The sequence below is a fragment of the Trachypithecus francoisi genome, unplaced genomic scaffold (assembly GCF_009764315.1).
Source record: "Trachypithecus francoisi isolate TF-2019V2 unplaced genomic scaffold, Tfra_2.0 Lachesis_group13, whole genome shotgun sequence".
NCBI classification, from domain to species: domain Eukaryota; kingdom Metazoa; phylum Chordata; class Mammalia; order Primates; family Cercopithecidae; genus Trachypithecus; species Trachypithecus francoisi.
The window spans coordinates 70,212,523-70,352,390 of NW_022681458.1; the positions used below are offsets into that span (position 1 = coordinate 70,212,523).

Here is a 139,868-nt window from a genome sequence, read left to right on the forward strand (position 1 = left end):
AGTGATTTTCCTTGCAAAAACAGACTGCTTCTCTTACTTAGTTCTAAGCACCCCAGAGAGGTTAAGCTAAGTCTCCGGCTTCCTCATTCCATACCAGAAGTCCTGTGCTTCTTCATACCATTCCATCCCTATAAATTCTAAAAGGACCAATATCTTTTTACCTAAACGGGAAAATGCAAACAAAAACTTAAAACGAAGAGGTGAGGAGATAATAGAAGAGGTTTTAGAGTATAGGTATTTTTTTAATAATAAAATTAACTCTGCCTTGTAGACAAGTACAAAACAATTTTTTTCTGGTTTGTGGCTTTTTTTTAACAGTAGTAAAAAAATTTGTATAAACATAATTTACTTTTGACTCCTTGGAAGCAATTCCCTGAGTCACTAAATTATTTATTTCCTATTGACATAATGGGAAAGCCATTTACTGTCAACTTTATAAAAGGAAACCAGACCTGAATTTTGCAAATCCCAAGTTCTCTTCTGATTACATGTAGGTTAAATCCTGCCTTTTAAAGTATGGCTTATTTAAATAGCTCAAAATTTTAAAAATTACTCTCTCTAGTAATTTATTACTAAACACTGACAAGTAAAAGAAAGCCCCCCTAAATGCTCTATTTTCTCCATAGTACTCATCACCTTCTAAGATACTTTGCTTTACTTATTTTATTTGCTTATTGCCTACCAATGGAAACTCCTAGAGGGTAGGGGTTTTGTCTGTGTTGATGTACTCCAAATGACTAGAACAGTGTCTGGCATATAGTAAGCCCTCAATAAATAGTTTTAGAACTAGTGAACAAGAATTGGACACATTGTGCAAACACTCTTAAATGAAACAAGGGTATTTATCTTATTTCTACTTATCTACTTTACTCTACATTTCAGTATAAGCTTTTATTGTGGGCCCGAAAGAAGACAGCTTCTGCTTTTTTTGTTGCTGTTTTTAATCAACTACCCGAAAGCTTTACCTGCCCTCCCCAATACCAGTTAAATTGCAAAAAAAAAGAAAGCCTTGATATTTCAGAGTTGAAGCAGATTTTAAAAACCACTTAAAACTGAGATTAGGCCGGGCACGGTGCTCACGCCTGTAATCCCAGCACCTTGGGAGGCTGAGGCTGGTGCATCACGAGGTCAGGAGATAGAGACCATCCTGGCCAACATGGTGAAACCCCATCTCTACTAAAAATATAAAAATTAGCCGGGCTACAGGCATGCACCTGTAGTCCCGGCTACTTGGGAGGCTGAGGCAGGCGAATTGCTTGAACCCGGGAGGTTGCAGTGAGCCAAGATTGCACCACTGCACTCCGACCTGGAGATAGAGCAAGACTCCGTCTAAAAAAGACAAAACAAAACAAAAACAGACAAACAAACCTGAGATTGGAGCCCTAGAATGCCCCGAGGAATTTGTTGAACATGCAGATTCCCATGCCTTACCTGTACCTACTGACTCAACTCCATATGTTTAAGTAATTTATAGTCTAGAAGAGAAAAAATGATTAACTAATTAAGTGATGGTTACAATATAGCACTAGAGGTATGATCAGGAAGCCACTGGAATCAAGAGGTGGCTCATCTATATCAAATGGTACTTGAGAGGAATTTTAGAGAATGAGCAGAAATGTATTGCTAGATGAAGATTAGTGGCATGCGCAATTCACAGAGAGTAGGTTTTATAAAGTTTATAGGTGCTAAGGCTTGACGGAAGAGGGTTCATCACAAGATTAGAGATGTAGGCTGAGGGTCAAAATAGGAAGGGCTTTGTATTCTAAAATAAGGAACTTAAATTTTATCTTAGAAACTATGGGAAGACATGAAAGCATTTTTTTTTTTTTTTCTTCATTCTTGTTGCCCAGGCTGGAATGCAGTGGGGCAATCTTGGCTCAATGCAACCTCCACCTCCCAGGTTCAAGCGATTCTCATTCCTCAGCCCACCACCATGCCCAGCAAATTTTTATATTTTTAGTAGAGACGGGATTTCGTCGTGTTGGCCAGGCTGGTCTTGAACTCCTGACCTCAGATGATCTGCCTGCCTCAGCCTCCCAAAGTGCTGGGATCACAGGTGTGAGCCACCATGCCTGGCCAGGAAGACAACAAAGCATCTTGAGCACAGAAAGTTATGACCTATTACCTTTATTATTTATTTATTTATTTTTTTTGAGATGGAGTCTTGCTCTGTCACCCAGGCTGGAGTGTAGTGGTGCTATCTTGGCTCACTGCCAACTCCACCTCCTGGGTTCAAGTAATTCTCCTGCCTCATCCTCCTGAGTAGCTGGGACTACAGGCACACACCACCACGCCCAGCTAATTTTTGTATTTTTAGTAGAGATGGAGTTTCACCATGTTGGCCAGGATGGTCTCGATCTCTTGACCTGGTGATCCACCTGCTTCGGCCTCCCAAAGTGCTGGGATTATAGGCGTGAGCCACCGCGCCCGGCTGATCTATTACATTGTAGAAATATCTGCAGAATGGATTGGCTGAGTTGGGCTGGGGTTTGGGGCAGGTTGGAGATGAAAATAAACAAAAAGGTTATTGTACTATGGAAGGGGACAAGTGATAATGGCCTGATTGGGAAGCCACCAAGGAGGCAGAGTCTACAGTGGCTGTGTGTTGGGATGAAGGAGAAGGAGAAGCCTAGAAACTACCTACCTACCCTCTTCTCCCCCGCCATTTCTGGCTTATGACCCTGGTAAATGCTAAAGTTACTAACCTAAACAGGGAAAAGAGGAGGAGGAGCAGATTTGTAGGCAAAGATGATGAGCTCCATTTTGGACACACAGACACTGCAGTGGTGTGATTCCTCCAAGTACATCATTATCATCACCTGGGAACTCGTTAGAACAATCCAGGTGCCAGAGATGGTGAATTCCTCTTCACGAGCTCTTGTTTTTAACACAGGTTCTAAAGGAGCTAAGTGATCAGTCAACAAGCCCACCAGATGATTCTAATGCACACTGAGGTTTAGAACCACTGGGACAGACTAATCTCCAGCTTCAGAGGACAGTCAGATTTCAGGAGCCATCAATAAAGAAACGGCAGCTGAAGCCATAGGCTGCCAGCTAAGAGACTTGCTCAAGGTCACAGGGGAAGTTAAATCCAGAACTGAGATTACTCCTCCTCCTATAGTCTTGTGTTCCTACCTCTGTACTACCCAGAAATGTCTCTTAAATGAGTCTCTTATTTCAGATAAAGATGTAAATTCAAATTCAATTGTATTATTTTTATTTTTTATTTTAATTTTTTGAGATAGGGTATCACTCTGTTGCCCAGGCTGCAGTGCAGTGGCGTGATCACTGCTCACTGAAGCCTCGACCTCCTGGGCTCAATCCATTCTTCCACCTCAGCCACCCGAGTACCTGGGACTACAGGCTCATACCACCGTGCCTGGCTTGCCTCCGTTCTTAATAAGCAAACATTAGTTTACAGGACTCACTTCCACCTACTGTACTGAATCGTCTCATTCCAAACAGTGTTAGGTTCTCCTGCAGCAGCATTCTAGTGTCCCACAATAGCTTTGTGAATACTGAGAAGCAGTTAGAGGTGGTGGCAGCTTAGTTTCCCTGGTAGGCCAGTTCTACTTGCTCCCCTTATGGGCCAGTTCAGAGCAACTGTTCTGGGAGTTGTTCCTTCAGGCTCAGTCTACAGGCTATTTCTCTAATTTCTCAACAATTAGAAACACCCAATTCCTATACTAAAGGCACTTTTGCTTAAATAGCTAGAATGCCTTCAGTTTCCTGCCATTGAGCCCTAACTCGTGGGGTGGAAGGAAGTAAGAGATGGACAGACAGGTAGGCAGAGAGGCAAAATCACAACTATTAGGGAAGATCAAGAAAAGATAAAGCTCTACAAAGATAATGATGCTTGTAAGAGTCCTTATTTATAGATAGGATTTTGACAAAAATGAGGGAACAACATTCTAGACTGAAGGTAAAGGTATAGTAGAGTTATAAAAGCCCATAATACATTAGGGTTGACTGATCTAGTTTTTGCTAAGGTAATGAGTATGCTTACGCAGGGGAGTAAGCTTTGACCACACTCTGAACGAGTTAAAGTGCTTACGATAAACAGTTTACCTTTAATTTAGCAAACTACTAAAGTTTTTCAATAGGGTAATGCCAATAGCAAAAATTACTCCTTAGGGAAATGAAAAGGGGAGAATGACTTGGAGTGGATAATGAAGATGGTACAGTTAGGAGGCTATCACAAGAGGCCAGATGAGAAGCAAAGAGAGATTAAACTCTGTGGTGATTTAGGGAATCACCACAAAGTGGTGAATGAATACCAGAGACTGCAGAGGTGTCCTTTACATAACTTGACAATTGGTTGAATACATACATATCAGAGAAAAGGTGTTCCAAAATTACTCTGAGCCGTGTGTAGTGGTACACATCTACAGTCCCAGCTACCAGCAAGGCTGAGGCAGGAGGATTGTTTGAGCCCAGGAGTTCGAGCCAGCCTGGGCAACAGAGTAAGACTCTGTTTCCAAAAAAAAAAAAAAAAAGTGATTGGGAGAACAGAGGTGCTACTAACAGAAAGAGGGAACACAGGAATATGAGTTGGTTCTGGTCCAGGGAAGATTTAGAGTTTGGCTTTGGACTTACTGAATGTGAAATGGCACCCTATGTGAGGGTGTCTAGGGGCACCTGGAAATGTAGGGTTGGTGCTGACAGGCCAGCCATGTTACATCTGGAAACTTACCTCAACATCTGATGACAATTTATCTGAAATATTAACTAAAAAGTAATTAACTATAGAGCCTTCCTACTTCTCTGGCTACTCTTCATCCTCCTTTGTAGGCTTCTTTTCCCTGATCACCCCTTACATATCAGTTTTCCTTAGGGTTCTGTCCTTGCTCCTCTTCTTCTCAAACAATCCACCTTCCCCTGTGGAGCTTATATTGTCACCATATGCTTTTGACCTCCACATCTGTACCTTCAGCCCAGGTCCCTCTCCAGAACTTGCCTGACCTGTTTATCTCCTCTACTTATTGGAACTCTCCTCTTGGCTGTCTCCAGGCACTTCACACTCAACATGACCCTAGTTAAACTGATCATATTCTGCTGCGCGTGGTGGCTCACCCCTGTAATCCCAGCACTTTGGGAGGCTGAGGTGGGTGGATCATGAGGTCAAGTGATCAAGACCATCCTGGCCAACATGGTAAAACCTCATCTCTACTAAAAATACAAAAATTAGCCAGGTGTGGCGGCACGCACCTGTAGTCCCAGCTACTCAGGAGGCTGAGGCAGGAGAATCGCTTGAACCTGGAAGGCGGAGGTTGCAGTGAGCCGAGATTGCACCACTGCACTCCAACCTGGTGACAGAGTGAGACTCCGTCTCAAAAAACAAACAAACTGATGATATACTTTTCCAAATTTCATCCTTCGTCACTCAACTACCCAAGACAGAGCCTGGGGCTCAGGGGGTCAGTCACCTCTCACCCCTTTCCATCATCATCATCATCATCATCCCCAAACCCAAGCAACACCAATGTGAATCTACTTCACAAATATCTCCTAAAATGATTCACTTCCCTCTACTCCCATCACCCTGACTCAGGCAATCATCTGTCACTCAAAATGCTTGCAATTGCTTCCCCACTAGTCTCTCTGTTTCCAGAGTCATCCTCTTCCAAATCATCCTTCTCCCTGAAGCGAGATCTTTACACCATGTTAATCTGAACATGTCACATCCTTGCTTATAATCCTCCTCGTCTCCCCAACTACCCTTATTATACAGTCTAAATATCTTAACTGTATGGGTTGCCTCTGGCTGCATCACATGTCACCCTAAAAATTAGTGTCTTTTGTTTTTCTGTTTTTTTTTTTTTTTGAGACGGAATCTCGCTCTGTCGCCCAGGCTGGAGTGCAGTGGCGCGATCTCACTGCAAGCGCCACCTCCTGGGTTCAAGCGATTCTCCTGCCTCAGTCTCCCGAGTAGCTGGGACTACAGGTGCCTGCCACCACTCCTGGTTAATTTTTTTTGTATTTTTAGTAGAGACGGGGTTTCACCGGGTTAGCCAGGATGGTCTCGATCTCCTGACCTCGTGATCCGCCCACTTTGGCCACCCAAAGTGCTGGGATTACAGGCATGAGCCACCGCGCCTGGCCAAATTAGTGTCTTAAAACAACACTTCTGGCTGAGCATGGTGGTTCAGGCCTATAATCCTGGCACTTTGGGAAGCTGAGGTTGGTAGATCATTTGAGCCCACAAGTTGAAGACCAGCCTGGGCAACATGGCGAAACCCCATCTTTAAAAAAAATACAAAAATTAGCTGGGCATGGTAGCATGTGCCTGTAGCCCCATCTACTCGAGAGTCTGAGGTGAGAGTATCACCTGAGCCCAGCAAGGTTGAGGCTGCAATGAGCCATGATCACGCCACTGCACTCCAGCCTAGACGACAGAGTGAGACCCTCTCTCTCAAAAATCAAACAAACAAACAAAATTTAAATTTTTTATGAGTCTATGTTTTAGCTAGTTCTTCTGGTCTGGGTCAGCTTAGCCAGAGGTCAGCTGAGGCTGGGGTGGTCCAAGATGGCCTCAGTTACATGTCTGAAGGTTGGCTGAGTGTTACCTGGGGTGATAGTGAAAACTTAGCCATGTGTCTTTCATCATCCACCAGACCAGCCTGGCTCAATCAGATGGTGATGGTCTCAGTGTTCCCAGGGCAGCAGAAAGTAAGCTCCAATACAGAAGTGCCTTTCAAGCCTCTGCTTATGGTCATCCCATTGGCCAAAGAAGTTACATGGCCAAACCTAGATTAAAAGACTGTTAAAAACAGAGCTGACTTTTTGATGGGATGAGCCTCAAAGTCACATTACAAAGGAACATACAGAATAGGGAAGAACTGGTAGCCTTTTTGTAATCTACCACATTAATATACTTCACAAATTTATATATATATATATATATATATATGTATATCTTTTTTTTTTTTTTTTTTTTTTTGGAGATGGAGTCTTGCTCTTGTCACCCAGGTTGGAGTGCAATGGCATGATCTCGGCTCACTGTAACCTCCGCCTCCCAGGTTCAAGCAATTCTCCTGCCTCAGTCTTCTGAGTAACTGGGATTATAGGTGCCCACCACCACACCCAGCTAATTTTTGTATTTTTAGTAGAGACAGGGTTTCGCCATGTTGGCCAGGCTGGCCTTGAACTCCTGACCTTGTCATGGACCTGCCTCAGCCTCCCAAAGTGCTGGGATTACAGGCTGAGCCACTGTGCTCAGCCTTATTTTTATATTTTTAACCCACCTTCAGCATAAACAAACTTCTTATGATCTAGATCCTAGTTACCTCATAGGCCTCATCACTTAAAACCTGGCCCTTGTCCCAGGATTCTCATGGCATTGCTTCAAACGTAACACATTCTTTTCCTTTTAGGCCTTTGTTTATGCTATTCCTCTACCTTGAATACTCTTGCTTCACTACCATTCATCCTTCAGGTCTTTTCTTAAATGTCTCCTTCTCTGGGACATCTTTGATCCTTTAAGACTAGAGGAGATGTCCTGCTGCTGTGCTTCACAGCCATCGTGCTTCCCCTCATCACAGCCCTTAATACACAGACTGCCATTACCTTCACGTTCACCTGTACCTTCCATTAGACTGTAAGTTCCCTCAGGGTAAGGACTGTGCTTTTTTCATCCCATGAGTGGTAAGTGGTAGATTTCTGACTAATAAAATTACCAGACATGAAGTATTAGAGCAAAAAAAAGTTAAAGGAAAAATTAGGACTATGGACAAAAATGTGATTTATGGATAGTCTTCAAAGATTAACAGTGTTGTCTTGCCCAGAATTTAATTAAAAAAAAAAAAAGGACTTGCAGAAAACTTGAGGCCCTTCACACTATCATCATATCAGAGGTGATAAGACCCAGTAAATTGTTTGAGAAATTGGGTAATTGTCACTAGGTAAAGGAAAAGGATTGAAAATTAGATGAGGGTTAGTCCCACAAAAGAAATTACAAAACTGGGCTGGGCGTGGTGGCTCACGCCTGTAATCCCAACACTTTGGGAGGCTGAGGCGGGTGGATCACAAGGTCAGGAGTTTGAGACCAGCCTGACCAACATGGTAAAACCCTGTCTCTACTAAAAATACTAAAATTAGCTGAGCATGGTGGTGCGCACCTGTAATTCCAGCTACTTGGGAGGCTGAGGCAGGAGAATTGCTTGAACCTGGGACAAGGAGGTTGCAGTGAGATGAGATCACACCACTGCACTCCAGCCCGGGCGACAGAGTGAGACTCCATCTCAAAAAAAAAAAAGAAATTATAAAACTGAATTAAAATGAAACAAAATATGACATATATAAGGGCAATATTTCTGGTCAAGATGCAAGAAAATTCATTTCAGAAGTCCAAAGTTCAAATAAACATCTACCTTTGCTGCCTCTCTTGTAGATTAAGGCATGACCCTATAAGATTAGAGAACAGGAGAGGAGACAACAGGAAACAAGCAAAAAAAGACCAGAAGCTGAAAAGCAGATAATAGGAAGTAAATGGCAGCAGAACCAAGGAAACATAATCCTGTTCAGGTGGTAGAGAAAGGCAAGAATTCCCAGGAGTCAACTGGTGGCACCAGGTATCTTTCGATACGAGAGTAAAGTGGAACTAAAATGAAGAACTGCTAACCTCCAGATTTCATACTCTACAAAATGTAATGACTACCCATCTACCATTTTGGCAGAATTATTCTTAGGAGAGAGTAAAACATTCTTAAGAGAGAATAAAACAGAGAGGTCTCTAACTGGAGAAACCTAGCAATATAGTATCCCAGTTAAGGGTGGGGTACTATGATGAGAGCTGAGGGAGATTAAGTGAACAACTACATACTTACATGCTAGGACACCCCCATCACCCCCACCCCACCGCCACCTCCCACCAGCTATTAGCTTTCTGCCCTCCTATTTATCTTCCAGAATGTTGGCAACAAGGCCTTGACTTTCCAGGTAAATTTTACCAATTTCTCCACTAAAATTCTTTTTCTGTTCCAGGATCCAATTCAGTATTCCACAATGTAATTAGTTGTAAAGTCTTCTTAGTCTTCTATAATCTTTCCTTGTCTTTCATGAGTCCACTGAGGTTTTTAAATCCCCCACTCTTACACAGAAGCAGACAACCATGGATTTCCAGATATCTGAGAACACCTCTAATATAAAAGACAAATACCAAACAAAAGAAAGAAGCCAGGCGCAGTGGCTCATACCTGTAATCCCTGCAGTCTGGGAGGCTGAGGTGGGAGGATCACTTGAGACCAGGAGTTTAAGACCAACATGGGCAACACAGTGAGACCCCATCTCTGCAGAATAGTTAAAAATTAGCTGGGTGTGGTGATGGATGCCTGCAGTCCTATCTATGAAAGAGTGTGAAATAGGAGGATCACTTGAGCTGCCACTGCATTGCACTCCATCCTAGGCTAGAAAGAAAGAAGAATTCAGAGACTATACAGAGAAGAAATTTTCTAGAAAACTATTAATAATATACTCAAGAAAAATATTCCAACCACAAAACAAGAATAGAATTCTATTTTTAAAAACTTTCTTGGGGCTGGGCATGGTGGCTCATACCTATAATTCCAGTACTTTGGGAGGCTGAGGCGGGAGGATTGTTTGAACTCAGGAGTTCAAGATCAGCCTGGGAAACACAGAGAGACCCCTCTGTCTCTATTTTTTATATATATATATACACACACACACACGCACGCGCGCACACACACACGTGTGTGTGTATATATATATATAAAACATATTATATATTTCCAAGAAGGAAAGGGCCTAGACTATATATATATATATATATAATATATATATATATATATAAATCTCCAAGAATATATATATAAATCTCCAAGAGTCTGTCTTGTTCCATGAAAGGTTTTATATATATTTATATATATATATTATGTACATATGTACATATATATAATATATATATATAAAACCTTTCATGGAACAAGACAGACTCTTGGAGATTTAAATATGGCAACAGAAATGAAAAACTCAATTGAAGGGATAGAGAAGAAACTTGAGGAACTCCTCCAGAAAAGAGAGGAAAAAGACCAAGTCCAGAGGGAATCTGGGAATTAAAGAGCCATACAAATGAACATATGATTTTAAAATGTGATATATGTTACAAAGAAGAAACATAGATCACAGTGACAGAATATATCTGGGGCCTCTCCTTTGGGTAGAGAAGTCAGGAAATCCCTCTCTTAAAATGACAATGAGATGAAGACCTCAAGAACAAGCAGGAATTAGCCAGACAAAGAGTTGGGGAAAGATGGTTCAAGCTTGAGGAACAACATATGCAAAGATCCCAAGGAGGAAAACGCCTAGAGAATTACAGCACCTGAGGGGCAGGCCAGTGGACAGGAGTGGAAGGACTGGAGACCAGAGTAATGGGATGAGGCCAGAGAGCCTTGGAGGTCAGGAACTTATAGTGACTAGAATGAGAAGCCAAGAAAAGATTTTAAGGGGGAGTGAAATGATCCAATGTACTTTTAAAATCCTTCCTTCCTTCCTTCCTTTCTTCCTCCCTCCCTCCCCCCGTCCCTTCCTCCCTCCCTCCTTCCCTCCTTCTTTCCTTCCTTCCTTCTGGGGGTGGGGGCAAGGTCTGGCTCTATCGCCTAGGCTGCAGTACAGTGGTGCCATCTTGGCTCACTGTAACCTCCACCTCCCCAGCTCATGCAATCCTTCCACCTCAGCCTCCCAAGTAGCTGGGACTACAGGTGCACACCACCATGCCCGGCTAATTAATTTTTGTATTTTTTTTGTAGAGACAGGGTTTTGCCCTGTTGCTCAGGCTGGTCTCGAACTTCTGGGATTACAGGCATGAGACACTGTGCCTAGACTACTTATATATATATATATATATATATATATTTTTTTTTTTTTTTTTTGAGACAGGGTCTCACTCTGTCACCCAGGCTGGAGTGCAGTGGCATGATCTCAGCTCACTGCAACCTCTGACTCTTGGGTTCAAGCAATTCTCCTGCCTCAGCCTCTTGAGTAGCTGGGATTATAGGCACATGCGACTGCGCCCAGGTAATTTTTTTTTTTTTTTTCGGTAGAGACAGAGTTTCACTATGTTGGCCAGGCTGGTCTCGAAACTCCTGACCTCAAGTGATCTGCCCGCCCTCAGCCTCCCAAAGTGTTAAGATTACAGGCATGAGCCACTATACCTGGCTCTCTATTTTTATAGTTTTAAGACACAGAGTCCTACTCTGTTGCCCAGGTTGGAGTGCAGTGGCACAATCATAGCTCACTGCAGCCTTAAACTCCTGGGCTAAAGCAATCCTCTGCCTCAGCCTCCCGAGTAGCTACCTGCACATGCCACCATACCCAGCTAATTTTTAAATGTCTTATAAAGATGGGGGTCTCACTATGCTGCCCAGGCTGGTCTTGAACTCCTGACCTTAAGTGATCCTCACACCTTGGCTTCCAAAGTGCTGGGATTACAAGCGTGAGCCACCACGTCTGGCCACAATGTACTTTTTCAAAGGTCACTTGACTGCAGTGTGGAGAATGAACTGGAGGAAGTATAATAGTTTAATAGGCAGTATTTTAATGCTCATACAACAGCCCATCTCAACTTACGAATAAATCATAACTTACTGAATAATTTTTCTGTTTTATTGGACATTTAGGCTATTTCCAGTTCTTTGCTAATATTAATATAAGCGACACTGTAATAAACATCCTTGAACCTAAATCTTTGCCAGCATCTCTAATTATTATTATTATTTTTTTTTTTTGAGAGGGAGTCTCGCTCTGTCCCCCAGGCTGGAGTGCAGTGGAGCCATCTCGGCTCACTGCAAGCTCCGCCTCCCGGGTTCACACCATTCTCCTGCCTCAGCCTCCCGAGTAGCTGGGACTATACAGGTGCTGGCCACCGCGCCCGGGTAATGTTTTGTATTTTTAGTAGAGACAGGGTTTCACCGTGTTAGCCAGGACGGTCTCGATCTCCTGACCTCGTGATCTGCCCACCTCGGCCTCCCAAAGTGCTGGGATTACAGGCGTGAGCCACCGCGCCCAGCCTTATTTTCTTTCTTTTTGAGACAGAGTCTCGCTGTCGCCCAGGCTGGAGTGCAGTGGTGCGATCCTGGCTCACTGCAACCTCCACCTCCTGGGTTCAAGTGATTATCCTGCCACAGCCTCCCAAGTAGCTGGGATTACAGGTGGGCGCCACCACGCTTGGCTAATTTTTTTATTTTTAGCAGAGACGGGGTTTCACCATTTTTGGTCAGGCTGGTCTCAAATTCCTGACCTCTGGGATTACAGGCGTGAGCCACCGTGCTGACTGAATTATTTTCTAAATATAGATTTCTAGAAGTGGAATTAAGTAAATAAGTTAAAGGGTATGAAATTTTGTGGCTATTTTATAAAAATTGTTTTTACAAGATAAAGATTTTTGATCACTAAATATAAAAAATCTACTTTGCAAAATGGATATCTTTTCACCTATCCAGTCAAATGATATCAGCAGAAATGTGCTTTAAAAAGATGAAAAACTAGGCAGAGCACGGTGGCTCACACCTGTAATCCCAGCACTTAGGGAGGCTAAGGTGGGCAGATCACAAGGTCAGGAGTTCAAGACCATCCTGGCTAACATGGTGAAACCCCATCTCTACTAAAAGTAAAAAAAATCAGCCGGGCGTGGTGGCAGGCACCTATAGTCCCTGCTATGCTTGAACCTGGGAGGCGAAGTTTGCAGTGAGCCGAGATAGTGCCACTGCACTCCAGCCTGGGCAACAGGGCGAGACTCCGTCAAAAAAAAAAAAAAAGATGAAAAACTATCTGGATGTAAAAATTACCACATTTTAAAAAATAAGTGGCAAGACAGTCATCAAAACCAATACTGTCCAACTTCTTGGTCAGAACAGGCCACATTTTAAACAACCAACATGCCAGCAAGCAGGCTATGCCTCTGAATCAAATGACTACACCTTTGCGACAACCTAAAATAATCCCAATGTAATGTAATATGCTAAGTATATATCTGTGTTTTTATAATGATAAATTTCTGACCAGGCACGGTGGCTCACGCCTGTAATCCCAGCACTTCAGGAGGCTGAAGCGGGCAAATCACCTGAGGTCAGGAGTTCAAGACCAGCCTGGCCAACATAGTGAAACACTGTCTTTATTAAAAATACAAAAATTTGGCCAGGGCAGTGGCTCACGCCTGTAATCCCAGCACTTTGGGAGGTCGAGGCGGGTGGATCACGAGGTCAGGAGATCGAGACCATCCTGGCTAACACGGTGAAACCCTGTCTTCACTAAAAATACAAAAAATTAGCCAGGCGTGGTGGCGGGCGCCTGTAGTCCCAGCTACTCAGGAGGCTGAGGCAGGAGAACGGTGTGAACCCAGGGGGTGGAGCTCACAGTGAGCCAAGATGGTGCCACTGCACTCCAGCCTGGGTGACAGAGCGAGATTCCCTCTCAAAAAAAAAAGTAGGCCGGGCACAGTGGCTCACGCCTGTAATCCTAGCACTTTCAGAGACCGAGGCGGGCAGATCATTTGAGGTCAGGAGTTCGAGACCAGCCTGGCCAACATGATGAAACCCCGTCTCTACTAAAAAAATACAAAAAATTAGCTGGGCGTGGTGGTGAGCACCTGTAGTCCCAGCTACTCAGGAGGCTGAGCCAGAAGAATCGCTTGAACCCAGGAGGCAGAGGTTGCAACGAGTCAAGATCATGTCACTGCACTCCAGCCTGGGTGACAGAGCAAGATTCTGTCTCAAAAAAAAAAAAAAAAAAGTAATAATAATAATCAATTTCTTTGTTATAAATACATTTACAAATTGGAAAAAATGCTTCACCAGACTGTATCTCCCAATGCTGTGCATGGTCACGTTCTGCCAGGCAAAGCTGTCATTTTGCTCTCTCTATTCTCTCACATGTGGCCTCTTTCACACGCAAATTTCCCTCTTTTGTTCCTCATTTCAGTGACCAGCACCCGCATACCCAAGCTCCTTTATGTACTCACCTACTTCTTCCCCCTGCCATCCTGTCTTTGTATACAGGCCTCATCACCCTCATATTCTGACATATTTCTCTTCCATGGATATGATCCCCCTCTCCCACACTCCTTCGCTCTCACTTTCATCTTCCCTCAGACTCCTGAGACCTGTCACCTTTCCTCTCCCTTCTCTAACAACTCCTGCCCCCAGTCCTAGTTCAGGGAAGAAGTGTTAAGTCAAGAAATCTGCCAATGTGGCTGAGGGGACAACTGGGGCAGATGCGTAGATGCTGGGCATGAGGACACCAGGTGGCCAGGCTGGGTTTCCCAGGCCTCTGAGGCAGGAGGGGGTGGACCTGAACTAAAAGATGGGGCCAATGAAGCTGGGGACAGAGGCCAAGTCCTGCTGCTCGACAGCCGGAGCGCGCACACAAGCCACCCGGAAATGCTCTGTGGCCTGGATGGGCTCTGAGAGTTGGCAGTTGGACATACTGACCTAGACAAGCAATTAGGCGTGTTCAAGGTCTGCTGCACAGATCATACAGTCTTGTAAACTAGGCTAAATCCCCTGTTAAGAGTTACTGATTTTTCTTCCCCCAAATTGTCCAGATTTACAGTCACAATAAGAATTGGAAAACAAATCAGACAAGGGTACTGAACATTTGACACACACTGAACATGAGACTTAATGTTCTTTTATGTTTTGGAAACAAACCAGGTATTCAGTGAACACTGGGAGATCTAGTAGGTATGTTTAATGAGAATTTGTACCGGGAAGGAATTTGAGATCAAGGTCAGGAATGATTAATATGCATGCAGGAAGTCATCAACATTTAAGCATAAGCAGTATGAATCTCATTAAATCTTCAATAGCTTCCTATTGCCTGAAGGAACTGGTGGTATTCTAATGATTAAAGCAGTAACATTAAGGTAGAAAACAGCATTAGAAAATTAATCTGACCCTCATGAAACAAGCTACCCCAAAATACTAAGCCACTAAAACTGGCTTTGCAAGACTCTCTTCTGCAGCTGTGATTTTTCTTTAAAGTGCAGCGTCTCCTTCCGTTGAGTTAGAAGGCTTTGGTAAAAGTGACCCGTGACAGAGGTGTTCAAGGGCTCTCTTTTTTAAATCTAGGTAATTGATAATCTCTCCCATGCTTCACCCCACAGTGAAGCCATCACACCGCTATCTAGCTGTTTGTCCTGTCTCCCACTCACTGGCCCCAGAACAGCCTTCTCCTGCTGTGTCCCTCGCTTGCTTTTCTGATTGCAGCGCCCCTGCGCTCGGCGATGTCCTGAACAGCTGCTATGCACAGAGCACAAAGTAGGGGAGAGAGGACAGAAGACGACAGGGAAGAGTTGTCCTTTGAAATATCAATTCTTAAAGAGGTTGGTATTCAGGAACGTCAGTTAGTTTGAGGAGAATAAGGCCAGGGAGCTCTTTTCTCTCCTGACCTATTTCTATTTGATCTTAATCATAATCTTCCTGATGACAGACACAGGGCGTGTGGGGCCCCATGTTCAGAATTATCACAATGCTGACTCAAAGGAAAAACAAGGTTGTGATATATAGACTCCAAATGTGAGAGACAAAAGGATTGCAAAAGTTAACTTTCATAAAGGAATATTTCAGTACTTAATAAACATTGTCTTGTGGATGTGGTAATTTTACCACATCCTTACCAGTTTCTTTGCTTCCCTCTGTATCTAAACATAGCCTATTTCAAAACCAAAACAAAATATATGCCCGCACAAAAACATGTACACAAATATTCATAGTAGCATTATTCATAAGAACTAGAAAGTAGAAATAACCCAAATGTCCACAAACTGGTGAATGGATAAACAAAATGTGATATATCCATACAGTGGCATATTATACAGCAATAAACTGACACATGCTACAATAGGGATGAATCATGAAAACATCATGCTATGTGAAAGAAGTCAGTCACAAAAGACTACATGTTGTATGATTCCATTATATGAAATGTCCAGGAGAGGCAAATCTATAGAAACAGAAAGATTAGTGGTTGCTTAAGGATGAGGGGATGGGCAGATTGGGGAGTGACTGCTAATGGGTAAGAGGTTTCTCTTTGGGGTGATAAAATGTAAAACTGATTGTGGTGATACTTGCACAACTCTTTGAATATACTAAAAAATCACTGAATTATACACCTTAAATAGGTGAACTGTATGGACTGTGAATTATATCTCAGAAAAAGTTGTTAAGATTGAGCATGCAGGCTGGGCGTGGTGACTCACGCCTACAATCCCAGTACTCTGGGAGACTGAGGCAGGAAGATCACTTGAGGTCAGGAGTTTGAGACCAGCCTGGCCAACATGGTGAAACCCCGCCTCTACTAAAAATACAAGTTAGCCAGATATGGTGGCAGGCACCTGTAATCCCAGCTACTCGTGAGGCTGAGGCAGGAGAATCGCTTGAACCTGGGAGGTGGAGGTTGTAGTGAGCCAAGATCATGCCACTGCACTCCAGCCTGGGTGAAAGATCAGAGACTCCATCTCAAAAAAAAAAAAAAAGATTGGGCAGGCAAACCACTTGAGGCTAGGAGTTCAAAGCCAGCCTGGCCAACATGGCGAAACTCTGTCTCTTACTAAAAATACTCTAGCCAGGCGAGGTGCACACGCCTGTAATCTCAGCTACTCGGGAGGCTGAGGCAGAAGAATCACTTGAACCCGGGAGGCACAGGTTGCAGTGAGCTGAGATTACACCACTGTCCTCTAGCCTGGGTGACAGAGCGAGACAGAGGAGAGAGGAGGGGAGGGGAGGGGAGGGGAGGAGAAGAGGAAAGAAGGAAAGAAGGAAGGAAGGAAGGAAATGAAAAAAGTTGTCAAAAAAAAAGAGGGCTGGGTGTGGTGGCTCACACCTATAATCCTAGCACTCTGGGAGGCCAAGGTTGGCAGATCAATCACTTGAGCTCAGGAGTTTGAAGCCAGCCTGGGCAACATGATGAAACCCTATGTCTACAAAAATTGCAAAAAATTAGCCGGGTGTGGTGGTGTGCGCCTGTAGTCCCAGCTACTTGGGGGACTGAAGTGGGAGGACCGCTTGGGCCTGGGAGGTCGAGGCTGCAGTGAGCTGAGAATGCGCCACTGCACTCCAGCCTGAATAAAAAGTGAGACCCTGTCTCAAAAAAAAAAAAAAGAAGGGACAAAAAACCCTCCACAATTCTCTACAACCCAACTGTCACTTTTCAAAGCTCCTTCTACTGCTAAATTTTGCTCCATCCTGCCATCATCCCTAGTGGCCAAATTCACTGATAATTACTTAGTCATCCTGCAACTTCATCTTAGAGACTCTTTTTCCTACTAGGTTCTCTGTTTCTGCCAACTCCTCCTTTTCTGCTTTGATGGCCCCTCCCCTTTCTCGAGTCTCCTTCCCAACAAACCACCAGGTCGTGATGATTTCTCCTCTGTACCATTTCCTTGGCATCCATCTCTCCCTTTCCATCCTGCAGTCATTACCCTAGTTTAGGTCCTTCTGTTTCTGCCACTATGTTCTAACTGACTGCAATGGCTTTCCCTCTCCAATACATTCCGAACACACCAGCAGCAGATTAAAATGGAGACACCATCTCACTTCCTTGTTAAAAAGCTTCAGTGGTCTCTGCTGCCTATAAAGATAAACCCTAAGCTGGCCTTCCAGGTTCTCCTTCTCCACAATCTGATCCTCACCCGTGTTATTAATCATCTCCTATGACTCCCCTACAAAACTCTCAACTCCAGCCAAATTCTCCATTCTGGAACCCTCTTAACATGTCTTGACTTCTTCTATGTTCACATGGTTTTCCCACCACCGCCCTACCTTCTCCCCTTTGCAATGTCCCCCTCAGCCCCTCTGCTGACGACTTGAACCATCCTTCAAGGCCTAATTCAACACTAATTTCTTCAGTGAAGTGACCACACTAGCCTCAAATTATCTTTCCTTTCTCTTATTCACAGAGCACTATTATACTGCTCTGCATTATGATATGTATGAGCCTTCTTTCTCCAATTAAACTAAGAATGTTTGACCAAGTTCAGAAGTCACATCCATCGTAAAATTCCAGACCTCACCCCACCCTGCCAGTTCTCTCCGTCCTCCTTCCCACTATACCTGCTCTTTAACCTGGCTGGGAATTCTCAACTTTGGATCACTCCTTTTTTCCCCAAACTATTGGTCTTTTCTCTCTTGACTTCTACTCTCCAGTTTGCTCGTTTTACCAATAAGGGATGCTGATACAAACAAAATAGACATGGTTCATGTCCTTACAAAGTTTCCAGCCTAGGCTAGACTCTGATTCATCAGTTCAATACCTCTCTTGCCAACCATGTGCCTCTCACTCCATGGTCCTTCTAGTGCATCCAGCCAATCCAATGATCTACCTCCACTCTTTTACACACCCAGAGTGACATGTGTTTGAAGAAAATCACACAGTGGCAATGAATGAAGCCACAACAAATACACTGTCTCTAATGTCACTGGCGTCTCAACTCTGTTGGGCAATCCTTCCACTCATCCCCTATCAGTTTCTTCTCCTTTTCCCCTACCTCATCATTTCATCTCTAATCTCTGCAAACGTGTACAGAAATAGAAGTCACTAGGGACATGCAGCTTTTTCAATTCTGTCCCCTCTCCCATGTGAAAACTATCTGCATGAACATCTATCATTTCCTCTAATCCTAAGGGAACAGAAGTCTGCCTATCTTTACCCCTCACACACATGTCTCAGCTCTCCCCTGCAGTTACCCAAATCCTGCATATTCTATGGCCAAAACTAGCTACTTCCAACCAACCTTCTGGCTACTTGCTAGCTCTCACCCTACTTGTCTGTCATGTTAAACCAGCAATGATCCCAGGAAGGCTATATAGGCTCTCACATCTCTCTCCGCCTTTGGACAAGAGGCCCTCTCTATCTCTAAATTTCTTCATCTGACCAAGCACAGGACTTGCAAAGACTCAGACTCGGGCCAGTCTTCATGTCCTCTGCGAAGCTGACTCCTCAGTCTCTACTGGATGATCCCACTGCACTATTTACTTGCATCTGTCTGTGCATACATCTTCCTCTGTTGCCATAATGGATTTACATGTCTGATTTCCCTAAAGGAATGTAAACTCATGGAAGACAAGAACCATGTATTCCAAGGCCAGTATAGTGTTACCTGCACGTCCCCCCTACTTAGGTTATTTTTGTATTTCCACAACACTTGGGTCAAACCTCTTTTCTCCTTCCATTAATGTATGCATTATAATGCATTGTGGTCAGAGAAAGTAGTTTATATATTTTTTCTCTCCAGAAAAACTTATTAAGGGTTTAGTGATATAACTTATCAAGTTTCATCCTATTTTATGTGTATTTGCAAAAAATACACATAATTATAACATTCTGACCCTCAGTAACCTCATTATATCTACTTAAATTGCCAAATCCTCAGAAACATGCTAAAGTTTCCCACTATGTTGTCATTGTATACATTTTTCTTTTTATTTATAACTGCTCTTGCTTTATGTATTTCAACATGTTATTTGATTCATAAAGCTTCATTGCTAACAACTTTATTGCATCACCATTAACCACTTTTCATTCATTATTAAATGCACATTATGTACCAAGTGTCGTTCTAAATGTTTGGAGTACGTCAAGAAAAACAACAAACAAAAATCCTTCTCCTTGTGGAGCATATATTCTAGGAGGGAGAGTGGTAACAGACAATAAGCTTGACAGATAAGTTTATCATACAGAGTGTTAAAGAGCATTAAGTACTATGAACAAGGTCTTACAGGAATAAGGAATTTGGTTTCTACTCTGAGTGAAACAGGTTTTGAGCAAAGGATGACCTGATCTGACTTACATCTCTAACAGATCCGTCTGGCTGTTGTGCTGCAAATCAAGTGCAGAGGGCAGGGGTGGAAACAGGGAGGCCAGTAGTAAGGTCTGCAGTAATCTACTCCAGATAGGATAGTGGCTTAAATCAGGTGGTGACAGTTGGGGTGACAGAAAATGCTTGAATTCTGGGTGTATCTTAAAGGTAGACTCAGTAAGATTTCTTGACAGATTAAATATAGAGTGAGAGAAAGAAAGGAATTGAGGTTGATTTGAAGGTCTATGGTCTGAGAAACTGACAGGACAGACTTAAAACTAAGGTGAGAATATCTGGAGTGGAGCAAATTTTGGAGGGAGGGGAGAGATTGGAAGTCCAGATTTAGAATTTTGGACATGTTAATTTTGAGATGTCTATTAAGACATCGAGTGGAAATGTTCAGTAGGCAGTTGGATGTACGCGTCTAGGATTTAGGAGGAAGGCCTTGGCTGGGGCATAAATATGGGAGTCAACAGCTTAATGTTTGTTGTTTAGAGTCACGAGACTGATGAGATCATTAAGCAGACAGTGAATGTAGATACAGAAAAAGTCCATAAACTTCTTTGTTCTGTTTGATGCTTTTTGTCCTAAATTCTATTCTGCTCAGTATTAATATTGCTACTTGGCTTTTCTCAATGGACACCTCTCTATGGGCAAATCTTACCTTGGGTTAACCTTATAGCTCACTTCCCCCTGGAAACCTGGTAAAAAGGGAACGTCAGCTGTGACATGAAACAATATCACTTACAATAAAAATGACTCCTGATTGGTAAACTTCATCTAGACTATGAATAAATAATAAATATCTGGTAACAAGCCATACTTTGTTGTGTGTGGTAACTCCAGATTTGGGGCAGACATTTTGTTCCTGCCTACAGGTACTCCCTACAAGTGGTTCTTTCAACTTTCCACTGAGAAATAATTGTTACTAGCTATTAGAGATTATAGACTGCTCCAGTTTCTATTGCTGTGTAACAAATTACCCCAAATTTAGGAGTGTTAAAAAAATCCAACCAGGCCGGGTGCGGGCACGCCTGTAATCCCAGCACTTTGGGAGGCCGAGGAGGGCGAATCACAAGGTCAGGAGATTAAGACCATCCTGGCTAACATGGTAAAACCCCGTTTCTACTAAAAAATAAAAAAAATTAGCCAGGTGTGGTGGCGGGCGCCTGTAGTCCCGCTACTCAGGAGGCTGAGGCAGGAGAATGGCGTGAACCTGGGAGGCGGAGCTTGCGGTGAGCTAAGATCAAGCCATTGCACTCCAGCCTGGGCGACAGAGCAAGACTCCATCTCAAAAAAAAAAAAAAAATCCAACCATTTTATTATGCTCATGGATTACATGGATCAAAAATTCAGAAATAAATGTCTAAGGCTACATGGCATCTGAGGCCTTAGTCAAGAAGATTTGAAGGCTGGGGGTGACTCAGTGGCTGGGGGCTGGAACCATGTGAAGGCTCATTCACTCATGTGTCTGGCGCCTGGGATGGGATGAGTCAAAGCCTAGGACTACTGACTGGAGTACTTTCATACAGCCTCTGCAAGCGACTTGGCTTCCTCCAGGCATGGCAGTCCCAGGGTACTCGAGTCTCTCATAAGGCAGCTCATGCTCTGAGCAGGAGGGTTCCCGTGAACAAGGCAGAAGCTGTACCCTGCTTTATGACAGCCTCGAGTCCTACAGCATAACCTCCCCCATACTCTTTTGGTTGAAGCTGTCATAGGACAGTCTAGATTTGAGGGGAAGGGACAAAGACTCCACCGCTTGATGAGAGAAGTATCAAAAAGATTTTGAGGTCAGGGGCAGTGGCTCATGCCTGTAATCCCAGCACTCTGGGAGGCCAAGGCAGGCGGATCACCTGAGGTCAGGAGTTCAAGACCAGCCTGGTCAGCTTGGTGAAAAGCCTGTCTCTACTTTTCTTTTTCTTTTTTTTTTTTTTTGAGATGGAGTCTCTCTGTGTTGCCCAGACTGGAGTGCAGTGGTGTGATCTCGGCTCACTGCAACCTCCGCCTCCCAAGTTCAAGCAATTCTCCTGCCCCAGCCTCCAGAGTAGCTGGGACTACAGGCGCCCACCACCACATCCGGCTAATTTTTGTATTTTTAGTAGAGGCAGGGTTTCACCATGTTGGCCAGGCTGGTCTCGAACTACTGATCTCGTGATCTGTCCACTTTGGCCTCCTAAAATGCTGGGATTACAGGAATAAGCCACCACGCCCAGCCCCTTTCTCTACTAAAAAGACAAAAATTAGCTGGGCATGGTGGCTTATGCCTGTAATCCCAGCACTTTGTAAGCCTGAGAGCCCGGGAGGCGGAGGTTGCAGTGACCCATGATCATGCCACTGCACTCCGGCCTGGGCCACAGAGCAAGACTCCATTTCAAAAAAAAAAAAAAAAAGAATTTTGATATTCAAAGGGGGAGTACAGACACAAAAATATATGCAAAATTTTGCATGTATGGGTCTATGTCTCCTCCCTTGAATCTGGGCTACCTTGTGATTGCTTCAATCAATAGAGTACAGAGACAGGGGCATAAGAGGCACATCTGCTAAAAGGAAAAAGACATTTCTTGTGCTAGGTGTTTTCACAGGTTCTCTTAATTAACTTTTTCTAAAATACACTTTATTTTTTTAGAGCAGTTTTAGGTTCATGGCAAAGTAAAGTGGAAATTTAAGTTACTTTTTAAACTCATGTAATAATAATTTGTAGGGAGAAGATTCAAAACCAGATCTTTACTAGTTGCCTCATCTTCCTATACACAATCACTCTGTGGATGTTAAGAAGCAAAGTTCTATTTATTCTAAGCACAAGGTCTGATATTTCACTATATGAAGAAATGAGCATCTTGTTATAATGCGAATGCCCAATACCCTGAGAACCAATTTGCAACAAGCTCAGGAGGATGTTCAATCCTCTTACCCTACAATCTTCCACTCTAACATTAAGGTATAGTAAGAATTTCTTAAATTCCTTATTTTAGAAATGCTACTTCTGTCAATAGCTCTTCTATCTTGAATCTTGCAATCCTGCCTCACAATTTCATTTCAACACTCCATGACATTTCATATACTTTCAGAAAATTAAAGTAGATATACAATTAAAAATAAACCCATATTAAAAAAAATTAGCCCATATAGTGACCCTAAACAAAAACTCATTGGTCACTTTTGGAGGATAAGCCTGTTATGGTAGTCTCCTCTTAGATAAGAGTTTCAGTTCTCCAAGGTCAATCAAGGTCTGAAAATATTAAATAGAAAATTCCAGAAATAAATAATTCACAAGTTTTTTTTTTTTTTTTTTTTTTTGAGACGGAGTCTCGCTCTGTCGCCCAGACTGGAGTGCAGTGGCCGAATCTCAGCTCACTGCAAGCTCCGCCTCCCGGGTTCACGCCATTCTCCTGCCTCAGCCTCCCGAGTAGCTGGGACTACAGGCGCCCGCCACTGCGCCCGGCTAGTTTTTGTATTTTTAGTAGAGATGGGGTTTCACCGTGTTAGCCAGGATGGTCTCGATCTCCTGATCTCGTGATCCACCCGTCTTGGCCTCCCAAAGTGCTGGGATTACAGGCTTGAGCCACCGCGCCCGGCCAATTCACAAGTTTTTAAACTGCACACTGTTCTGCACAGCGTGATGAAATTTCACACTGGCCCACTCCATTCTGCCCTTTTTGTCAGCAGGTCCACACCCTGCACACTACCAACCCATTAGTCATCCACATCCTCTGCTTCTGACATCCATGTCATGGCTTAGTGATCCAGGATCACCTGAAGCAGATGATTGTCCTTCAACAGATGATTCTCCTTCAGACATGCAGTCTAAAACTACATCACAATGCCTTCTCATTCACCTCACTTCATTTCATCACGTAAGCACTTTGTCATCTCACATCATCATTAAAAAAAGGGGTGAGCACAGTGCAAAAAGGTATTTTCAGAGAAAGGCCACATTCACCTAACTTTTATTACAGTATAGTTTTAGTGATTGTTGTTAATTTCATACTCTGCCTAATTTATAAATTAAATCTTAGCACAGAAATGTGTGTATAGGAAAAAGCATAGTACAGCACAGTGCAGGGTTCAGTACCATCTGTGGCTTCAGACATCCACTAGAGGTCTGGGAACATACCCCCATTGGATAAGCGGGCGACTATGGTATTTTTAAAACTGATAAATAAAACATTTAACTTTCCTTGCTGGGACAGGGCCTGTCAGGGTAATGAAATACTTGATGAGAAAATTTCTCTTTGTAGATGTTTTCTAGCTGATAAATAAAGAAGGAGTAATTACAATATTGTCATTTGTAAACTCCTAATGAGCCAGGTAATGATCGCCAATGGCCACTAATGTCTCCAATGTCTCCAGGCCACAATGTCTCCAGCAACACCACTATGAAGTACTTGTAACAAAAAATGTCTAACTTAAGTCAGGCCTTGGATCTAATTACCATTTTATAGAGGAACATCTTCAACAAGCCCTGTGGAATATAATACAATCAGCAAAATCCAGAAAATGCAAAGCTCCACAGAACCGACAGACTAACCAGTTGCTTCAACAAATAATTTTCAAAAAAAAAAAAACGGAAAGTAAACTTATAGATTTTTTAAAAATTAATATCCGGCTGGGTGCGGTGGCTCACGCCTGTAACCCCAGCACTTTGGGAGGCCAAGGCAGGCGGATCACTTGATCAAGATCAGGAGTTGGAGACCAGCCTGGCCAGCAAGGCGAAACCTCGTCTCTACTAAAAATACAAAAATTAGACAGGCGTCGTGGCACGCGTCTGTAATCTCAGCTACACAGGAAGCTGAGGCAGGAGAACTGCTTGAACCCAGGAGAACGTTGCAGTAAGCTGAGAATGAGCCACTGCACTCCAGCCTGGGTGACAGAGACTCTGTCTCCAAAAAAAAAAAAAAAAAAAAAAAAATATATATATATATATACACACACACATATCCTTTTCCATCCATTTCAGCATAACTGGTATTAGAATTCCCACCTGTGTTAAGCAATTAGACAAAACATGTGAAGTAACTATATCTTGGCACTGGATATTAGGCAATGCAGGACCATGAACCTTAAAAGAAAACAATACAACACATGAGCCCACACTGGCCTCAGCCACCCCCCAGAACCAACAGCAAAACACAAATAGATCCATCCTAACAGAGAATAAAAATCGAGCCTGAAAGAATCAAACAGATTTAACAAACTGCCTGGCGGTTCTTTAAAACATATGCTAAAGAAAAACAACATAATCTCCACCAAGATATTATCTGTCATGTCACTTATAAAATTAAATATTACATGATTAGCCAGACATGGTGGTGTGCGCCTATAGTCCCAGCTACTTGGCAGGCTGAGGTAGGAGGATCACTTGAACCCAGGAGTTTGAGGTTGCAGTGAGCTATGATTGCACCACTGCACTCCAGCCTGGGTGACAGAACAAGGTCCTTCTCTAAAAAAAAAAAAAAAAATTACATGACATGGAAAGAAGCAGGAAAATGTAATGTACAACCAAAAAAAAAAACAAAAGCAGTCAATAAAACAGAAACAGACTCTGAGGGGACCCAATAATAGAATTAACAGCCTTTTAAAAAGCTGTTATAAATATGAATGTTCAAGTACTTAAAGGAAAAGATGAACATAATGAGTAAACAGGTGGGAAATCTCAACAGAGAAATGGAAATTATAATGCAAATTCTAGAACTGATATGTACAACATAAGAAGAAATAAAAGGCTCCCTATCTTTTAGAAATACATGGTAAAAAATCTACAGATGAAATAATACAGCTGGAATGTGCTTCAAAATAATCCAGCTGTGGGGAGGCAAAGTGGCTGGGGGTATACATGTAACAATAGTGGCCATAGGTTGATGACTATTGTAACCAGATGATGGCTACGTGGGAGTTCATTGTACTGTTCTCTCTACTTTTGCATTATGTTTAACTGTCTCCATGTTCAAAAGCTAAAAAAGAAAATTGAATCTCCACAAGAACAAGCTGTTTCAGCTATAAAACAAGATGTTGTTCAAATGAAGCTCTGCATACATGTAATACTTCTCCCATCTTTGCCAAGTTCCCTAAGATATGTAGCATCCACACTGATTTTCATGGATTTCAAATGCTTGAGAAAAGTGGGTATTTCATAGAAACTATAAATATTGGCCAGGCTTGGTGGCTCACACCTGTAATCCCAGCACTTTGGGAGGCCAAGGTGGGCGGATCATGAGGTCAGAAGATTGAGACCACTCTGGCTAACACAGTGAAACCCCATCTCTACTAAAAATACAAAAAATTAGCTGGGAGTGTTGGTGGCACCTGTAGTCCCAGCTACTCGGGAGGCCGAGGCAGAAGAACAGCATGAACCTGGGAGGGGGAGCTTGCAGTGAGCCGAGATCACGCCACTGTACTTCAGCCTGGGTGACAGAGTGAGACTCCGTCTAAAAAAAGAAAAAAGAAGAAACTATAAATATCTAGTTGTATGTCATACTCTGTGTGTATACATGTTAATATACACTTAAGACACATGTATACACACACAGAAATATTGATACTTTATGTACAAAATATGAGTATCTTATATTGTTTTATAACTTGCTTTTCCCAAATAATGTATTTTGTGGACATCATTCCATACCAACAAATGTAGGTCAATATCTTTTTTTTTTTAATGACTGCAAAGCATTCATCACTGAGGGTCTATATGCCCTGTAGTATACACTGAAATTTCTTACTTTCAATGAGCATTCATCACTGAGGGTCTATATGCCCTGCAGTATACACTGAAATTTCTTAATTTCAATGGGAGACAGGAACTATTTGTAGTACAGAAAGCTGTTTCACAGCAACCAATGAGTAGATAAATAAAATGTGGTATTCACGGTGGCTCATGCCTATAATCTCAGCACTTTGGGAGGCCAAAGTGGGTAGATAATTTGAGGCCAGGAGTTTGAGACCAGCCTGGCCAACATGGTGAAATCCCGCCTCTACAAAAAATACAAAAATCAGTCAGGTGTGGTGGCGGGTGCCTTTGGTCCCAGCTACTCAGAGGCTGAGGCAGGAGAATCGCTTGAACCCGAGAGATGGAGGTTGCAGTGAGCCGAGATTGTGCCACTGCACTCCAGCCTGGGTGACAGAGAGACTCTGTCTCAAAAAAAAAAAAAAAAAAAAAGACACTATGGAATACTACTCAGCCATAAAAAGGAAAAAAATAATATCTTTTATAGCAACTTGGATGGAACTGGAGGCCATTATTCTAAGTGAAGGAAAAGAAAACCAAATACTGTATGTTCTCACTTGTCAGTGGGAGCTATGCTATGAGGATGCAAAAACATACAGAGCGATATAATGAACTCTAGGGACACGGGGGTGAGGGAAAAAGACAACATATCGGGCACAGTGTACATTGCTTGGGTGATGAGTGCCCTAAAATCTCAGAATTCACCTCTAAAGTATTCATCCATGTAACGAAAAACTACTTGTACCCCAAAAACTATTGACCTAAAACATGAAATAAATAAGAAAGAAAGCTGTTTCACAGCCTGGGTAGCATGATGATAACCTGTCTTTATGAAAAAACCAAAAAACTAGCTGGGTGTGGTGGTATGCGCCTAGCCACTCAGGAGGTTGAGGTGGGAGGACTGGTTGAGCCCAGGAGGTCGAGGCTGCAGTGAGCTGTGATTGTGCCACTGCACTCCAGCCTGCGTGACAGAGAAAAATCCTGAAAAAAAAAAAAAAGGAAGGAAGGAAGGAAGGAAGCTAGCTGTTTCAAACAGAGGAAAACACATACAAGTATGTATGGATTTAGGAGCACTTAGGACTTTAGAGGCATGGTTTCATTGTAAGTATTTCTTAATCTGTGTGGTAACATGCCACATTATAATAGAATTGGAATGTATTTGTTAAAAGATGTCATACGGCAAAATTCCATTTCCATTCTCTGGTTGTCAACAGGAATGTAGTCTAAGTAATAGGAAACTAAACTTAGGAATATTAGCATTTTCCAAATCACCCATGAATTGCATCCCAAAAGTTTAATTATAAGTTGGTTTGGCGGCTGGGCATGGTGGCTCATGCCTGTCATCCCAGCACTTTGGGAGGCCGAGGCAGGTGCATCACCAGAGGTCAGCAGTTTGAGACTAGCTTGGCCAACACGGCAAAATCCCTGTCTCTACTAAAAATACAAAAATTAGCCCGGCACGGTGGCGGATACCTCAGGAGGCTGAGGCAGGAGAATCACTTGAATTTGGGCAGCAGAGGTTGCAGTAAGCCAAGATCAAGCCACTGCATTCCAGCCTGGGCGACAGAGCAAGACTCCGTCTCAATTTAAAAAAAAAAAAAATTGTTTTGGCAAAACTGAGCAGACATTTTCCTGCAGAAGCTACACAAGATAGCAAGGATCTCAGGGCAGTCAGCAAACGTTTAAAGTACTTAACTCATAGTGTATAATAGCCCCTCCCCTGCCTGGATATTACATTTTTGAAAAAAACCACTAAGGTAACAAAATTCTCAGTTGGAGGAGTCTAGGGCCTTACAGTCACAAGTGAACAAAAGTACTTTTTAAAAATATATTTATTAAAAATAAGTAAACGGCCAGGTGCAGTGGTTCACGCCTGTAATCCTAGCACTTTGGGAGGCTGAGGCAGGTGAATCACCTGAAGTCAGAAGTTTGAGAGAGACCAGTCTGGCCAACATGGCAAAACCCCGTGTCTACTTAAAAATACAAAAATTAGCCAGGCGTGGTGGTGGGCACCTGTGGTCCCAGCTACTTGGGAGGCTGGGGCAGGAGAATTGCTTGAACCTGGGAGGCAGAGGTTGCAGTGAGCCAAGATTGCACCACTGCACTCCACCCTGGGCTACAGGGTGAGACTCTGTCTCAAATAAAAAAAAAAAAAAAAAGAAAGAAAAGATGCCCTCTTACTTGCTGTATTAGTCTGTTCTCACACTGCTATGAAGAAATACCTGAGACTGGGTAATTATAAAGAAAAGAGGTTTAATTGACTCACAGTTCCGCATGGCTCGGGAGGCCTCAGGAAATGTATAATCATGGCAGAAGGCACCTCTTCACAGGGTGGCAGGAGAGAGAATGAGTGCAAGCAGGAGAAAATGCCAGATGCTTATAAAACCATCAGATCTTCTGAGACTCACTCATTTTCACAAGAACAGAATGGGGGAAACTATCCCCATGATCCAATTACCTCTACTTGGTCCCACCCTTGACACATGTGGATCATTACAATTCAAGGTGAGATTTCCTTATTCCTTTTCATACTCACTGGGATCTTGCTTAGTGGCCGGAGCTAGACCAGGGATTCCAGTGAAGTGAGGGCTGGGAGTGAGAGACTGAGATAGGAGAGAGTTCCTGGGGCCCCAGGGTAGGGATTCTGTACTCTGAGTAAGAGATTTCCTGCCAGTGCTAGTACTTGGGAGTATTTTAGTCCCTTAAAGGCCCTTGTTACCTTCTCTCTTGATTCCAGAAGGCTGATCTGTCTTTTCCTCTTTCCAATGTCACTACTCATAGTTTCTACCCATCCCTCCTTAGACTATGATGGAAGAGAACAAGTCTTAACAGCCTCTCAATTCAGTATGCTTTTAATGAGTTTAACTTTGAGCCAGGTACTGTGCTTATAAAGACAGAAAGATACATAAGACAAAGCTCCTGTTCAACAAGAATTAATAATCTAGTAAGGAGTAGAAATGGTGAGAGGAGCTCAGTAACTACTGTTTACAGGGTATACTGTGACCAAAGCCACAATGAGTTGAGGCGTCACAAGAGAAACCTCATGCCCTTTTTAAAAGGTTAAAAAAAAGTCTTCCTATATTTCAAGAAGAAATGATGCTCGTAGATGCTGATGATAAATCCCAGTACATGAAGATTTGTAATGGATTGCTTTATATCAATCTAGATGGGTGAAAGGGTGGAAGAGAGTGGAGAGAGGAGTCTTCGTGAATTTACCCTTCATTTTCAATTATTGGGGGTGGGGAGCAGGTAGCAGGAAAACTTCTCTGCAATTTAAAACTAGCTATGGATAGTCCAAAAAGGGGCCCTTTCCCATCTTTAAAATAGCTTCCTGATGACATACTTTCCTTCTGTCTTCTAATCAGAGGATCCACTTCTTGGTTGTTGCAACACTTTGGGATACAGTGGGATGGATTATAGGAACCAATACCTTGGTCTGACTTCCATATATCTTTTCTCAAGATGGTCTAAACCACCATTTGTCAAAATCACAAGTGATCAAAAAGAAAGAAAAGATCAATGCTATTTCTGTAATCTGCAAAGAGATGTTATATATATAGCTGGTGCAAAGTAATTGCAGTTTTTGTCATTAAGTGATTCTAAAACTGCAATTACTTTTATACCAACCTAATACATATATACATACATACAAGAATATGTTTTCAGGTTTTTTTTTTTTTTGGCTCCTCCTCTACATTGACTATTTACTCAGATCCTTCCCACCATTACCTGAAGCACACAAAAATGAAGTCTGAAGGCCACGATTTCTTGTGAAAAGAGGAAACAGAAAAGTAACTTAATTAGTAAAGAAAGTCTGGACTGGAACTCAGATTTTTTTTTGGCTTACTACAACCTCCGCCTCCTGGGTCCAAGTGATCCTCCCACCTCCACCTCCCAAGTAGCTGGGATTATGAGCATGCGCCACCAAGTCCAGCTAATTTTTGTATTTTTAGTAGAGACATGGTTTCACCATGTTGGCCAGGCTGGTCTTGAACTCCTGGCCTCAAGTCATCTGCCCACCTTGGCCTCTCAAAGTGCTGGGTAAGATTACAGACATTAGCCACCTGGCCAGGCCTGGAGCCCAGATCTTAAGAGATGTAAACTGGCTGTCTTTTCACAAGGCTACACTCTCATGCTCATCTCCATTCCTCCATGCAACCAGTCCAAAATGCTCGGAACACCACCTTTCCCATACACATCTCTCCCTCAAATATTCCTGTGGCTCCTTTCTCATCTCCACTAACACTGAAGTCTATTCCATTACCAACCTTCTTCCTCTCTAAAAATATCTTCCTCTTCACTTCTTATTTTTTATTATTTTTATTTTATTTTATTTTTTTCTGAGACAGTCTCACTATTGCCCAGGCTGGAGTGCAGTGATGCGATCTCGGATCACTGCAACCTCCACGTCCTGGGTTAAAGCGATTCTCCTATCTCAGTCTCCCAAGTAGCTGGGATTACAGGCATGCGCCACCATGTGCAGCTAATTTTGTATATTAGTAGAGATGGGGTTTCACCATGTTGGTCAGGCTGGTCTTGAACTCCTGACCTCAAGTGATCCACCCGCCTCGACCGGGATTACAGGCGTGAGCCACCGTGCCCGGGCTCTCCTCACTTCTTGCACACACTCATCCTGTACTGTCTCTGCTGAACTTTACACACAGACTTCTATGGAGTGACCATGTCATGCAGTATAGAGAAATGAGTTTAAAAAAAAAAAAATTAGAATCATGTTGAAATGAACATTCTGCCTCTTACCATTTGTGTGACCTTAGTCATGTTACTTAACCTCTCTAGCCTCACTTTTCCCTTCTGCAAAGAGAAAATAATTCCTAACTCACAGGATTTTTGTTTTTGTTTTTGAGACAGGGTCTGGCTCTATTGCCAAGTCTGGAGTGCAGTGGTAAGATCACCGCTCACTGCAGCCTCTCGACCTCCCAGGGTCAAGCAACCCTCCCACCTCAATCCCCAGAATAGCTGAGACTACAGGCATGTGCCACCACGCCCGACCAATTTTTAAATTTTTTTGTAGAGACGGGGTCTCACTCATTGAGTTTTAAAAGGAAGCAAGCATACGTAAGGCGCTTAACACTGTATCGTGTACTTAAAGGCACTTAATAAACAGTAGCTATTACTATGAAAACAATATTTACCTCACAAAACTATTCCTACATGCCTGACACTTAAGTAGCTCCTCAAAATATGAGTTTTCCTCTTTCCCCGTCCTTGAAAAAACTTTCCAGTTCTTTCCACAAAGATTCAGAACCTAGTTCAAATCCAACAAGGATTTCCCCAATTCTGCTGCAAAGGCATTTGTATATTTACTAAAATCTCAACACTCACGCAGGATAAAACCTACTTAGAACTACCCAGACATATTTTCTTATCTTCTTAACTTTAAGTCACTGGAAGAAAACAATTACATTTTGCAAGTCCCCAAAAGGCATGCCTACATAAAAGCTCTAGGGAAGGAAACCGGGTGTCCAGATGCATTTTAGAATTACCATAGGTTTCTTCGTTTGGCATACAGAATAAATGTTTGTTACACTAATGATACAACCGAAGTTGGGAAAAAAAACTTCAGACGATGGCCTGCAAATCTCAAGGAGTAACTGCGAATAGATGCCACGTGGTGACGTGGTCTAGGCGGGTGATCAGTGAACAAATTTTTGCGTGTGTTCCTGCGGTGTGTGAATGTGTCATCGTGTGTGCCTGCGTGTGTCTGTAAAGACTGAAAGTACAGTCGTGTGCGCCGAGAAGTCTCAGCGCGGGTGTGCTTCCCTTTGGACCCAGGTGCGTACCGAGTGAACAACCGTGCGAACCCTCACGGGATTGTCCTCCACGCGCTTACCTCTGCGGACGAGCAAGTGGACGCCGCTGGGCGCCGCCATGTTGGCGTCGGTCACGTGGCCGCGAGCACTCGCTCACCGCCCCGCCAGCTGGAGCCGGCCAGTCGCTTCCCTGCCGAAGGCCTGAGGCGTCGAGGCTGCCCGAGGGGAGCGCGCGTGCGCGCGCGGGGCTGACTGCGGGAGCCCTGGCGGGGAAGCGACTAGGGCACCCGGGCAAGCAGCAGAACCAGCGGCCGGCTGAGTCCTCTCCAGCCGCGAGAGGCGGGCTCCAGCCGCGGCTCTCGCGCTCGCTCTGAGCCCCCGCGCCCAGGTAGGATGGAAGAAGCCTGTCAGGTAAGCGTGGCATCCAATATTTATAGCATCAACATTGTGGTGCATGGAAACGTGAAATTGGGCGGAAAAAATAAAGCACAATCTAGTGTTCAACATAGCACTTTGTATCATCTGCCACTCTGTTGCAAATTATTCCCCTGGATTCAGTTGAAAGGTAAAATTTGGTTCAAAGCCACCAGCTTCCCTTTTGCTGTCCCAGAATCTACATTACTCAGCAGAGACTCCAGACAACACAGGATCTGTGTGTCGCTGCAAAATCTATTCTAAGTACCCCAGTGGGTATGCTCAGGAGACTTCTCTTTCCCCAAGGACGCCTTCTGTACTTGGCAATAATAACTGGAGTCTTAATCCTAAATTTGGAGTTTAAGTATAAAAGGATGACGCCTGCCAATTGCATTGCCAAGAGATGAAGCCTGCAGAAGGCCAATTGTGAATCAAATGAGGGAGCTGATGTATGCCTACTGATGACGGTGCCCATTTTTACCAAATTCACTGTCTCTCTTACCTGTGTTCTGGGGTAGATGCCATCCTGTCATGGACCAGGTGTTATTCATCTTAGTAGTCTCCGTGCCCGGCACAGAACCCGATACCCGAGGAATGTCAGGTGAAGTGAACACTGCATGAAACCAGTCAAACTGAGAATGTAACCGTTTCCAGACTTTAAATGCAGTAAAGATTGATAAGGATTCTCGGTGAATGTGTGTGATGTCTTCTAATTACTTTTTAAACACTACACACTCAGTGGATAATCTAGACAATTCAGAACAATTCAGAAATGAGTTAAGGAACAAGTGCAAGCCCCTTCCTCGCCCTCTGTACACACCACAGTCCCACTCCCCAGTTAACCACCGTGTGCTCAATCCAGATCTTTGCCTTTTACACACAGGCAAATGTAAGTATTTTAAGTAGAATCATATACTTACTGTTATGACTTGCTTTTTCCATTCCACTCATCATAGACATCAAATCTTAGAACACTTAGTTCGAATTTATTCTTTTTAATGACTACATAATCTCGATATTTTTACTTTTAAAGAGAGTGAATGTTGGCATTTCATTAGAGGACACAGGCTATAATTCTTGGAAACCTGGTTTTGGATGCTTTTGGGTCACCTTGAAAGATAAAGAGAAATCATGCTTTCCAACAAGGTAAATAAGATGTACAAGACTGAGAATAAAATGTAATCCTATGGGTTACTTCAAGCCCTACCTTTTGCAAACTCATTTCAATTTCAGGGAAAGCGTTTTTGAATGTGGCAAGTCTTTCCTCTGTATAACTGAAGCCAGCAATCTGAGTGCAGCAAAGGAGCCTGAGAGTTAGCTGGCCGCAGAGTCTTAAGAAGTGTGCAGAAAAAAGAAATCGGCCGGGCGCGGTGGTTCAAGCCTGTAATCCCAGCACTTTGGGAGGCCGAGACGGGCGGATCACGAGGTCAGGAGATCGAGACCCTCCTGGCTAACACGGTGAAACCCCGTCTCTACTAAAAAAAAAAAAAAAATAAAAAAACTAGCCGGGCGAGGTGGCGGGCGTCTGTAGCCCCAGCTACTCGGGAGGCTGAGGCAGGAGAATGGCTTAAACCTGGGAGGCGGAGCTTGCAGTGAGCTGAGATCTGGCCACTGCACTCCAGCCTGGGCGACAGAGCGAGACTCCGTCTCAAAAAAAAAAAAGAAAGAAAGAAAAAAGAAATCTAGATGTCCCCAGCAAAATTCCTTAAGGCATCAAGCCCAGTTTCAAACACATCTGAAATAGAACACATGTTCATGTGATTTAACTCAGCCAACCCTTGGAAAATAAAGGAATGCTTTATTCCCCTACAACTAGAAGGAAAAGGAAACACTATGAGGACCCAGATAGCACCAGCAGTAGTGGAATCCAGTGAGGAAATCCTCAATAAGTTCAGGATGGAATGTATATATCTGGGATGAGCTAGAAATGAAGCAAATATGAACTTGCACAGGTGATAGCTCATCCACTGTAGGAGAGATCTGGCTTCTCTCCTACACATCCTTCTCACAGTAGAAGAGTTAAAAGCTGCCAGCACATGTCTGCCAAAGCCATCAATTTATGGGATATAGGCCAGGTGTGGTGGCTCATGCCTGTAATCCCAGCACTTTGGGAGGCAGAGGCAGGCAGATCACTTGAGGCCAGGAGTTTGAGACCAGCTTGGGCAACATGGTGAAACCTGTATCTACTAAAAATACAAAAATTAGCCAGACATGGTGGCCCACACCTGTAATCCCAGCTACTCAGAGGCTAAGGCGGGAGAATCACTTGAACCTGGGAGGCAGAGTTTGCAGTGAGCCAAGATCCCACCACTGCACTCCAGCCTGGGCCACAGAGGAAGACTCACTCAAAAAAAAAAAAAGGAGGGGGGCGGATATATACATAGTGACCAACAAGGTAAAGGGCTAGATCACTGATATCTAGGATCTCTTGCAATTTTAACATTCTGTGATCTTGAGCATTAGAGTGCTTTTATTTAGATGAGTCACCACTACTGAGTCACTTCTCTACTCCATTTCTGTCCATGCTCCTATCTGTGAAATGAAGGTTAATTATATTATGGCACTTCACTGATTTGAATTCTCACCATTAGTCAGATTAGGTACTTGGGGTTCTTGAATAAAAAATCGAATAGTTTGGCCGGGTGCAGTGGCTCACACCTGTAATTCCAACACTTTGGGAAGCCAAGGCAGGGGGATAGCTTGAGCCCAGGAGTTGGAGACCCAGCTGGGCAACATAGTGAGACCCCATCTCTACAAAAAATTTAAAAACTAGCTAGATGTGGTGGCACATGCATATAGTCCCAGCTACTTGGGAGGCTGAGGCAGGAGGCACGCTCGAGCCCATGAGTTTGAGGCTGCAGTGAGCTGTGATTGTGCCACTGCACTGTAGCCTGGGCAACAGAGCAAGACTCTGTCTCAAAAAAAAAAAGTTGAATAAATTTTCAAAACCAGGGTTCAAGAAATAAAGGATAACATAATACCTTCAGTTTATGTCCAAAAATTCATTCTTGAATGTTAAAATATTTTTATTAATTATGATTATTATTTTATAGGTCTTTACCTTGATTTTCAAAAGATCATGTCTTATTCACATCTTTTAAAATCTTTTTATTTATAAAATATATAAATCAAATAACTTCCGATATGCATATTTTTGAAAAGCCCATTTTTCCTTCCTCCTTCTTGAACTTAATGATATTATAGACTTATACCATGAGTTTTTCTAAAGTTGTATATAGTTTGTAATAAAATTTAAATTATGCAGGTTCTGTAATGTATGTATTGAATTTTTAATTGAATATTTGCATTTTTAAATGTTCTAAGGGATTATGTGACATGAAGTAAATAATTTTTAAAAATGTTTTTCTTATAGTAAACAACATCATCTTGTAATTTGTCTCGCAAGTTTAGATTTATTTATATTTATATATATATATTAGGATTACTATAATATATTTGAAAGCACAGGCCGAGAGTGGTGGCTCACGCCTGTAATCCCAGCACTTTGGGAGGCCAAGGTGGGCTGATCACCTGAGGTCAGGAGTTCAAGATCAGTCTGGTCAACACGGTGAAACCCCATCTCTACTAAAGATGCAAAGATTAGGCAGGCATGGGGCGGGCACCTGTAATCCCAGCTATTCGGGAGACTGAGCAGGGAGAATTGCTTAAACCCGGGAGGCGGAGGTTGCAGTGGGCTGAGATCACGCCACTGCACTCCAGCCTGGGTGACAGAGCGAGACTCTGTCAAAAAAAAAAAAAAAAAGAAAGGAGGGAAGGAAGAAAGGAAGGAAGGAAGGAGGGAAGGAGGGAAGGACAGAAGAGAAAGAAAAGAAAACACAGACTGTGAAACAGGGGCCAAGGTGCTTACATAGCTCTAGTAAAAAGCTGTTTTATATGAACATGTTGTAAGATTAACTGATATAATGTGACTGCTGGGGGAAACTGGTACCCTGGGACCACACAGCTTCAGCGCAATTGTCATCTAGACCCAGGTGCCTCATTCTCCCTTCCTGACCCTGCCTCTTCATTTTGCCATCTGAATCCGTAAAGTTAGCCTTTTGATTTGATTTCACGATCATTTCTTTTTTTTTTTTTTTTTTTTGAGACAGAGTCTTGCTCTGTCACCCAGGCTGGAGTGCAGTGGCCGGATCTCAGCTCACTGCAAGCTCCGCCTCCCGGGTTCACGCCATTCTCCTGCCTCAGCCTCCCGAGTAGCTGGGACTACAGGCGCCCACCACCTCGCCCGGCTAGTTTTTTGTATTTTTAGTAGAGACGGGGTTTCACCGTGTTAGCCAGGATGATCTCGATCTCCTGACCTCGTGATCCGCCCGTCTCGGCCTCCCAAAGTGCTGGGATTACAGGCTTGAGCCACCGCGCCCGGCTGATTTCACGATCATTTCTTAGCAACTCTGTGGTTGGAGAAGAATCTCAAGTCTTGTCCTCTAGCTTCTCTAATTTTAATATGTTGGTATGCTACTTGTTTACATATTTTAAGTCAAATGAACATTCTTTTCAGGAACTAGGAGTCCTGCATAAACATAAACTGCATGTACAACAAAGATCTGTCTTAGTAGCTGATTGGGCCCCTCTAAAGTTAGGGTCTGTGTTTGAATGATTATAGGTGCAGGCAGACAGTTTCTCGGGCACTCTCAACTAACTTGCTGGCAGAATGTCATGTTTCCTATACCAATCATTTAAAACAATCATGAATATATTACTGAGTAATCTAAGGGTACTGTTAGAGAAAATGTGTAAATATTTCATGTTTTGCAAGGAAAAGTAATGCTGTATGTGAGACAGTGTGGTGGCATGATCCTGGCTCACTGCAGTCTCAACCTCCCAGGGTCAAGTGATCCTCCTGCCTCAGCCTCCTGAGTAGCTGGAACTACAGGCACACACCGCCACACCTGGCTAAGTTTTCTATTTTTTGTCGAGACTGGGTCTCACTGTGTTGCCCTGGCTAGTCTCAAACTCCTGGGCTCAAGTGATGCTGCCACCTTAGCCTTCCAAAGTGGTGGGATTACAGGCAGGAGCCACTGTGCCCGACACTATTTGCTGGACTTTCTTTTTTTTTTTTTTTTTGAGGCGGAGTCTCGCTCTGTTGCCTGGGCTGGAGTGCAGTGGCAGGATCTCAGCTCAAGCTCCGCCTTCCGGGTTTACACCATTCTCCTGCCTCAGCCTCCCGAGTAGCTGGGACTACAGGAGCCCGCCACCTCGCCCGGCTAGATTTTTGTATTTTTTAGTAGAGACGGGGTTTCACCGTGTTAGCCGGGATGGTCTCGATCTCCTGACCTCGTGATCCGCCCGTCTTGGCCTCCCAAAGTGCTGGGATTACAGGCTTGAGCCACCGCGCCCGGCCTATTTGCTGGACTTTCTAAGGGAAGATACCCATTTTTATCACGACCAGTCACATAGGTATATAGAATAAAAGACAGCAGACTAGGCAAGTCACGCGAAAGCATAGGAATGCACAATATTATTCATGTCTTTATTGCAGTCTACTGTGCATTCTCTCTCTTCCTTTTGCCTTAGCTCCGCACCTGTTTCTCTTTTTTATTTTTCCCTCTCTTGTAAAATTATTTATTTCCTTGTGACTTTTTCCCCTTTCCCTCATGAAGTGGTGATATTGGTTATCTTCTCATATTTTTCCATTTTTGTTTACTCTTTTGCTATATTTATGGTTCTGTGTTTGCTGTTACGTTCTTAGTGGTTTTGATTTAAAATATTTGGTCCTGTAGGACTGTGTGAGGCCAGTGCCTATGGAAAGCAGTTTGATCACTAATATCAGAGGATGAAAATATTTGTAATTTTGCTATTTCCTGCATATAAGTATGAAATAGTGTTCTTTTTTTTTTTTTTTTTTTTTTTGAGGCGGAGTCTCGCTCTGTCGCCCGGACTGGAGTGCAGTGGCTGGATCTCAGCTCACTGCAAGCTCCGCCTCCCGGGTTGACGCCATTCTCCTGCCTCAGCCTCCCGAGTAGCTGGCACTACAGGCGCCCGCCACCTCGCCCGGCTAGTTTTTTTTGTGTTTTTAGTAGAGACGGGGTTTCACGGTGTTAGCCAGGATGGTCTCGATCTCCTGACGTCGTGATCCGCCCGTCTCGGCCTCCCAAAGTGCTGGGATTACAGGCTTGAGCCACCGCGCCCGGCCGTTCTTTTTTTTTTTTTTTTGAGACGGAATCTCGCTCTGTTGCCCAGGCTGGAGTGCAGTGGCCGGATCTCAGCTCACTGCAAGCTCCGCCTCCCGGGTTCACGCCATTCTCCTGGCTGAGCCTCCCGAGTAGCTGGAACTACAGGCGCCCGCCACCTCGCCCGGCTAGTTTTTTGTATTTTTTTAGTAGAGACGGGGTTTCACCGTGTTAGCCAGGAGGGTCTCGATCTCCTGACCTCGTGATCCACCCGTCTCGGCCTCCCAAAGTGCTGGGATTACAGGCTTGAGCCACCGCGCCCGGCCGAAATAGTGTTCTTTAGTCAGTTAGCAGTTACACAAAAGAGACTGCTATAAGAATCTCTGAAGTGGAGATCATGAAATGAGAAGGGATTTAATAATAGAAAGAAAACTAGCTGTAAGTCCCTTTCTGCCCTCCCACTCTCCACCTCCACTCCCCAAACTGGCTGAGAAACTAAGCAGTAGTGCATTTTTTAACTTCTTCGCTCGCCTCTCTCTGAACACATTCTATATTCAAGACTGAAACTGTTGAAATAAGAGGGCAGATGCTGCCACGACCTCTCTTGCCATTGAACCGAGCTCCTCTGTGCTCACCCCATCCACTTTAACCCAGAGAATAACCTGTCTGGAGTGCATTCTCCTCATCTAAAGCACGCACAAACATCACTGCATTTTCTTTTGCTTGATGAAGGATAAAGGAAGAAAGCGGCAGCTGCTCTAGGAGCAGACAGCAAACAAGCCTCTCTGTGGTAGCCCCATGGCCTTCACAAAAGGGGATTCAGAGAGCCGGGCAAACACACACATCCAGCCCAAGACTTCCGCATAGATTCACCTGCCAAAATTATTAATTAAACATGTAACGAGCTATCCAGGTGAACTGAGAGTCTAAAGCACATGTTCCAACTAGTCTTTTATTAAGATGGAGGAGTGAGGATATGGTTGAAGAACTAGAAATGGCTTCAAAATCACCTAATCCAACTCTAACCCTACCCCTTCTAATTTTAAGATAAAGACAGTGAGACCCAGGGAGGTTATAGAAGATTTATTCCATTTCAAGCCTGTATATATTTTAACACTGGAGGTTTTTAAAAACATTTTTTTACATTAATACAGCACTTCTTGCAGCATCTTACAAGAGCTCAGCAGATATTCATAAAGGATGATATTATACTTTTATTGCATTATATTTCTCCACTGAGTTAATGGGAAGCCCAAAAAATTATGAAATATGTTTTTCAGAGCTTTGGTGACTTATAAAACCAGTGTATCAAAGATGGAGACAATTTGCTTTGATAACAAATTTTTTCCAGATTCGTCTTTTACCAAGTACATGGTAAATTATGATTCCTTTGAGAATCAGTTTCCAAAGAAAAGAATTGAGTATTGCTCTTTTTTTTCCTAAGAAAACTTTCACTATCATCTTTTGGTGAATTCTGCCTGGTCGAAGTCAGGTGGAGCACAGTTCCATTGTTTAAAGGTGCCATTTGGTTGCTTCAGGTAAACTTTTATTTTAAAAATTTCCTGGATTTACAGTTTTATTTGACAATAATATGGAGCTTCAGTGGCAGAATATACCTGTAGTAATATTAAACAGATTTTTATATCAAAGACATAGATAGTGAAAAAATGACCATACAATTATAACAAGGTTTACAATGAAAAGCAATAGGTCAGGTGCAGTGGTTCATGCCTGTAATCCCAGCACTTTGGGAGGCTGAGGTGGGTGGATCATCTGAGGTTAGGAGTTCAAGACCAGCCTGGCCAACATGGCAAAATCCCATCTCTACTGAAAATACAAAAATTAGCCAGGCATGGTGGCCTGCGCTTGTAGTCCCAGCTACTCTGGAGGCTGAGGCAGGAGAATCGCTTGTACCCGGGGAGGCTGAGGTTATAGTGAGCTGAGATCGTACCACTGCACTCCAGCCTGGGTGACAGAACGAGACTCCGTGTCAAAAACAAACAAACAAAGAAACAAACAAAAAACAATTCAGCATCAGTGCTTTGAAGATATTGTTCCGTTATCTTTCAACATGCAGTATGACTGATAAACTGTAATGCTGAATCCCCCTTCCTCCCCCAGGTTGTCTGCGTTTTCCATTATGAAAGCATTTAGGATCTTAATTTTATGCTGTGGATTCTGAACATAATAATTTGGCCTGTGAGTTGATCTTTTTAGCTAAGTGGTAGCAGTACAGTGGTTGAGAATCTAAGTGAGTCATATTGCATAGGCCAAATTTCCAGCTCTGCCACTTACTAGCTGTGTGACCTCGGTCAAGATAACCTTCCTAGGCCTCAGTTGAGGATACCAAGTACCTCAAAGAGTTGTTAATGAGAATTGAGATAACTCATGCAAGTGCTTAGCCAACAATAGAAAGTGCTCAGTAAATGTTAGCAGTGCTGCTCAAACTTCAGGGAGCTCTTATAATAGTCTGAAGATTCATTTCTTCAACTTTGAGGAATTATCCTCTTCCTTTAGTTATGTTCTGTTTGCTTTTCCTCTCTGAAACGAAAATTATTGGTTATTGAATTTCCCACATTGATCCTCTGTTTTATCTTTTTTTTCTCATATTTTCTGTCTCTCTTTTTGATATTCTGGGAAATTCCCTCAACTTTATATCTCAGTCTTTCTGCTGCTTGAGTTAGAACAATCATTTTTAATTTCTCAGAGCTGTTTCCTACTTTTTCCTTTTTTCATACTGTTCTTTCATGTGATATGTCTTTTCTTACCCAGTTTTTATTTTAAACACTTAAAAAGATACAGCAGGTCAGGCAGAGTGGCTCATGCCTGTAATTCCAGTACTTTGGGAGGCCGAGGCAGGCTGATCGCTTGAGCCCAGGAGTTCGAGACTAGTCTGAGCAACATGGTGAAACCCCGTCTATACCTCCCCCACCCCCCAAATATATATATATATATATATATATATATTTGGGAGGCTGAGATGGGAGGATCGTTTGAGCCCAGGAGGTGGAGATTGCAGTGAGCCAAGATTGCACCTCTGCAATCCAGCCTGGGTAACAGACAAGGACCTTGTCGGTCAATCAATCAGTCATACAGGTTGAAAGAACCATACAGAGAACACCTGTATTTAATTCCACCTATATTCGACACTTTTACGAACTTTGTCACATTTGCTTTATATGTATAGCTACACATATACACACATAGACGTGTATGTGTATATATACACACACATACATGCCCCACATACACAAACATATTTTTCTGCACCATTTGAATGTAAGCTACAAATGTCATGACCCTTTGCTCCTAAATGCTAAGGCATATGACTCTCAGGAATAAAGACATTGTCCTGCATAACGACAGTACCATTATCACAACTCTGAAAATTAACAAAATTCCTTACCAATTGTGTCCATAATTTTCCTTCTGTTGGCTGGGCACTGTGGCTTATGCCTGTAATCCCAGCACTTTGGGAGGCCGAGGCGGGCAGATCACGAGGTCAGGAGATCGAGACCATCCTGGCTAACATGGTGAAACCCCACCTCTACTAAAAATACAAAAAATTAGCCAGGCTTGGTGGCGGACGGCTGTAGTCCCAGCTACTCAGGGGGCTGAGGCAGGAGAATGGCGTGAACCCGGGAGGCGGAGCTTGCAGTGAGCCGAGATCGCACCACTGCACTCCAGCCTGGCAGACAGTGCAAGACTCCATCTCAAAAAAAAAAAAAAAAAAAAAAAATTCCTTCTGTCTCAAATATGTGCAAAATCTACCAAAATGTAAAATGTCCATACCTTTTCACTCAGAGATTCCATCACTATTCATCCTACATACACACTCCCACATATACAAAATGGTGTATACAAAAGGCTATTCGCTGCGGCGTTGCTTGTAGTAGGAGATAGGAAACAACCTAAATGGCCTTTAATACAGTATTGGGTCAAACATTGACATCGAGCTATGGAATATTATACCGTTGTTTAGAATTAAGGTGTTCAGAACTGAAGTAACATGGACTGGTAGAGATATGCATTAACTGGAAAAGATACTCAGTACTGCATGTAGTATATCAGTATTTGTGTTTATAATAGAAATGGATGTTTGTAGACTGATAATTCTGGGGGATAAAAGAGAAACTGGTAAAAGTAATTGTAAAGAAGTGAACTGGGTGGCGGTGTGGGAGGGTAGTTGATTTCTCATCAAATACTTTCATAAATTTTAAATTTTTTATTTTTATTTAGAAAGTCCATGACTGCATTTTTTTTTTTTTTTTTTTTTTACTATCTGTATGTTACGTAATTTTTAAAAATCGTGCTTAAAGTAGATGGATATTCAATCCCAGAGAACAATGATTCTAAACCAAGGATGATTTTGTTCCCCAGAGGACATATCTAGAGACATATTTAGTTGTCACAACTAGTGGTGGGGGTGGCACTACTGGCATCTTAGTGGGTAGAAGCCAGGGATGCTATTAAACATCCCACAATACATAGGTCAGCCCCACGTAAGAAAAAATTATCTGGCCCAAAATGTCAGTAGGACTGAAGCTGAGACACCCAGAAATACAGTGATTTGTAAGGATGCAAAGGTTTGAGAAGAGCTAAGCCAAGACTAAAGGAATGAACAGAGGTGCATATGCCTACCATTCAAATCATTGTGCATTTAAGATAAGGCCAGGCACAGTGGCTCACGCCTGTAATCCCAACATTTTGGGAGGCTGAGGTGGGTGGATCGCTTGAGCTCAGGAGTTGGAGACCAGCCTGGGCAACATGGTGAAACCTTGTCTCTACCAATAACAACAAAAATATATAAAAATTAGCCAGGTGTGGTGGCACTTGCCTGTGGTCTCAGTTACTTGGAGGGGCTGAGGATGCAGTGAGCCGAGATCATGCCACTGCACTCCAGCCTGGGTGACAGAGTGAGACCCTGTCTCTAACAACAACAAAAAAAGGTAATTCAAATTTCTGGCCATGAAAGAGATGGTTGGAGAAGTCCAATATGCTCCTGTTTGCATAGTGTTTATTCAAATTGGGACATTATAAAGTTCCCACAACCTTAATTTATGGTGATAATTTTAACTGTTGTAAAGGTAATAAAGTCACTTAAAGAGTGAGGTTAGACTAATGTCCGTGACTTCTAGGACTTTCATCTACCGGTATACTTGTATTATATGTATGCATAGCACATATACAATAGGCATTGCAGCATTGTTTGTAAAGGAAAATATTGGGAACAACATAAATATGTTACTGGTATAGTAACTTATGATATATCTACACAATGGAATACCATGCTGCCATTAAACAAGATAGCTCAAATAATCCCCAAAATAAAAGTCAAAAAGCAGTTAGAAAACGTGGTAGGTCATCACATATACATATGGTATATAAAAAGTATATCTACAAACATGCTCCCTTATGCATGTATCTCTGAAAGATACACAGGATATTGGTAACTGGTTGTTTCTGGAGGAATGCAGTGAGGAAGTTTTCACTGTATGTCCTGTTGCTTTATATTTCCATGTACATACTTCCTATTGAAATATCATATATATGTAAACACAGCTCTGCCCTACTCAGTGAGTAAACTAAATGCACTGTATACTTCTACCACACCTCATAATACAGGAATGAAATATTTATAATAGAAATGTAAAGGCATATAAAGGAACACAGAAAAGTTGAAGATTAAATGTTGAGAGGAAATGAGTAACTTCAGGCCATACTTCAAGAGGCATTGATAATTTCAGTCATTGCTATCAAACATACTCTTAAGGTTTTTTGTTTTTTTTTACTTTTTTCTTATTTTTAGAGATGGGGTCTCACTATGTTGCTTAGGCTAGTCTTGAACTCCTGGGCTCAAGCCATCCTCCCGCCTCAGCCTCCCAAGTAGCTGGGACTACAGGCATGTGACACACCAAGTCCAGCTTTTTTGCTTTTTTTTTTTTTGGGGGGGGGAGACAGGGTCTGGCTCTGTCACCCAGGCTGGAGTACAGTGGTGTGAACATAGCTAACTGCAACCTTGAACTCCTAAGCTCAAGCGATCCTCCCACCTCAGCCTCCCAAGTAGCCTGGCTTACACCACCACAGGTGTGCACTATCAAGCCTAATTTTAAAATTTTTTGTAGACGGGGGCTTGCTATGTTGCCCAGGCTGGTCTTGAACTACTGGCCTGAAGCAATCCCCCATCTTGGCCTCCTAAAGTGTTGGGATTACAGGCACTAGCCACCATGCTTGGCCAAACATACTTTTCTTAATACTTGCTCCTATAAAAGTCCCTCAGGAACAGCCTAGTGGGCTGGCATGCTTTACTTGGCTGGCCTACTTGATGGAAAATGAGATGGAGTAGAAGTAAGGAGCCTAGTGTATATTCCTGGCTTTGCCACTTACTTGTAGTGTGGCCTCTGGATTTATTGTCCATTTATAAATTGACAGTGTAGATTGCAAAACATATTTTTTTAAAAAACAGATAATTCATATCAAGGAAAAGATTTTACACGTACACACAATTCAACCTTCCCAGTAAAATAAATGTAAATAAGATATTATATCTATGGAAACAACAAACATCCCACGTCATTGAAATTCTGTTAAAATTGGCATATACATTCACATCAGGTAGTATTTTAATGATTCTGCAAAATATGGCATGTTTATGTAATGAAGCCATAGACATATTCTTATCCTTTAACTCAATTAACTAAATTTCCCAGGAAATGATTTTACAGATACAAATATATACCTGCACAAAGATATACTACTATATTCCAAGTATATACACAGAGATATACAAATGCAAAAATAATTTTATTTGGAAGAAATCATGAGTACTTTATCAACTCAGTATTTAATGGTTAAACTGCCTTTTAAATTCTAAGAAAAATAAGTTAAGAACTAATTTAAGGAATTAAATCAGTTGACCTCTAAGGTGTATGATTCTAATCTTATTATCAAATATGGCCTTGGTAGCTTTGCTGCCAGCTCTTCTCTTCTAGTAGGCAAAGATGGCAGTCGATCAGCTCTGATAGATTTTCAGCCTAGACAAGGCTCTAGTACAACAAACTGGGCCCCCAGCAATTTGGAGACAATCAGGGACACAGTCCTTTTTCCCTTCCTTCTCACACAAACTATGTCACATATAAACTATGAATATCCTTGTGTGACTTAGGAAAGTATTTTATTTTAGACATATACCACATCTACACCCACATCTGAGTATAAAAGGATAAGGGTAAGGAGAAAGGATATGAAAATGACAAGCACAGAACCTAGAACAGGGAAGGAGTGAACCTAGAGATGATTCTAGTACCTGTTTTACAGATGAAAAACCTGATGCTCAGAAGGAGATATATGTAGAGAAAATGCAATTTGTAGAGGACAGGGAAAAAGTAAATTAAGAAGCCGGGCACGTTGGCTCAACGCCTGTAATCCCAGTGCTTTGGGAGACCAAGAAGGGCAGATAATTTGAGGTTTGAGCAGTTTGAGACCAGCCTGGCTAACATGGTGAAACCCTGTCTCTACTAAAAATACAAAAATTAGCTGGGCGTGGTGGCTCAGGCCTGTAATCCTAGCTATCTAGGAGGCTGAGGCAGGAGAATTACTTGAACCCGGAAGGCGGCGGTTGCAGCGAGCTGCATTCCAGCCTAGGCAGCAGAGACTACATCTCAAAACAAACAAAAGAATAGGAAAATCAGCATCACATTTTCTTTCTGTTTTTTTATACAAAAAAACTTGAAAGATAATTGGTTTAGATGGTATTGATGCTTTCTTTTTTTCTTTTTCTTTTTTTTTGAGATGCAGTCTCGCTCTGTCACCCAGGCTGGAGTGCAGTGGCTGGATCTCAGCTCACTGCAAGCTCCGCCTCCCGGGTTTACACCATTCTCCTGCCTCAGCCTCCCGAGTAGCTGGGACTACAGGCGCCCGCCACCTCGCCCGGCTAGTTTTTTGTATTTTTTTTTTTTTTTTTTTTTTTTTTTGAGACGGAGTCTCGCTCTGTCGCCCAGGCTGGAGTGCAGTGGCCAGATCTCAGCTCACTGCAAGCTCCGCCTCCCGGGTTTACGCCATTCTCTCGCCTCAGCCTCCCGAGTAGCTGGGACTACAGGCGCCCGCCATCTCGCCCGGCTAATTTTGTATTTTTTTAGTAGAGACGGGGTTTCACCGTGTTAGCCAGGATGGTCTCGTTCTCCTGACCTCGTGATCCGCCCATCTCGGCCTCCCAAAGTGCTGGGATTACAGGCTTGAGCCACCGCGCCCGGCCGTTTTTTGTATTTTTTAGTAGAGACGGGGTTTCACCGTGTTAGCCAGGATGGTCTCGATCTCCTGACCTCGTGATCCGCCCGTCTCCACCTCCCAAAATGCTGGGATTACAAGCTTGAGCCACCGCGCCCAGCCTGGTATTGATGCTTTCTTCAGAGCTCATCTTTAAGTATCAATTCTGAACTGTTGATAAAAAAATTAAAAATTAACCAATTTAGATGAAAGACAAATTGCTTTCATTTCAGAAAGGATTTTAACTGAACTAGTTCATTTTATCTGTAGTAAATTATGTACACAGATATAATCTCTCAGAAGTCAACAAGTTTTATCTGTATACAGGCTTCTAAGATGAGACGGTTTGAAACTTTTAGAGCTCCCTCATTTTAAGAGAATAGTGGTACTGTTGGTATGCTGCTCGTCACAGCTATTTTGTGTCCAGAGGCTACCAGTTACTTTACTTCTCTGTTTGACAGATTTTACTGATGGAAATTGATCAAAGGACAAGACAATGCCTTGGGATTTTGCCCCAAGCATCCATCAAATCAGATTTTTAAAAGTAAATTTCAACTTACATCCTGTTTTTGTTATATAATACCTGGTTTACTAGCACACATTATAAATTTTTACTGTGAATGATTCTGTTTCCAGCTATTTATACTCTACTTCATTAAAAACAAAACTATATTAAGCAGTTTGTCATTATTTTTTCTTGCTGTATTTCAATACCTTGGTAACCTTACAGCAAATCCTAACAGATGGACATTTCATTTTACACAAGACATATTTTAATAATGATGTGTAAATTGGATTTTTATACACTGATTTGTATCTTCTTATATTTTTATTTATAGAATGTTTATGCTAACTTCTAAGTTATCTTCAAATATTTGATGCCAAAATTTTAGCTGTTAGGCTGTATCTAATTTCATTTCCTTCTCTTAACTGCCTTCCAGAACAGTTAATAGGATTTTATTTAAAACAAAATAAAACCTATACTAGTAACATTTCCTATTATGAAAAATCAGTAAGAACTTAAACAAATTTACAAGGAAAAAACCAAACAACCCCATTAAAAAGAGACATGAACAGACACTTTTCAAAGAAGACATACATGTAGCCAAGAAGCATATGAATAAAAGCCCAACGCCACTGATCATTAGAGAAATGTAAATTAAAACCACAATGAGATACCATCTTACACCAGTCAGAATGGCTGTTATTAAAGTCAAAAAATAACAGATGCCGGCAAGGTAGTGGAAAAAAGGGAACACTATATTATAAACTGTTGGTGGGAGTATAAATTAGTCCAACCACTGTGGAAAGCAGTGTGGCAATTCCTCAAAGAGCTAAAAACAGAACTACCATTTGACCCAGCAATCCCATTACTAGGTATATACTCAGAGGAATATCAATCATTCTACCATAAAGACACATGCATGCAAACATTCACTGCAGCACTATTCACAATAGCAAAGGCATGGAATCAACCTAAATGTCCATCAGTGACAGACTGGATAAAGAAAATGTGGTATATACACACCACAGAATACTATGCAGTCATAAAAAAGAACAGGATCATGTATTTTGCCAGGACATGGATGGAGCTGGAAGCCATTATCCTTAGCAAACTAACACAGGCACAGAAAACCAAATACTGTATGTTCTTACTTAACAAGTGGGAGTAAATGATGAGAACACATGGACACAAAGAAGGGAACAACAGACACTGGGGCCTACTTGAAGGTGGAGGTTGGGAGAAAAGCAGAAAAATTAACTATTGGATACTAGGCTTAGTACCTGGGTGTTGAAATAATCTGTACAAGAAACCCCCGGGACACTAGTTTACCTATGTAACAAACCTCCACATGTACCCCCGAACCTGAAAGTTAAAAAAGAAAGAAAAATCATATTGAAAAAATAAAATTACCAGGATAACCTTAAAGAAATGTTTTAAAGGTGTCAGATGTAAAATCTTAGAAGCAAAGTGTGGGAGGAATGGTAAGTATTTAAGAATGAGGTTTATTGTAACTATTTAAGAATCATATCACACATTAACATATCACAACTAAGCATTTATTATACTGTTTAAGAAGGGAAGCAATTGCAGTAGTATTTCAGAAGCTATATCTTTTTTAAATGCAATATATGCTCATAAACTCTAAACAGTATTTTAAAATATACAATCTCTGCAAAAGAAAATATTCAACTAAAGATAGATAACTTTTAGTATAAGCAAAATGTCACAAGATTTTAAAATTAAAGTCATCAGATTTTTCACAGCACATTGTACAGAAAATTTGCAAGCTTCCTGTACGGAACAGTATAATCTTTACTCTTGAGCGAGTCGCTCAATAACACGCCGGTAATCTTCCACTAGTTCCTGAAAACTCTCTTCCAGCTGTTCATGTTGCATGCTTATTTCTATTTGGTTCATCTGGTTTGTCAGTTCTTCTGGTCTGAGACATTTTCTCATCTTAGCAAGATCTCTCTGCTTTTTCTAAGTGACAAACAATTATTTGTTAGATTAAGAAAGCAAATATATTTCCTTATAGTCTTACAATTTTAAGTCTCCAATGTTAAAACTAAGAATAGTATGAATATGCCCAAACTTGTCTGTTTTCTTTTTTTTTTTTTTTTTAAGGAAGCTTAAAACATAATGTTAACCATGAATTGCAAACCCTCTAAAAAGAGTTAACAAGAAGACCTCGTATTTGTGTCCAATGATGGTAAATATAGACATGTGACTAGCAGCCCCTCCAAAACTTTAAAGAACTCTGGGCAATATAAACACTCAAATATTTGTTTAATAAATAGAAGACATTAGCTAAAGAAAGACAACTGAGATTAAGTGCTATTATTCTTCATTTTACTATTCAATCATTAATTAATTACATTTTAAATTCCACCGAGTGAAGTACTTATGGGCCACATGCTAATTTTAACATTAACTGTTAGAAATGTTTCAGAAAGACAAATGGGAAACTGTTATACTTTAAAAATATATTAATGAGAATTTGAGTCTTCATTAAGTTCCAGACATACATTATCATACTAAACCCTCCCTGTTTAACTGATACCGCTATGCTGAGGAGTTTGCAACAGGTAGCTGGTAACAACTTTTATGCAGGACACTGTGTCAAAACAATACTGTGTCAGAGATGTTTAGGATGGGACTGGAGGACTGGGCAACTACTGCAGTAGTTGAAGCCAGAGTTGATGAAAGCCTAGATCAAATCAGCAGCAGCAGAGACGGAGAGGACACGGCAGATTAGGGGAGAAAATAGTGGGTGATATGAGGAAGGAAGGATGAAGAATAACTCCAAGATTCCTGGTTGGGTGGCATTATGCAAAAAAAAATATGAAGCTTTCATGTTTTGGATATACTGTTCTAGAACTCCTGGGCCCCAGCGATCCACCCACCTTGGCCTCCCAAAGTGCTGCGATTACAGTCGTAAGACACCGCACCCAGCCCAGTTCTGGCCTTTTAGACAGGTGAACTGGCTGGACAGGTAAAGGTACTTAATAATAATATAAAAAAGAATGATCATTCTTTAAGAGTAGAAAATACTTGTACTTACGAACTACAGAGATTCCCATTATTTGGCATTAGCTGTGTGACTACTACTTGTACTCAATTTCTATCTTTCAATTGTTATATTTTATATAAAATGTCACATTAATATCTAAAATATATAATTCAATAAATTATTTTACTTTAGTAAAATCTTAATACTCTTAAATGTTGCCATCTATTTATACTGTTCTCTGTGCCCAAATTTCATCATTAAGACATTTTCTAGCTAACAAATATTACTTAAAGATCAAAACCTTTGGAAAGTACCATTTCTACCCATTTTCTGATGTTTCTGAATTGATAACATCAAATAATAAAATGCTACTTTGGATAATTTTTGAGGAGACCATTATAATTTATTACAACCTGCTATATGCAGATGATGGTCTGTAAAATAGAAAAACCATTAAATTGCAATGAAATGACACCATGAGGAACTATTCATACATCTATGTATGAATTCAAGATAAAATGATTTACTCATAGGCAAATAATTACTTTTATATTCAGAATGTGATACAGTTGAACAGAATTACAATGACAAGTTAGGAAATATAGTTGCACTGCAAAGTAAAAAGATGCTATGAAGGAAGGAAAAGTTGGGATTCAGCAAGTAGTGTCAGCCAGTGAACCATCAGCATTCAAGACTGGCTCTATAAAGCAGAATCCATGGCAAATAACATTTAAATTTTCTTTAAATTTACAAAGGAAAACCAAAACTACGTGTACCTGATATCGTTATTTAATTTACTTTCTCAAATTGTAATGCAGATTCAACTTGCTCATTTATGTTACCAGCTGTTGTGATGTATAACCCTATAGGTATGGTATATATAAATGTAGCAACAACATTTCATCATTGAGCAACTGTACTCAATAATTATCTGTTGAATAAGTTAAATATTCTGCCAATCAGCTCACTACTCAGCTGCAACTAGATGACAAATTTTCTTCTTTTTTGAGATGGAGTTTTGCTCGTCACCCAAACTGGAATACAGGGACGCAATCTTGGCTCACTGCAACCTCTGCCTCCCAGGTTCAAGCAATTCTCCTGCCTCAGCCTCCCGAGTAGCTGGGATTACAGGCACCTGCCACCATGCCTGGCTAATTTTCGTATTTTTAGTAAAGACGGGGTTTCACCATGTTGGCCAGGCTGGTCTTGAACTCCTCACCTCAGGTGATCCACCCGCCTTGGCCTCCCAAAGTGCTGGGATCACAGGTGTGGGCCACCATGCCTGGCCATGAGTGAGAATTTTTATAAATAACTGGAAGAATATTTCTACTTTTGTAAAAGTTAATTTTACAAAATGACTTGGACTCTCTCATACATTGGCATTTGGTAGCTTTTCTTCTGTTTTAAACAGTGAAAAGAATACAGTGTTTAAGATTCTTGAAAGTCCTACCTTATATGGGCTAATTAGTCTTCTTTTAATATCCAGTCTATAGCTTCTGTATTGTTCAGCATCACTCATGTCAGTTACCAGTAGTCGAAGAATTTCATAAACCCTTCTAGCATGTTGCTAGAATGAAACAAAAGAAAATGTGAACATTTTCAAAGTAAAAATAATGACACAGGATATATTTTCAAAGTAAAAAAATATACACATACACAGGATACATTTTCAAAGTAAAAAAAAGAACACAGGATATATTTAATATCTGCCATGAGCAAGGAATTGTGCTAGATACCACAGGAAAGGCAATAAAAGTAGTTGCCCTCAAGCAGTCTAGTGGGTAACACAAATGATTATGGTATGGATAATTTAATGTGGCACGTTCATAGTTCACTGCAGCCTCAACCTCCTAGACTCAAGCCATCCTCCCACCTCAGCCTCCTGAGCAGCTGGGACCATAGGCATATGCCACCACACCCGGCTATTTTTTTTTTTTGTAGAAATGGGATCTCACTTTGTTGCCCAGGCTGGTCTTCGACTCCCAGCTTCAAGCATCCTCCTGCCTCAGCCTCCCAAAGTATTAGAATTACTGGCGTGAGCTACTGCCCCAGCCTTGGTGACAGATTTTAAATAGGAGAGTAAGCAACATGCACAAATTTTGAGTTTTTTAAATAAGTCACTCTTTCAGCTACATAGAAATGGTAGCAAAAAGAAGTGCAGAGAGACCAATCAAGAAGCTGAGTTATTACATCAGATAAAAAACCACGAGGGCATGAACTGGAACAGCACAAGTAAGAAGACCAAGGGGACAAGGACTCTAGAAACATATGAGAGGAAAAACTGACTTAGAGAAGGATGCGAAAATGTAAGTTTTCACAGCCTAGGAGAGATTTAGGAGGCAGCAGAAAATAGAAAATCTGAAGAAAATTCTAGTCTAAGGGCAAGGATTTAAGCAATGTCAGTATATAGGTAAGAGTTAAAACCATAAAGTTGGTTAAGGTCACCTGGAGAAAGCATATACAGTGATAAAAGCAGAAAGGTCAGAAACCTGGTAGTACAGTGACAGTTAAAAAGCAGATAGGGCTGGACATGGTGGCTCATGCCTATAGTCCCAGCACTTTGGGAGGCCACGGTGGGCAGATCGCTTGAGCCTAGCAGTTTGAGAACAGCCTGTAGGAACCCTGTCTCTACAAAAATTAGCCAGGTGTGGTGGCGTACCCCTGTAGTCCCAGCTACTCGGGAGGCTCAGATGGGAGAGTCATTTGAGCCCAGGAAGTTAAGGCTGCAGTGAGCCGTGATTACACCACTGTACTCCACCTCAGGTGACAGAGCAAGAGACCCTGTCTCCAAAAAAAAAAAAAAAAAAAAGGAAAAGGAAAAGAAAAAAAGACAAATAGTATCAACGAAATATCAGAAAAATCAGGAAGTTTTCGGTAGCACTGAAGCCAAAGGAGAACCACAGTTTTTCTGTTGGTGTTGTTTCACTTGTATATTTCTTTGGGCAGGGAGTTAGGGTATGGGTAGGTTGGGAAGATAATATTTTCTGACTTCCTGAAAGGGAACCTGAGTTGAGCCTGGAAAAATGAGTACTATCTGGCCAGGCAAATAGGAAAAGGGAGTATTTCAGGTAAAGAGAATAGAATATGTAAAGGAATACAGAAGGAAGAAGGATGTGGCAGAGTTGGGAAATGGCTAGAAGATCAGTAAAGCCAGAGTATGTGGCAAAGTAGTAACAGGCTTGAAGCTAGCAAGGTAGGCAGGGTCCAGATTATCATGGACTCTGTGCCCTAGGTAGGGAGTTTGAGTTCCTTTTTAAAGAAAGCACCATTAAATATATATATATATATAATATATATATATATATATTCACACACCCTTTCTTTTAAAAGTTGAGCTATTAAACAATTTTTTTTTTTTTTTTTTTTTTTTGAGACGGAGTCTCGCTCTGTCGCCCGGGCTGGAGTGCAGTGGCCGGATCTCAGCTCACTGCAAGCTCCGCCTCCCGGGTTCACGCCATTCTCCTGCCTCAGCCTCCCGAGTAGCTGGGACTACAGGCGCCCGCCACCTCGCCCGGCTAGTTTTTTGTATTTTTTAGTAGAGACGGGGTTTCACCGGGTTAGCCAGGATGGTCTCGATCTCCTGACCTCGTGATCCGCCCATCTCGGCCTCCCAAAGTGCTGGGATTACAGGCTTGAGCCACCGCGCCCGGCCACTTTTTTTTTTTTTTTAAAGACAGAGTCTGTCTCTGTTGCCCAGGCTAGAGTGCAGTGCCATGATCTCGGCTCACTGCAACCTCCGCCTCCCGGGTTCAAGCGATTCTTCTGCCTCAGCCTCCTGAATAGCTGGAATTACAGGCATGCGCCACCATGAACTAATTTTTGTATTTTTAGTAGAGACAAGGTTTCACCATATTGGACAGGCTGGTCTCAAACTCCTGACCTCGTGATCCATCCGCCTTGGCCTCAAAGTGCGGGGATCACAGGCGTGAGCCACCCTGCCTGACCTAAACAAATTTCTTTTTTTTTGTTTTTTGAGATGGAGTCTCACTCAGTCGCCCAGGCTGGAGTGCAGTGGCACCATCTCGGCTCACTGCAACCTCCACCTCCCGGGTTCAAGCAATTCTCCTGTCTCAGCCTCCCGAGTAACTGGGACTACAGGCACATGCCACCATGACCGGCTTTTTTGTATTTTTAGTAGAGATGGGGTTTCACTGTGTTAGCCAGGATGGTCTTGATGTCCTGACCTCATGATCTGTCCACCTTGGCCTCCCAAAGTGCTGGGATTACAGGCGTGAGCCACCGCACCCAGCCCATCCCACATACTTTCATAATCTAAATCCTATTCATTCTTCAAGGTTTATATCAAATGCCATCCTTTCTATGAAATAATCACTGATTTCCTTGCTTACATAAATGTAATAAACTCCCTTCTCTGAACTTTCATATTTTTTCTGTACCTATCTTAAGACATTTACCACTTTAAAATTTAAATAAATATATAAAAGTATATAAAATGAAATACATGTTTTACTTCAACCCTTCTTCCCATCAATAATGTCTCCAGGGGTACAACTACTTGAGACAGCAAAAATAAGATCCTATTATCCATCTTTCCTCTGCTTGTTATGCTTAATATAGCAATAACACCTATTATCTTCCCATTTTATTAATGAGGAAATTGAGGCACAAGGAGGTAAATTAAATTGCCATAAATCACAGAGCAAGTGTTGGAGCTGGATTTGAACTCAGGCAATTTGGCTTCAAAGCTGTACTGTTAACCATTGCTGGTTCCCACACATGTATTCTTAATGTCCTTATAATATTTTAGTTAAGGTATACACTTTAAAAATTCGTTTGTAATTTAAATCTGTTTTCCTCCTACAGAATAAAAATACCTTATTTATTTTGAACTTCTGTTGTGCCTCTATTGCCATATCTTCATTGAATCCTTGCATTAATTTTTCCCGGGAAAAACAGGGCAAATCTTGACAAAGCTTCACAAGCACAAAGTCTCGTAATTTCACATAGCTTTTGGATGGATCTTCCGCTAAATAAATAAGGCAAAATAATATTCACATTTCCTTTATACTCAATATAATTTCTTCATCATTTGCAATCTCAACATATATGGTAGGCTAGGAAGGCAAATATTCTTAAAAGAATTACACATACAAAAGTTACAACATGAAAGGATTATTCCTTATAAATGAAACTATTATAAATCCAATCCTTTTGCAAAGACATTTGTATTAATATTTGTGAATCAAGAGCTACCTATTTCAAATTTAAACTTTTTTTTTCTTTGAGACAGATTCTCACTCTGTCACTCAAGCTGGAGTGCAGTGGCATGATCATGGCTCACCACAGCCTCAACCTCCCAGGATGAGGTGATCCTCCTATTTCAGCCTCCCTAGTAGCTAGGACTACAGGCTTCCGCCACCACACTTGGGTAATTTTTGTTTTTTTTGTAGAGACAGGGTTTCACCATGTTGCCTAGGCTGGTTTTGAATTCCCCAGCTCAAGTGATCCACCTGCCTCAGCCTCTCAAAGTGCTAGGATTATAAGCATAAGTGACTACACCCAGCCTCAAATTTAAACTTTTTAACTGGCATGGTATCACATGCATCTTAGTTTTGATTCCAATTAAAGTAGCTGTATAAGTGGGAGATTCAAATTTGGATGAACAGATCAGGCACAGTGGCACACGACTGTAATCTCAGCACTTTGGGAGACCTGAGGCAGGCAGATCACTTGAGGCCAGGAGTTAGAGACCAGCCTGGCCGGCCGGGCGCGGTGGCTCAAGCCTGTAATCCCAGCACTTTGGGAGGCCGAGACGGGCGGATCACGAGGTCAGGAGATCGAGACCATCCTGGCTAACATGGTGAAACCCCGTCTCTACTAAAAAATACAAAAAAAAAAAAAACTAGCCGGGCGACATGGCGGGCGCCTGTAGTCCCAGCTGCTTGGGAGGCTGAGGCAGGAGAATGGCGTAAACCCAGGAGGCGGAGCTTGCAGTGAGCTGAGACCCGGCCACTGCACTCCAGCCTGGGCGGCAGAGCAAGACTCCGTCTCAAAAAAAAAAAAAAAAAAAAAAAGAGACCAGCCTGGCCAACATGACAAAATCCCATCTCTATTAAAAATACAAAAATTAGGCGGGGTGTGGTGGCTCACGCCTGTAATCCCAGCACTTTGGGAGGCCAAGGCAGGCAGATCACCTGAGGTCAGGAGTTTGAGAAAGCCTGGCCAACATGGTGAAACTCTGTTTCTACTAAAAATACAAAAATTAGCCAAGCATGATGGTGCATGCCTGTAATCTCAGCTACTCAGGAGACTAAGGCAGAAGAATTGCTTGAACCTGGGAGGCGGAGGCTGCAGTGAGCTGAGATCGCACCACTGTATTCCAGCCTGGGCGACAGAGTGACACTCTGTCTCCACACAAACAAACAAACAAACAACAAATTAGCCAGGTGTGGTCATGCACATTCCTCCCAGCTACTCAGGAGGCTGAAGCATGAGAAGCATTTGACTCTTGGAGGCAGAGATTGTAGTGAGTGAGCCAAGACTGTGCTACTGCACTCCACCCTGGGTGACAGAGACTGTCTCAAAAAAAAAAAAAAAAGGCCGGGCACGGTGGCTCAAGCCTGTAATCCCAGCACTTTGGGAGGCCGAGATGGGCGGATCACGAGGTCAGGAGATCGAGACCATCCTGGCTAACACGGTGAAACCCCGTCTCTACTAAAAATACAAAAACTAGCCGGGCGAGGTGGCGGGCGCCTGTAGTGCCAGCTACTCGGGAGGCTGAGGCAGGAGAATGGCGTCAACCCGGGAGGCGGAGCTTGTAGTGAGCTGAGATCTGGCCACTGCACTCCAGTCCCGGCGACAGAGCGAGACTCCGCCTCAAAAAAAAAGAAAAAAAATTTATACAGAAAGACAAAGGACCCAGAATAGCCAAAACAATATTGAAAAAGAACAGGCCGGGCACAGTGGCTCACACCTGTAATCCCAGCACTTTGAGAGGCCAAGGCAGGTGGATCACAAGGTCAGGAATTTGAGACCAGCCTGGCCAACATGGTGAAACCCCGTCTCTGCTAAAAATACAAAAATTAGCTGGGCATGGTGGTGGTAATCCCAGCTACTTGGGAGGCTGAGGCAGGAGAATCACTTGAAGTGAGGCTGCAGTGAGCCGAGATTGTGTCACTGCACTCCAGCCTGGGCAACAGAGCAAGACTCCATCTGGGGAAAAAAAAAAAAAGAACAAAACGTGGAGGACTAAACACTTTCTGATTTCAAAACTTACTTCAAACCTAAGATAATCAAGACCATGTGACACTAGCATAAGGACAGACATATACATCAAAGGAACTGAACTGATAGTCCAGAAATAAAACCATAGATTTAGGTCTGTTAATCTTGGAGAAGGTTGCAAAGACAATTCAATGGGGGAAAGAAGAGTCTTCAACAAATGGTGATGGGACAATTGGATCTCTATCATCAAAAGTATAAAGTTGGATCCCCTTTCCTCACACCATACATAAAAATTAACCAAAATTGATCATAGTCCCACATTTAAGAGGTAAAACTATAAAACTCTTAAAAGAAAACACAGAGTAAATCTTCATGACCTCTGGTTAGACAACGGTTTCTTAGATAATGAGACCAAAGCATAAGCAACAAAAGAAAAAAATAGATAAACTAGGTGACAAAAAATTTAAAACTCTTGTATTTCAAATGATACCAGTAAGAAAATGAAAAAAATAACATACAGAATGGGAGACTATTTGTAAATCATGTATCTAATAAAACACTTGTATCCGGACTCATATAAATTGGTATAAAAACTCTTATAATTTCGTTAAAAAAACCCAACTAAAAATAGGCAAAGGATCTAAATTGACATTTATCAATAAGATATATACAAGTGGATAATAAGCACATGGAAAAATGCACAATCTCCCTAGCCACAGAAAATGTGAATCAAAATCACAATGATATACCACTTCATACCTACAAGGACGGCTAGAATTAAAAACACAGTAACAAGTATTGATGAGTATATGGAGAAATTGAAACCCTGATACCCTGATATTACATTAATAGAAATGTAAAATGGTGTAGCCATTTTGGAAAATAGTCTGGTGATTCCTCAAAAAGTTAAACATAGTTACCAGATTTCCCATAATTTCCAGTCTTAGGTATATACCCAAGAGATAGGAAAACACAGGTCCACATAAAAATTTGTACATGACTGTTCCTAGTAGCATTATTCATTCATAAGAGCCAAAAAGTGGGAACAATCTAAAGTGGGAACAATCTAAAATGTTCAACTGACCAATGAATATATAAAATGATATAACACACAGTGGAATATTATTTGGCAATAAGAAGAAATGAAGTACTGTTATATGCTATAAGAATGCATCTTGAAAACATTATGCTATGTGAAAGAAACTAGTCGCATATTGCATGATTCCAATGTCCAGAACAGGCAAATTTATAGAGACAGGAAGTAGATTAGTGGTTGCCTAGGGATAGGAGTTGAGGGGAGGAAAGGAGTGCTATCAGGGATTTCTTTTGGGGGTTTCTTTTATGGGGGAACAGAATATTCCAAAATTAGATTATTTGCTAGGGCCGCTAGCACTTTGGGAGGCAGAGGTGGACAGATCTCTTGAGACTAGAAGTTCGAGGCCAGCCTGGCCAACAAGGCCAAACACCGTCTCTACTAAAAATACAAAAATTAGCCAGGTGTGGTGGCACATTCCTGTGATCCCAGCTACTCAGGAGGCTGAGGCACGAGAGTCACTTGAACCTAGGAGGCAGAGGTTGCAGTGAGCTGCAATCATCCTACTGCACTCCAGCCTGGGTGACAGACTGAGACTGTCTCAAACAAAAATATTATGGTGATGGTTGTGCTGTAAATATCATCTTAAAACTGTCTACTTTCAGTGAATGAATTGTATGGTGTGTTAATTATATACCAATAAAGCTATTTTTTTAAAAAGCCTGAGACAGGGTAATGTCTTATGATTCCAAGAAACACATTCATGGCCGGGCGCGGTGGCTCAAGCCTGTAATCCCAGCACTTTGGGAGGCCGAGACGGGCGGATCACGAGGTCAGGAGATTGAGACCATCCTGGCTAACATGGTGAAACCCCGTCTCTACTAAAAAATACAAAAAACTAGCCGGGCGCAGTGGCGGGCACCTGTAGTGCCAGCTACTCGGGAGGCTGAGGCAGGAGAATGGCGTAAACCCGGGAGGCGGGGCTTGCAGTAAGCTGAGCTCTGGCCACTGCACTCCAGCCTGGGCGACAGAGCGAGACTCCGTCTCAAAAAAAAAAAAAAAAAAAAAAGAAACACATTCATTCATTCAACTCATTTGTACTAAATACCTATTTTATGCTTCTATGTCACAGTTAATTATTCACATCATATGCATGTAGTTATTAAGTGCCATTTAACTATGACTTTAAAATAGTAAGAATTGAAATCAAGCCACTGCATCAATTTGGGATGAAATTATGATCTATTAAGAATGATGAAATCAACAGTAAAACAAAATAAGTAAAATACAGACCTACACAGAAAATCAAGTAAACCTAAGACTGTTATATAATTTGTCACCCTATCCCATTCTTCAGTCTTTTCTAACTTTAATTTACCTGCATCATCCGTTATACAAGCCACCCAGAAACCTGGAGGACATTTATTTCTTCCATCTGGTTCCACTAGTATTTTTGTCAACTAATAACCTTTTCTTAACTCATCCTCCTTACCTGTTCTCCCCTGCTTTATAAAATATAAACTGAACTCTGACACCACCCTATATGAAAATTGTTCAAGCATATAAGAGAGGAAAGGAAGGAACAGAAAAAATACTTGAAGAAATAATGGTCAAAAACTTCCCAAATTTGATGAAAAACACTGGTCAACACATCTAGGAGGCTCAAACTTCAACTAGGAAAAACATAAAGAGATCTACACCCAAACATATCATAATCAAACTGTCAAAAGTGAGAGAAACAGAAAATCTTTAAAGCAGCAAGGGAAAAATGACTCATTAGAAACCAAGGAAGTCAGAAGTCAGTGGGATGACATATTCAAAGTACCAACAGGCGAAAAAAACCTATCAACCAAGAATTCTGTATCCAGCAAAACTATCCTTCAAAATAAAGGTGAAATAAAGATATTCCCAGAAAACCAAAGACTGAGGAAATCTGCTGCCAGCTGACTTGCCCACAAGAAATATTAAAGAACTCCATCAGGCTAAAAGAACATGGTACCACGGAAATCCACATGAAGAAATTAATTATACTCATAAAGATATACATAAAAGTTAATATAAGTATTTTTTCTCTTTTCTTCTCTCAACTAATTTAAAAGACAATTACATAAAGCAATAATTATAAACCAGTGTTTGGCTTATAGTAATACATAAGGATGTGTCCAGGAACAGTGGCTCATACCTGTAATCCCAGCATTTTCGGAGGCCAAAGCAGACAGACTGCTTGAGCTCAGGAGTATGAGACCAAAAAGTACAAACATTTAGCCAGGTGCGGTGGCATGCACCTTTAGTCCCAGCTACTCGGGAGGCTAAGGCAGGAGAATCGATTGAGCTTGGGAGGCAGAGGTTGCAGTGAGCCCAGGTCACACCTTTGCACTCCAGCCTGGGCAACAGAGAACCCTGTCTCAAAAAAAAAAAAAAAAAAAGACGTAATCCTACTGAGCAGTTAGGACTAGGACTACAGGTGTGTGCCACCACACTCTGCTAATTCTTTTTTTCTTGCTGGTAAAGAGATGGGGTCTTGCTATGTTGCCCAGACTGGTCTGAAACTCCTGGCCTCAAGTGATCCTTCCTCCTTGGCCTCCCAAAGTACTGGGATTACAGGCATTAGTCACTGAGTCCAGCCTAAGAAAATAACTTAAAAAAAAAAAAATTTTTAAAAACCACAAAGAAATTGAAATGGTTCAATAGAAAATATTATTTAACACGAAAGAAGGCAATAAAAAAGAAACAAAATAACAAAAAGGGTTTGACTCACACCTGTAATCCCAGCACCTTGAGAGCCCAAGGCGGGAGGATCACTTGAGCTCAAGAGTTCAAGACCAGCCTAGGCAACATAGCGAGACCTCGTCTCCACTAAAAATTAAAAAAATTAGCCAAAGGGTAGTGGCATACACCTGTAGTCCCAGCTACTTGGTAGGCTGACAGGGAGGACAGCTTGGGCCCAGGAGTTTGAGGCTGCAGTGAGCCATGATCATGCTACTGGACTTCAGACTCTGACAGAGCAAGACCCTGTCCTCCCCTCCCCACCAAAATAAATGAGACATATAGAAAACGAACAGCAAAATGGCAGGCATAATTCTAACCGTAATAATAATTACATTAAATGCATGTATAGTAAAATATTCTAATCAAAAGGCAAAGATTGTCAGACTGAATTTTTAAAGATCCAACCATACGCTGTCCACAAGAGAAACATTTTAGATTCAAGATGGATAGGTTCAAAGTCTAATGATGAAAAAAGATAGCTAGGCGCCGTGGCTCATGCCTTTAATTGCAGCACTTTGGGAGGCTGAGGCGAGCACATCACCTGAGGTCAGGAGTTTGAGACCAGCCTGACCAACATGGTGAAACCCCATTTCTACTAAAAATACAAAAATTAGCCAAATGTGGTGGTGGGCACCTGTAATTCCAGCTACCTGAGAGGCCAAGGGAGGAGAACCGGTTGAACCCAGGAGGCGGAGGTTGCACTGAGCCAAGATTGTGCCACTGCACTCCAGTCTGGGTGACAGAGACTTCGTCTCCAAAAAAAAAAGATATACCAAGCAAACAATATGCAAGCTAGAGTGGCCATATTACTATCAGGCAAAATAGAGTTTAAAGCCAGATGCAGTGGCTCATGCCTATAATTCCAACACTCTGAGAGACCGAGTCAGGTACATCACTTGAGCCCTGGAGTTTGAGACCAGCCTGGGCAATATGGCAAAACTCTGTCTCTATTTTTTTTTTTTTTTTTTTTAAAGAGTTCAAGACAAAAAAGGGGCACATTTTATAATGATTAAAAAAGTTTATTCATCAGGAAGATATTACAATTATAAACAAATGCACAACTAACAACAGAGCCCCAAAATACATGAAGAAAATACTGACAGAATTAAAGGGAGAAACAGACAACAGAAATAGTTTGAAATTTCAATACTCCACTCTCAGTAATGGATAGAACAATTAGACAGAAAATTGGCAAAGATATAGAAGGCCTGAATAGCACTATCAATCAACTTGGCCCAACTGATATTTATAGAACATTTTACCCAATAACAGCAAAATACATGTTCTTTATGAGTGTGCAAGGAACATTCATCCAGGAAAGACTTAATGATAGGCCAGGGATCAATAAACTATGATGGCCCATGGGCCAATCTTGCCTGTCGCCTGTTTTTGTATGGTATGTGAACTAAGAATGGTTTCTAAACAACAACAACAAAAACCAAGAGTATGCAACAGAGATTGTGTGTAGCTTGCAAAGCATAAAATACAACCTATCCTTAAAAAAAAAAAAAAAAAAAAAAAGTTTGCTGACCCCTAAGCTTGAACAGAAAACAAAACTCAATATATGAAAAAGGGCTGGGCATGATGGCTCACACCTGTGATCTTAGCACTTTGGGAGGCCCAGACGGGGGCACTGCTTGAGCCCAGGAGTTCCAGACCAGCCTGAGCAACATGGCAAAACCCCATTTCTACAAAAATAATAAAAATTAGCTGGGTGTGGTGGCGTGCACCTGTAGGGCCAATGACTTGGAAGGCTGAGGCAGAAGGATCACTTGAGGCCAGAAGGTTGAGGCTGCAGTGAGCCACGATTATGCTTGCACTCCAGTGTGGGTGACAGAGCAACATTCTGTCTCAAAAGATAGGTAGGTAGATAAATAGACAAATAGAATAAATGAAAAAGGTTCACTGGAAGGTCATGCAAAAATTAAATATAAAATCACATAAGTAAATGAAAAAGGACCGAAATCATTCTCTCTCTCTATATATATATTTTTTTTTTCTTTTTTTTTTTTTTTGAGACAGAGTCTCGCTCTGTCGCCCAGGCTGGAGAGCAGTGGCGTGATCTCGGTTCACTGTAAGCTCCGCCTCTCGGGTTCACACCATTCTCCTGCCTCAGCCTCCCAAGTTGCGGGACTACAGGCACTTGCCACGGCACCTGGCTAATTTTTTGTATTTTTAGTAGAGATGGGGTTTCACCGTGTTAGGCAGGATGGTCTCAATCTCCTGACCTCATGATTTGCCTGCCTCAGCCTCCCAAAGTGCTGGGATTACAGGCATGAGCCAACGTGCCCGGCCTTTTTTTTTTTTTTTTTTTTCAGACGGAGTTTCGCTCTTGTTGCCCAGGCTGGAGTGCAATGGTGCCATCTCGGCTCACTGCAACCTCCGCCTCCCACGTTCAAGCGATTCTCCTGCCTCAGCCTCTCAAGTAGCTTGGATTACAGGCACGTGCCACCACGCCCAGCTAATTTTGTATTTTTAGTAGTGATGGGGTTTCTCCTTGTTGATCAGGCTGGTCTCAAACTCCTGACCTCAGATGATCTGCTGGCCTCCACCTCCCAAAATGTTGGGATTACAGGCATGAGCCACCGCGCCCGGCCCTAAAATATGTTAACAACAGTGGAATTAAATTCAAACTTTACAAAAGGAAACATGGAAATCCACATTATTTAGAAATTGAACAACAGGCTTTAAATAATCCTTGGATCAAAAAAGAAATCACAAGGAAAATTAAAACATATTTTGAACTGAATGAAAATGAAAGCACAATTTCTAAAACCTTATGTGATGCAGCTACATCAATGCTTATATTTATACATAAATGTATACTATGTGTAACTATTTAGGTATTTAAATGTCTATATTAGAGGCCGGATGTGGTGGCTCACGCCTGTAATCCCAGCACGTTGGGAGGCTGAGGCAGGCGGATCATGAAGTCAGGAGATCAAGACCACGGTGAAACCCTGTCTCTACTAAAAATGCAAAAAATTAGCCAGGTGCGGTGGCAGGCGCCTGTAGTCCCAGCTACTCAGGAGGCTGAGGCAGGAGAATGGTGTGAACCTGGGAGGCGGACCTTGCAGTGAACCGAGATCGCGCCACTATACTCCAGCCTAGGTGACAGAGCAAGACTCCGTCTCAAAAACAAAATGTCTATATTAGAAAAGAAAGGCCAAGCATGGTGGCTCACAACTGTAATCTCAGCACTTTGGGAGGCCAAAGTGGGCCAATCATTTGAGGCCAAGAGTTCAAGACAAGCCTGGCCAACAAAGTGAAGCCCTGTCTCTACCAAAAATACAAAAATGAGCTGGGTGCAGTGGCGCATGCCTATAGTCCCAGCTGCCCAGGAGGCTGAGGCCTGAGAATCGCTTAAGCCTAGGAGGTGGATGGAGGAGGTTCCATCACTTCACTCCAGCCCGGGTGACAGAGCGAGACTCTGTCTAAAAAAAAGAAAAGAAAAGAAGACATCAAATCAATATAACCTAAGATTCTATCTTAACTAGAAAAGGAAGGGCAAATTAAACCCAAAGTAATAAGAAGCAATAATAATAAAAGAGTAGAAATCAATGAAAAAGAAAACAAAAATAGACAAGTTCACATAAACACAAAGTTGGTTCTTTGAAATGATCGACGAATTGACAAACCTTTAGTTAGAATGACTGAAAAAAAAGAGAAGACAACATTTATCAAAATCAGGCATGAAAGAAGGGATATTCCTACCAACTTTACAGAAATTAGAAGAATTGTAAGGGAATATGCCATGCACTTTATGCCAACAAATAAGACAACTTAGATGAAACAGACAGCTTCTAGAAAGACACAAATTACCAAAATGACTCAAAAAGTAAATGACTATGTGAACTGACTATAACGAAGACATTTAATTACCAACTAAAAATCTTCCCACAAAGACAATCTACAACCAGATGGCTTTACTGGTAAATTCCACGAAACACCTGAGGAAGAAATAATGATGATCCTTCACAAACTATTCTAGAAAATAGAGGAAACAGACCAGGTACGGGGGCTCATGCCTGTAATCCCAGCACTTTGGGAGGCCGAGGCAAGTGGATCACCTGAGGTCAGGAATTCGAGACCAGCCTGGCCAACATGGTGAAACCCCATCTCTACTAAAAATACAAAAATTAACCAGGTATGGTGGTGCAGCCCTGTAGTCCCAGCTACTCGGGAGGCTGAGGCAGGAGAATCAGCTGACGCTGGGAGGCAGAGGTTGCAGTGAGTGAAGATGGCGCCACTGCACTGGCAACAGAGTGAGACTCCATTTCCATTAAAAGGGAAGGGGAGGGGAGGGATAGAGGAAACCCTTCCCTTCCCCGCTTCCCCCTTCCCTTCCTTTCCCTTCCCTACTCATTCTATGAGGTCAGAGTTACCCTGACACTAAGGATCTAAGACAAAAACTACAAATCAATATCCCTCATGAATGTAGATACAAATGTCCTCAACAAACATTAGCAAACCAAATCTGGCAATATATAAAATGAATTACATACCAGAACTAAATGGGACTTATACCAGAAATGCAACGTTGGTTTAACATCCAAAAAAATCAATGTAACATACCATGTTAACAAAATAAATGAGAAAAATTCAATACATGCTGAACAAAGCATTTGACAAAATCCAACATCAATTCATGATAAAAATGCCCAACAATCTAGAAATAGAAGGGAACTGCCTCAATTTCATAATTAACACATATGAAAGCTACCGCTAACATCATCGACAATGGTGAAAGACCAAATGCTTTCCCTCTAAAACTGGGAGCAAGGCATAGCTGTCTGCATTCACCATTTCCAGTCACCATTATATTGGAGTTATCAGCTAAGCAATCGGGTAAGAAAAATAAAGAAAATGCATCTGACTGCAAAGGATGAAGTAAAAATGTCTTTACAGACAACGTGATCCTGTATGTGGAAAATTCTAACCAAAAAACCACTACAACTAATAAACAAGTTTAGCGAGGCTGCAGGATAGAACATCAATATATAAAACCCAATTGTATTTCTACATACTAAAACAATCAATGATCCAAAAATGAAATTAAGAAAATAATCCCATTCCCAACAGCATCAAAAATAAAACATTTACAAATAAAGTTAACAAAAGTAGTGCAAAATTTGTATACTGAAAACATCGTTGAGAAAAGTTTTAAAAGATCTAACTAAATGGAGATATTTCCTTTTTTTTTTTTTTTTGAGATAGGGTCTCACTCACCCAGGCTGCAGTGCAGTGTACGATCTTGGCTCACTGCAGCCTCGACCTTCTGGGCTCAAGTGATCCTCCCACCTCAGCCTCGTGAGTAGCTGGGTCCACAGGTGCTTGCCAACATGCCTGGCTAATTCTTCTATTTTTGTAGAGATGGGGTTTCGCCACATTGCCTAGGCTGGTCTTGAACTCCTGGGCTCAAGAGATCCACCTCAAAGTGCTGGGATTACAGGTGCAAGCCACCACGCCTGGCCCAAGACATTTCATATTAATGGATTAGAGCAGTGGTCCCCAACCTTTTTGGTACCAGAAGTGCCAAAAATCTCTAGCACCAGGGATTTTGTGGAAGGCATTTTTTCCCTGGGGGTGAGGGGAACAGACAAGGGATGGTTTCTAGATGAAACTGTTCTACCTCAGATCAGTCATCAGGCATTAGTTAGATTTGACCTATATCCTTCACATGTGCAGTTCACAATAGGGTCTGTGCTCCTATGAGAATCTAATGCCGCCACTGATCTGACAGGAGGTAAAGCTCAGGCAGTAATGCTTGTTCACCCATCATTTACCTCCTGCTGTGCGGCCCAGTCCTAATAGGCTCTGGACCAGTACCAGTCCGTAGCCTGGGGTTTTGAGACCCCGGATTAGAGGATTCTGAATTGTTAAGATGAGAATTTTCTTCAAATTAATAACAGATTCAATGTAATCCCTCAATCCCTATCAAAACTCAAGAGATTTTTTTTTTTTTTTTGCAGAAATTGGCGAGCTTATGCTAAAATTTTTATGGAAATACAAGGGACGTTGTATAAACAAAATAATTTTGAAAAAGAACAAAGTTGGAGGACTTTCACTTCTGATTTCAAGACTCATATATGGTTGAGGTACTGCTTTGCCAGAGCCTTTGTGCCTAAAGGAAGGAGAAAGGGAGGCCACAAAGGCTAAGCAAGGCAGTACATATTCCCCAAGCAGATCAATGTACAGCTCCAAGTTGAAAAGCAAAAGGCCAGAGAAGACACAAGAAGAGAGTGGAGAATGGAAGCTGCAAGTAACCCCAAAAAGAAGAAATCTCTAGCATCAGGCAAGAGATTGCCTGAGAATGAAGATGACTGATTGCCAACAAAAGTACAAAGGCATAGAACAGCTCATTGACATGAAGAACCCCAATTGGGTGCCACAGATAACCAGAAAGATCACACAACTGAATCTAGGCAGGCCAAAGGAGATTTCAAGAAAAGAAGACATTAAGAGAAAGCAAAAGAGCATTACATGAAATTGCATTTAGCTTGGAAGACAGAGCAGGTGATTATCTGGAAATAGCAGGAGAAAGCCAAGAGGAAGAAAGAGAGGAAAGCAAAAGATGATTCATCTTTGTCAGGAAAGTGAATGCAGTCACTCTCCCTGAAGAAGTAAGCATGGACTAGATAGGAGGAGATACCAGATACCAGGAACTGGGCCATGCTGCCAAAACCTCTGCTGTGCCTTGCCCACTCTGTGCTGTCACCACTGCAGCAGCCCTTCACAGCTAGGAGACCCCACAGCCTGCTGCCTGTGGGGGTTGGGGAAGGGCACCTGCTATAACTTTGTGTATGCCAGGCAAAGTGCAGTTGCTTACACCTGTAATTCCTTGCTTTGGGAGGCTGAGGCAGGACAGCTGGAGCCCTGGAGTTCAAGACCAGCCTGGGCTACATACATAGTGAGACCCCATCTCTACAGAAAATGCTTTAAAAATTAGCCAGGTATGGTGGCATGTGCCTGTAGTTCCAGTTACTTGGGAGGCTGAGGCAGGAGCTTTGCTTAAGCCCAGGAGTTCAAGGTGCAGTGAACTATCACTCCACTGCACTCCAGCCTGGGTGACAGAGCAACACACTGTCTCAAACACTACCCCTACCTCCCCCAAAAAACAAAAGAAAAACCCCAAAAGATGCAGACAGCATTCCATATGTAACCGTTTGGATGTTTTCTCAAAAACTTTTTAGAGTTCAGGATCCTGGTGGGGGTCCTGGGAGGAGTGCCTTAAAAGGCAGGATTTTGTCAGGTAGATTACACAGTAGTGGGTGGTTGTGCCAGGGGTCGAGCACTGATGAATTTGCAACATGCAGCCCCAGTGTGTGCTGCTTGGGTGCTCACTCAGAAAGGGGCTGCCCTTTGGGACCCTGTACTCCTGTGTCCTTGAGGGTTATGGCCCAAGCCCAGCCAGTCCGCTCTGAAGCCTCCATCTCTACCCTTCCTTGTCCCATTCCCACCTGCCTGGCCAGGGGTAGGACCCATTTTTAACCCTACGCCATCGAGCATTTCAAGAAACTTCTGTTTACCTTGCAGTACACAGGCAAAACATCTTCCACAGATTCAACTCATATATTTGGCAGGTTAAACTTGACATTATCGTTTAAAAATTATATATATATAAAGCTATATCAACCTAATCACGACAGTTTGGTAGTGGCATAAGGGTGGAAGTACAGATCATTAGAGAGTCTGGGAATAAACCTTCACATTTATGGTCAACTGATATTCAAGAAAAGTACCAAGGCAATTCAATGAGGAAAGACACTCTGTTCAAATGGTGCCAAGACAGCTGGATATCCACATGTAAGAAGATGAACTGAGATATTTACCTCACATCATACACAACAATTTATTCAAAATGGACCAAGGACCTCAATGGAGGTTGGGTGTAGGGATGGAAACTGACTACAAACGGATATGAGGGATCTTTCCAGTGATGGAAATGTTCTAAAACAGGCAGATTTACTAAAAACCACTGAACTGTACACTTAAAATGGGTGAATTTTACGGTCTGGAAATTATACCTCAATAAAGTTGTTTTAATTAAAAACTCTACTAAAGACAAACGCTTAAGCAAGTATCTCTTGTAAAACATTTGTTTTTGAGATGGAGTCTTGCTCTGTTGCCCAGGCTGGAGTGCAGTGGCACAATCTCAGTTCACTGCAAGCTCCACCTCCCGGGTTCATGCCATTCTCCTGCCTCAGCCTCCTGAGTAGCTGGGACTACAGGCACCCGCCACCTCGCCCGGCTAATTTTTTTATTTTTAGTAGAGATGGGGTTTCACTGTGTTAGCCAAGATGGTCTCGATCTCCTGACCTTGTGATCTGCCTGACTCAGCCTCCCAAAGTGCTGGGATTACAGATGTGAGCCTCCGTGCCCGGCCACATTTTTAAAATTATAATAGATGAGGTACAAGCTTATCCAATGTCAGTTTTTCCAAGTCTACTTCTTTCTAAATTGGTTTAGAAAAACAACTGCATCGCGGCCAGGGGTAGTGGCTCACGCCTATAATCCCAGCACTCTGGGAGGCTGAGGCCGGCGGGTCACGAGGTCAGGAGTTCAAGTCCAGCCTGGCCAATATGGTGAAACCCCATCTCTACTAAAAATACAAAAATTAGCCGGGCATGATGGCGGGCGCCTGTAGTCCCAGCCACTCGGGAGGCTGAGGCAGGAGGATGGCTTGAACCCGGGAGGCGAAGGTTGCAGTGAACCGAGATCGTGCCACTGCACTCCAGCCTGAGGGACAGAGGGAGACTCCGTCTCAAAAAAAAAAAAAGAAAAAAAGAAAAATAACTGCATTGCTAATATTGATTTAAAGTAACATTTACTGTATGTGTGTATGGCTGTGTGTGTGTGTGTGTTTTTGAGACAGTCTCACTCTGTCACCAGGGTGGGATGCAGTGGTGGGATCTCGGCTCACAGGTGCAAGTGATTCTCCTGCCTCAGCCTCCTGAGTAGCTAGGACTACAAGCTCATGCCACCACGCCCAGCTAATTTTTCGTATTTTTAGTAGAGACGGGGTTTCACCATGCTAGCCAGTATGGTCTCAATGTCTTGACCTCGTGATCCGCCTGCCTCGGCCTCCCAAAGTAAGTATTTTTTAAGACAGGGTCTCGCTCTGTCCCCCCAGCTAGAGTGCAATGGTGCAATCACAGCTCATTGCAGCCTTGACCTGCGGGGGTCTAACGATCCCCTCATCTCAGTCCCCCAGGTAGCTGGCTGGGACCATATAGGTGTGTGCCACCATATCCAGCTAATAAAATTTTTTTTTTATAGAGACGGGAATCTCCCTATGTTGCCCAGGCTGGTCTTGAACCCCTGAGCTCAAGCAACCCTCCAGCTCAGCCTCCCAAACTTCTGGGATTACAGTCATGAGCCACTGTACCCAGCTGAGTGAAATTTTAAGTAACTTCTATACCCTCAGAAAAGTTTAGGAAATAAGTATCATAGGAAAATGAGTTACAGTTGAGAAAAACTGATCAGGCCACATTTTTACCTGAAATTTTCACATAAGTCGAAAAACCATGCAAAAAACTTCCAGTTTTAAATAAGCCATTATAGACTGATAATACTTTGTTTGCAGTTTAATATAAGGAACCAAGTCACCACTCAATCTTTAAGCCCTTTGAAAGTGTCGGTCTGAAATGAACTTAAAATGATGACACCCAATAATTTGTGACATCCTTCAATTCCTTTGTTTCTATGCTACAAAGATAAGCAACATACTTAAAGATAAAATTTTCTTGAATTTAAATCTACAATGATATGCAGAATAAAAAACTGTGTTTTTTCCAAATTTAATACATCATCTAGCAATCGTTTTTTAAAAGCTTCTCCATATTCACGCACTATATTAGTGATAAAAAAATCATATTCTAAAGAAGGGAAATGAGATAACAGCACAATCACCTAAGTATAAACAATTCACATAATATTCTAAAAAGCTATATGGCACACCCCAGAACAATAAAGGACATTTAAAGGACAAATATAATTAGCTTTTAATGTACTACTGATAGATAATAATACTGATATATATTCCAGCCCAGAATCAATTTCTATTGCCAAATGCAACTCCTTTCAGAAGTCCAGAGGAAACAGATCATTGATTCTACTTATAAAGTTAAACAACTGAGATATATTCAAATGCTGTACATCTTGAGAGAATGACATCTTCAAAAGGCAGATGGTACATAACGAATTGTCTGCCGGTATTTTACCTTAAAATTGAGTGCAAAAAAATGAAAATGGGTGGCAATTATACCACAAACACCCATCCATCGGAAGTAAGATATAACTTAGGCCATCTACAGGAAGTTTCAATTATTATTAGATCTGGCTATGTGTCAAGTAAGCAAAAGGCCATCTCAATATAAAGAATATTCTGGATTGCAAATGGAGGTCCAGAGCCTGCAAAAGAACCACAACGCTAAAAAAACACACACAATAATGGAGAAACAACTAAATTACAGAAGAGTAGAAAAATCTGCAGTTTCTTTTGTTTTTTAAGGTCTGGGTATGGAAATCTAGGAGAAATAAGTATCTTAATGAGAACAGCTAATAAGGCATTTTTAGTATTTTTAAATGCTGAGAAATGTTAATGCTGAAAATAAACGCCAATACCCAGTTGTCAAATTCAGAAGTCCTTTAGCATGTTTAGTCTTTTCTTTTTAGAGACTTCAGTTTCTAATGAATAACACCAATGAATAAAGGCTATCATTATTGATGACTCTTCACTGAGATTTAAGAAATAAAATTCTTTATCTGCTAATTGGTGCTAAGTATCAAGGACTTTATTGGTTGGAGTAGACAGAAGAAAGTGGTTAAGAGGCTTCAGAGAAACAACCCCTGCTGGCACATTACCCACTAGAGTAGACAAAGACTACTTATGTGAACTCCACATTAAAATCACCAAAAATGTCCCTTCATGTAGCAGCAAGTCTAAGCTCTACAACAGAAGCTAAACAATTTTCTGCTCAACTAAAAGAAGTGACATAGTCTGTATTATGTTTCTACAATTTTATAAGTCATTGAGCTAGTGAAGTTGTTGCTTAAACAATTTATAACTTTTGTTATAAACGAAGTTTAGTAACTACTACTTTATCTCCTGAGTTTCCAACCCATTTAACAGTAGCAGGAAAGTCAGATGAAAAGATAAAGCACCTCTGTAAATGTGGAACTCCCTTTTAAAAACAACATGCTTTCCCTCCAGTTTATTATTCTACAGATCAGTTCACTGTTCTGAAGCAACCTCAGTTTTATTTACCTTGGATTACTAGTCTATATAAAAAGGGATGAAACAATCTGCTTACCAGCTTATTTATGTGGTTGCCAGTCTCACATCCAGTTTTCTGGGTTTTTTGTGTGTGTGTGTGTGGGGTGAGGGGGTGGGAGGTGGTATCTTTAAACAAAATTCCCAAATAGCATTTTTTAACATGTTAATATTTTAGTGCATGTTAAATATTACAGTTTGTAACAAAGATGTATCCCAATTCAAACTTGTAAGATTAATACATTTTAATACCAATTTGCATGTAACTATCTGGTAAAATATTTTTCATGAAAAGAAAAAGGTAATTTTCAGTTTCATCAGCAATTTTATGAACAAATGTGAAAGTTAGAAAATAACATAAATATTTCTTGGGCCACTTTGTTTTTTGGTGGTTCACACTTTAACATACTCTCATCTGAAACTCCATCTAATAATGCCTTCTCCTTTTAAAGAGTCAAGTCGAGTAAGTTGTCTTTCCTTCTCCTAAGCATTCTATTCATAATACTACTTCTATGGCTAATCCATACTGAAAGACATTTCCAAAACAAATAGGCCTACATTTCACCTTATCTACTACTGTTGTGAAGGCATGTATTTTAGGAATACAAAACACACACTTTAGGAAATGTGTATTCTATTTAAGAAGTATTTACCTTGACTTTTTTTCTCGGTAAAGTTTAGAATATTCTGACCCTACATGTAAATTAAAGCGCAGGCTGCCTCTAAATAATGCAACTGTTTGCCAATAAAGTGAACAAATAAGTTATACCATACTTTCAACATATTTATGCCTGACCAAGATTTCCCCATATATATTCGGCGCATTATCTTCAATTTGTTCCATTAAGCACTTCACAGTTAGGGATGTAATCCAATTCCCACAAAGCCTTATGATTTAAAGCATAAACTTAAGCCATCTTTAGATGGCTTAAGCACCCTAGGAAAATGTTGCTGTTTAAAATAGTTATTTCTGACAAAAATACAATCAACCAGTAAGAAGACATTTTTTAGAAAGGCTCTTTCAGTAACAAATCAAATTTTACATACCTGTAATATCAAGAACTGTAGGAAATTCAGTGTAGTATCTATGAACTGTTTCAAGAAGCTGAGCACCATGGCCTTGACCTTGAAATGGAGTCAAAATCAGCATCTGACTACAGTAAAGAAATTATTTTAAAATTAAAATATCATAACATGACCAGTTTAAAACTTGCAAATCACTATAGTATTACAAACACTTTAAAGTTTGTGTGATCTTTTTTCAATCCACCTTTGAGATACCCAAAAATTATCAGGCTACTCAAAATTAGTTTAATCTTCTACACCGTTTCAAAGGGAACAACGAAATAAATCAGTACATAGTCCATGAATAATGGTGATTTTTTTTTTAAACAAATCAACACTATTATAACAAGTATTGGAAACTTCAGCAGTTCCTTCTTCTGAAATAAAAGACAAGGCACGTGTTATACTGCCAATTACCTTACACGTGGCCGGGTTTTGTCTGGGTACACATAGTAATTATAGACTGTCATGTAGCCTACGGTCGCAAAGAGCGTAGCTCCATCCTTATTATACTTCTCAAATCTGCAGATAAAACAGAAAGCCAAGCAGGTCAATTACAGTCGCGCTCCCATGCAGTGTCCATTTTCTTTTCCATTCTCTGACTGAATTTTCAGTGTCAGCAAGCTACTCTGTGAGGGCCCAATGGGTACACCTGCTATGTTCTGAATGTACAATTCACTTAATTGGTGTGCAGCAACTTGGATAAATCAGACCTCTTTACATCACTTCAGTGCACTTGCCTATTATAAAGATGAATAGGTGGCAAGTAAAAGAAAACACAGGCAAAGCTCATTTTACTGTTTAAGCCTACATTCAGGGCCCTAACGGACAACAGCATTTAATTCAGCTCTATTCTCAAGGTCTCCCAAAGCATAATGAAGGAAAACTCAAGCCTCATAAACAATAGTTTTTCTTTCCTGGGAAAAATATCATTATACTGTCCCAATAATTGGGCTGCCACAATTAAAATGCTGGCTTTGTGGAGGTAATAAGGTCTACTGTTGCTTTAGAACTGTACTTACACTAGAAAGTAGTGCCATCTTTCATCATCCACGTCAATAAAGCTAGCAGTTTCAATAAACCACATCAAAAAGGTCTGAAGCCTTTCATGATATTCTCGAAAGCCTCTACATGTCATGTCAGCCTAGGGAAAAAGCCAGGAAAAGTCAGGTGAAACTCATCACAAAGGTAAGTGAAAGTCTGCAGAACACAAAATTATCCTGTGGGAAAATGTTTAGAAATCTCAGATTAAGATGTGGACACAGACACAGACATACACACAAAATAGATCTTTGTTTATAATGCTGATTAAGACTTGTTTACTGCAGTTAGAATAAATCACTGACAACAAAACTACATACAGGTTTCAGGCAAAAAGAAGAACTTTACTCAATAAATATTTAGATATATCTTTACCTTATATATCTGAAAGGTAAAGTTTTCTCCTCCTGTTGGACTGAGAACTGAGTAGGTATGAAGTAAGGTTCCGAATGGTTTGAAATCAACTTCTTTTTCCAGTAAAGAAAGGAAATCATTTGTGTTTGTGCAAAATCCAGGTGGAATGATTTGTCTAATTTTGCCCTCAACATCATCTGCCTAAAAAATAAAGGATATAAAAAATTAATAACAAATTCAACTTTAAGTTGAATATGGTTAATTTCTTTAAAATTGACAAAACCAACACAAATTATAAAATTTTAGTTGAAAACTAAAGAAGTAAACACACAGTGAACTGGAAAAGGATGAGCTTCCTGAGCACAAACTATATCACACAAAACTGAGATGAGCATAACATAAAAGTAAATAAGGCAGGTAATCTGATACCAAGTACAATAATAAGGGCAATGCTATGGACGTTTCCGTTATGTAGAAAATGCTGACTATACCCCTTCATGAGAGTCTGAACTGGCCAAGGCAAAGGGCTGCTTATTATTTTATATGTGTCAAAGAAATCATATTATCCAAGACATGAAAAGATCACCAGAGGTAGTGAGATAAGGCTAGAGTCAGACCAAATGAATAGCAATCTCACAACTAGATGGGTCACATTTCCCTCATATGCCAAACTCAAACTAAGATGATAATTTAAAAATATACCTATTTAGGAAATAACATAAATTATATGAATGGATATATCATTCTTTCATCCTTAGAATGTGACACAATTCTTACAGACCTGGATTTGTGACAGTAAAAAAGAGACAAGACTGGACAACAAAACTAAACTCGGAGATTAAAATTACCCTTGTTAAACAACCTCTATCAATGTTATCAGCTGAGCAGACTTCATAATCCTTTTCAAAATCCCAAAAGACCACTTGATTGAATACATTTACTACTTCTCTTTAACCATGAATATTTGATGAAGTCTTACAATAAAGTATTGCTGCTTCTCACCAGGCAATAAAACTTAATGAATTGGTCTCAACTTAACAAAACCTTATCCCTCAATACAGTCCCTAAAAGCCTGACATTACATTCAACAAAATGAGCTTGTATTCTATTCAAACTTTTTCCTGAACAATGAGGCCAGGTTTTTACTTAATGGAGTTTGCCGTGAGTTCAGCTGTAATGTTTGTATTGTATCTATTTCCACAAGGACTGACACAAGAACACTTTGTGTTAACTTACTAAGCAGCTCTTTCATACCGTTTACATGCATGATGGGTATTAGTTCTAAACCAAGACCCTTGCTACTTAGCATTCAAAACAGGGAAATTAAGATGCTTAGGACAAAATACACTACAAAAGGCTAATACAACATGCTACTAATTCCTGTCCTTTCAACCATCTTTTAACTAAGTAGAGGCAATGCACCTGCAGATGAATAGCACTTTATTATGATTCAGTTACATTTTAGGATAGAGAATCAGGGATGACGTTTATCACAAACAAGTTTTATTTTCAATGCTCTGGTACCACCAACATTTATATATAATTTGCTTATAGCTATAAAAAAGACCTATTATTGAAAATATAGCTCTTCAGCATTTTGCCCAACAGTTTATTTCTAATATGTACATCAGTCCTTGCAACTCATTCACACTCTAGATCAAATAAACTGCATTTCATGGGACCGTTTTTGTTTATTTTTGAAGTACTATTTGATAAATATTTTTCCTTGCAATTGCTAACGTGAAGAGGCCATCTTAAGCATATTTTATAGAATCAGTACAATTTCAACAACTATCAAGGAAACTGTCATAATGAGGGATAGCTGTAATAGGTGTGCTGTGTAGCAAATAAAATCCAAAGTAGTGATGAGTAGAACAGTATAATATAATGTTAGTTAAGGTTTTTAAAAAGTCAAGAAAAACTACCTTTAAAAAGAGATTTATAATCTATCAGTTTAAAAATCACTTTAAGACTTTCATAGCATGTATAATTTTAACTTTCAAAAACTTTCCTTATGTCCTGTCTTCTCAAGAAGACATTACAAATCATTTTACATATCTTGCATCAAATCTACTTCAAAGATTTCTCAGAAACTCTAAGTTTCAAGTAGCACTTTTGGTGGTGGGCAGAGCAACCCGAAGGTTTGAGCCCAACAAAGACTTCAAAGGATGCTTATTTACTGTAATAAATATCTTCAAATAAAATATTTTGCTCTGCGTAAGTTTACACCTTAAGAATTTTTATAGGGGAAAAGGGCAATTTTAAAGCAAGGAATCTTTATATATTTATATAAATATATATTTATAAATAGTTATGTATATAAACATGTGTCTGATATACTTACATAAAATATACAACTTAAAACCAAACAGTTCTTCAACCTAGAATTTAGAACTTCGCTTCACTAAAGGGAAAATGTCTGCATTTCTCTATTAAATGGATTCCGTTTTAAGAAAAAAAACCCTGACTACCATCTTAGAGATCTGTACTCTTTTCTCAAATACATAATTTAGTTCAATTTAAAATATTCGTTTTTCAGATTGGATTACTGATCAGATAATAAAATCAGCACAAGAGCAAAACCTCATGCAATCATTGTTAACTGAATAGTTAAAAATCAACAGAAACTTTTTAATTACAGTGTTTGTGGCTAAAAGTTTAGAATCTATTTCTGAAGATCACTGAAAAATTCCCTGTCTTCCAGAACATTATTCTAAAACTTCAACTAAAATTACATAGAAATATAGAAAGGGTAAGAAATTCAGCTGACTAGACAGACCATGGAACTAGAATTTCAAAAAATTTTAAAAAAAGAAACTAGGCTGGGCATGGTGGCTCACGCCTATAATCCCAGCACTTTGGGAGGCCAAAGCAGGTGCATCACCTGAAGTCAGGAGTTTGAGACCAGCCTGGCCAACATGGTGAAACCCTGTCTCTAATAAAAATACAAAAGTAGCTGGGCGTGGTAGCGTGTGCCTGTAATCCCAGCTACTCCGGACTCCAGAGGCTGAGGCAGGATAATCGCTTGAACCTGGGAGGCGGAGGTTGCAGAGAGCCAAGACTGCGCCACTGCACTCCAGCCTGGGTGACAGGACAAGACTCCATCTCGAAAAAAGAAACCAGAACACAACCAGATATGTTTAATTAACAAAGACATCTCTTACAAATGGTTTCCTAATACTTGGCAATTTCTTTTTAAAAAGGAAAGTGCAAAAGTATTCTAGTTAGATATTCTGGTAGGTGGGTCATGATGAAATATTTTTAGATCGTATACTCTTTAACTATGGTCATTTCAAGTTCCAGTGTTCTGTACTTTATTACACATGAACATGTTCATATGGAGCAATTTTTGCATTTCCTCATTACTGAATAAAGCGATATGCCTGATAATTAGTAATCTATTTTTTAAAATAAATGTTTATATTTGTATTTATACACATTTGAAAACCCAATAACCTTTCTAATGTCTTATCTTAAGCAACACCATTTGTGTAAATTTGTCTAGTTATTTTTGAGATTGCAATTAAAGACATGTTAAGTAGGTGGTAACATGCTGTTCTTTACTTGGCTAAAGTGGTACATAGACTTAACTATATTCTAAGACTACCTAAAATATGCTATAAAAACAAGCAAAAGATATTCTGTATCTACTTAATTTTCTCAATCTCACGTTCTCTGATAATATTTAAGCTTTAACTACAGAATGTATTGTTGAGAAATTAAAAGTGTGAACTTTTTCATTAATGGAAAAACAAAGGTCATATTTATTTACACTGCATTAGTATTTTGCTACTTGAACTAAACAAGATAAACTTGTCAATATATACTTTTAAAGCTCTTTATATTTCATAAAAAGTATTACTTATCAAGAACACTGTCACAATTTGAAATTTTACTAGTCTACCAAAGATATTTTCATTTCCTCAAGATGAAATTTCTGGAAATATGTAGGATTTTCCTAGAAAGAGGTTAAACACTCCATAAAATTTTTTAAATCTGCTCTCATCTACTCTCAAATTCAATCCAATTAGTGGGACACCAGGATAAAATAACTGAAATTCACAGTTAATACAAACTTTATCCACCTATTTCAACTTCCTATATCAAACCTTTCCCAGAAATGCTAGCAATTAGCAAGACAACAATCTTAGTTACGCACCACTTCACTAAAAGGCAATGAAATTACCCCCAAGAGAAGGCAGGAGGTTTTTGTTTTTAAGACAAGAGTCGGCCGGGCGCGGTGGCTCAAGCCTGTAATCCCAGCACTTTGGGAGGCCGAGACGGGCGGTTCACAAGGTCAGGAGATCGAGACCATACTGGCTAACACGGTGAAACCCCGTCTCTACTAAAAATACAAAAAACTAGCCGGGCGAGGTGGCGGCGCCTGTAGTCCCAGCTACTCGGGAGGCTAAGGCAGGAGAATGGCGTGAACCCGGGAGGCGGAGCTTGCAGTGAGCCGAGATCTGGCCACTGCACTCCAGCCTGGGCGACAGAGCGAGACTCCATCTCAAAAAAAAAAAAAAAAAAAAAGACAAGAGTCTTGCTCTGTCACCTAGGCTGGAATGCAGTAGTGTAACCATAGCTTACTGCAGCCTTGACCTCCTGGGCTCAAGAGATCCTTCTGCCTCAGCCTTCCAAGTAGCTGGTACTACAGGAGCATGCCATCATGCCCAGCTTTTTTTTTTTTTTTTTTTTTTTGAGATGGAGTCTTGCTCTGTTGCCCAAGCTGGAGTACAGTGGCGTGATCTCGGCTCACTGCAACCTCCACATCCCGAGTTCAAGTGATTCTCCTGCCTCAGCCTCCCGAGTAGCTAGGACCACAAGCATGCACCACAACACCTGGCTAATTTATGCATTTTTAGCAGAGACAGGGTTTCACCATGTTGTCAAACTCCTGACCTCAAGTGATCCGCCAACCTTGGCCTCCCAAAGCACTGGGATTACAAGCTTGAGCCATCATGCTCAGCCATTTTTTTTTTTTTTTTAAGAGGCAGGGTCTTATTTTGTAACCAAGGCTGGTCTCAAATTTCTGGCCTCAAATGATCCTCCTGAGTCAGCCTACAGAGCAGCTGGCATTACAAGCACAGAATAGGAGGTGTTAATAAAAGCAAAGGTCAAGGACAATCAGATGAAAAAATCATCAGTGTCTGAATAATCAAGTTTATTGTATTGTAAAATTCAGAATTGTTTCCTTTAAAGATGATGGCTAGTAGAGATTTTATAGGCATCTTAATTGTGACTAAAGAATTTTAGGTGCAACTAGAGCATTCAGCTTGGAAAAGAAAAAGAATGGATGATTAAAAATTAATGTAATGACATAATCCTAATAAATAACTTCTAAACAGATGTTATGGCTGCTGACCACCTATGTAGTATGATCTGCAAAGCCCTAATATATAGACTCAAACCTAACATCCAAAATAAAATTTTTGATACTTTCCACTTAAACCTGATAGAAGTATCATCTTCTCAGTTAACAGTACCATAATTGAACCCCCGTTGCTTGGGCAATGGGGTTCTCCTTGTTTCTTTTCCTCATCTGTCACATCTAATTCAACAGCAAACCTCCAAAATGTTGCTTACTCTGACAACTAAGTCCAGTGTCACCTCTAACACTGCAATATTCCAATCTCTCATCTTTCACTTTTGCCCCATACAGTGTGTTCTCTGCACGGCAGCCAGAATCATATTTTACAAATATAAATCACATCGTTTATGACCTCCACCTACTTAAGAATGCCTCTGAAGAATGCCAACTACTCTTACTTCTAGCAAACACCTATCACACAACAGAAGATCCTACAGATCTAGCTTTGCATCCCCTTCAACCATCTCCTACCCCCTCTCCATCACCATGATTTAACCCTGTTAATCTTTCTGCACTACAAAAATGCTGTATTTTTTAGAGCCTTTGTACCTGCTAGTCCCGTTGCTTAATAAGTTTTATCCTCAGCTTATAACATGGCTGGTTCCTCCTTCATTATTCAGAAATGAGCAAAATGTATCTTCATAATACTACCTGAATTTGTGTATTTACTATTTTGTTTACTGACTGTTCCTCTTGGCTAGAACGTAAGCTCCATGACTTTGTCTGCCACTGTATCGCTGGCATCAAGAACAGAAGGCACTATGGAATGAACACTGACTGCAAACTGAGATAGAAGACGCAAGCCCATGACCCATGTATCCCCTACCCAATCATTTTTAGTAAGGGAAAAAAGTCTTTGTTTGGATACTCAAGATAAGTGATCTTTGACCACAAAGCAAATAAGTAACTCTACAAAAAGACATTATAAAATATTGATTCCTTACTCCTAACACAGTATTTCTAAATGGAAAAACCTAATTTTCAAGAATGGAACAATTAGATGTCAATGCAAATACACAGCTATTTTCACTGCATGAAGTATTTAAAAGATTTATCTATAACTAAGTCAATAGTTCCTTTGGAAGAAATCAATTCAGTGCTATCAGCTGCAACTGTAAAAAACAAAAACCCTCCAACAGTGGACTTACACACAAGGAAAAATATCACCTGCATTTTTAATAAGAATATCTAGCTGGGCTTGGGTCTGGAGAATTTAGCAATCTATATATTTGATTATGAAAAAACACTATTTTAATAAATGTGTTAAATGCTAGTTAATCTAAGATTAAATCTTTTCAAACATCAAACCACTACAGTATTACTCAGAATCACTTCTGTATCTGCACAATTTCAAAAGTTATCGTGGGACACAAACTACATTAAAACCAAATTTTTTTTTTTTTTTTTGAGATGCAGTCTCGCTCTGTCGCCCAGGCTGGAGTGCAGTGGCCGGATCTCAGCTCACTGCAAGCTCTGCCTCCCGGGTTTATGCCATTCCTCTCCCCCAGCCTCCCGAGTAGCTGGGACTACAGGCGCCCGCCACCTCGCCCGGCTAGTTTTTTGTATTTTTTAGTAGAGACGGGGTTTCACCAGGTTAGCCAGGATGGTCTCGATCTCCTGACCTCGTGATCCGCCCGACTCGGCCTCCCAAAGTGCTGGGATTACAGGCTTGAGCCACCGCGCCCGGCTAAAACAAATATTAAATGTAGTGACATATTATTTATCTGGCAAGCTCAGTCATCTCAAACATGGCTGGGAAGTGGGGAAAAACACACACACACAAAACAAGTAGTACTCAAAATACTTCTAGTACTAAAGTTGAATGAATATGAAACTACTTCAGATCTTTTTCATGCTATGCACAATTCCTATTACATGAAACTATTTCAGATCTTTTTCATGCTATGCATAATTTGTGTTATACATGGGGCATAGGGTTGGCAAAAGAGGTAAAGTCAGAAGTTAAAGTCCTGAAAAAGTTGGTTGCATTGTTAATATTTTAGGAACTGCTACTTCTGCAGAAGAAAGTTATGACATATAGTATGAAGTAATCAGATTCCATCCAGCTTACCAACATGGTGCTTTTAACCATAAGGGGTCTGCTAGTGTGAAGCCCCTTACAATGATAGCAGTAAACTGGCAGTGCATGGCATAAAACACAGGAGAAGGCTGGGTATGGCGGCTTAAGCCTGTAATCCCAAGCATTTTGTAAGGCCAAGGTGGGAAGATTGCTTGAGGCCAGGAGTTTGAGGCCAGTCTGGGCAGTATAGCAAGACCCCATCTCTAAAAAAAATTAAAAATTAAAACAAAAAATTTTTTTAATGAGAGGGAAAAAAACCACACGGTAAAAAGGAGAAAGATACCTATGTAACAAACCTGCATGTTCTGCACATGTATCCCAGAACTTAAAATTAAAAAAAAAAAAAAAAGGGAGAGAGAGAAAGAAAAAGCAGTAAGCACAAGAGCCTGGATCCTCTTAGAACAGGTCAAAAATATTCCTAACATCTTTTAATCAGGATATTATTATATATTATGCATACTAACACTAAATAATCATCTCCTAGTCCAATACTGATTATTTACTAGTTGTATGACTTTGGTCAAACCTTTACAATATAACAAATCCCTCAAAATGTAAATAATCAAAAAGGGCCAAGTCAGTCAGTTCCAGTAATGAGAGGAGGTTTTAACCAAAAATATAGATGGGGTATGGGGTGGCAAAAGAGGTAAAGTCAGCAGTTAAAGTCAGTTTAAAGCCCTGAAAAAGTTGGTTTCATTGTTAATTCATTAGGAACTGCTACTTCTGCAGAAGAAAGTTATGACATACAGTATGAAGTAATATATTTCATTTTCCATACTTGTGTCTAACACACTATTACCAACAGTATATCAGATATAATTTACTAAAACTTGCTGGATTTATAAGTGCAAAGGAAAGAGATTTTGCTATAAGAATTAACTTTCAATTTTATATATATGATTTAGTGACAAAATGGAATTTAATCTTTAAAAAAATCACCTTTGTGAAGTAACGCTTGATGAAGTTTCAATGCCCTTAAATAAGGAATGCTCTGAAACAGAACAAGTCTAAAATAAAATTTTCTTAAGGCCCTCAAAGATTCATGTCCATCCCAGATGCAAAATACATTCATTCTATCCAAACATTCCTAGAAGTCTCAACCATTACAATATCAACTCAAGTCCAAAATCCCATCTAGATATAATCAGTTCAAAAGTCACACATCTCATCATCTAAATCAGCTATAGGTAAGACTCTGGCTATGATACATTGTAGGGCAAAATTCCTCTCCACCTATGAGCCTGTGAAATTAGAAAACACAGTATCACTTTCAAAAGACAATGGTAGGACAGGCATAGGACAACAGTTATAGAATCTCTCATTCCAGAAGAGAAAATGGAAGGAAGAAAGGAGCCACTGCTACCAAGCAATTTCAAAATTCAGCATGGCAAATTCCATTAGGTTTCAAGGCCTAAGAATAACTGTGCCCTGCAACTCCACCCTCTGGACCCAAAGCTTTGCCCTCAGAGTCATTCTTCCGTTTTCTTTAAAGGTAGCACATGCTTGCAACTGAGCAGTTTTATTAGCCTGTTTCCTATCTGTGGAATTTGGAGAGTTCATACAGCCTTCCTTCATTTTTGTCCTGTCAGTCCAAGCTGCACTATAAAGTTTTAATTCTCAAAACCCTTGAGTCACCTGTGTACGTCATGAGGGTTCATACCATTAGACAAGAGGGTCCTCCACAGATGTTCCCCAGATCTATATTCCCAGCTTTTTGCTGAGACAACTGAGGAGACCCATGAGTCACATGCCTAATCCCTTCAGCACTAGCAAAAGGTTATCCTGTCACATTCTCTCCAGAACACACTTCCCACTTTCCTGACAATGACTATGCTAACTATGTCTTCTGAAATCTGGATAGGCTAAGAATTTCCCAAATCATCAACTCCTGTATCCTTTTTGTTTAACAGTTCTTCCCTCAGTTTATCTCTTTCCTCACTTTACTATAAGCAGCCAGAAATCAGGCCACACCTCCAATACTGTGCATAAAAACCTCCTTAGCTAAACATACAAGTTCACTGCTTACAGTAAGTTCTCCTTTCCATATAATTGCAGGACATAACTCAGCTAGGCTTTCTGCCACTATAGAACAAGGATTTCCTTTTCTCCAGTTGCCAAACACATGTTCCTCATTTTGTTCTAAGCCCTCACCAACCAGAGGCACTTCTTTTTTTGTTTGTTTTTTTTTTTTTTTTTTTTTTTGGAGATAGGGTCTGCATCAGTCACTCAGGCTGGAGTGCAGTGGTACAATCTTAGCTCACTGCAAACTTCACCTCCTGTGCTTAAGCCAATTTCCCAGCTCAGGCTCCAGAGTAGCCAGAACTACAGGCATACACCACCACACCCAGCAAATTTGTGTGTGTGTGTGTGTTTTAGTAGAGATGGAGTTTCACCATATTACCGAGGCTGGCTTGAACTCCTGAGCTCAGGTGATCTACCTGCCTTGGCCTCCCAAAGTGTGGGATTACAGATGTGCCACCAGGCCTAGCCATTTTTTTTTTTTTTTTGTAAGAGATAGGGTCTCACTGTGACCCAGGCTGGAGTGCAGTGGCATGATCATACTTACCTTACTGTAGCCTCAACCTACTGGCTGCAAAGGATCCTCCTGCCTCAGTCTCCTCAGTAGAAGCGGCACTTTCTTTCTTTCTTTTTTTTTTTTGAGACAGAGTCTCACTCTGTTGACCAGGCTGGAGGGCAGTGGTGCAATGTCAGCTCACTGCAACCTCCACCTCCTGGGTTCAAGCAATTCTCCCACCTTAGCCTCCAGAGTAGCTGGGATTACGGCATGCACCACTGCACCCAGCTAATTTTTGTATTTTTAGTAGAGACGGGGTTTCGCCATGTTGGCCAGGTTGGTCTCAAACTCCTGACCTCAGGTGATCCGCCCGCCTCAGCCTCCCAAAGTGATAGGATTACAGGTGTGAGCCACCATGCCTGGCCTTCTCTCTCTCTTTACCTTTATCCCCTTTTGATCCACTCGCTTTAAATAGTTTTATAATGTGATCAGCTTGATCATCCACGTATTCCATTCATAAAGGAATATATTAGCAAAATTTGTGGGATTAGAAATGCAGCAAGAGAAACTTCAATAGATTCTACACTAAGTAAAAGTGGAAAATTTAGCTATTTCCCTCCATCTTCTTTGACTTATAGGAAATAAACACAATAAAAAACAAAAGTTGGCAAAAAAAATAAAACTCTGATCACAAAGGCAAAAATTTTTATGGGGAAGGTCCACGCAGGAAACAGAACAGGATCACAATCACAGGGTTAACTGTAATGACAGGGCGGCAAATGCCTCCATAACTATAGACTAAGTATATGCTTTTATTTAATTAATTAATTTTTTTTTGAGACATAGTTTCACTCTGTCACCCAGGCTGCAGTGCAGTGGTGTATTCTCAACTCACTGCAACCTCTGCCTCCTGGATTCAAGCAATTGTCGTGCCTTAGCCTCCCAAATAGCTGGGATTACAAGTGCGTACCACCAAGCCCAACTAACTTTTGTATTTTTAGTAGAGACGGGGTTTCACCATGTTGGCCAGACTGGTCTCGAACTCCTGACCTCAGGTGATCCGCCCACCTTGGCCTCCCAAAGTGCTAGGATTATAGGTGTAAGCCACCGCACCCAGCCTGAGAATGTGATTTTAAAACTACCATGTAACAGATTCTCTTCTCCCTCAAACCTTAATTTTTTTTTAAAGATGGGGTCTTGTTCTGTTGCCCAAGCTGGAGTGCAGTGGTGTCATCATGGCTCACTGGCAGCCTCAAGCTCCTGGTCCCAAGTAATCCTCTCACCTTAGACTCCCAAGTAGCTGAGGGTCTCACTGGGTTGTCCAGGCTGGTTTCCAACTCTTGGGCTGGAGATCCTCCCACTTCAGCCTCCAAAAGCATTGGGATTACAGGAACAAGCCACTGCGCCCAGCCCAAACCTTTAACTTTTAGAACCTATTTGTTTGTTTTGTTTTTGAGACAGGGTCTAGCTCTGTCATCCAGGCTGTAGTGCAGTAGCATGATCTCAGCCGACTGTAGCCTCTGCCTCCTGGGATCAAGCCATCCTCCAACCTCAGCCTCCTGAATAGCTGGGAATACAGATACATGCCACCACGCCCCACTAATTTTTGTGGTTTTTTTGAGAAATGGGGTCTCACTATGTTGGCCAGGCTGGTCTTGAACTCCTGAGATCAAAAGATCTGCCCCCCTCAGTCCCCCAAAGTGCTGGGGTTACAGGTATGAGCCACTGCACCTGGCCTAAAACCTATTTTAAAATAAATTCAATTGGAAAACAGTTAAAAAAGCATTTCTGTTCTTACCTCTACACAGTCAAAGTTTTCATCAACTTTAGATGCATATTCAACGCGGAACATTGTTGACAGGCTACCAGCAATATAGTATAACAGGATCTTTAGACCCTTGTAACCAAAAGCAGTTTCACTGAAATGGAAAAAATAGCAATAATGAGAATGAATTTCTGCAGTCATTAAAAAGTATTAACCCTACATATAAACAAGTTTAACTTCATGGGCAGTTTCAAGATTTTAAACTATACTTAAAAAAAAATCATCTACAGTAAAATGTGCTTCAGTTTTCATCTAAAATAGAATAACTCAGGAATGTTGCCTAAGTCAGGAATGTTGTTTGGGTTAAATGAGTAAGTTAATACATGTAAACTACTTATAAAACTGGCACATTGTATAAGTACTCAATAAATGTCAGACATTTAATACTATTGCTACTGTTGCTGCTGCTGCTACCATTACCAGTATTAGAAGGCATTTCAAATGACAGAAGTAGTGTTAAACTAGGAGCTGGCTAGGCAAGCAGCTACCAAGCCTTGGACCAGTCCCTCCAACTTACCGCTTACTGAATCACCAAAATCCAGAGCTGCAGTGATAGCACCTACCTTACCACAAGTAAACTGCTCTATGAACTCAACAGGCAGATATGGAACTGCTGCTAATTTTTCCACCCCATGGATATGGAACTGCTGCTAATTTTTCCACCACATTTATGCTTAATATTCCTTTTATGCTTAATATTCCTTTTTCCAGCTTAAAAGTCTTCTAAAGAGTGAACTCTAAATTATCCAGAATAGGTAAATCTATAGAGACAGAAAGTAGATTAGTGACTGCCTAAGGCTAGGGGTCAGGGTAAAGGAAAGTGACTATTAATGAATTCTAGGGTTTTTGATGGAAGTAATGATAATGTTCCAAAAATGACTGTGTTTGCACAACTCTGAATACATTAAAAACCACTGAATTGTACACTTTAAATAAATGAATTGCACAGTATATATCGCAATAAAGCTGTATTCTGATTTTTTTAGAAAGTGAATTGTGAAAGAAAAGTGTTTGAAAGAAGCAGTGTCATGTACTTTGGGAGGCTGAGGCGGGGGGGTGGTATCACTTGAGGTCAGGAGTTCAAGACCTACCTGCCAACATGGTGAAACCCTGTCTCTACTAAATACACACACACACACACACACACACACACACACACACACACACAAACGACGGTGTGGTGGTGGTTGCCTGTAATCCCAGCTACTCAAGAGGCTGAGGCAGGAGAATAGATTGAACCCAGGACGTGGAAATTGCAGTGAGCTGAGATTGCACCACTGCACTCCAGCCTGGGCAACAGAACAAGACTCTGTCTCAAAAAATTAAAAAGAAGCACTATCTGTAAAACTAGATCTTATCCACTAAGATATTACTACACACATTTTTTAAAGTAGTAAAACGTAGAGAATAAAACAATGTCTCTTTAAAGATAGAACTCCAAAGAGAAAATATTATTTTTATAATAAAGTAAAACCTGTTTAAAATATAAAAGGCTGAAATTTTGGCATTAATTTATGTATAATAAGATATAATTATTAATATGTGAAAGCACATAAAATGCCTAATCTGTATATTAATAATGAAAAACTCACAAGAAATTCGTTGCAGGAAGAGACATTTGTTGACTTAAAAACACAATAAAGGCCTGGTGCAGTGGCTCACACCTATAATCCCAGCACTTTGGAAGGCCGAGGCAGGTGGGTCACCTGAGGTCAGGAGTTCAAGACCAGCCTGGCCAACGTGGCAAAACCCCATCTCTACTGAAAATAACAAAAATCAGCTGGGCATGGTGGCAGGCGCCTATAATCCTAGTGACTCAGGAAGCTGAAGCAGGAGCATCACTTGAACCCAGGAGGTGCAGGTTGCAGTGAGCCGAGATTGCGCCATTCACTGCACTCCAGCCTGGGCAACAAGAGCAAAACTCCGTCTCAAAACAAAACACACATTAAGGCTGGGCACAGTGGCTCATGCCTGTAATCCCAGCACTTTGGGAGGCCAAGGCAGGTGAATCACCTGTGTCAGGAGTTCAAGACCAGCCTGGCCAACAGGGTGAAACCCTGTCTCTACTAAAAATACAAAAATTAGCTGGGTGTGGTGGCACATGTCTGTAGTCCCATCTACTTGAGAAGCTGAGGCAGGATAATCGCTTGTACCTGGGAGGTGGAGGGTGCAGTGAGCTGAAATTGCACCACTGCATTCCAGCCTGGGCGACAGAGTGAGATTCCATCTCAAAAAAACAAGCAAACAACAACAACAAAAAGCCACACATTAAATATGGCTGGGTGCAGTGGCTCACGCCTGTAATCCTAGGACTTTGGGAGGCTGAGGTGGGCAGACTGTCTGAGCTCCAGAGTTTGGGACCAGCCTGGCCAACATGCCAAAACTCCGTCTCCACTAAAACTACAAAAAAAAAAAAAAAATTAGCTGGGTGTGGTGGCGCAGGCCTGTAGTCCCAGCTACTCGGGAGGCTAAGGCATGAGAATCGCTTGAACTGGGAGGCGGCAGAGGATGCAATGAGCCAAGAAGATCGTGCCACTGCATTCCAGCCTGGGCAACAGAGCAAGGCTTCATCTCAAAAAACAAACACACAAAAAACCCCAAAACTCCCACACATTAAAGAAATATGTCGGCCGGGCGCGGTGGCTCAAGCCTGTAATCCCAGCACTTTGGGAGGCCAAGACGGGTGGATCACGAGGTCAGGAGATGGAGACCATCCTGGCTAACACGGTGAAACCCCGTCTCTACTAAAAAATACAAAAAACTAGCCGGGCGAGGTGGCGGGCGCCTGTAGTCCTAGCTACTCGGGAGGCTGAGGCAGGAGAATGGCGTGAACCTGGGAGGCAGAGCTTGCAGTGAGCTGAGATCCGGCCACTGCACTCCAGCCTGGGCAACAGAGCAAGACTCCGTCTCAAAAAAAAAAGAAATACGTCAACGATGTTAAAATAATGCATGGGAGGAAAAAGACACGAAGGGAAATATTTAAATGTCCACTATGTCTAAATACCCTTTCCTACTACAACAAACCAGGGGTTCCATGGGAGACTGATTGACTACAGAACTAATAGGGAAAGTACAAGATGAATCTGGAAGCATCTTATTGTGCAAGGAAGTAAAGTATCACCAAAATTATAAGGACATATCAGAAAGACTCAAAAGTGTCTGAAAGGGTGGCCACTTGCCAAATCTGGGACAATTTGAGCATCAAAATTAGTAGCAGAAGCAGACTGTACATAACCCACTGAATTTTAAAAGAATCCTTAGCCAGGTGCAGTGGTTCACACATGTAATCCCAGCACTTTGAGAAGCCAAGGCAGGAGGATCACTTGAGTCCAGGAGTTCAACACCAGCCTGCTCAACATAGGGAGATCCCCATCTCTTTAAAAAAAAATTTTTTTTTCTGTTTTTTTGAGACGGAGTCTTGCTCTGTTGCCCAGGCTGGTGTGCAGTGGTGCAATCTCAGTTCACTGCAACCTCTGCCTCCCAGGTTCAGGCAATTCTCCTGCCTCAGCCTCCCAAGTAGCCAGGACTACAGGCGCACGCCACCACACCTGGCTAATTTTTTGTATTTTAGTAGAGCATGGTTTCACCATGTTGCCCAGGCTGGTTGCCAACTCCTGAGCTCAGGCAATCCTCCCGCCTCAGCCTCCCAAAGTTTTGGGATTACAGGTGTAAGCCACTGCACCCGGCCAAAAAATTTTTAAAAATTAGTTGGGCATGGTGGTACCCACCTATGGTCCCAGCTCCTTAGGAGACTGAGGTGGGAGGATCTGCTTGAGCCTGGGAGTTCAAGGCTGCAGTGAGCTGTGATCGCACCACTGCAGTTCAGCCTGGGTGACAGAGCAAGATCTGTCTCAAGAAACAAAAACAAAATCCCTGAGTTTGATGTAAATAAAGAAATAAATAAGGGGAAGAAGAAGAGCTCTTTCTTATAGTAGCACGCCCAACTAATAAATGAGAAAAGTATGCAAGAGTTACAAAATCACCATTTTACAATCATCATAGTAAATGATTCAAGCAAGAATCATTAATGGATGCTAAAACTTCTGGGTGAAAGCTTGATGGAAAACAGGATATTTTCAGTCTCGCAGTATCTCCCTACAAACTACTTATAAATTACAAAGGAAGGCCGGGCGCGGTGGCTCAAGCCTGTAATCCTAGCACTTTGGGAGGCCGAGACGGGCGGATCACGAGGTCAGGAGATCGAGACCATCCTGACTAACACGGTGAAACCCCGTCTCTACTAAAAACTACAAAAAACTAGCCGGGCGAGGTGGCGGCGCCTGTAGTCCCAGCTACTCGGGAGGCTGAGGCAGGAGAATGGCGTGAACCTGGGAGGCGGAGCTTGCAGTGAGCTGAGATCCGGCCACAGCACTCCAGCCTGGGTGACAGCGCGAGACTCCGTCTCAAAAAAATAAAAAAAAAAATAAAAAATAAATTACAAAGGAAAAAACATTAACTTTATAGTGGAAAAACCTGGCAGCCACCTCTAAATTAGGTGACCCAAGTTAACTTAACCAACAAGGGACAAACTAGTATCACGGACTTCCTGATGTGATACACTGAGGACACAATACCATTTCTGTAATGGCACAGCAAAAATATGCATTATCTGAGTTTAATCACAAATAAACCAATCAAATGAATCCAATATAACAGTTCTACAAAATTAGCCTATACCCTACAAAAATGTCTGTTAGGAAAAAACAAATGCTGAGGATATGTTTCAGATTAAAGAAGAATGAAGAGATATGACAACAAAATACAGTATGATTCTGTATTGGATCCAGGATTGGAGAAAATTGCTGTAAAAGAATTACCAGAAATCAACTGACAAAATCTGAAACATGGACTGTATATTAGAAGATAGTACTGTATCAGGCCAGGCATGGTAGGTAGCTCATGCCTGTAATCCCAGCACTTTGGTAGGCCAAGGTGGGTGATCACTTGAGGTCAGGAGATTGAGACCAACCTGACTAAGATGGTGAAACCTTGTCTCTACTAAAAATACAAAAGTTAGCTGGATGTGGTGGCGGGCGTCTGTAAGCTCAGCTACTTGGGAGGCTGAGGCAGGAGAATCATCTGAACCCAGGAAGCAGAGGTTGCAGTGAGTTGAGATAGCACCACTGCACTCCAGCCTGGGCAACAATGAGAGACTCTGTATCAACGTTAAATTTCCTGAACTTTTACAACTCTTCCATGATTATTAACTTTACTTTTAGGAAATATATACTGAAGAGAAATGAGGGGTAAAGGATCAGGATATATTTGCAACCTATTCTCAAATGGTTCAACAAGAAGAAGAAGAAGAGACAATGATTAAAGCAAATGTAGCTAAATGGCAACTGGTGAATCCAGGTAAAAAAAATATACAGAGATCACTGTACTATTCTTGCAACTTTCTGCAAATGTGAAATGTTTTCAAAAATTTTTAAAAAGTAACTATTTCAATGATGTAATCAAAGTATAGGAAATTAAAGAGCAGTGTTAAATATACTGGGACATATCTTTATTTTGTTTTTGTTTTTTTGATACAGTCTCGCTCTGTCGCACAGGCTGGAGTGCAGTGGTGCGATCTCGGCTCACTGCAATCTCTGCCTCCCGGGTTGAAGTGATTCTCCTGCCTCAGCCTCCCGAGTACCCGGGACTACAGGCGTGTGCCACCACGCCTGGCTAATTTTAGTATTTTTAATAGAGACGGGGTTTCACCATGTTAGCCAGGCCGGTCAGGAACTCCTGACCTCAGGCAATCTGCCCACCTTGGCCTCCCACAGTGTTGGGATTACAGGCATGAGCCACTGCACCCGGCCTGGGACATATCTTTAAAGTTCCTTCTAAAAAATAAACTTCAGGGCAGGTACAGTGGTTCATGCCTGTAGTCCCAGTTCTTTGGGAGGTGCAAGTGGGAGGATCACTTGAGCCCAGGAGTTCAAGACTAGCCTGGGCAATATAGGGAGACCCAATCTCTACAAAAACAAAAACAAAAAAAAAAACCCAGGCATGGTGGTGTGTGCCTGTAGTCCCAGCTACTCAGAGGCTCAGGTGGGAGGACTGCTTATGCCCAGGAGGTTCAGGCTGCAGTGAGCTTTGATCACACTACTGCACTCCAGCCTGGATGACAGAGTGAGACTCTATCTCAAAAATAAATAAATAAATAAATAATAAATAAACTTCTCTCAACTGCTTATTTAATCACAGAACAACAACTTAAGCTTTCTATTACAGCTTTAGGGGAATACATGCTACTAGAAGTAATTTAGCAAAATGGTAGGCAGAAAAAAGTAGTAGTTATGATTATGGGCTCTGGAGTCAGATTGCCTAAAATCTACACTCCAGCCATTTGTATGTTCATAAACAATTACCCAATTCCATCAATGCACAAAGTAGCAAATAATAATACCATCATTAATACTGTTGTGAGAATTAAATAATGCATTTATAGCACTAAATGGTAGGTATTAAAATGACTGGTGTCTCAATGTAAAAAAAAAAAAAACCACCGTTATATATTTTAAGATAAACCACATAAAAAATAAGAGCAAAGAAAATAAAAAATTGATTTCCTCAAAGAAAAAGAATGAAATTTTTTTTTCCATACTAATTTGGCAAACATTTTACTAAGTTACTTACTCATCCCCAAAGAGTTGATGGGTATACTCAGGAAAGAAAGTTCTAATGTCATTTTCAAGATCTTCAGGAAAACGAACTGTTTGAAGGGACAAAAAATAGAGATATTAAAGATATTGAAGGTGACAGGTATTTCTATTTCATGAATTTCAGTATAACTAGGATACAGCCAACATTTTTCTTACTCAAAGTGTCACTTCTCCATTATATGATTTATTTACACTGTATTCTCAAGAGACTAATGAACAATGAAAGTTAAACTATTACTTTGACTGCTTACTTATTCTAAGAATTAGAAGGCAAGGTATGACAGAGGCACCTGATTTAGTTTTTATTTTTCCGTATGTTTATGCACAATGCAAAGAGTAAAGGAAAAACAAAAAGACACTTTGAGATAAGAAAAGTTACAGCAAATGAAAACAGGATGCTGTAAGAAACATTCTGATAATAACAATAACCTGAGTTTGATGAAGTCATTCTTTTTGACTACTAGATGACATTTATGTGGTTCTCATGTTTGTTTTTTGCTATTAAAAAGTAACACTGCAATGACATCTTTATATACATCCTGCTATACTTTTATAAGTATACACAGGGGAAATTGCTGGCAGTAGAAAACTAGGGGGAGAGTACCGAAATATTTGCATAAATATTGCTATATAAATATTGCTGAAGTGGCCAGGTGCAGTGGCTCATGCCTGTAATTCCAGTACTTTGGGAGGCCAAGGCGGGCGGATCACCTGAGGTCAGGAGTTCACACCCAGCCTGGCTGACATGGTGAAACCGTCTCTACTAAAAATACAAAAATTAGGCCAGGCACAGTGGCTCATGCCTGTAATCCCAACACATTGGGAGGCCGAAGTGGGCGGATTACCTGAGGTTAGGAGTTCAATACCAGCCTGACCAACATGGTGAAACCCCGTCTCTACTAAAAATACAAAAATTAGCCAGGCATGGTGGCACACACCTATAATCCCAGCTACTTGGGAGGTTGAGGCAGAAGAATTGCTTCACCCCAGGAGGCGGAGGTTGCAGTGAGCCAAGATCGTGCCACTGCACTCCAGCCTGGCCAACAGAGCGAAGACCTTCTCTCCCTCTTAAAAAAAAAAAAAAAAATTGGCTGGCTGTAGTGGCGCATGCCTGTAGACCCAGCTACTTGGGGGGGGCTGAGGCAGGAGAATCGCTTAAATCCAGGAGGTAGAGGTTGCGGTGAGCCAAGATCATGCCACTGCACTCCAGCCTGGGTGACAGAGACTGTCTCAAAAAAAAAAAAAAAATTATATATATAGCTAAAGTGCCCTATAAAAATATTATAATAGTTTATATACCCATAAGCAGTTTATATACCCACAGCTTGTAAACTCCTTTGTTCCCTACATCCTTGAAAGCACTCTGCTGTACTCAAGGATACTCTGTACCCTCAACTTTAATTTCTATCAATCTAAGATGGAATGGGTATCCTTTTGTTATTTTTATTTGTATTTGTTTTGAGTACTGAAATACTGGACATTTTCCTGATAAAATTTATCTTACAAAGAAAATTTTATTCATTAAAAAATTCTTTTTTTTTTTTGAGATTGAGTCTCGCTCTGTCACCCAGGCTGGAGTCAGCTCACCGCAAGCTCTGCCTCCTGGGTTCACGCCATTCTCCTGCCTCAGCCTCCCGAGTAGCTGGGACTACAGGCGCCCGCCACCTCGCCCAGCTAATTTTTTGTATTTTTCAGTAGAGATGGGGTTTCACCGTGTTAGTCAGGATGGTCTCCATCTCCTGACCTCATGATCCGCCCACCTCGGCCTCCCAAAGTGCTGGGATTACAGGCTTGAGCCACTGCGCCCGGCCAAAAAAAATTCTTAAGCAATTGAAAAACGAAAAGATAAATTGCAGGGCCGGGCGCAGTGGCTCACACCTGTATTCCCAGCACTTTGGGAGGCTGAGGCAGGCGGACCACTTGAGGTCAGGAGTTCAAGACCAGCCTAACCAACATGGTGAAACCCCGTCTCTACTAAAATATAAAAATTAGCCAGGTATGGTGGTGGGTCCCTATAATCCCAACTACTCTGGAGGCTGAGGCATGAGAATTGCTTGAGCCTGGGAGGAGGAGGTTGCATTGAGCTGAGATAGCACCACTGCACTCCAGCCTGGGCGACCGAGAGAGACTCTGTCTCGGCGGGGGGGAAAAAAAGATAAATTGTAGATGAAAAATTTCTAACACTGTCCTCACAGACCAAGTCATTCCCTGCATGCCAAAGTATCACCAGCAGATTACTAATTTACAGAAGAAAAGGTATATTTTCACTGTAGAGATCTGGTAGTCACCTGCTTTCCAAATGATCTAACTTAGCATCATTCATTGTGGGACAGAACATTATGTGCCGCCTGATTCAATGCAATATGAAGTACAATCATCCCTCAGTATACTCAAGAGACTGGCTCCAGGACCCCTGACTGTACCAAAATCCACGATACACAAGTCCTGTAGTTCTGTCTGGTGTCCCAAACACTGTATTTTCTATCTGCATTTGGTAGAAAAAAAAAATCCGTGTGTAAGTGGACCCACACAATTCAAAGCAGTGTTGTTCAATGACCAACTGTATGCTGCATCACCCATGAAGTTTTCTCACCAAAATTTTTTATCTTAAATCTAATCATGCTTTTTACCTTCCAATTTGCCGGAAATACAGAGGAAGAGGAGGAAGTTAAACTAACATCAAAAGGAAATACACAAATCCAGAATGTAGATTTATCTAATAGTTCTGTGCAATGACTTTAGTTTCCCAAATAAATTAATGTCATGCAGGGGGAAAGTTGCATGTGGACGGAAAGGGACTGCTCTGCATTAAAAGAGATTATTTAAGAAACATTATGACCAGGCCGGGCGCGGTGGCTCAAGCCTGTAATCCCAGCACTTTGGGAGGCCGAGACGGGCGGATCACGAGGTCAGGAGATCGAGACCATCCTGGCTAACCCGGTGAAACCCCGTCTCTACTAAAAAATAAAAAAAAAATTAGCCGGGCGAGGTGGCGGGCGCCTGTAGTCCCAGCTACTCGGGAGGCTGAGGCAGGAGAATGGTGTAAACCTGGGAGGTGGAGCTTGCAGTGAGCTGAGATCCGGCCACTGCACTCCAGCCTGGGCGACAGAGCGAGACTCTGTCTCAAAAAAAAAAAAAAAAAAAGGAAACATTATGACCAAATGCAGTTCATAATCCTTACTGGATCCTTCTTTAAGTAATTTTTTTTATTTTTATTTTTTTTTGAGACAGGGTCTCCTTGCACCCAGGCTGGAGTGCAGTGGCACAATCACAGCTCACTGCAACCTTGAATTCCTGGGCTCAAAAGATCTTCCAGCCTCAGCCTTTCACGTAGCTGAGACTACAAGCGCAAACCACCATGAACAACTAGTTTTTTTGTTTTTATAGAGATGGGGGTCTTACTTTGTTGCCCAGGCTCGTATCCAATTTCTGGGCTCAAGCCATCCTCCCACTTCAGCCTCCCAAAGTGCTGGAATTATAGGTGTGAGCCACCATGCCTGGCCTAATTTTTTTTTAAGCTATTAAAGTGTTTTGATGGCAACTAGGAAAACCAGAAATTACACAGTATTGAAAAAAATTACCATTAATTTTCTTAAGTGTGATAACAGTATAATGGTATATATATATGAATGTCCATATATTAGGAGATACACTATAGGAAAGTGTCGTGATGTTTAGATACCTCTTGTCAAATAATTCAGCAAAAATACACACATACTAAAGCAAATATGGCAAAATGTTAACTGTTGAATCTAGGTGTTAAATATACATGAGTATTGTTTTATTCTCTCAATTGTTCCGTGTTTAAAATTTTTCATAACAAAATTTAAAGAAAAAAAAGAGGTCAAGGCCGGGCGCGGTGGCTCAAGCCTGTAATCCCAGCACTTTGGGAGGCCGAGGCGGGTGGATAATGAGGTCAGGAGATCGAGACCATCCTGGCTAACACGGTGAAACCCCGTCTCTACTAAAAATGCAAAAAACTAGCCGGGCGCGGTGGCGGGCGCCTGTAGTCCCAGCTACTCGGAGGCTGAGGCGGGAGAATGGTGTGAACCCGGGAGGCGGAGCTTGCAGTGAGCCGAGATCATGCCACTGCACTCCAGCCTGGGCGACACAGCGAGACTCCGTCTCAAAAAAAAAAAAAAAAAAAAAGAGGTCTAGGCAAATGCAGCCAAATGTTAAGATTTGAAAAAGCAGAGTGATGGGATCACAGACATTGCTTAGTTTCCTTTTTTTTTTTTTTTTTTTTTTTGATACAGAGTCTCTCTCTGTCGCCCAAGCGGGAGTGCAATGGCATGATCTTGGCTCACTGCAACCTCCACCTCCCAGGTTCAAGCAATTTTCTTGCCTCAGCCTCCCGAGTAGCTGGGATTACAGGCACCCACCACCCAAAAATTAGTGCCCAGCTAATTTTTGCATTTTTAGTAGAGACGGGGTTTCCTCATGTTGGCCAGGCTGGTTTCAAACTCCTGACCTCAGCCTCCCAAAGTGCTGCGATTATAGGCAAAGTCACCATGCCCAGCCAGCACTGTATTTTTTGTATGCCTGTAATCGTTAAAAAAAATAGTCAAATATGTCCAGACTCATTAACCTAAAAAGTCACAACTACTACATCTCTAGTGTTTGAAAATGTTTGGAAATATCTAGAAATTCTGAAAAATTAATTTTCAAATATAGTATGTATGTTATATGACATTTTGGTAGTGATGGGTAAAAAGACATAAAGAAAAGAACAAGTAATGAGTAAGAAAAGTTGTCTTAAGCCTAGTTATGATAATTATTTCTAAAATTCAGATTGGCCTTCTTCTGATGCACGTCATCCAAATTAGTGAGTTTTAATATTTTAATATTTAATAATAAAAAATTTGGTCCACAGAAGACAGGAACTAGAAGTTGGTAATTAGTGGATTTAAGGTTCAATCAGTGTGATATATATATATGTTACTTGAGAACATGTATAAAATGTGAACTTTCTCTAGGATATCAGAAACATTAAATATTTTCAAGTCTTTATAAGGCAGTTATGGCAGTACAGCAAACAAGCAATCCAAATGTCACAAGCGAATGATTAAATAAATTACAGTAAGTACATGAAATGGCTTACATAATTATTAAACATGTTATCATGACAAACATAGGAAAATGTTCACAATGCAAAGTGAACAGAACATGATATGGTAACTTCGATTTTATAAAAGAGAAACAATAGAAATGAATATATAATAAAAAATACTAGAAGAAAACAACCCAAATTATAATACAGAGGTAGGTATTTTGAGTGATGAATTATGGATAATTTTTATTTCATCTACTTCTATGTACTTTCCAAATTTTCTGCAAAATATGTATTACCCCGATACTCAGAAAAAATAAACAGTATAAAAAACTGAAACAATTCAAAATAAGTACTAAAAACGTATGTCGCAGCTGGGCACAGTGGCTCATGCCTGTAATCCCAGCACTTTGGGAGGCTGAGGCAGGTGGATCACCTGAGGTCAGGAGTTCGAGACCAGCCTGGCCAATATACATCTCTATTAAAATTACAAAAATTAGCTGGGTGTGGTGGTGTGCACCTGTAATCCCAGCTACTCGGGAGGTTGAACTAGGAGAATCGCTTGAACCCAGGAGGCAGAGGTTGCAGTGAGCCAAGATCAGGCCACTGCACTCCAGCCTGGTTGACAGAGCAAGACTCCATCTCAAAAACAAAAACAAAAACAATCTATGTCACTCACGCTTTTGTAGAAAAATGGAAGCTTGGTCTGGAATACTAAATGGCACCTTATTGCTCTATAGGAGGGGTCCCCAAACCCCATATATCGGTTTGTGGCCTGTTAGGAACCAGGCTGCACAGCAGGAAATGAGTAGTGGGTAAGCTAGAAAAGCTTCATCTGTACTTACAGTTGTTCCCCACTGCTTGCACTACTGCCTGAGTGCCACCTCCTATCAGATCAGCGGTGGTATTAGATTCTCATAGGAGCAAAAACCCTATTGAGAACTGTACATACAAGGGATCTAAGTTGAATGCTCCTTATGAGAATCTAATGCCTGATGATCTGAGGTGGAGCTGAGGCAGTGATACCAGCACTGGGGAGGGGATGCAAATACAGATTAATGTTAGCAGAGAGGTTTGACTGCATAGAGACCATAATAAATCAATTGCTTGCAGACTCATATGAAAACCCTATCAGCCCAGCCTGGCCAACAAGGAGAAACCCCGTCACTACTAAAAATACAAAACTTAGCCGGCCATGGTGGCGCACACCTGTCATCACAGCTACTCCGGAGGCTGAAGCAGAAGAATCACTTGAACCCAGGAGGTGGAGGTTGGAGTGAGCCAAGATCGCGCCACTGCACTCCAGCCTGGGCAACAGAGCGAGACTCCGTCTCAAAAAAAAAACAAAAACAAAAACAAAAAAACCCATCAACTTTATCAGTGAGTAGTGAGTGGCTGGTGACAATAAAGCTGCATCTGGTGGCAGGCTTTATAGTGTCAAGTGAATTCATGTAGTTCCATTGTACAGCTGCATCTAGTGGCAGGCTATAAGTCAGAATCCAACATTTATTTTAGTCCCCATGTTGCCAACCCATTATTTTATTTGCCACTTCCATCTGTGACTCTTTCTCACACTGTACACTTGTCTCAGTCACAGTTTTGGTTAAGTCTTTTTGCTAACCCTAGCCAAAATGAGTAAAAAACAAATGTCATTGGAGAGCTTCTCTGAAAAAGGGGAAAGACCCAATGATGAGACAGCAGAAGACTCTAAGACTGCCAACAAAAATAAAGCTGCATGTAAAATACCAAGAGTCCTACTTAAATTATAGGTTCACTGCGACAAGTGATTCACATTCTCCAAGCTCTCTTTGTATAGTACATGGTGACCAGCTATCCAACAAAGCCAAGAAACCTTCAAAACTGCTCAGTTACATGGAGACCAAGCACCCTGCATTAAAAGACAAGCCTTTGGAGTTCTCAAAAGAAAAAAACATGAACATGAAGAACAGAAGCAATTTACTGAAGGCCATCACTTCATCAAATGTGTCTGCACTGAGAGCATCATTCTTAATGGCTAACCACATTGCTAAAACTAAGAAGCCCTTTACTACTAGTGAAGAGTTGATCCTGCCTGCTGCTAAGGACATTTGTCGTGAACTTTTAGGAGAGGCTCCAGTTCAAAAGGTGGCACATGTTCCTCCTTAGGCTCATACCATAACTAGAAGAATTGATGAAGTAGCAGGGGATGCTGAGGCACAATTGTTAGAGAGGGGTGAGTCACCATGGTGTACAACCCAGGTTGACAAGTCTACCAATGTGGACAACACGGCAACAATGCTTGTTTTTGTGCAATATATTTCAGGAGGATGTGCATGAGGATACGTTATGTGTACTTTTCTTGCCAACCAATACCACACTGCAGAACTATTCAAGTCTTTGAATGATTACGTATCAGGAAAACTGAATTGGTCATTTTGTGTTGGTATATGCATGGACGAAGCTGCTGCCATGACTGAACAGCTTTCTGGTTTCATTATTTAGGTCAAAGAGGTCACCTTGACCGGACGCAGTGGCTCATGCCTGTGATCCCAGCACTTTGGGAGCCTGAGGTGTGAGGATCGCTTGAGTCCAAGAGTTTGAGACCAGCCTGGGCAACACAGTGATACCCTTTTCTCTATAAATAATAAAAAATTAGCTGGGTGTGGTGGCATGTGCCCGTAGTCCTGGGCAGAACTGCTTGAGCTCAGGAAGTTGAGGCCACAGTGAGCGGTAACTGTGCCACAGCACTCAGCTTGTGCAATAAAGTGAGATCCTGTCTTAAAAAAAAAAAAAAGAAAAGAAAAAGAAGTCGCTTCCAAATGTGAATCTACGCACTATTTCATCCACTGAGTAATGCTGGCTAGCTAAAAAATGTCACCTGAACTTAACATTTTGCAGGATGTAATTAAAATTATCAACCACATTAAAGTATATGCCCTTACCTCACACCTGTTCACACCGCTCTGTGAGGAGATGGGCACAGAGCACAGAGCACACATATTTTCTCTTATATGTGAGATAGCTTTCTAAAGGTAGATCACTGGCTAAAGTTTTTGAGTTACAATAGCCGCTCCAGAGATTTCTTTTAGAAAAACAGTCACCATGGGCAGCACATTTCAGTGACATAGAATGTGTCACAAAACTTGCTTATTTTTGCAACATATTCAACCTGCCTAACAAACTTAATCTATCACTTCAAGGGAGAACAACAATTGTGTTCAAGTTGGCAGATAAAGTGACTGCATTCAAAGCCAAAGTGGAAGTATGAGGATGACAAGTGAACACTGGGATTGTTGACATGTTTCAAACATTAGCAGAGATTTTGAAAGGACCTGGCTCACAGGGTCCTCTTACTCCCAGTTGGTGCACGATCACCTATCTCAGCTTTCAAAAGAGTTTGAGCATTATTTCCCAACCATAAAAGAACCCTGAACTGGGAAGGAATGGATCCGTGATCCATTTTTGAATAAGTCAAGTGAATTGACTTTGTCCGTGCTGGAACAGGGTCAACTGCTTGAGACTGCAAATGAAGGTGGCCTTAAAAGTCTGTTTGAAGCCGGGTGTGGTGGCTCACATCTGTAATCCCAGCACTTTAGAAGGCCGAGGCAGGCGAACTGCTTGAGCCCAGTGGTTCAAGACCAGCCTGAGCAACATGGCGAAACCCCATCTCTACTAAAATTACAAAATTTAGTGGGGTTTGGTGGTATGCGCCTGTAGTCCCAGCTACTTGGGAGGCTGAGGCATGAGAATCACTTGAATCCAGGAAGCGGAGGTTGCAGTGAGCTGAAATCGTGCCACTGCACTCCAGCGTGGACAACAGAGTGAGACCTGTCTCAAAAAAAAAAAAAAAAAGTACTCAGACAACTTCAAATCTCCTTATGTTCTGAATTAAAATCAAGGCAGAACATCCTGAGATTGCCACAAAAGTACTGAAAAGCCTACTTCCATTTCCAACATCTTCTCTTCGTGAGGTAGGGTTTTCTGCAATGACAGCAACCAAAACGAGATTACAGAGTAGACTGGACATAAGCAAAATACTTCAGGTGTCACTGTATCCATCACCCCCAGGTGGGACTGTCTAGTTGCAGGAAAACAAGCTCAGGGTTTCCACTGATTCCACACTGAGGTGTATAATAATTTCATTATAATTACAATGTAATAATAGAAAAAGTGCACAATGAATGTAATGCACTTGAATCATCCCAAAACCATTACCCCTAAGCACCCCCTTCCTGGTCTGAAGAAAATTTGTCTTCCACTAAACTGGTCCCTGGTGCCAAAAAAGTTGGGGACTGCTGCCATATAGAACATAGGGCCTGCAATGATTCTTCCTTTTGAATATATTTACTGTTGCTTCTTTCTTTCTTTTGTAGAGACAGAGTCTTGCTATGTTGCCCAGTCTGGTTTTGAACTCCTCCAGCCTCAAGCAATCCTCCTGCCTTGGCCTCTCAAAGTGCTGGGATTTTAAGTGTGAGCCACCATGCCTGCCCTGCCCTATTGCTTCTACTCTTAGATCTAGTTCCTTTAAAGAGCGAGAATCAGTAGACAGACAGATAGATGGGGTCTTGCTCTCTTGCCCAGGCTGGAGGGCAGTGTGCAATCACAGCTAACTGCAGCCTTGATCTCCTGTGCTTAAGCCTCCCAAGTAGCTGAGACTATAAGTGTGTGCCACACACTTGGCTAATTGTTTAATTTTTTTAAGAGACAAAGTCTCGCTATGTTGCTTAGGCTGGCCTCAAACTCCTGGCTTCAAGCGATCCTCCTCCTTCAGCCACCCTTTTTCCTACAGCTCAGTTACTATAATTATCCATCATGCTACTGCTATTTCAGAGTTACTAATGACTTTATTGTACAATTAGTGATGTTTTGCTTTTCTTCACTCTCGTTGAACTCCGTAAGAGTGGATGTTATTAAACTCTTTTTCTACCTGAAATATTATTATTCCTTTCTCATTTATATACTATCCTGATTTACTTCCTTGTTTTTCTGACTTAACCTGGTTTATTTAGCTTCCACTTCCTTAGATAATAGGCATTTTCCAAGACTTGGCCCTTGGTCTGCCCTTCTTTCAGTGTGTTTCTTTAAGAGTTCATCTTTTTTCCTGGCTTCAACTACCAGCAGCAACAGTACCACCAGAGCCAGCTTTCTCCTCTAATCTTTGTGTCTGTCAGTGGCACCACCTTTTACAGGCATGAACCACCATGTATGGTGATAAGTTCATATACTTTCTAGTTTTCAAAATCACTTCAGTAGTTTCTGGAGAGGCAAGATGCATGAAAGAAGATATAGTCTACATGTCTTATTAACCAAAAGTAAAATTAAGAAATCACCAAGGCACATTATTTTAATCAATTTTTAAAGCTTGTTTAATAAATACCTAAGAGTTCAAGACCAGCTTCGGCAACATGGCGAAACTCCATCTCTACAAAAAACATAAAAATTCGCTGGGCATGGTGGCACACACCTGTAGTCCCAGCTACTTGGGAGGCTGAGGTGGAAGGATCACTTGAGCCTGGGAGACAGGTTGCAATAAGCTGAGATCACACCATTGCACTCCAGTCTGGGCAACAGAGCCAAACCCTATCTCAAATAAATAAATAAATACTTAAGTATTTAACACATTTAATATAATATATATGATCTATCAACAGGTGCTCATAATGCAGACATAAATGGATTCTGGCCCCCACGGGGCATAGTATCTAATTGTATTCTGGACTATATCTAAGTTTATTCATAATCCTGTGTTCTTTAAATAACCGAAATCTTAGCGTACTGCCCGATACATCCTTTCCTAGCCATGCTGAATTGAAAAACAAGCTTAATTATATAATTTTAAAACATAAGGGTAGCCCCAGTGTGCTGGCAACATTCCCATCAGCACAATCAATCTGCAAGATGAGGTATCTCAACATTAAATATTCCTTGGAGATGCCATAATTAATCCCATCACACTCTTTATTCCCATTAACAGCAGCCCAATCCTTAAAAATTCCCTTATTGGCCGGGCGCGGTGGCTCAAGCCTGTAATCCCAGCACTTTGGGAGGCCGAGACGGGCGGATCACGAGGTCAGGAGATCGAGACCATCCTGGCTAACACGGTGAAACCCTGTCTCTACTAAAAAATACAAAAAACTAGCCGGGCGATGTGGCGGGCGCCTGTAGTCCCAGCCACTCGGGAGGCTGAGGCAGGAGAATGGCATGAACCCGGGAGGCGGAGCTTGCAGTGAGCTGAGATCCAGCCACTGCACTCCAGCCTGGGCGACAGAGCGAGACTCCGTCTCAAAAAAAAAAAAAAAAAAAAATTCCCTTATCACGGGGATTCTCATCCCTATACAGTAATATAAAACTACTCATCTAATTTCCCACCCCTTCCCAACTCATTGTGACCACTGTGAAACTTAGAAGTCAGTTACCACCAAAATTCTCCATAACCCCAACCTCTGTATCAAATGCTCTCCTATCCTGTGCTAACAGTTCTTTGGCACACATGCGTCTTAACCTTAAGGATGCTCCTTTCTTACAGACCTCTCAGGTAGTGGCTGTTTTCTCCATCTTCATACTGCTAGAACAAGGTATCCTCCTTGCTCATTGCTGGTTTCAGACTAATGTCTCTCTCTCCACACCCTAAGAACAAACCGCTTTGAAGCTCATGCTCCATCTCTCTCCCTCATTCTTTGAATAATTTAGCTCCAGGCTCACTGTTGCACTTTCCAACACTACAACTGCCTTAAATCTTGGTAACTTCAAAATTAATAAAAATCAATCTTCCAATCCAGCCTTGGAGCTCCTTGATTCCTCCCCAAGAATTTTATCTTTACTGTACCTTAGCCACTTATTCTCATGTTGTGCCCGAATCTTTATTTATCATTATTTACAATTACACCCCCTTAATCTCTGTTTCAAATATTGTACTATCTTACCATCCCCATTTATCTTCCTACCTCACTCCCTATACCCCCAATTCTTTTGTTTGCTTTTGTTTTTTGAGACAGCGTCTGGCTGTGTCACCCAGGCTGGAGTGTGGTGGCACAGTCAGTCACAGCTCACTGCAACCTCAACCTCCTGGGCTCAGGTGATCCTCCTGCCTCAGCCTCCTGAGTAGCTGGGACCACAGGCATGCACCACTACTCCCGGCTAATATTTTATTTTTTGTAGAAATGGGGTCTCCCTATGTTGCCCAAGGTGGTCTCAAACTCCTGGGCTAAAGTGATCCTCCTGTCTCGGCCTCCCAAAGTACTGGGATTACAAGCGTGAACTACCACACCCGACCATACCCCAATTCTAACAATTCTTAAACCCCCACCAAGACTTAAAATGAATTTTTTCTTTCTTTTTTTTTTTGAGACGGAGTTTCGCTCTTGTTGTCCAGGCTGGAATGCAATGGCACAATCTCAGCTCACAGCAACCTCAGCCTCCGAGGTTCAAGCGATTCTCCTGCCTCAGCCTCCCAAGTAGCTGGGATTACAGGCATGTGCCATCACGCCCAGCTAATTTTTGTATCTTTAGTAGAGACGGGGTTTCACCATGTTGGCCAGACTGATCTCGAACTCCTGACCTCGTGATCCACCTGCCTCGGCCCTCCAAAGTGCTGGGATTACAGGCATGGGCCACGGTGCTTGCCCACAATGAATTGATTTGAACATAATTTCACTGTCCCTCTTCTACTTCATATCTTCATTTTCCTCCCTTTCCAGTGCAGAATTCCATGGCCCATCAATATTATCACTCCATCCTAAACATCCTCAATCCCTTGCCCTTAATTTTTTTTATAGCAGACTGGTTAAAAAAAAAAAACCCACTCTAGGCCGGGCACAGTGGCTCACGCCTGTAATCCCAGCACTTTGGGAGGCCGAGGCGGGTGGATCACTTGAGGTCAGGAGTTTGAGACCAGCCTGGCCAATACAGCAAAACCCTGCCTCTACTAAAAATACAAAAATTAACCGGGCGTGGTGGTGGGTGCCTGTAATCCCAACTACTTGGAAGGCTGAGGCAGGAGAATCGCTTGAACTCCGTAGGCGGAGGTTGCAGTGAGCCGAGATTGTGCCACTGCACTCCAGCCTGGATGACAAGACCAAAATTCAGTCTCAAAAAAAAAAAAACAAAAACCCACTCTAGTCGAATTTGACTATGTATCTATTCTTTGTGGTACACTTTCATCTGGACGTGACTGACCTCACTTTATATTCATGAGAACTTGAAGTGGGCCCTTAGTACTACCTGACAATCGTAACAGTTCTCAAGTCTACTCACTCCTCCCACTCACCTAGATGACTATTTCCTCAAACCTCCAATGCCTTCTTCTATAAGCACATTCCCCACAGACGACCTTGCTTCCTATCTCACTTAGGAAACAGAAGCATTCAGAAAAGAAACTGCACAAAATGCTTCCTCTATACCGTTTAGCTTACTGCAGCAATTCCTGTATACTCTCCTTCATCTTGTTATGGTAGAAATTCTCCATGCTCCTATCTAAGGCTAATCCTTCCACTGATTAATAAAATACTTCCCCCCTTACATTGTCAAGGATATTACTCAGGAAATACTCCCCTTCTCTGATACTCCCAGAAATACTCCTATATATATAATCTCCCCCTGCTCTGATAGATCATTGCATCAGCATATAAACATGCTGTTATTTCTCACAGGTTTAAAACATTCTCATTTCTATATTAATATCTAACAAAGTAGACTTAAATATAAAGCAAGATGGGTTAAAGAGGGGACAGAGATAAAGATGAAACATTTTATAATGAGTAAGGTCACTTCATCAAGAAGACATAGGAAGTCTAAATCTGTATGTACCTAATATCAGAACTGCAAATACATCAAGCAAAAATTAATGACTGAAGACAGAGACAATCCACAATTCCAGCTGGAGATTTCAACAGTTCTCTCAATTGTCATAATTGCTAGAAAGACAGTAAAAATATAAAAGACTTTAATACTATTACGTCAATTTACACTTATAGAACACTACATAAAACTACAGAATATAAATTATTTTTCAATGCACCTAGGACACTGACCAAACAGATCCTATATGATGAGCTATAAAACAAGGCTCAATGAATTTAAAAGGACTGAAATAAGACTATATTGTCTGACTTTGACAGAATTAATTCAGAAATCAGTGACACTAAGACAGCTAGAAAAGTCCCAAATATTTGGAAATAAAGCAACACTCTTCCATATAACTCACGGGTCAAAAAAGAAGTCACAAGGGAAATTAAAAATATTTTGAGGCCGGGCGCGGTGGCTCAAGCCTGTAATCCCAGCACTTTGGGAGGCCGAGACGGGCGGATCACGAGGTCAAGAGATCGAGACCATCCTGGCTAACACCGTGAAACCCGTCTCTACTAAAAAATACAAAAAACTAGCCGGGCGAGGTGGCGGGTGCCTGTAGTCCCAGCTACTCGGGAGGCTGAGGCAGGAGAATGGCATAAACCCGGAAGGCGGAGCTTGCAGTGAGCTGAGATCCGGCCACTGCACTCCAGCCTGGGCAACAGAGCGAGACTCCGTCTCAAAAAAAAAAAAAAAAATTTTTTGAATTGATCTATAATAAAAATAGAACATAACAGAATTGGTGGGATGTAACTATATCAGTATTTAGTGGTAAATTTTTTTTTCTTTTTCTTTTGAGATAGAGTCTCGTTTTGTCACCCAGGCTGGAATGCAGTGACGCAATCTTGCCTCACTGCAACTAGAGATAAATTTATAACATTAATGCTAGTATTAGAAAAGGAAAGTTTAAAATTTATATAGACTTCTACTTTAAAAAGAAAGATCTTAAAAAGAGCAAATTAGACTAGGTAAGGTGGCTCATGCCTACAATCCTAACACTTTGGGAGGCCAAGGCAGGAGGATCACTTGAGCCTAGGAGTTCGAGACCACCCTGAGCAACATAGTGAGACTCCATTTCTACAAAAAAAAAAAAAAAAAAATACAAAAGTTAGCTGAGTTTGGTGGTGTACACCTGTAGTCCCAGCTACTCGGAAGGCTGAGGTGAGAGGGTCACTTGAGCCAGGAGGTTGAGGCTACAGTGAGCCATGATCACACCACTGCACTGTAGCCTGGGCAACAGAGCAAAACCTTGTCTCAAAAGGAAGAAAAAAAAATTAACCCAAGGTCAGAAGAATGAAAGATTAGGAAAACAGATAAATAATAGACAAAGGCAATTGCTGAAAAGATCAGTAAGACTGATAAACTTGTAGGGAGACATTAAAAGAGATAAAGAATTACCAATATCCCCAAGAAGGGATTATAGATTCTAGAGTCACTTATTTTATTTTATTTTATTTTTTGAGACAGCGTCTGGCTATGTCACCCAGACTGGAGTGAAGTGGGGTGATCCTAGCTCACTATAACCTCCACTCCACCTCTCCGGCTCAAGTGATCCTCCCACCTCAGCCTCCCAAGTAGCTGGGACTACAGGTGCACACCACCATGCTTGGCTAATTTTAAAATTCTATTTTATCGACAAGGTCTCCTTATATTGCCCAGGCTGGGCTTGAACTTTTGGGCTCAAGCAATCCTCCTGCCTTGGCCTCCCAAAGATCTGGGAGTACAGGTCTGAGCCACTGCACCTGGCTCTACAGTCATTTAGATGGTAACAGGGGAATACTGTAAACAACTTTCTGCCAAAAAAGTTAGATAAAATAGAGAAATGTTTTCAAAGACAAAAATTACCAAAACTGACATAAGAAACAGAAAATCAGAATAGTATTAAATCTATTTATTGGATTTATAGTTAAAAACCTTCAAAAAAAAGAAAACTCAAGGCACATAAAACTTCACTGGTGAATGCTACTGAACGTTTAAAGGAATAATGCAGTCTTATACAAATTCTTCCAGAAGACAGAGAAGAAACAGTTCCTAACTCATTTTATGAGGCCAGGAAACTTTGATACCAAAATCAAACAAAGATGTATGAAAAAAGAAACCATCACCTGTCACGAACAAGGGAGTCTTAATAAAACATCGCCAAGTCAAATCCAGCAAGGCAGAAAAAGGATAATATACCGGCATGCAAGGCAAATTTAACACTTAAAATCTCATCAATGTAATTCACATTATCAGAATTAAAGGAGAAAAATCTTATGATTATCTTGATAAAGAAAAAGCATTAGAATGTAACACTTTCATAATAAAAACTCTCACCAAACTAGGAATAGAAGAAAACTTCCTCAACCTGATAAAGGGAACATATGAAAAACCTATAACTAACATCATAGTGAATGGTGAAAGACTCAAAATTTTCCTACTTAAATTGGGAATAAGGCAAGGATGTCTGTTCTATCACTTCCATTTGACATTATAATAGAGGTTCTGGCCAGTGCAATAAATATGGCAAGAAAATGAAACATAGGTGGCTCTCCACATATGCAGGTTCCACATCCACTGATTCAACCAATTATGGATTAACATGAGATTGGTTGAAACCTCAAATACAGAATCTGCAGATACAAAGAGCTGACTGTACTATATGGCTATATTTTTCCCCCCGAGACAGAAAAACAGACAATGGATGAGAAAAGTCCAGATGTAGATCCACACGTGGAAGTTCAATTTATTTTTGTTAAAGCACCAAGGCATTCACACAGATTATACTGAAACAAGTGGATATCCACATGGAAAAACAAACCTTAATCCCCTTCCTGATATTGAACATGAAAAATAACATGAGATGGATCATGGACATAATTTTAATAAGCTAAAACTAAAAACCTTCCAGAAGAAAACATTAAGAGAGCTTCATTATCTCCTTGGGGTAGGCAAAGATATTAGGCATGAACCAGAAAACACTAATAGAAATTTTTAAAATTAATAAACTGGACATGATTAAAACTAAAAACTTCTGGTTATCAAAAAACAGTTTAGAATATGAACAGGCAAGCCACAAACTGAGAGAAAAATGTGCACAAAACATGTAATCTGCATAAAGGACTCATCCAGAATATGTAGGTAAATACAACTAATAACAAAAAGACAAATAACCTAATTTTTTTTTTTTTTTTTTGAGATAGAGTCTCACTCTGTCGCCCAGGCTGGAGTGCAGCAGAGCGATCTTGGCTCATACAAGTTCTGCCTCCCGGGTTCATGCCATTCTCCTGCCTCAGCCTCCCAAGTAGCTGGGACTACAGGCAACCGCCGCCACACCCAGCTAATTTTTTGTATTTTTAGTAGAGACGGGGTTTCACTGTGTTAGCCAGGATAGTCTTGATCTGACCTCGTGATCCGCCCGCCTTGGCCTCACAATGTGCTGGGATTACAGGTGTGTAATCCCGCACCTGGCCCCCAAATAACCTAATTTTAAAATGGGCAAAAGATGTGAATACATGAGTCCAAAAGGAGACAGTCAATAACCACATTTAAAAAAAAATCCTTAATAGCATTAGTTATCAGGGAAAGGTAAATTAAAATCTATTTAAACTTTACAACCACTACGAAGTACTACTAACAAAGAAATACTACTACATACCCAGTAGAATGCCTAAAACTTAACAAACTGACAACATCAAATGTTGGTGAGAATATGGAATAACCAAAATTCTAATACACAGTTGATGTGAGCATAAAAGTACTTGGAAGTCAGTATGGCAAGTATCCCCTAAAGTTAAACATACAAATACCCTACTGACCCAGCAAATCCACAGCTAGGAATTTATCCAAAATAAAATCATATGTCCACAAAAAAACTCATACAGTAACAGCCAAAAACTAGAAACAACCCAAATATCTATTAGCTGGTGAATAATGATGTATCCAACAACAGAACGGTATTCAGCAATAAAAAGGAATGAACTGCCGGGCACGGTGGCTCACGCCTGTAATCCCAGCACTTTGGGAGGCCGAGGCGGGCGATCATGAGGTCAGGAGTTTGAGACCAGCCTGGCCAACATAGTGAAATCCCGTCTCTACCAAAAATACAAAAGAATTAGCCAGGCATGGTGGCGGGCGCCTGTAATCCCAGCTACTCCAGAGGCTGAGGCAGGAGAATCGCTTGAACCCAGAAGGTAGAGATTACAGTGAGCCGCAATTATGCCACTGCACTCCCAGGCAACAGCGTTAAGACTCCGTCTCAAAAAAAAAAAAAAAAAATTTTGGCGAATGAACTACTGGTACAGACAACATATGATGTACCTCATAAAAATTATGCTTAATGAAACAAGCCAGTCACAAAGCAGTATATATGGTATAATTCCATTTATATAAAGTGCCAGAACATGGAAAACTAATTTTGGACAAAAAAATGAGACTGTAGTCACCTTGCAGGTGGCAGGGGCAGAATGGTAAGGAACAAAGTTCTATCTCCTAAGCCTGCTCTCATTAATGTTAGAGCAATACTAACAGCAATGAGTTCATCTAGCACCTAGATCTTGGCTTCAGCACTCACATCTTGGCTTTAAAATACCATTTCCTGGCCGGGCGCGGTGGCTCAAGCCTGTAATCCCAGCACTTTGGGAGGCCGAGACGGGCGGATCACAAGGTCAGGAGACCCAGACCATCCTGGCGAACACGGTGAAACTCCGTCTCTACTAAAGGATACAAAAAACTAGCCGGGCGAGGTGGCAGGCGCCTGTAGTCCCAGCTACTCAGGAGGCTGAGGCAGGAGAATGGCGTAAACCCGGGAGGCGGAGCTTGTAGTGAGCTGAGATCCGGCCACTGCACTCCAGCCTGGGCGACAGAGCGAGACTCCGTCTCAAAAAAATAAATGAATAAATAAATAAATAAATAAATAAATAAAATACCATTTCCTGTGGATGGGTGTGATGGCTCATACCTGTAATCCCAGCACTTTGGGAGGCCAAGGTGGGCAGATCACCTGAGGTCAGGAGTTCGAGACCAGTCTAGCCAACATGCTGAAACCCTGTCTCTACTAAAAATACAAAAATCAGCTGGGTGTGGTGGCGGGCACCTGTAATCCCAGCTACTTGGGAGGCGGAGGCATGAGAATCAGTTATACTCAGGAAGCAGAGGTTTTAGTGAGCCAAGACCACATCACTGCACTCCAGCCTGGGTGACAAGAGTGAGACTCCATCTCAAAATAAAAAACCATTTCCAGGCCGGGCGCGGTGGCTCATATCTGTAATCCCTGCACTTTGGGAGGCTGAGGCGGGTGGATCATGAAGTCAGAAGATCGAGAACATCCTGGCTAACACAGTGAAACCCCGTCTCTATTGAAAATACAAAAAATTAGCCAGGCGCAGTCGTGGGCGCCTGTAGTCCCAGCTACTCGGGAGGCTGAGGCAGGAGAATGGCATGAACCCAGGAGGCGCAGCTTGCAGTGAGCCGAGATCGCACCACTGCACTCCAGCCTGGGCTACAGAGCGAGACTCCCTCTCAAAAAAAAAAAAAAAAAACCATTTCCTGACTGGGTGCAGTGGCTCACGCCTGTAATTCCAGCACTTTGGGAGACCGAGGCAGGTGGATCACTTGGTCAGTTTGAGACAACCTGGCCAACATGGCGAAACCTCATCTCTACTAAAAACACAAAAAATTAGCTGGTCCTGGTAGGCACATGCCTATAATTCCAGCTACTAGAGAGGCTAAGGCACAAGAATTACTTGAATCCGGGAGGCAGAGGTTACAGTGAGTCAAGATCACACCACTGCACTCTACCTGGGTGACTGAGTGAGACTCTGTCTCTAAAATAAAATAAAATGACATTTCCTACTACAAGAAACCAGTGATCCTTGGAGAAATGGCTGATTCCAAGGCTGGGACAGAGATAACAGATGACAGGATGTTCCAAGGTAATCAAGGTATCAAAGAATGAAGTAATCGCAAAATGAGGTGACATGTAAAAAATACAGAGAGCCCAGCAACCACGTTGTCACTCTGCTCAGCCCTTATCAAGTATTTTCTGTATGTCAAGGAGTTGAAACACTTTACTGATATTTAAACTCCATATTTAATCTTTGTAACTACTGTGAATTATTATTAACAATGAGGAAATTCAGGCATGGAAAGTAATGCAACCAGGAATCATGAGCATATATTATTTTTCACTTGTTCTAACTGTAAAATTTTAGCAAATTTAGAGCTGTGCCACAATCTAACTTTCAAACATTTCCATCATTCCCAAAAGAAACGTCAGGCCCGGCCGGGCGCGGTGGCTCAAGCCTGTAATCCCAGCACTTTGGGAGGCCGAGACGGGCAGATCACGAGGTCAGGAGATCAAGACCATCCTGGCTAACACGGTGAAACCCCGTCTCTACTAAAAAATACAAAAAACTAGCCGGGCGAGGTGGCGGGCGCCTGTAGTCCCAGCTACTCGGGAGGCTGAGGCAGGAGAATGGCGTCAACCCGGGAGGCGGAGCTTGCAGTGAGCTGAGATCCCGCCACTGCACTCCAGCCCGGGCGACAGAGCGAGACTCCGTCTCAAAAAAAAAAAAAAAAAAAAAAAGTCAGGCCCATTTGTAGTTACTCTGTGCTCCTACCTCTAGCCCCAGGCAGCCACTACTTTCTGTCTCTATGGATGTCTTTTCTGAACATTTCATACAAATGGAATTACTTAATATATGGTGTTTTTGTTTAGTTTCTTTCACTTAGCACAATCTTTTTAAGGTTCATTGCAATAGGTATCAGAATTTCATTCCTTCTTGTTGTCAAATACTATTCCATGGTATAGCTATACTATATCCATTTACCAGCTGATATAGATCTAGGTTTTTTACATTTTTTGGCTATTGTGAATAATGCGGCTATGAACACTCATGTACAAGTTTTTGCATGAACTACATTTTCATTTCTCTTGAGTAGATAGATACCTGGCAGTACAACTCCTGGGTCATATAATTCATCTATGTTTAACTTCTTAAGAAACTGTCAAACCAGGCCGGGCGCGGTGGCTCACGCCTGTAATCCCAGCACTTTGGGAGGCTGAGGCGGGCGGATCACAAGGTCAGGAGATCGAGACCACTGTGAAACTCAGTCTCTACTAAAAATACAAAAAATTAGCCGGGCGCCGTGGCGGGCACCTGTAGTCCCAGCTACTTGGGAGGCTGAGGCAGGGGAATGGCGTGAACCCAGGAGACGGAGCTTGCAGTGAGCCGAGATCGCGCCACTGCACTCCAGCCTGGGGGACAGAGCGAGACTCCCTCTCAAAAAAAAAAAAAGAAACTGTCAAACCAGGAGGGGTGCTGTGGCTCACAGCTATAATCTCAACACTTTGGGAGGCCAAGCCAGGGAACTGCTTGAAGCCAAGAGTTCAAGATCAGCCTGGACACATAGACACGTAAGGTCCATCTCTATGAAAAAATTTGTAAGTGGTGGCTCATGCCTGTAATCCCAGCACTTTGGGACGCCGAGGTGGATGGATCACCAGAGGTTGGGAGTTCGAGATCAGCCTAACCAACATGGAGAAACCCTATCTCTACTAAAAATACAAAAAATTAGCCAGGCGTCATGGCGCATGCCAGTAATCCCAGCTACTTGGAAGGCTGAGACAAGAGAATCACTAGAACCCAGGAGGTGGAGGTTGCGGTGAGCTGGGATCGCACCATTGCACTCCAGCCTGAGCAACAAGAGCGAAACTCCATCTCAAAAAAAAAAAAATTTTTTTTAATAAAAATTAGCCAGGCTTGGGTGGTGCACACCTGTGGTCTCCCAGCTACTTGGCAGACTGAGGCAGAAGGATTGCCTGACCCCAGGTTTTGGAGGCGGCAGTGAGCTATGACCATGCCATGGCACTACAGCCTGGGTGAGAGAGTGAGACCCTGTCTCTTTAAAAAAGAAAGAGAGAAAGAAAAAAATGGGGGGGAGGGGAGGAAAGGAAAGAAGAGAAGGAAGGAAAGAAAATTAAAAAAGACAAAGAAAAGAGCCAAACTGTTTTCCCAAGTAGTTATATCACTTCACATTCCCACCAGCAATATACGTGTTTTTTCCACATCCTCACCAATATTTGCTATTGTTTATTATTCTTACAGGCAAAAACGTTAAAAATATTTTTAAGAAGCTGAAACTATACATATTTATTACTTTTTGCCCCACCGTCTTTCCTTTTTATATAAAATTCTATCCCCTTTCAAACGTCTACACCTTCCATGACATAAATCAAGACTGAATAAAATCTGACTATGTTCAATAAATGCAGAAAACTATACATTTGCATAAATAACTGCTCTTACATAAAATTTTACTTCAAATTTAAAATGAAAGATTATATATACACACAGTATGTACAAAATATTACTTAGAAATGGCATACATACCTAATTTTAGTTCAATTGCTGTGTTGGTGTTACATTTGTACTCTGCCAGTTTCTTCTCCACTGCACTCTTATATTCTACCAAAAATTTCTCCATAGCACCAAATCCTAAGAGAAAAGGTTTTTAAAAGGTTTAATTGGAAGTGATTTAAATCATCCAACTTATAATAGGGTTATTAGAAGTGGAATGGGGTATGATTTAAAACATGCTGACAGATCATAAAAGCACAAGTCATTCTCCACATACTCTTAAATAAATGTATTAAGAATGCCAGCCGGGGCCGGGCGCGGTGGCTCAAGCCTGTAATCCCAGCACTTTGGGAGGCCGAGACGGGTGGATCACGAGGTCAGGAGATCGAGACCATCCTGGCTAACACGGTGAAACCCCGTCTCTACTAAAAATACAAAAAACTAGCCGGGCGAGGTGGCGGGCGCCTGTAGTCCCAGCTACTCCGGAGGCTGAGGCGGGAGAATGGCGTGAACCCGGGAGGCGGAGCTTGCAGTGAGCTGAGATCCGGCCACTGCACTCCAGCCTGGGTGACAGAGCAAGACTCCGTCTCAAAAAAAAAAAAAAAAAAAAAAAGAATGCCAGCCGGGCATGGTGGCTCACACCTGTAATCCTAGCACCTTGGGAGGCCGAGACGGGTGGATCACGAGGTCAGGAGTTCACGGTCAGCCTGGCCAAGATAGTGAAACCCGTCTCTACCAAAAATACAAAAATTATCCAGGCACGGTGGCAGGCGCCTGTAATCCCAGCTACTTGGGAGGCTGAGGCATGAGAATCTCTTGAACCCAGGAGGCAGAGGCTGCAGTGAGCTGAGATCACGCCACTGTCCTCTAGCCTGGTCGACAGAGCAAGATTCTGTCTCAAAAAAAAAAAAAAAAAAAATAGTGCCTCATTACAAAACAGAGAAAGAAATCACTCAAGAGACAAGCTTATAAACTAGGCATACTTAATATAAATGAATAAACCTGAAAATGAACATGATAGACTACTAACATTTCTGAACATTTACTAATACAAATAATCTGCTAAAATTAATACCTAAGTCGTGTTTTTCATTATAAGATGTAAAAAGCAAAATGAGAATGTCCTCTGATAATTATGACAGAATTTCATTTTAAGTATTGGAAAAAGTCTACCAGAGTGCTTCAGGTAAGTAAATGATAATGCATGGAATGTCTCAAGAAGAATACACAAATATCTGGTAACCACAGTTACCCTAGGTAAGAAAGAAGGAAGAGGAACAGGCGCACAAAGAAAACATCTTTCCACTAATATTAAATATTTAAAAATCATGCATGCCTAACGTCATAAACTGTGAGCTACTGGCACAATAAAGTAGTTTTACTACAAAGTGGTTATTCAATAATATATATAATAAATAACACTGGAAGATATCACTATCAAAAGAAACTTTCAAGATAACAAATCTCCTGACAAAATGAATATAAAGATTAGTAAAAATGGGTCGGGCGCGGTGGCTCACGCCTGTAATTTCAGCACTTTGGGAGGCCAAGGCAGGGGGATCACGAAGTCGAGATGGAGATCATCCTTGCCAACATGGTGAAACCCCTTCTCCACTAAAAATACAAAAATTAGCTGGACGTGGTGGTGTGCGCCTGTAGTCCCAGCTACTCCAGAGGCTGAGACAGAAGAATTGCTTGAATCTGGAAGGCAAAGGTTGCCGAGATCGCACCACTGTACTCCAGTCTGGTGACAGAGCAAGACTCAGAGTCTCCAAAAAAAGAAAATTAGTAAAATTTCAGGCAGAAAAAAGCCATAAGCAAAAAGGAAAAATGGGTACAATGATGTGCTAGATGTGCTATGAACTTGAAAAAGGGGTTAAAACACACACACAGAAAATGGGAGACTTGAAGCAGTATAGATTAATAGTTTGGAGTCAGAATTCCTGCATTCTATTTCACACACTTACTGAGCTAGTGAGCTCAGTGAACTAGAGCACATTACTTAACCCCTCTGACCCTAATCTACAGAACTGAGATTACAGAATTTACTTCGAGGAATGTAAGCAACAAAATTTAACCTGCGAAATCATGTATTAGCTTAATCCGCACAATTCTGTAAGTAGGTATTATATCAACTCCACTTTATATTCAGAAGTTCAGGCTTAGAAAGAGGTTGAGTTGAAGGGCATCCAGCTACTAAATGATGGGCCCTAAATTCGAATTTAGATGTAATTCTTAGCGTTTGTCCTCCCTCTTCTGTTGTACTTCAAGATCCTACAATTTCCATCTGGTAGAAAAGTCGTTCTTTGAAATCTCTAGAGCTCACACAACAGCTTGTCTATTCCACATATCCATAAAAATGGAGACTACGAGGAATGCCCTGAAAAGAGATGATAAAAGCAACAGAGGCCAGCGAGGTGGCTCAATCCTGTAATTCTAACACTGTGGGAAGCAGAGGCGAGAGGACGGCTTGAGGCCAAGAGTTTCAGACCAGCCCGAGGCAATACAGCCAGACTCTGTCTCTAAAAGGTTTAAAAAAAGTTTTTTTTAGCCGAACGTTGTGGTGCATGCCTGGAGTCCTAGCTACTCGGGAGGCTGAGGCAAGAGGATAGCTTGAGCGTAGGAGGAGTTGGAGGCTGCCGGGAACTATGATCGTTACACTCCAGCCTGGGCGACAGAGAGAGAGACCCTGTCTCAGGAAAAAGAAACTGTCCCTAACTTCAAAAGATAAGTAATCGAAAAAAATAATCACACCAAAACAGCCTTAATACACGTACAAAGTAATAGCAATTATACATTAGTAAATGTTGTAAGTTGAAGGGACGCTAGAATGTGAATTGTATTATAGTAGTCCAACCCTAAAAGAGAAGGGAGGAGTTCAGGAACAAAGTCTTTCTCAAAGGGCATCTAAATACGATCCTCGGAATACTAAAGTGTGAGAGATTAAGGAGACGATTATGAAGTCAGTCGAGATCCAAGTGGGAGCGCTAGAGCAGGGCAACTCAGCAATGCGCTAGCTCAGAAGTTGACTGTAGTGGAAGGTAGACGGAGACCTGGAAGAGGAGGAGGATCTGAGCATTAAAATCAGCTGGCGGGAACAGGACCAGATGTACAAGATTTGAAGCAAGCAGCAGTGGACAAAAGGAATGGAAAGAGAAACAGGCCCCAAGGCATGTGGCATTTTACAAGCCCAAATCGTGACGCTTTCCCCCGGCCTCTTCGGCTCTCGGTAGGGGCCGGGTTGCTCGCAGAAGGCGCAAAACCCCAAGCAGTTGGGGGCGGGGGCGCGGACCGCGGCCAAGGGAGCTGCTGGGCTGAGAGTTCCGCGCTTCCGGTCCCAAGCAGGCCTTCTGGAACCCAGGCTACAGCCCGAAAGTTCCAGGCGGGCATTGTCACCACCGTCTCAGCGTTCTATCCCAGATCTGGCCGCCTCCTCCTCTTGGTAAACTTTTGCAGGGAACTTACCCGCCATTTCCGAGCTACGAGCACCCGCGGCTGAGGAAGGACGAATCAACCCGCGCGCTCCCGGGCCGGAAGTGACCGCACAGTCTGACACATTGTCCCCGCCCACTCCCAGCGTGACGTTAGCCAATTAAAGGAGGCGTGTCCAGGAGCCCGGCGGCGGAAGCGCCTCAAGAGGCGGGGCTAACACGGAGAAGTCTGCACGGGCCATTAGCCCTGCGAATTGCCTAGCCAGTGCGAATGCTGTCGGCCGTTTTGCAGGCCTGAAGTGGAGAAGGAGGCTGCAAATGAACCTTCGCAGTTGAGATGCTCTCCGGCCCTAGGAAAGTTTCTCTGGGGTTGATTTGATCAATAGAGACACTTTACGCCTGTTTTCCTTACCCGTCCCTGAGATGTTTTGGAGACTGGCTGAAAATCTTTCCTCTTGGCCTGGACAGTGCATCCAAACACTTGAGCCCTGTGGGCAATTTTACCCTAGGTAAGATTTTACCTAGGTAAAATGTAGAGGTTGAGTCTCAGTTGCGGAAGAAGTTTTCACTTATTTTCCTACTTTGTTTCTCGTTTTGCTCTAAACTTTAACATCTTTTTTCCTTTCTCCCCTGTTTCTGACGTATACAGTATGATATTTAGGTACTCTGCTTTCACTCTTCAGGTCACTAGGCAACCATTTAGCGCGGAAAAATCGTCACCTAGGCCAGGCGCGGTGGCTCACGCTTGTAATCCCAACACTTTGGGAGGCCGAGGCAGGTAGATTACCTGAGCTCAGGAGTTCGAGACCAGCGTAGCCAACATAGTGAAACCCGGTCTCTACTAAAAATACAAAAATTAGCCAAGCATGGTGGCGGGCGCCTGTAATCCCAGCTACACAGGAGGCTGAGGCAGGAGAATCGCTTGAACCCTGGAGGCAGAAGTTGCAGTGAGCCGAGATTGCGCCACTACACTCCAGCCTGGGCGACAGAGTGAGACTCCGTCTCAAAAATAAATAAATAAATAAATAAATTGTTACCTAATAAATACCTCAAGTGGCCTGATGTAGTCTTGCATGCCACATGTTCTAGTGGTTTGAATTACATCACAAGGTGCTACCTGATTTTAGCCATAGGCCTTCTTAGTATTTAGTAGCTGTTGGAACTGTTTTGCCCAGAGGATAAAGCACTGTTTAGGTATCCAGAAATATTCCCACAATGTTGGTTATACACCAGAATTCCTTGTCTCAACTAATATTTGTTAACAGGTTTTACACTGATGCACGCTAAAGCTAAAATAGACCCTTGGGATGATGGTCTAGAACGAACACGCCTTCTCATTTTAGAGATAAGGAAACCAAATCCCAGAAAAGATAAACTGCCCAAGTTCTCTCTCAGAATGCAACCTATGCAGAGTGCAGTTCATCAGATACTCAGCCCAGTATTTATTTGCTGAACGATACAGAGATGGCTTTCCTGAAGATAAAGATCAGAAAAGGTACTGAGAATGCCCAGATCCTTTTTCTTTCTTTCTTTTTTTCTTTTTCTTTTTTCTTTGAGACGGAATTTCACTCTTGTTGCCCAGGCTGGAGTGCAATGGCACAATCTTGGCTCCCCACAACTTCCGCCTCCCGTGTTCACGCGATTCTCCTGCCTCAGCCTCCTGAGTCACTTGGATTACAGGCATGCACCACCACGCCTGGCAATTTTGTCTTTTTGTAGAGATGGGGTTTCTCCATGTTGGTTAGACTGATCTCAAACTCCTGACCTCAGATGATCTGCCCATCTCGGCCTCCAAAAGTGCTGGGATTACAGGTGTGAGCCACTGCGCCTGGCCAGATCCTTTTTCTTGAAACCTAATGATACACAAGAAATTACAGTCATAATGTTAAGACAGGAAACTGAAATCAGTAGGACTAATGACATTATGGATCAAAAAAGGAAAACAATCTTTTTCTTTAATAATCATTTTTGGCCAGGCACGTTGACTCACACCTGTAATCCCAGCACTTTGGGAGGCCAAGGCGGGCAGATCACCTGAGGTCAGGAGTTCGAGACCAGCCTGGCCAACATGGTAAAACCCTGTCTCTACTAGAAAGTACAATAAATTAACCAGACGTGGTGGCATGCACCTGTAATCTCAACTACTTGGGAGGCTGAGGCAGGAGAATCACTTGAACCCAGGAGGCAGAGGTTGCAGTGAGCTGAGATAACAATGCCACTGCACTCCAGCCTGCACAAGAGAGCGAGACTCCATCTCAAAAAATATATATATATTTTATTTTCAAAATGGCAAGACCCATTATTTCTTTCTGAAATCACCGTATCTATGGATCAATTGCTGACCAGCAATTATGTTCTTTATAAGTAAGAAATCAAGAAGAATTACGTTTTAACTATGGTATATCACAGATTATTAGTCCTGTGATATTATGGTTAGTTGTAGGGAAAAAATATGATGAAACTTACTGATACATTGTGTGACTAGCATTTAATGTGATCTGCTTGCAGAATTGAGGTTTTATATTGTCCTCGTCTTAGAGGTTCACTTTTTTTTTTTTTTTTTTTTTGAGATAGGGTCTCACTGTCACCCAGGCTGGATTGCAATGATGCAATCATAGCTCACTACAGCCTCCAGCCTCCAACTGCTGGGCTCAAAAGATCCTCCTGCCTCTCAGCCTCCCAAATAGCCAGGACTACAAATGTGTGCCACTGTGCACAGCTAATTTTTTTGTTTTTAGGTAGAAATGGAATCTCAGTATGTTGCTCAGGCTGGTCCCAAACTCCTGGCCTCAAGCAATCCTCTTAGCTTGGCCTCTCAGAAAACTGGGATAATAGGCATGAACCACCATGTCCATCCTCACATATTTTTTTTAATGTTACAGAATAGATGTTTTGGTACAGTTTACCTAGAAGATAAAAGAATGACTTATTTTGGGGCCGGGCGCGGTGGCTCAAGCCTGTAATCCCAGCACTTTGGGAGGCCGAGACGGGTGGATCACAAGGTCAGGAGATCGAGACCATCCTGGCTAATACGGTGAAACCCCGTCTCTACTAAAGAATACAAAAAACTAGCCGGGCGACGAGGCGGGCGCCTGTAGTCCCAGCTACTTGGGAGGCAGAGGCAGGAGAATGGCGTGAACCTGGGAGGCGGAGCTTGCAGTGAGCTGAGATTCGGCCACCGCACTCCAGCCTGGGCGACAGAGCCAGACTCCGTCTCAAAAAAAAAAAAAAAAAAAAAGTATGACTTATTTTGGAAAGGTAGTGGTAAAATTATCCAAAAGGAAAAAACATTCTCTTTTTTTGTAGGGATTTCTTTTTTTTTTTTTAACTTATATTTTACTTTGTTCTAAAGGGAATTTAAGAAAGCGACTATTACAATCATGGAATAAATAAAATTTCTACAAAAGGAATATGCTGTCCTCATATATATGGAAGAGACAACATATCTTCTGGGAAGTTTACTGCTCTACTAGTCCCAGTTCTACTACTTCATGCTTGTTCAACCTTGTTCCATCTATTAAGTGGAGATAATAGTACTGCCCAGTCACCACACTGGGTTGTTGTAAAAACCAAACGGAATATTTGTGAACGAGCTTTGTAAACTCTAAAACTCTATGTAGGTATGAAGTGGTGTTACTATGATAACATTTATTGTAGTAAGGGAGATTTGGAAAAGGCATTTTCTTCAGAGAAAAGGGCCATATTACACTATTAGGTGTGAACTAGCAACCATGTGTTGGTACAGGCTCCAGTTCATATGGACTGATAAATTTCACTATCTTGCTTTGAAACCTCCAGAATGGTTTAAAATTTGGCGTAAAAAATATGGTCATCAGGCCAGGTGCAGTCGCTCACGCCTGTAATCCCAGCACCTTGGGAGGCAGAGGCAGGTGGATCACAAGGTCAGGAGATTGAGACCATCCTAGCTAACACGGTGAAACCTCCTCTCTACTAAAAACACGAAAAATTAGCTGGGCGTGGTGGCGGGTGCCTGTAGTCCCAGCTACTCAGGAGGCTGAGGCAGGAGAATGGCATGAACCTGGGAGTTTTCAATCCCAAGAGCCATGAAATACTTGAACAAAAGTGAAAGCTTAGTTATTTGGGAGGAAAATTATGTTCTTGGTATTACTACATTAGTCTTTTAACCAACATTTAATAGGTGTCAACCATATGTCAGACACACAGTGACTTTCTCTGCAAAGTAAAGGCAGCAAATTGGCCCTTTCTACAACATGAACGGGGAAGAAAAAAGTAGAAAACCAGAACCAATCTGAGAGACTTGGGCCATGATATCAGCTTATCAGTTTCTTACTGAGTAACCTCAAGCAAGAGTGTGAAATTAAGTCAGGGACCTTCACGGTGCACAAGTGATCTACTGGGATATAAAGTATTAAAAATGCAGCTAGGCACAGGCCGGGTGCGGTGGCTCAAGCCTGTAATCCCAGCACTTTGGGAGGCCGAGACGGGCGGATCACGAGGTCAGGAGATCGAGACCATCCTGGCTAACACGGTGAAACCCCATCTCTACTAAAAATACAAAAACTAGCCGGGCGAGGTTGCGGGCGCCTGTAGTCCCAGCTACTCGGGAGGCTGAGGCAGGAGAATGGCGTAAACCCGAGGCGGAGCTTGCAGTGAGCTGAGATCCGGCCACTGCACTCCAGTCCGGGCGACAGAGTGAGACTCCGCCTCAAAAAAAAAAAAAAAAAAAAAAATGCAGCTAGCACAGTGGCTCATGCCTGTAATCTCAGCATTTTGGGAGGCCGAGGCAGGCGGATCACTTGCGGTCAGAAGTCTGAGACCAGCCTGGCCAACATGGTGAAATCTTGTCTCTACTAAAAATAAAAAAATTAGCTGGGGCCGGGCACGGTGGCTCATGCATGTAATCCTAGCACTTTGGGAGGCTGAGCTGGGCTGATCACTTGAGGTCAAGAGTACGACCAACTGGCCAACATGGTGAAACCCCATCTCTACTAAAAGTACAAAAAATTAGCTGGGCATGGTGGCACGTGCCTATAGTCCCAGCTACTCGGGAGGCTGAGGCAGGAAAATTGCTTGAGTCCAGGAGGTGGAGGTTGCAGTGAGGCAAGATCGTGCCAGTGCACTCCAGCCTGGGCAACAGATCAAGACTCTGTCTCACACACACACACACAAAGCCGGGCATGGTGGTACGCGCCTATAATCCCAGCTACTCCGGAGACGGGAGGCTGAGGAGGGCTGATCCCTTGGACCTAGGAGGCAGAGGTTGTAGTGCGCTGAGATCATGCCTCTACACTCCAGTCTGGGCAACAGAGTGAGACTCCCATCTCAAAAAAAAAAAAAAAAAAAAAAAAAAGTATTAAAAGTGAATATTTATAATCTTTTTTGTCTAAAAAATAAAACATTAAAAGTAATATTTAATATGTGAATTAACAGTAGTAAAATGCATAAATTTTTAAGGAGATATGGCCAAAAGTTGTTATACATATGTGTGCCAAATAAAAATGTATCATAATGACTAGATTATCTGATTTCTAAAGCCACTTGGCTCTAAAATTCCTGATTCTGTATTATTCAACTGCCTGTTTCTCTTAAACTATATTAAAAAATAAAATCCTATCTCTACTAACATTGACTTCCTCACATAAAACAAAATTTAATTTTGAAAAGATTTAAAAAAGCAAACCTTTTATTCTTTAAATGCATCCTATCCCTATCGTCTCACCCTTCTTACCTGATAAAGCAGGTTCTCTTTGTGTCATATGGTGCCAGTCAGTATGACTCATTCTTCCTCTTAATTCATTCAACAGATCGGCAAAGGGACTGGCCCTGTGTTTATGCGATTAATGAAGTTAACCTTAAAGTCTGGATCCCCCTAGAAAATTTTTGAAAACAATCTCTTTAATTTTCACTAACCTGCACAGTGCTTGATTTAGCTTGTTGACTTCATATAGTCCCTCAAAACTCTAATTTGTAAAAAGAATTAGAGAAAACACTACCATAAAACTAAACTTTATTTTTATTATTTTAAGGTTTATGAACTAAACACTGAACTAGCACCATTATGTAGTTGGTATAAACCTTGTTACTTTGTGTGTCCACATCATGGGAAGTTAAAACTCCTGCTGTACATAGCGATATAGGTAAATAGGTTACAAAGGAGTTGACTGAAAAACAACCCATTAAAATGACAGATTTCACAACAAGGTGAATATATTCTTAATATTACTGAACTATAAACTTAAAAATAGTTAACATGGTAAGTTTTATGTTATGTGTTTTTTTACATTAAAATAAAGTCAATGGCCTGGTGCAGTGGCTCACACCTGTAATCCCAGCACTTTGGGAGGCCAAGGTGGGTGGATCACCTGAGGTCGGGAGTTCGAGACCAGCCTGACCAACATGAAGAAACCCCGTATCTACTAAAAATACAAAATTAGCTGGGTGTGGTGGCGCATGCCTGTAATCCCAGCTGTTCGGGAGGCTGACACAGAAGAATCACTTGAACCCCGGAGGCAGAGATTGCGGTGAGTTGAGGTTGTGCCATTGAACTCCAGCCTAGGCAACAAGAGTGAAACCATCTTTTTTTTTTTTTTTTTTTTTTGAGACAGAGTCTCGCTCTGTCACCCAGGCTGGAGTGCAGTGGCCGGATCTCAGCTCACTGCAAGCTCCGCCTCCCGGGTTCACGCCATTCTCCTGCCTCAGCCTCCCGAGTAGCTGGGATTACAGGCGCCCGCCACCTCGCCCGGCTAGTTTTTTGTATTTTTTAGTAGAGACGGGGTTTCACCGTGTTAGCCAGGATGGTCTCGATCTCCTGACCTCGTGATCTGCCCGTCTCGGCCTCCCACAGTGCTGGGATTACAGGCTTGAGCCACCGCGCCCGGCCAGTTCTGTATTTTTCTTAGAGATGGGATTTCTCCATGTTGGTCGAGATGGTCTCGAACTCCGGACCTCAGGTGATCTGCCCACCTCGGTCTCCCAAAGTTCTGGGATTATAGGCGTGAGCCACCACACCCAGTCAGATGGATAAGTTTCTAACTGTGAAAGAAACCAATACATCATCATTAAAAGAGACAAATGGTATTAAAGAAGAAAAAAAATCTCATTAGTCTGGGTGGGGTAGCTCACGCCTATAATCCTAGCACTTTGGGAGGCCAAGGAGGTAGATCACTTGAGGTCAGGAGTTCGAGACCAGCCTGGCCAATATGGTAAAACCCCACCTCTACTAAAAATACAAAAATTAGCTGCGCCTGGTGGTGGGTGTTCACTGTAGTCCCAGCTGCTCAGGAGTCTAAGGCAGGAGAATTGCTTGAACCTAGGAGGCGGAGGTTGCAGTAAGCTGAGATCACGCCACTGCACTCCAGCCTGGGCAGACTCTGTCTCCAAAACAAAAAACCTCATTAATCCCCATATCTAAATTCACCCTAAAGGCAACTATAGTTAAGTTTGTGAGGTATGCTTTCAGATGTTTTCTGTTTATATAAAATACATTTTTATACAAACAAAATAACATTTTTTGTAATTTATTTTTTAACTTATTGTATAGGAGATAGAATATATTAGCTAGCCCCTTGTGCTAGAAGTTTAGGCTATCTTCAACTTGCCAGTGAAAATAACACAGCATTGAACATCTTTGTTTTAGTGTATCTTTGCATTTCTGTGAAATAGTTTTGCAGTACAAATGCTTAAAAGTGGAACTGTTGTTGCCTCAAAGGATACACAAATTGAAAATTTTGTTACATATGTAAAAATTTGTTAAAATTTCTAAATTGCCCCTCAAAAGTTACTAATTTATACACCTATGGGTATCATATTAGAGTTAGACAATAAAAACTGTTGGTAATTTTTGTGTATTTAGGATATTCCTCTTATAGTAGTTTTCAACATGAGCTGGTCCATTTTTCTTTCTTTTTTTTTTTTCTTGAGACAGACTCGCTCTGTCGCCCAGGCTGGAGTGCAATGGCGTGATCTCGGCTCACTGCAACCTCCGTCTCCCAGGCTCAAGCAATTCTCCTGCCTCAGCCTCCTGAGTAGCTGGAATTACAGGCATATGCCACCACACCTGGTTAATTTTTGTATTTTCAGTAGAGACAGGGTTTCACCATGTTGGCCAGGCTGGTCTCAAACTCCTGACTTGATGTGATTTGCCTGCCTTGGCCTCCCAAAGTGCTAGGATCACAGATGTGAGCCACCGTGCCCGGCCCCAGCTAATTTTTTTATTTTTAGTAAAGACAGGATTTCACCATGTTGGCCAGGCTGGTCTCAGACTTCTGACCGCAAGTGATCCGCCTGCCTCGGCCTCCCAAAATGCTGAGATTACAGGCATGAGCCACTGTGCCTAGCTGCATTTTTAATACTTTATATCCCAGTAGATCACTTGTGCACCGTGAAGGTCCCTGACTTAATTTCACACTCTTGCTTGAGGTTACTCAGTAAGAAACTGATAAGCTGATATTATGGCCCAAGTCTCTCAAATTGGTTCTGGTTTTCTACTTTTTTCTTCCCCGTTCATGTTGTAGAAAGGGCCAATTTGCTGCCTTTACTTTGCAGAGAAAGTCACTGTGTCTGACATATGGCTGACACCTATTAAATGTTGGTTAAAAGACTAATGTAGTAATACCAAGAACATAATTTTCCTCCCAAATAACTAAGCTTTCACTTTTGTTCAAGTATTTCATGGCTCTTGGGATTGAAAACTGCTAAGTTTCTTTGCTTTAAAAAACATCCTTAAGCATGTGATTAGAATCAGGAATTAAAAACTGCCTCATTCACATTTAACCCGTTACTACCAACACGTGTGTAACACAGGCCTTTCCCTCTGAATGTCACCAGGGACTAGCTGTGGCCGAGGGTGAGTAAGCAACACAATTTCCAAGAGGTGATCTTTTGCCACAGTAAATTGTATCCCTGGTACAGTAGCTCTAAAGAGACAATTTTCTGGGACGTGGGAGTATTCTTGGAGACAAGCCCACCAGTAGCTCTGGATTTCCCTAGACAATTTTAACTCAGATTAGATTCTAACTTTCTTACCAAGCTCTAAGAAAGTCTAGCTATTGGCCGGGCACGGTGGCTCACGCCTGTAATACCAGCACTTTGGTCGGCCAAGACGGGGGGATCATGAGGTCAGGAGATAGAGACCATCCTGGCTAACACGGTGAAACCCCGTCTCTAGTAAAATACAAAAAAAATTAGCAGGAGAATGGAGTGAACCCGGCAGGCGGAGCTTGCAGTGAGCCGAGATCGTGCCACTGGACTCCAGCTTGGGCGGCAGAGCAAGACTCCGTCTCAAAAAAAAAAAAACAACAAAGAAAGTCTAGCTATTCCCCATCAGGAGCTTACCCTCCTTCTCTCTACCCTTCAATCAATTAAGCACCCGAACACTCAAACACTAAATGTAAACTGTCATCTTCCCAGATCCAGAGTCCTGTTTGGAATACATTTATGGAGTCAAGGAGAGGTATTGGGAAATTGATACAGTGAATATTATATCCTTCCTCCTCTTCTCCCTGGGTTTCTTACAACAAACAGGAACACGCTGCTGTACCATGCAGCAGTCCCACATTTCACCCTGAGTAAGACTTTTATATTCTCTCACTTCTCTCCGGCAGGCTTCACTGAGGCTTGCTGCTTTGAGGGCCTGCTATGTTCATTCACCAAGGCAGGCCTGCTTATCACAGAAGAACTGCCTCACCTTTCTGATCTGTCCTTCTGGGGATAATGATGAATCATCACCTTCTCTACTCTTAAGCTTATTTGCTCCTTATTGATAACTTCTCTGTTAGGCTCAGGTTCAGGTTCCAGGCCATGTTTGGAGAGCAGGTAGATTAAAACCACCTTTGCAAAATTATGACTGAGATAGTGAAAGAGATTTAACTTAATTTACTCCATTTTGCTTTTAACCTCCAAGCTGTCCTTGTTCATTCCTGGGCGTAGGCTGAACTAACTTTGGGAGAGATTTATAGTTTATAGTTTAATCAAAGACAGTAACAGCCCTTTCCCAAAGCAGACCTCTTCTTTGCCTGGGGACTAGATTGCCTTAGTAGGACTAACATTAGCCACAAGATTAGAAATTATGGGTTAGGAGTCATGCAGCTGGAGGCTACAAGATTCTAACCCTCCGTAAACTGCTTTTAAGATCAGTGCTTGAGATATTTTGCAGACCCTGCACTTGATGGATCAGCTGGCCCCACCCAGATCAATAAACTGACCCATCTGATTTTGTGGTCCCCACCCAGGAACTGACTGACAGCTCTGACTCCCTATGATTTCATCTCTGATCAATCAGCACTTCTGGCTCACTGGCTTCCCCCAACCCACCAAGTTATCCTTAAAAACTCTGCTCCCTGAATGCTCAGGGAAACTGATTTGACTAATAATAAAACTCCTGGCTGGCGTGGTGGCTCACATCTGTAATCCCAGCACTTTGGGAAGCTGAGGCGGGCAGATCACGAGGTCAGGAGATCAAGACCATCCTGGCTAACACGGTGAAACCCCATCTCTACTAAAAACACAAAAAATTAGCTGGGCGTGGTGGCGGGCACCTGTAGTCCCAGCTACTCGGGAGGCTGAGGCAGGAGAATGGCGTGAGACTGAGAGGCAGAGCTTGCAGTGAGCTGAGATTGTGCCACTGCACTCCAGCCTAGGCGACACAGTGAGACTCCATCTCAAAAAAAAAAAATAATAATAGTAATAATAAAACTCTGGTCTTCCACACAACCAGCTCTCCATGAATTACTCTTTCTCAATTGCAATTTCCCTGTCTTGATGAATTGGCTCTGTCTAGGCAGCAGGCAAGGTGAACCCCTTGGTCGGTTACAGGATGAATGGCAAATAGGTGAAAGAACACTCCGGGGGCTGTAGGTAGGTGAAATACAGCTTTATTCAGCAGCTCTCTTATACCGTCTGCCCTGTCTAGGCTGCTTGAGCCTGTGGCTCCCACGCACAACTGCACAGGCCAGCTGTCTCTCCCTTGCCTTCAGGGTCAGCAGCTTAATTCTTTCTCTCTCTGAGCACAAGCAAGTCTAGCTATGTCCTGGCTCCCTCCTGTCCATCTGTAAGATGGATAGCTTTGACTCGCTCTGTTTCTCTGGGTGCGAGCATGCCTGTACAGTGTCAGTATGGCATTTATACCTTTTACAGACAATGTGGTGTAGAGCCAAGTGATGGCCTTCCCACGTTATGGCTACATGGCTGTGATAACAGGTGGAGTTATACGCCTGTGCTCTAAACTCTCTGAGTCACTCTGGATGTTTACCTTGGCCCCTCCTTGACCAAAGCACAGCCATGTTCCTTATACCCTACAAGGCTGGATCTATGTTATCTTCATCCCTGAGTTCTCACTTAAAGTGAGAGCAAATTCTTTTAACTAACATTTACTAAAGATTTTTATTCAGATTAATTGTTGTATTGAAGACATTATTTAAGTTTGCCCATATCCTCTCTTCTTAGGCCCCCTCTCAGGTTTCTTTATCCCCTTCCTTCCCTGCCTGATCCTTAAGGACATCCCTATATAAATGGAATTATTTGTTTACCCCGAGATACTGGGTTATATTCTCATTAACTGAATCTTATCTAAAAATCTGAATGTAACTTGTTTTTTTTTTTTTTTTTTGAGACGGAGTCTCGCTCTGTTGCCCGGGCTGGAGTGCAGTGGCACAATCTCAGCTCACTGCAAGCTCTGCCTCCCGGGTTTATGCCATTCTCCTGCCTCAGCCTCCCGAGTAGCTGGGACTACAGGCGCCCGCCACCTCACCCGGCTAGTTTTTTGTATTTTTTAGTAGAGATGGGGGTTTCACCATGTTAGCCAGGATGGTCTCGATCTCCTGACCTCGTGATCCACCCGTCTCGGCCTCCCAAAGTGCTGGGATTACAGGCTTGAGCCACCGCGCCCGGCCCTGAATATAACTTTTTAAAAAACATGTAATATTCTGAATACTTGGAGCAATGAAATTTTTCATTTAAAAAAATAACATTTCAAAAGGTTTCTAAAATCTTTTAAAATATTAACAGATAATTATAACTTTTTTTTTTTTTTTGAGACTGAGTCTCACTCTATTGCCCCAGCTGGAGTGTGGTGGCACGATCTTGGCTCAGTGCAACCTCTGCCTCCCAGGTTCAAGTGATTCTCGTGCCTCAGCCTCTTGAGTAGCTGAGATTACAGGCGCCCGCCACCATACCCGGCTAATTTTTGTATTTTTAGTAGAGACGGGGTTTGGCCATGTTGGCCAGACTGGTCTCGAACTCCTGACCTCAAGTGATCTGCCCACCTTAGCCTCCCAAAGTGCTGGGATTACAGGCGTGAGCCACAGCGCCCAGCCTATAACATTTTGTTTTATGCCAGCTTTGTTAAGAAAGGATCATGCCGAGCGCGGTGGCTCAAGCCTGTAATCCCAGCACTTTGGGAGGCCGAGACGGGCGGATCACGAGGTCAGGAGATTGAGACCATCCTGGCGAACACGGTGAAACCCCGTCTCTACTAAAAAATACAAAAAACTAGCCGGGCAAGGTGGCGGGCGCCTGTGGTCCCAGCTACTCGGGAGGCTGAGGCAGGAGAATGGCGTAAACCCGGGAGGCGGAGCTTGCAGTGAGCTGAGATCCGGCCACTACACTCCAGCCTGGGCGACAGAGCAAGACTCCTTCTCAAAAAAAAAAAAAAAAAAAAAGATCATAAGAAAGACCAGAAATAAATTTTCTTTCTTTCTTTTTTTTTTTTTTTTTGAGACAGAGTCTTGCTCTGTCGCCCAGGCTGGAGTGCAGTGGTGCCATCTCAGCTCACTGCAACCTCCACTTCCTGGGTTCGAGCAATTCTGCTTCCTCAGCCTTCCAAGTAGTGAAGATTACAGGTGCCTGCCACCAAGCCCAGCTAATTTTTGTAATTTTAGTAGAGACAGGGTTTCACCATCTTGGCCAGGCTGGTCTTGAACTCCTGACCTCATGATCTACCTGCCTCGACCTCCCAAAGTGCTAGGATTACAAGTGTGAGCCACCATGACCAACCAAGAAATTTACTTTTTCAAAAAATTGTGGCTGCACACCTACATTGTCCTTGGATGTGTAGAAGTCCTGCTGAGCTAAATTGTATGTTTCTTTCATTTGGTAAAGATTTTTGCTATTTTTTGTTTTGCATGTGGACTTCGAAATTATTTTATTCTCATATTTTGAAGTTCATAATGTTCTTTTTTTTTTTTTTTTTTTTTTTTTTTTGAGACGGAGTCTCGCTCTGTCGCCCAGGCTGGAGTGCAGTGGCCGGATCTCAGCTCACTGCAAGCTCCGCCTCCCGGGTTTACGCCATTCTCTCGCCTCAGCCTCCCGAGTAGCTGGGACTACAGGCGCCCGCCATCTCGCCCGGCTAATTTTTTGTATATTTTAGTAGAGACGGGGTTTCACCGTGTTAGCCAGGATGGTCTCGATCTCCTGACCTCGTGATCCGCCCGTCTCGGCCTCCCAAAGTGCTGGGATTACAGGCTTGAGCCACCGCGCCCGGCCATAATGTTCTTTTGAGTAAATACAGGACTGCAGCAGGGAGATGACAAATATCCAATTAATTCAAATAGTATCAGTATGGCTTAATTTCCTTAGGTTTTGTTTTGCTTTTTGTTAAATGAAATAGATTATATGTTTAAATACCAAATGACAATTTTATTTACTACTATAAGGTTCAATTATATATGAATACATGTCTAACCACAAATGAAAATTGTGTTGTATAGTTAGTATATTACACAACACATCCATTTATTCCAGGTAGAAAAATAATTATCTAAATCATGTGACAAATAAGAACAATAGCTGTGATTTGAAAGGGTCATTCTTTGGTAAACCTCATTATTTTTATGCTATTTAGTTCATATGTATTTTTCATTGGGGTCATATAAGATTGAGTTTTTTAAAAAAATGATAACCATGAACATTTAATCTTTCTTTGTGCCAGTCTTGAGGTTAAGGCACTCCTACATATGAGATCAGTGTACCACAAATAGTTCCAGGAGATTCTTACCTTGCTCCAGGGCCCTAAAATGTTTCAGTGTGGGAGGAAGACTTCATATATTAGAGTCCTCATACAAATATTACCAATGATGTTATAGAAATTGGAGTGAGATAGAATAGGTTAGGATAGATGATTTCACATCAGGTGGGCCAAAGGAATCTTCACTGGAAGGCTCAAAGACATGTTCTCTGAGATATCTGCAATATTAACAATTATATGTATGGACTCCCTGCAAACTGGAATGATTGCAGATAATGGGAAAAGTCAAGCAAAATACTCGATTTTTAATGGAAAAGGGAGGAACTGAGGGATCATGCTCTGTTTAGTCCGCTTCTTTGGAAGACTATCGTGTTAATCTTTGAAAAACAATAACCAGCCCCCACAAAAAAACCTCTGCAATTTATAGGTCCACAGAGGGTAGCCAAGTATCCGTCATCTAACATAGGTTTGTGGAAAGCAATCATGCTGAATAAACCTATTTTACATCTTAAACAAATAAATAGCAGAAAGAAGTATTATAGTACGTTTGATTAGATATGTGATCATTGCTGACCCTATGCAAAATTGTGATTTAGAGAAAATTCAAGTATCTGCTCCAGACTTTAATATATTCAGATATTTATACAATTGTACTTATCACATATATACAATTTCAAGTTCTGATTCATTCACTTAACATTATATAATAAACTATTTTCAACTCATACTTTTATGTGACCAGATTACTGAGGAATCTGAACTTGGTGGAGATTCAAACGTAAAATGTTTTTTCTCAAGTCACTGCTTCCTCAGTACTGTGTTGAATATCCTTTCGCCCCAGGCAGATTCCATAGTTTTCTGGTCTTCTTCTTTTTTTTTTTTTTTTTTTTTTTTGAGATGGAAGCTCACTCTGTCACCCAGGCTGAAATGCAGTGGCACAATCTCAGCTCACTGCAACCTCCACCTCCCAGGTTCAAGTGATTCTCCTGCCTCGGCCTCCTGAATAGCTGGGACTACAGGCACATGCCACCACACCTGGCTGATTTTTGTATTTTTAGTAGAGAGTAGTAGAGATGGGGTTTCACCATGTTGGCCAGGCTGGTCTCAAACTCCTGACCTCAGATGATCCACCCACCTCGGCCTCCCAAAGTGCTGGGATTACAGGCATGAGCCACCGTGCCCGGCCAGCTTTCTGGTCTTTTAAGTTATTCAAAGTCTAGCATGGACTAGTTTAAAACTTCAGAGTTTTAAACTTGGACTAGTTTTAAAACTTCCCCATTGCTGGCCAGACATGTAGCCATACGGACCTGAAATGTGTAATAGATCATGGTCAATTTTTTATGCATTCTCCCTTTCTAAGCTCCTTAAGATTGGGGGGTTGGGGGCGGGTGGGGGGTGGTCTCTGGTTCTAGGATATTTCTTCTTCTTCTTCTTCTTTTTTTTTTTTTTCAAGGCTAACTCCTCCAGGTTAGGGGTTAGAAGTAGGAATAGAGAAGAAATGAATCTTGCTACCTAACTGTATTCACTTTTGGTCACCTCTGCTTCTCCAGCTGACATTGATCATCGGTGTTCTTACTGCCTCTTGCATAGCATGCATTCTTAATTACTTCAATGAGCCTACAGGGGCCTCCACATTATACCAATTTCCTGACAAGGAAACTCTGGCTCCTTGCTGCTATGGTCTCCTGTCAGTAGGCCTCGTTTTTGGGTGGAATACTGTAAAGGCAATTCAAGCCCCAATGTCTTACAGGTGTCACTTGCCTGTAAGAAATTCACATATCATCCCTTGTGTGGCAATCAGTGTTGCTAACACAGTGACCACACATAGTCCCACACCTATCATATCATCAGAGGATGATGAAATTTGAAATGTTAGCCATTGCCAATGCTCTTCGTATAAGGTACAGGTAGAATCAGGATGAAGACTAATGTAAAATGAAGCTGCTATTGAACCCCACTTCTGTGGGTGGTTATAAGGCCTAAGTTGATAATCATAACTTCCTTTTTCCACCCCTCATTCTGTGTCCCCTCATTTCTGTAAGCACCTTGACTATGTTTTATTCTTAGTACAGTGTCCCAAACCCTAATTTCCAAGTGGTCTGAGTGCACCATGGACTTACCTCTGTTGAATTGGCTGTCTCTACTGATTTGCCTCAGTTGGGATTCAGACATGGTCATCCTTGCCTCATGGTATAATAACAATCCAATTTCTCCTTGATACTGGGGATTAATCACCACTTGGCTGTGGTGACCCTTTTCTGCTTCTAGTTTTGCAGCTGGAGAAGGCCAAAATCTCCAGGGGGCAGTTTCAGTTTCCAATTCCTCTGACCCATGATGGTGTTTCTTTTTTTTTTTTTTTTTTTTTTTTGAGACGGAGTCTCGCTCTGTCGCCAGGGCTGGAGTGCAGTGGCCGGATCTCAGCTCACTGCAAGCTCTGCCTTCCGGGTTCACGCCATTCTCCTGCCTCAGCCTCCCGAGTAGCTGGGACTATAGGCACCCGCCACGTCGCCCGGCTAGTTTTTTGTATTTTTTAGTAGAGACGGGGTTTCACAGTGTTAGCCAGGATGGTCTCGATCTCCTGACCTCGTGATCCGCCCGTCTCGGCCTCCCAAAGTGCTGGGATTACAGGCTTGAGCCACCGCGCCCGGACTTGATGGTGTTTCTTGGTGGAAGCATTTCTTCCTTGGACACTAGGGCCTCAAAATCTGTGAGCCCAAGGTTGTGGGGAAACAGGCAAAAATTTCTCCAGTGGAGGCCAGGCGTGGTGGCTCATGCCTGTAATCCCAGCACTTTGGGAGGCCGAGGCTGGTGGATCATGAAGTCAGGACTTGAAGAACAGCCTGACCAATATGGTGAAATGCTGTTTCTACTAAAAATAGAAAAATTAGCTGGGCATGGTGGCGCGCACTGGTAGTCCCAGCTACTTGGGAGACTGAGGCAGGAAAATCGCTTGAACCCAGGAGGTGGAGGTTGCAGTGAGCCAACATCACGCCACTACATTCCAGCCTGGGAGACAGAGCAAGACTCCGTCTCAAAAAAAAAATTTCTCCACTAGATTATGTCGTGAGATAATGAGAGAGGCTGCTTTCACCTCCTCCTGGTTTTTTTTTTCTCTTTTTATCTCCAATGTTCTAATATTTCAAAATGTGCCTTGGTATGGAGCCTTTTTTATTCATTGTTTTGGGTACACAGAGAACACTTTGAATACTCATCTTTTGGATATGAAAAGTTCTCGTGTTGTTTATTTGATAATTTCTTTTCTATCATGCTAAATTTCTATTTTCCCCAGACCTCTTAGAATTCAATTATTAGCCCCCCTGGATTCCTTCTTTGTATTTAAATCCTTTCCCTCTCTTTCTTGGCGTGTTGCTCTACTTTCTGAGAGATTTTTCACTACGTTTTCATTATTATTATTTTTATAACTTTATTACCATTTATTAGTTTTATAACCTTGGGAAAGCTGCTTAATCTCACAGTCTCAGTTTCCTCACCTTTGAAATGGATATAATGACATGAAATTACCCTACTTCAGAGTTGTTTGAGGATAGATTCATAGAAAGTGATTAGAATAGTGCCTGAAACAAAGTACTCTATAAATATTAGCTTATATTGGTTATTCATCAGTATCTTGTTAATTTGTTTAGCTTAAGTGATATTTGGGCCATTTACAAGATGATTTATGACATAGATAACTGATGACCATATCCTGGACACTGGTGACTTTACCACATCAAGCCATTTTTGGAAGAAGACCTAACAGCTGGCTTTTAGAATCGTGCCTCTCTATCTCACCATGCCCTTTACAACAATATTTATTCTTTCTCCGGTTTTGCCTGTCTCTATATATGTCTATATTTTCATCTTCATATCTTGTAATATTTATTTATTTTGAGGCAGAGTTTTGCTCTTGTTGCCCAGGTTGAAGTGCGATGGCACAATCTCAGCTCACTGCAACCTCCACCTTCTGGGTTCAAGTGATTCTCCTGCCTCAGCCTCCTGAGTCGCTGGGATTACAGGCATGCACCACCACACCCAGCTAATTTTTTTGTTATTTTTAGTAGAGACAGGGTTTTGCCATGTTGGCCAGGCTGGTCTCGAACTCCTGACCTCAGGTGATTAACCTGCCTTGGCCTCCGAAAGTGCTGGAATTACAGGTGTGAGCCACCGTGCTTGACCAAGAAATCTTCATTCTTAAAAAGGAAAGTGATGAGGGGAATATGATTCATGAAGATGATCTATCCCAGAATTGTGTTTATTTTGTTCGCATTTTTATTAACCACTGCTTTGTACCTTACCTTGCACTAATTGCTAAGGATACACAGATATTTATCTTTCTTCAATTCCTACATTGAGCATCTACCATGCTCTAGAATCTACATGAGTTCACATTCTATTGCAATATTTTTAAATTGTAAATTTGGCTCACTAAAGGGTCATGCATGATATCAATTTAGTGCGTTGAAACCAAAATTAGGAATAAAGAAATATAGTGTGGAATAGTAAATACCAGAGTGTGTTGCATGTTGTAAGGTTCAGTACTGCTCTGTGACATTTTTATTTTGGTATGTACTGGAGCTGTAAAAAAAAAAAAAAAAAAAAAAAAGATGTGTTTTTTTTTAAAATATATAGGTGTGGGTTAGTAAAGTAGTTTGAAAGCCACCAGTGGAAATGATAATAAGAAAAGAGGTAATTATAACAGTGTAATTAGGCCAGGTACGTTGGCTCACGCCTGTAATCCCAGCACTTTGGGAGGCCGAGGTGGGTGGATCACCTGAGGTCAGGAGTTCGAGACCAACCTGACCAACATGGAGAAACCCTGTCGCTACTAAAAATACAAAATTACCTGGGTGTGGTGGCACATGCCTATAATCTCAGCTACTTGGGAGGCTGAGGCAGGAGAATCGCTTGAACCTGGGAGGCAGAGGTTGCAGTGAGCCAAGATGGTGCCATTGCACTCCAGCCTAGGCAACAAGAGCAAAACTCCGTCTCAAAAAACAACAACAACAACAACAAAGTGTGATAAATATTATGCATAGGATACAGTTAGTGCCCAGAGGGAGGCTACCCTAAAAGGGAAAAGGGATCTAGGGATTGTTTTCTGGAGGAGGAGCTTCTTTTATTTATTTATTTTCTTTTTTCTTTTCTTTTTTTTTTTTTTTGAGATGAGTCTTGCTCTGTCGCCCAGGCTAATTTTTCTATTTTTTTTTTGAGATGGGGTTTCACTGTGTTAGCCAGGATGGTCTCGATCTCCTGACCTAGTGATCCTCCCACCTCGGCCTCCCAAAGTGCTGGGATTACAGGCATGAGCCACCACACCCGGCCTGGAGGAGGAGCATCTTAAGCTGTATCTCGATTGGAGTAGATGTAGAGTAAAATATTCCTAGCAAAGGAAATAGCATAAAAGCTTCACATTCTTATGACTAAAGGAACAAGTACAGGAGTAGTAAGATATAAGTAAGAGGAAGGGGCCAGATTAGGAAACCCCCACTCTTCACCATACAGAAGGGTTTGGTTTTTTTTTTTTTTTTTTCTTGAGACGGAGTTTCACTCTTGTTGCCAGGGCTGGAGTTCAATGGTGTGATCTCAGCTCACCACAAACTCCACCTCCTAGGATCAAGCAATTCAAGCCCCCCAAGTAGCTGGGATTACAGGCATGCACCACCACGCCCGACTAATTTTGTATTTTTAGTATAGACAGGGTTTCTCCATATTGGTCAGGCTGGTCTTGAACTCTCGACCTCAGGTGATCCGCCCGCTTCGGCCTCCCAAAGTGCTAGGATTACAGGTATGAGCCACCGTGCCCGGTCAAGTTTGGATTTTATATTGAAGTCAGTAGAGAGCCAGTGAAGGATGGGCAAGTGACAAAATTCAATTTCTGTTTTAGATCAAACACTTGGTAGCACTGTGGAGAATGGATTTGAGGGTAGTGACAGGAGGCAGAAAATGGAGAACTGGAAACAGAGAGGAATTAGAAGGCACAATAAAGGCTATTATAATTAAAATAAGAGTTTTTTTGTTTGTTTGTTTTTTTGAGACAGAGTCTCGCTGTGTCATCTAAGCTGGAGTGCACTGGCACGATCTCAGCTCACTAAAACCTCTGCCTCCCGGGTTGAAGCAGTTCTCCTGCCTCAGCCTCCCAAGTAGCTGGGATTACAGGTGCCTGCCACCACGCCCAACTAATTTTTTGTATTTTTAGTAGAGAAGGGGTTTCACCATGTTGCCCAGGCTGGTTTCGAATCCTGAGCTCAGGCAATCCACCCGCCTTGGCCTCCCAAAGTGCTGGTATTACATGCGTGAGCCACCATGCCTGGCCAAGAGAAGAAATTTAAAAAGTACTGAAGGGAATGGAAAATGCGGGACTGGGTGGCTATTTGAATGTGAGGAACAAGGGAGAGTCTGATACTCAGCTTTCTGACTCAAGCAACAAGGGCAATAGTAATGTCCTTCACTTAGGAAAGATAAGGGGACTAATTGGCTATTGGTAGAGAAACTGGCT

The 139,868-nt window shown here is 41.9% G+C and overlaps 2 protein-coding genes across 2 annotated transcripts in view; both read right to left on the reverse strand.

Moving 5' to 3' along the window:
- METAP1D (methionyl aminopeptidase type 1D, mitochondrial) overlaps window positions 1-32,824 on the reverse strand; it is a 91,515-nt gene extending 58,691 nt beyond the window's left edge. Inside the window, 1 exon segment of the mRNA XM_033231128.1 lies at window positions 32,383-32,824. Coding sequence (XP_033087019.1) covers window positions 32,383-32,824 — 442 coding nt within the window.
- A 16,272-nt stretch (window positions 32,825-49,096) lies between these two features.
- Window positions 49,097-119,557, reverse strand: HAT1 (histone acetyltransferase 1). The gene is made up of 11 exons (XM_033231129.1): window positions 119,465-119,557; window positions 116,033-116,137; window positions 93,762-93,837; window positions 87,108-87,228; window positions 75,368-75,547; window positions 74,974-75,095; window positions 74,369-74,473; window positions 73,934-74,040; window positions 55,460-55,611; window positions 52,075-52,191; window positions 49,097-49,594 (listed from the first exon to the last, which is right to left on the reverse strand). Exons 1-11 carry the CDS (start codon window positions 119,469-119,471, stop codon window positions 49,427-49,429), a joined length of 1,260 nt encoding a protein of 419 aa, XP_033087020.1. The 5' UTR covers window positions 119,472-119,557; the 3' UTR covers window positions 49,097-49,426.
- Between the last annotated feature and the right edge of the window lie 20,311 nt (window positions 119,558-139,868).

Bases quoted from the DNA above. Each gene is read 5' to 3' on its own strand.
- HAT1 (XM_033231129.1), bottom strand. The intron at 52,192-55,459 runs GTATTTTTATTC...GTTTCATTCTAG, and splicing joins AGAAGTTCAAAATAAATAAG to CAACATGCTAGAAGGGTTTA. The intron at 49,595-52,074 runs GTAGGACTTTCA...TTTGTCACTTAG, and splicing joins GACTAATTAGCCCATATAAG to AAAAAGCAGAGAGATCTTGC.